Genomic DNA, 144,179 nt, shown 5'->3' on the forward strand with positions numbered 1-144,179 from the left:
GGTAAACTTTTTACCAGTTAGTCTGCTAATACTTTGGTAAAACTATCTCCATGAAGAAGAAAACAAAACATTTTTTCATGTATTTGTAGTGAATTCCAGCCACATCCCACGGGGAGATGCTGGCTCTCCAGTGATTGATTTCTGTTCTTCTACCCCTTGTGATCCAACTCATTCACTCACATTTTGCACTTGGAGCTGTAGTGGTCACGACTAGTCTGATGCAGGTTTCAGTTGTGTCTCTGTGTGTCTCTGTTTTATAAAGACTTCATATGATTTATTTTTCTCAATAAATCCACTTCTATCAAAGATATGAATGCGATGGAAATACAATAAAGAGAATGTGTGCCAGCGCATGTACGTTTCTTTGCACAAAGCAGCAAACGCTCTTCCTCAGTCATCTTATGTACAAGAGTTATCTGATGTTGATAAACTGTAAGATTATTAGGAATACATAATTACGCTATGTAATTGACTAGAATGATGGGAACAAACAAGCCGCTGCTATTATAGTCTTTACCCTTGCCACTGTATAAAAGCATTTCCTTAACTTACTTTTGAATTTTATTTCACTTTAGCAGTTCCAACTGTAAGCCTGAGTATAAGGACAATTTCAGCATTTCTTGGGTGGTTTAAGTAACTTAACTCGTTCTTTGAGGCTGTGCCAATTCAGGATATAGTTGTCAAGTTGTTGATACCCTTGGAAGTTAACCCAAGCTTGTTAAAGCCTACACAAAGGCAAGCAAAGGTTGGTCTTGATTCAATTCTTGCCCTGTCGCAAGCTTCCTGGGAAACCACGGACAAATTCTTTAGTCCCCGTATCAGTGGGAGGTAAATGCCTACATGCCTATGTGCTTGCATTTCTGCTAGAGAAGATAGTGTGTCTAAAGTACTTTTCTTGCACAACTCTGATGTGCCCAGGGCTACGCTGAGCTTTCTGTGCATGTGAGGATCACCTTGTTGTGCTGGTAATGTAGAGCTGCTAGGCAGCCAGTGCTCAGAAGTAAAGGTGGTTACTGCCAAATGTACATTTCAGCTAAAGTAAAAGACTTGGGCTTATATGTAAGTGGTGTCTTACTACACACACTGGCTTTAGTATCTCTGGGCTTCCACTTGCCCTCATGTTTTCTTCCTTTGTAAGAGTATTGTGAAGATAAATACGGTGAAGATTGCATTGTGTTCAGGTTGGAGCCAGATGTGTATCTTATACAGGCACGCTGTTAAAGAGGTGTCTTAAGGCAAGGGCACAAAATATACAAATGGATGATGCTGGAGTTTACTTTATTCTGCAGCTTGCAGGCTGTAAGAACATAAACACAGCAAACGCATCAAAATGTTAATATCTGTCAGATCAAGGGACCAGGTTAAGCCTAGACCTTTAGGGAAGGCGTAGCAGCCTCCTGTCCCAGAGAGTGACGGGTAGGTGACGCCAAGAAAGGAGAGCAGAGCAAGCCCAGCATGTGGTCCCTTCCCAGATCAACCTCTCATGATCTGCAGATGAAGGACCTCTGAGTCAGTGGTGGCTTCTGTGTTGAGTAGTCTTGGGTGTACTTTCCTCTTCTGTGAATTTGTCAGGTTACGGTTTGAACCCAGGTGACATTTTAGGCTTTGCAGCTTCGCACTGTTCAGGATTCCCCAGCTGTGAATGCCGGAGGGAGGGAGGGAGGGAGGGAAGAAGCACTCCCTGAGGTTAGTTTTGAACGTCCTGCTTGCAAACTTCATTTAACCTGGGCACTAGGATGACACGCTGGGCGAGACAGGAGTTGCACCGTGCCCTTTCTGCTCCAGTGGGGTGGTGAGGTAGGACGGTGGGTGCTAAGCTCTACAGAAGGCATCTTTTTAAGTAGCTAGACTAAAATCCCCCTGAAGTGAAATGGAACTGCAGGACCTCTGTGGCTCTTCCACTGCTGGTGCCTTCCTGATGGGTAGGTTTGAGGCAGCTGCTCAGACCTGTCTTGCTTTTCTCTTTGAGCTCATTTCCCATGTTTTTTTAATAATAGTTTGGGGGTTGTGTGGCCTTTAAGTTGTGTACCTCCTTGAGTTCCAGAAAGCAACAGAGAAGATGCTCTGTCTCCTGAGCTGTGAGGCAGTTGTCCTGGCCATTTTTTTTCCTGACAGAATTCAAGATTGTGTGGAAGAAACCATCATAAGTTTAAAATATCCTGGGGCGACAGACTCAGTGGCTTAAGCCTCCCAGCAACACATTAAAATATAGGACCATTAATCAGAACTGAACTATATATTTCCTTGTTTTTCTTTTGTACATTTACAACATTGCTTTCGGGTTCACGGAAACTTTAGATAGGTTAAAAATAAAAAAGGAGTTACCCGGTAGCGCCTTTGCAGCAAAATTATTGCACTGAGGACCTGACTGCACATATTCCAGCTAATGCATCAAGGCTATGGAAGTAAGTGTGAATACTGCATAGATCTACCTGACTTGCTCAGATGGAGTTACAGAAATACATGATGCAATATAGATGACGTTAACTATTGTGGTAAGATTGCTGAACTGGAAAAGGCTATGGCTTTGCTGAAGGTGAGCTTCTCTGAAAAAGTAAAAATTGATACCGTGACTGTGCTAAGTACAGAATACAGAGTACTACGCTTTTAAGAGTAAAGGCTTTCAAAATTCTGAAACAGGAAACTGTTGGGTGCCTTGTTCCTCAAGTCCCCAGAAAATGGGCAAAAGTTTTCCCCTGAATCCCTTCTGGGAGGCTGATGGACACTGAACTTCTCTGTGGTACAGAATGACCAGCTATTTCATGGAGAACCAAGAGGAGGAACCTCAAATGAAAAAGCTCTGCAATATTAGAACTGGGGTTGAACTGTTTGCTCGCTGTTTTAAGCCTTCCAAAAGGGGTGGTGGTGGGGAGGAGAGCAAATCCGCTGCTTCGCTTGCCTGTACAGGAAGGAGTGGCTGAGAAAAATGTGCTGGGAGTGTTGGAAGGGGAGAAAGTGAGTTGGCCAGTTTGATTAGACTAAGGAGAATAAGGCTTATCCACAGATCATCTGGATGCATGTGAATATATGGAGGTGGATTGTTTCTTGCCAGAGACTTGTATAAAATCGAAAAAACAGAGCAGGCTTTTTTTCTGTAGCAGGATATAACTAGATTGTAAACTTTGGCAGGACTCAACATCTGAATGCTTCTTGAAACTCTGACAATGTTTTTGTAAAACTGATTCTGGAACTGGAATAAATGAGAGTTTTCTATATTCTCCCTCATGTTAATTAGGTGAAACAGTAAGTTTTATATTTGTCCAGAAAGAGGTCAAAGCAAACAAGAAACGGAGAACGGAGGAGCCAAACAAGGAGAAGTAATGAGCCAATTTCTCAAACTGGCAACGACATACCACGAGTTTGGAAAAAGTACGCTTGCAAGCTTCCTTTATTATTATAACCTCTTGAACAGAATAATCCAGCCCAAACAGCTATAAACGCTTTCCAATAGAGAAGTTTATGACCTAGTTTCTGACTGAAACACAGTTTCACAGTGTGTGGAAAAACTTAAGTGAAGATGCTGGTGGCAGTGCCTCTGGAGTGTTGTACTAGAAACTCGGTGTATTTAGGCATTCCTGCCCTTTGCAAATACTTGCTAAGTGGAGTCAAGTGGAGTGAACTTGAAACATTGTTTTGTTTTGTTTTGTTTTGTTTTGTTTGCAGGAGATGTAGACATTTAAATGCCTGGGTTGGCATGCAGAATTTTCATAGCATGTCTGAATTTTTTTAACAGAGCACTGTTTGGAAAAATAATCGTTCTAGGATTATTTCAACAGGAATTCAGCAATTACAGGATGCCTTTCTAGATCCTGTGTTCCTTTAGAGCAGTGAAGGGGAAAAAAAAATTTATTTAGTCTGTTCATAATTATAAATCTGTTCTGGAGAGAGGCAGGGAAAACTTTGATTAAGCTTCATTCAATTCATGGCCCTCCTGTGAGGAGCAGAGCAAGGAGTTGAGGGGAATGTGCTGGGAGGGGGTGGGAACAAAAACGTTGAACTTGTAATTTGAACAGCAAATTCTCTTAAGTTGGAGAAATATTGCTCTTTGCTTCCGTATACCCTTGCAGGAGGCATCAGAACAGGCCACATTTTGATGAGCCGCTCTGGTGAGAGGCTGGCTGACATGGCACTTCTGTGATGGGGAGGAAGTAACTCAGAAGTAAACTAGATGAGCTGTTACAAGTTGGGGGATTTTGGTTTTGCTCCCTTTTCTGGCTCTTCCTGTGACTCACTGATACCACTGAAAGCAAGGGAGCTGTGCTGATCGCCGTCAGCTGCCACCGTGACCAACACCATCTATCCCTTTCTTCTGCCTTTTCAAGGAGTTTGGGAGTGATCTTGAAAGCACAGACCATTCGTGTCTCAGCCAAGAAGAGTTTCTGAGTGCTGTTGAAACATATTAAATAATACTTGGTTGGCATAGCAAGAGCGACTTTTAAAATTCTTGCAGTGTTTCAATTATAATTCCTTTATTATTCCAGTTGCTTATAACTTCCTGAAATGCTCATGTCTGAAGTTTGAAACTTTCCAGACTTGATCTTGGCCTGACAGTGACCTTTCTCCCCTTTTCTTCTTTGTTTCTCTTTTCTCTATGGTGTTAAGTGAATATGGCTTGGGCATTTCATTTATAATGAGAAGAAAATAGTAGAAAAATACACTTCGGCTATCACTTTAAAACTCTGAGACTGAATAGCTCAAGTGGTGCAGCTGTTAGAGAAATGGTGGTGAAAATCATCAGAAGTGCTTATTGAATCTTACCAGAATCTGTGAGAGGGGGCACTCAGGGGACTATCAACTTTAGGTCTTAAAATTTAACTTTCTCTCTCTCATGCCCATGCATTACACTTCTTCATAATTATCACATGCAGTTATTTTGGCCTGATCAGTGATCAGCTGAACGAAGCAGTAGTCCTTGGTGAAAGAGCAGATCTGTTTTTCACTGTTTGCCACGACCCTGGCGAGACAGGGCTTGTAATTCGGGAACAGAGCAGCACAGCTGGCAAGTGCTGTGCTGGGACATGCAAGGGAAGCCTTCTGGGGCTCTCCTCCTGTCCCACAGTTCAGGTTGAAAATGTTGAAGTTTTCAGAAACTTTTCTCCCAAGAAAGCTGTTAAAACCACAAATTTTAAATAAACTTTTTGACCAGCTCTACTCAAGTTGTAGGCTACAGTAGTTTAAATTAGAACCCAGTTGTCTCGGGGGATGGGATTTATACCTGGGGTGGAAAGGATAGAAATAAATTGTCAAGTGCCTTCCTTTAATTTAGTGCCATTATCATGTCTGCCTATTAACTTATGTAAAGACTACTGATGATGGTGGTGATGTCACTAAACAGCAAATTGTGGCGTTTTACTTCTTGACTCACAAAATATTTTTCAAGGAAAAAAAAAAGTCGTGTGCTTGTCTGTTGGCTTGCACACTGGCATGCTTTGCCTTAAAGACCGTGGTTTTTGCCAAGGACAATCCGTGTGAGTGTTTCTATAAAACATTGTAAGAAACTTTTCATTTCTAGAATTGGCTTCTCTTGGTCTGTTCTGTTCCATGGGAAATATCAATCCATGTGCATTCATGAATCATCTTTGTTTCTATTGTTAAATGGATGTGTCTTCCCAGTGACGAAGACAAGCGTCTGACTCTGAAAGCTGCAGGGCAGCAGCGGACAGAGGGTGAGAACAGAACTGCCAGCAGATCTGGCAGAGGCTCCCGTTGTGCTCTCCTGCCCCTAAACATGTGTTTTAAGTGAATTCCCTAACTCTGAACCTCCTGTGTAACATCACAACTCTCTGATCTTGTAGAGAACTGCAGAAACTTTCTTCATTGCCCGTCATAAACCTATTTTGGTCACCTGCAAGATCAACCCTTGCGGGAGCTCCTGAGCACTGTTCAGACACTGCTTCAGCAGCACTGCCAGCTGTTGGGTAACTGTAAGGTGCCTGTAGCATCAGCCCAGCTTTTCATATTGCTGGAGAATACTTATTTGTTGTTGGCGAATAGTACTATATATATGGTTTTCTTAATGTTTAAGGATCTTGGGATTTAAGATTAGGCCAATAAGTACAGAAGTCCCATCACAACCACTTTCGCCTGTAAAAACTAATCGGAACGCATCTGCACCACAGAGTGGAACAACTGTTTTAAAGTTGCATTGATCTGTCATAAAAAGCAAAGTCTAATACCGGAACTTGAAAGAAAATTGTTCTGTGTTACCAGTTTATGTCTTCAGAACAGGAGGGACTGTTTTCTTTAAATTGGCCACCAGGGTTTCAGTCTGACTTGCCGTTTTCTCAATGGGAATCTTGTCAAGTGTGGCATCCTTCTGACCTGTCCCCGAGTGAGTCAAACTTCATAGCTGTGTGAAAGACATCCATTGATGAAAAATTTTGGGGCTTGTTTTCCAGGGAAAACCCTGGATTCTGAATTCTTTCAGGCCTCCTGATACACGGGAAACTACTAAAATGGAACTGCTTGGAACAGGTACGGTAAACTTCAGGTTCAGAGGTTAAAATACAGCGTTACCCTTGAAGCTAGCCTTGCTCATCCTAATGGGAATGAGTAATGCGTACTTTGGTATTGGCAGCAGGTAGCGAGTACCACTGCGAATGTTGTGGGTACCTGACAGTCAATGTGCAAAAAGTTTTAGGTGAAGTAATCAAAATTTCCTTGAAAATGACAAACCTCTCTTTCTGTGGTGCTTGCCTTGTCATTTCAGTCTGTCATTGAAGCTACTGCTTTAGGTTTGCTCTCTTCCATGCTGTCTTTGGGCTTATACTTTCAGTTAAATTTTTAAATGTCAAAACTTTGAAAGATAAGCATCTATTTCTACCACAGATATTTAAATGAAGACTCAGTTATTGGAGTATCCAGAAACTTGTTGTTTTGAGACTTTTGGCCCAGCCTGCCTAAACTCTACACTTGGATGGGTGTGTTTTTGCAGGGTTACAGCTGGGTGTTGCTGCTTTTGTCAGCTGTAGGATATTAGGATATTTAGGGTGGATTTCCAACAGGAGCATGGAACCAATTTTATCATGTTGATTTTATGTTCAGTTGTTTCTGCATTGGTCTTTCCTTGTATTCTGCCATCCCGATTGGGCTCTGGTGTTAGAAATTTTAGTAACAAAAGTCTTTTGTTCCTGGGGTATTTAAAAACTGACCGGTCATCCTTTAACCTGTTGAATCAAGTTTAATGGTTTGTTTTAATTCACTCTGGGTTTTGGTGTTCTTTTTTTTTTTTTTTTTTCCCAGTTATTTTAATAAATAGTCTATGGCGATGAGTACTGTGGAAAAATTCAGTTTAGCTCCTGAAATGCTAATCTGCTAATCACCCTTGCTTTGTCACTTCCCTAGCCCCCCACGTGCCTCCTCTTATATACATGGTCTATGAGTTAATAAATGACACACCAGACACATAACCAAGTATAGGCAGAAAAAGCTCCCTGAGAGAGCTGAAGCAACTCCCACGCAGCAAATTCACGGCTTGCTGAATGCTGCTGCTGTTCTGCTGAAGGAGGGATCAGAAGAGCACACTTTTTTTTTTTTTTTTTTTTTTTTTTTGGTGCCTGGATAGTTGTGCGAATGTGTCCTGGGTGCCTGATTTTCCTCCCCCACCTTCCCAGGGCCGTCAAAAATAACCATAATCCTGCTGGCTCCTGTTTCCTCCACCAGAAAAACGCATCGGCTCTTAGCTTGGAAAACATCCTGCTTTGCAGATGTGCTCTGTCCCAGGGAGGGTGGCCCTCTCCCAGGCTGAACGCTCCCCGGGTCAGCTGCGTGACCGTGTCTCGTCTTGGCCCCCTCGGAAATGATTAATTCTGGTTACGTTGCTGCTCTGTGTACAGTCGGGGCGGTCTCTTGTCTTATTTTGGGGATCAGTGTAGGAGGGATGTGTTGCAGATTGCATACCATTGTCTTTGGACATTGGGTACGTATGGTGACTCATCAGTTTAGTTTATATGTCAACTGAAAATTCGACTTGAAACTTTAAACTTGTTTTAGGATGCTTACAACTCAAGGTTTTTAAATTGTTTTTTGGGGGGTCACAATCGGCACGTAGAGTCTCCTGCAGGGAAAGGTTAAGATGAGGTGGAAATACTTGTATTTTGCAAGGAAGAGAAGAGGATGGTGGCTTATTGCTGCAGACAACTGGGGCTCTGCTGGAGGAGAGGGAGGGGATGTACCCTTACCCACCACTGCCCTGAGTGGGCTGACTGGAAACCCTGAGCCTCTGCCACGTGCCCCAGCGCTGATAAGTGTTGTATTTAGCTGATAGGTGGAGTGAATTAGAAAACATTCGGAGTGTCTGTAAAAAGTAACAGTCTGTGGCCACAAACTGGGAAAGGCAGCACGGGGCTGCCCAGTCAGGAAATCTTCAGGCACGGAGGCACCGGCGAGATGACAGACCTAGGAAAACCAGCAGTCTGGAAACCCAGAAGTGGGAATTCTGCCACGATCCAAGCAGGACCGAGCAGGAATATCGTCTTGCCAGCAGGTTCGCGTTGCCATTGTCTGACGGAGATGGTGCCTGCTCGGCTCCCGCCGGCGCCCAGCCTAGCCAGCCTTGCTGTACTTTCCCAGGACAGAAGTATCGGCGTGAGAGTTTTCCATGTGCAATTCAATTGCTCTGGTCGGACCACCCTTGGGTAGGCAGATTACAGTCAGTCGAAGCTATGTTGGTGGCAGCGCTACGTCTTTGCCATCTGTAGGTTCAGATATGCTGGAGATTAGGCCTGTTTCAAGCTGTCTCTTTCATGACCATACCCTTCGTCTGATCCCAATCATTAAGAGATTAGGTTTCTTGAAATATCAGCATTTGTCGGCCCCCCTGGATGGAGCAAACCACTTAGCCCACAGATGCGGGAAGGCTTGAATAGTTTTTCAGTGTGAAAGAAATGCTGAGTTCCTAAGACGTATAATTTATACGGAAGAATAGTCTTTCACCTGCAGAGTGTTGGTAAATGCTGTTTTTTGTCCTGCGGTCAAGGGCATGCACCGATAAGCTGGTGGAAGAAGGAATGCAGCGACGGTAGGTGTTTCTTCTAGGGAACGAATACAATAAAAATAGGAATACGCATGAGATGGAAAGCACTGACTTATCAGAGCTTCCCAAATGCACACTGGTTTAGAACTTTATTCTTATTTTCTTTGGGGACTGTGTTGCAGGTTTTGAGCCTTGTATTTTTCAAAACAGAGCCTTTGTCATAAGAAAAAGTTGATTTATTAAAAATCCTCAAGTGGCAGGCAAGGTGGAGAGTTTTTGATTCACATGCTGTGCTTTCTGAGGAAGAGTCTGAAAATAAGCAAAAATGAGGCTTTTGATGCTTTGGCAATCAAGGATTTGGCCAAAGCTTTGGAAAAGTAGTACAAAACATAGCGCACATGGGTTTTTTTTGTTTGGAGGGACCGCTGCCCAGCTTGATTGTTTTGTATTGGCAAACATGGAATTTCAGTGCAGATAAACACTGTAATGTTTTGCCACCATAAAGAAAAAAGGCCGAGCTCCGGGTCCTGTATCTGAAACCAGTTCCCAGACTTGCGGGTGCGGGTCCTTCCTGCAGCGCTGGTGTCCTGTCGTGGGGCTGGCAACTCCCCTGATTTTATGCTCCTAGCTGGGATCTAGACCTAGATGTGTCCGATTCTCTGCAGCAAAGCTGCCAGCGTTCATGACAAAGCTTGGTATAGGCAGAATGTGTGTGTGACTTGTTTATTAGGGAAATGTCTGATTATTTCAGACTTGCTTTGAATAGCTTTCACATTCTGGTCAACCCTTTGTTTTCCCTGTTTTGTCACTTCTTACTGAAAATCCTATCCCCCCCCCCCCCCCCCCCCCCAATGGCATAAAATGTTCTTGTCTTTTTTTTTTGTAGAGACTGTTCATAAGGAGCACCGTAATATGTCCTCTGAGTACAAAGATGCATTCTTCTGTTTATTCATAGAATCGCAGAATGGTTTGGGTTGGAAGAGACCTTTAAAGATCATGTAGTCCAACCTCCCTGCTATGGGAAGGGACGTCTTGCACTAGGTTGGCTTGCTCAAAGCCCTGTCCAACCTGAATTTGAACACTTTCAGGACAAAAACTAGGCTGGATTAGGTCCTTCGGATATTTTCTGCATTAAGGTAATAATAAAGTGATTCACATTATCACATACAATTCTGTTGAGTTTTATTGGAATGAAGAGACTATTTCCCATGTAAACGATGGTAGAATGGACATGGACATTTTATATATGTAGGTTGTCTTATTTTCACCAGTTAACATGCAAAAGCATATTTTCCTCTTAGAAAAGAGTTTTTGGTGAAGTTCTACTTGCTCAAGTCCGCAGAGGTGTAACAAACAGTTCTGTTGATTTCTCTGCAATGAGTTCAAATTTTTGCTTGTACAACTGAGGAGACTCTGACCCGTAGCTATGCAAAAAGTATACATTTTATTCTTATTTAAAATATCTCAAACTTCCAATACTCAAATTACTATTTTAAATACACTTCATTTTTTTTATCTGCAAATCCTCCCACATAATTTACTTTAAGTTTTAAGACAGCTGTGATTGCCTTCTCCTGCTTGCAGCTGTTCCCTTTTTCTTGAAATTTAGACTGACTGAAGCAGTTGGTCTAGACATTATTGGTTTAATTCGAGGGGAACTTGCTCACTGATCTTTCAGTGTTAACCATAGGCAATGTATATGTACACACATACCTACAGTATGCGATACATATGTTTAGAAGTGACTTCATCGTGTGGTTTGGTCTACAAAGCCAAGGAGGAGAACAAGGCTGTTTTTGCAGGAAGATCTCACCAAATGCGATTATCTAAAACTCCAGTTCCACTAACAGTTTGCATCTGGCTGCCTGGGGAGGTAACTCAGCAGTTAAGCCAAGTAAAGCAAGGACTGGATTGCAGCAGTTTACATTTTTTTTGCACTTGAAATTCCCCCTGTTTAAATTTACAAGTGGACTGGAGACTTAAAACTTGCTCTAGAAGGGGTGATATCCAAACCTTGTTGTCGGATATGGATTCTTGAACTTAAAGAATAACTGTTACCAAGCCTCTAAAATTCAACCCATAAATAAGGAGGCTGGGAGTCTCTGGGGATGCTGGTACAGGGCTATGCTGTATGAACTGGGTTCTTGGCAGGATTGCTTTTTGTGCATTTGCACAGGAGGGATGGGGACGCAAGGAATCTAACTGCAAACAAATCAGTTTTTTTGAGAGAAAATGTTTATTGCAGTTGGCTTTAATATAGGTGCCATAGCAGAAGTGCATTGGCTTGGCTGCAATGCTGTATAGCTTCTCTTACATCTGTAAGGTTGCTCTGGATGTGCTGTGTGCTGCTGCAGCCAAGGTCGGATGCGGGTCATGGGGGGGGGTGTTTGCGCGTACAGACTATCTATAGCAGTATATAGCAGAAGCATCTGCGAGCTATAGAGCTTTGCCATTATCACTTAATGATTTGAAGCACGACTCTGGCTTAAAAAAAGCGCACACTTTCTCATCATGTTGGCTGTTCAAATGTGTAATGGATATTCTTAACTGCAACAGGAAAGCATATACAGTAATTAAAACACAGAACAGAAGAATTAGTCAAATTTGGCACAAATGCCTGACAAAGCGTCTGCTTTCGCTGTAGATAGAAATGAAGCACTAGCCAAAATTACTTTCAAAGGTTTTAATTACATCTGTTTTAATTTAGGATGTGAAATACAGGATATTATTTTTTAATATAAATTTAATTCATGGTTAATCTGCAGATTGCAATATCCTTCCAGTAGGAGTGATGTACTTGGAGTGGGATAATTAAAAACTTCCCTTTCGAGCTGTTAGTCTGTCACAGGGCATGCTGTCCAGAACCGCCTGTTCTCTGTATATGTGCAACTGGTGGTGGTGGATCATTTAACAAAAAAAACCCCCAACGCTCTCTTGATGTTAATGGAAGTGCATTATTATACAATAAGCTGTTCATACTGTAGATAAGTAAACCAGCCATCAAAACATAGTATCTTTTCCGTAGCCTTTTTTTTTTTTCTGAAGTGAGCACAGTAGGACTGGAGAGTAGTACTTCTCAAACTAGTCTAAAGCTGACTGCTTGTAAATGAGAAAAACAACGTGCTCGAGCTAGTCAATGTTTTTTCTCTAATTAACCTTTTCCAAATAAGAAAGGGACCTTGTGTGTGCGTGCATGTGTTATTTCACGTATTCTGTACTGTTTGATGGCTGTGGGAGTCATGCGCCAGCAAAGAGTGAGTTCAAAAGGCTCCCAGGGAGAGAGTGCGAGGTCCAGGCGAGGGAGGGACTGGCAGTCTTGCAAACCTGGCTGCTCAGAGAAAGGATTTTAAGAGTGTCATTTGAAAAATCAGAGCTGCTGTATAAATCAGCAGGTTCAAACGCTCGAGACCTGAAGGGTTTGGGAAGATTATCTGAATGAATTTCAAACGCTACTGGCCACTGTATTGGATGAGTTGTGAAATAAATAGCGAGTTGGGCGAGAGAAGCAAGAAGAAAAGGTCATCTGTTGTCCTCCACTCAAACAGGCAGAGGAAGGGCAACCAGGAACCGCTGCTCAGTGAGCCTTGGTTTTAGTCCTCGTGTAAACACATACACCAATGAATAAAGTAATAGATTTAAAAATAGGAACTGTGTGTGCCTGAATAACAGAAACAGGAGCTAAAAACTATGTATCTGGGTAACAGAATCATGGGTCTTAAATAGTTTAGTTATGTAAACGTGGAAATTGGGCCAGAAAAAACGGAAAGCCTTTTTTTTGGTCAAAATTATAGTATTGGTAGTAGGAGGAGACTGCAGTTCATATAATGTGACTTGATTTTGGGGGAGTAACGTATAATATTTTCTTGTGAAATCTTACTTAAAATACCATTTTAATTGACTAGTCTGTGAAAGTTGGCACACTGACTGAAATTGAAAACTGGCAAAAATAAAAAGAAAAAAACCCTCTCAAACCCAGAAATGGATGGCAGTAACGATATACAAGGTTAGGGAGTGTTATCAAGCGGGCATTGTAATGCTTTTCCCATCTTATTTTAATGTATCTTAATGTAAGGATGTGGGATGCGGATACATAGTGACAAACTCTGAGCTCTCTTCCACTTCATTGTGCTTTCTCCCCCACACAGGGGTAATCAGCTCTTCACAAACAGCTTATCCTCTTGCTGCGAGCAGGATCCGAGGCTATATGTTTTTAGCAGGGTATTGATATTTTCAGAGGAGTGGCTGCACCATTGGTTTCAGGATCGTGCCTCTGAGAAGAGTTTGATCCATTTTGTGTGTGTGCATGTTAGGAGCATCACTTTTTAAATGCCTCCAGCAAAACTTTGGTCAATCGGTGATGCGGTACTGGAGATCTTTGTCGTAAGAACTCTTCTCCACAAATAAGAGGCTCGGGAAAGCTGAGTTTCTCATGTAATTACTTCATGTGATTGCAGAGCTGGGAGTTTAAGTACATAAGAAAACCCCAACAAATACCAGGGGACTTCTGATAAAATCCTGAGCAAGTGGCAGTGCTGTCCCTTGATGTAATTTTTGTCCCATGATGTATCTGTTAGAGTAGGAACAAGGTGTTAAGGATGATTTTGTTTGACTTGCACCTTCTTAGTATTTTAGTAGCTGCAGGTAGCAACACTGCGATAGCAGGCAATCATTGCTCTGCTCGGTCTTTAAAAACATTACTAAAAATGTAGTCGTGTTACCGGTAGATACTGTCTGCCACAGTTGCCAAAACCTGGCACTTTTTTCTGCCGTCTTTGCTTTGTGGACCACAAGAGAGAAGTTTATACTGTCACTTACGTTCAGGCAAAGAGGAGACTCTGCTGTGCCGAAGGGAAGAACAGAGAAGATTCAATGGATTTGGAGGTCCTGTCCCTTGTTTCTGAAGACACTTGGTCAAAATGGGGACCACTGATTTATTCTCCAGACTTGGTTTAATTATGAAACCAAGGAAATACTGAGTGCACGCTTCAATTTTTCTGTTGTATCTTGGGAACTTTGGGTTCACTTTTGTTAGCTGATGGAGATTTAGAAACCTGGCAGCCTGTACTTCTTGGGAAGATGCTTTTTGGGAAAGAAAGATAGTCAGTGATGGTAGAAAAACAAGTTAGAATAACTCTTTTTGGCTGTCAAACACATCTTTGACTTAAAACTAGTTGCTAAGTCTAATAGCAATGAAAGACAGAGCAAAAGCCACCTGCCTTTCCTTATTCTAATGCCTAAATCCGTAATAGACTGCCTTAGTCCAGCCCCTGGAAACTTAAAGCCATTGTAATACTATTACATCCTCCGGCAGAACCCTCAACAAGGCACAGCTTGGAGAAGAGAAAATAACTAGACCATCATTTTAAAGCCAGTTCCCTCCAAAAGCTGACAAACAAACCCCATGTTGTATTTGAAAGTAACTAGAAAAAAAATATTGCCTACAGAAGACTCAAAGGAATCAACAAAGACCATTAAATAAACCCAAACAAACACTCCTCCCAGATAAACAGCCTGTGCAGTCGGTGTCCCCCCAAAAGGGACGAGACCAGCAGATTTAAAGTAATAGGGGACATAGAAAAAAATAATCTGCTGGCTAGAAGTTTTGACCTCTGCTAGTAAACTTGTAAGTACTTTGTGCCGCCTGCAAATGCCTCGAGGCTTGGCTGCCTGGTATGCAGGGAATAACCCTGCCGAAATGGGAAGGGGGGGACTCCAGCCTGTGCCATGCACGGGGTTGATGGCACAGGGCTCCCGCCGTGTATGGCAAGCTCTTCACAGCAGACCAGAGCTGGATTTTGGCTGTGGCCCTGGTGCATTCTCCCGTGGGCACCTGGATAGCGTGCGCTTGTGCAAGTGGCCTCAGAGTTACCTGTTCTTGTGCTAGATGTTTGCTTCTCCCTCTATTTCCACCTCTTGCCCCATACATCCCCTTCTAGAACAACGCAGGAAGTATTTGAGTAGACTTCGTTGGTGTCTCTGTTGTCTATGAACAAATCTAATGCATAATTTTTGCGCAAAGTGGGCGTTACTCCAGTTCTTGACTTCTGTTCCCCCATGTCCTCTGCTTCCATCGGTTTTGCAGCAGAGGGAAGGGAATGGGATGTCCTGAGACTTGACTACTTTTGAACAAGCAGCATGCAGTTAAATGCATTTAAATAGGTGAAAAGCTTATTAAAAATATCGTGCCTACTCAGACACTATTTTATTCTTACTGCAGTGGTCTGTATATGTGCAAATTGAAGATCGGGGTCCTTTTTGTTCTATACTATGTATGAAGCAAAACCACAGACCATGGCCAAAGGAGCCTAAACTTCCAGCTGCTAAATATAGCATGTCACTGGGTGATATACTGAACTTTTTTTCTATAATAGCATGCACTATGAATTTCCTGCATCCTTCTCATTTAAGAAGCCTTAGAACTTAAAAAGCCCTCACAGAATAAAACCAAATGTCACAAGCAATCCCCTTTCTTCTCCTTCCTCCCTCCATTGCCTGGAAAGGGTGATCTGCCATTGCTGTGAAAGTATGATGAAAAATATGGGATAATCTGTTGCAATACTGAAATATTTAATATTAAATGCAAGTCAAAGGTCCTCACTCAAAGATTTAATTGCAGTGTTGTTTTTGTCTTTACCTTGCTTTATCAATTGTTGCATTATCACCTGCTGTACACCCCACCCCCCCCAACTATAAGGCTTTTTTAGTAAAAGCAAGTAACTTCACAATGATTATCAGATGTGTCTTATGTTTATACTTATGTTGACTGTTCTATACATTTATTTAAAAATCACAGTCTCTTATCATAGTAATAGTCTTGTGGAAGACTGTGTTAGAATAGTTCCTGAGCACCCAAGAACTGCTGAGGCAATCTTGCCTGAATTTGTCATTTCTCAATCATCAGGATTTTCTGTTAGTGAAAAAGAAGTTGCTGCTGCTACCTAAGCTGAGAAGAGCTTGTAGATGTTAATGATCTTTTAGTGCGTAGACTATAAACAGAAAGAAATCTGAAATAGAAATCTTCTGACTGCATAATACAAGAAATAACCAACATCTAGTTACAATAACTGTTGAGGCTCCTATTTTAGGCCTCTTGTGGCTGTGGTGGTGTGTTGTTATTTTGCCTTAGTGCGTTATTTTAGACATGCTTGTCTGCACCTCTGCAGAGGTGAAAGGCTGCTTTACGTAAGCCAACACAACTGCTTCATTGCCTATCGCTCTTCCTTGAATTTGGTCTTTGAACTTGTCTCGTTTCTTTTGCATTTAATATCAGCAAATGCAAAGGTGACAGGGGCGATCTCCAGCGTCAGGTAATTCTGTTATTAGAGGAGGTCAAAAATTGAGGGTTGCAAGATGTGGGGGAGCTCTGAACTTCTGGATCTGAATGTCCCCAAAAGTGCAGGGAGATGTTGATGGTGTGGAGCAACGTTCAGAGGTGGTCATCTCTAACCGCTGCTTTCCTGCATTTATCTTGTTGGATAAATAATGAGTTCAGATCATGTTTGGCATAATTCCTGTTGCCTCCGTGTTGCCTTCTGCATGCTGTTACCGTTACAGTAAGCTCTACGTTTGCCGTGTCCCTCATGTCAGCTCAGGATCGCAGCAGGGTTAAACTCAGGTGGCCGAAATGGTCAATTCCTGATGTTGTTAGCCCTTCCCCTCCCCTGGGAAGACCTCCTTTTCAGCTGGACCCCCTCCATGAAACTTCTCCTTCATCACAGTAGGTCACAGCTCAGCCCAGCAAACCCCCCCCCAGTGTTTTTATGTTGAGAGCAGCCTTGTCTCCAGGCTAACCCAGCCTGCTGCTGGGTGGGCAGCCTCTGGGAGTGAGGATGAGCTGTGTCGAGGGAATAACCATGGCAGTCTTCTGCATTGGTACTGCCTGCCCTCAGCTGTGACCGCCTTCAGCATCTCCTCCCAGGAATACAATGTCTTGAAACTTGTTAGTTGTCCCGAAAGAAGAAAACACAAACAAACCACAGCTGCACTGCATGTTTTGAAAGTCATGGAAATGCCAATACTTTACAAGTAAAGTGCGGTTGTTTGCGTGCCATTTTTAATGCTTTTTGCAAAGATTCATAGAAAACGCTGATTTAGGGATGAGCGAACAGGTTGGGCTGAAGGAAGAAGCAATCCATGCTTTTTCACATTTTTCGAATTGACGGTGAGATTTATGGTTTTGGGATTTGTTGTCTTTGAATGGTTAGGAAGAGACAGGAATTGAAATCGTTCTCATTCTTTCTGCAATGCTTCAGCATTTTCCTTTTATTTTTTATTTCTTAAGAGACAGTCTTGAGCTTGATAGTTTGCTCCAGTTTTCTAGTGTAGACAGAAGAACTTCAGACTGCTGTCCTGGTTTTGCTAACTAGTTTAGAAAGTTTTCTAAACTTTAGAATTCCTTATTTGGTTTTAGGTTAGGTTATTTTTGGTCAGTTAACACAATTCAGAAATGGATTATAAACACAAAGCATCCTATTGGAACCAGCATTTAATGCTCTGTTTAATCCAGTGCTTTTTATTTGCATAGGCAAAGCTTAAACTATTTTCTTTTTAATTTCTTATAGAAGAGAGAATGTATGTTATAATACTTCAATAGGTAGAATCACTAATCTAAAGTGATTTAAAGTGCTGTTAAGTCAAAAAGATATTGTTTAAGGAATGGAAAGAAGGGGAAAAGGATTTAGCTTTCCCTTATAGCATTCAGTAGGTCAGTTTTGGTTGTTTTCCTTGTATTTTGGGAATCACTTTCCTTCTCTCTCTCTCTCTCTCTCTCTCTCTCAAACCTGTTTAATTGGTGGGATGAAGCATAATTTTTATAAAATTATTCTCTCTGCCTGTAAAGTTATACTCTGGCTTTGTTCCATTTAGGTTTTCTCATCTGTTGAGTCTGCTGAGCACAGACAAATACAGGCGAGACATGCAGCCTTTACTTGCAGTAACTCTGTCAGTGCAGGTTGCTTGCTTATTCCGTATTTATCTGTTCTTTTCTCTTAGAGCTCATTAATCTGTCAGCATGACACAATCCTTCCAATGAGATTGTGCCAAATGTTACAGTAGCACACCAGCAGAAACCTGCGTGCCATTTATTTTTCCAGAGATTAAATAAGATCATTTTCCTGTCATCTAATATTTATGCCCAGTGCAGTCAAAATTCACCAATGTTTTTGGTTTTGGTTTTTTTGGTTTTTTTTGTTTTTTTTTTTTTTAAGAGGAAATAGCATAGCCATTCAAGAGTATTGCCTGAAAACTTAGTTCGGGCCTTACGTACTTACTGCCTGATCCTCTACCCTGCAACACTTTGCTTCGAAGCAGAAGGGTAATGGTGGAGAGAGCACGGGATAAGCCGGGCTGGGAGGGAGCGCTCAGCACACAGGACTCCAGTGGTGTTTAAGACTGAACTTCAGAGCTGCTCAAGAATTACTGCTGCTTATGACTGTTTGGCCTGGCGGACTGTCAGAGCTATTAACTTCAGAATAACATATCCTTAAAGAGAATGCAGTGGCTGGGGAGGAGGGGAAGGAAGGGGCTTTTTTCTTTTTATTGAAATAATGCCTCGTTAACTTATGGAAAGAGAAAAGGCTTCTGCCTGGATTACGGGGCTTCCATAGTTCCGGGTGACGTATAAAAATAGCTGGGAATGTGAGGCATCCAGGAGAACCTCAGGGTCCAGTTTTGGCTTCTTGAAGCTTTCAAAGCCTCGTAATTCTGCAGATGGAGCTTGCTTTGTGCTGGCCTTTGCAGCCGTGTCCCCACATTGGTCTGAATTCCTTCAGATCACTTAAACTTTTTTCCCAATTCCAATGTATGTGGTGTTCTTTTGTTTGTATGCTGTTTATTAAAAAGAAAACACCCCCCCCCCCCTTCCTACACTGCTTAAAATATTATGCATACCTGTAAGCATCTGGAGCTTCAGTTTCATACGCTGTGTTTTTTGTGAGCATATGTTTGGAAAATGACTCATGCAGAGTATTTTGATTATTTGTGAATCTCTCCATCTTGCTTTGAAAGCACCCTAGCATTATTTAAATGGCCATTTTGGATGGTGGTGGCATTTATTAACAGAGTCTGAAACACAAGCAATGTTTTCTTGCAATTGAGACAGGCAGATTAAAACAGCCCTTTATTAATTTCAGGACTTACCCAAAACAAGCAGCTGTTTGACTTCAGCTGAAAGTGCAAAATGTTTCGGTCACCTCTTTCCTGGCATTGACAGAATTTTTGGACTTTTGCCAGAAAAACGAAGAACAATTGAATGTATGAAGAAGGATACAGTAAAAAAAAAAACAACCCAGCAAAACAAACACCCGTAGTAGGCTTTTATGAGTCTGATTCCTTGCTCTTTATGCTGCCTGCCCTCTCCTTTTTGTCTAAGCGATGAGTTTGTCTTAGGTTTGTATTAAAAATACTTTTTCTTCCTTCTCTTTTCCAGTTCTTTGGTTTTGCCTCATTGCTCTGCTTTCTCCTGTGCTCTTGTGCACTTTTCCTGTTCTTTCATTAACATGGATTTTCTTTCCCACCTCCTGCTCAGAGCTACAATTCCTTTCTCTCTTAAAATCCATTTTTCTTTTCCCTGTTTCTCCTCTCCTGCTATTTCTTACATTCTTCAAGCTGTATATTCATTTTTCTTTCTCTTCTTCCCTGTACATGTGCCTTGGTTAGGTATTCCTCTTCCCTATACTTTTCCAAAATAGTCAACCTGCTGAAAAAACCCAACCCCAAAATAACATGCAAACAATAAAAATCCCAAACCTGGGGCATCCTACTGATCAGATGCTTCAGGTTCTTGACGAAGTGGGAATGGCTGTACACATGTAAAGCCTTTGACTTCCAACCTGAGTGAATATAATTACAGAAATCTTTTTTTGTCAGGCTTCTAAATGCACAAAATCTTAAGCTCCTAGGAATAGGTTAACGGGGGAATCAATATATTAGAGGAGTGTCACCTGTGCTGCTAGCTATAGCTGTTACTGTGTCAGCATTTCCATTATAAATTTTTGCTTTCAAGGGTTTATAACTCTGCCATTAAAATTCACTGCCGACTGAAACTTGGCATACAAGGACTAAGCCTGGAGCAAACTTTTCCCCCCGCTTTAAAATAACTTTTTAAGCCAAAGGAATGCAATGAAAACCATTAGTCTGACGATTAGAAAGGCAACATTATTGCAATCAAAAAACTACTTAATTTACTTATTTTATATGTTAGTCTTCAGTGTGGACTTATACTTTAGGTATTTTGGAACAGGAGATTGAATGGACTAGTAAAAAAAAAAATTAAGAAAACAAAACACCTCCTTGATAACGCTTTCACGATACCTCTTGGAGTGGATTTCAGTAGGCCATTTATTGCGCAGCTCTACCGCTGCAAAACAAATGCCTTAAAAAATTGTATGCATTAAGCCAACTGAATGTAGACCATCGTATGCCTTAAGAAAAGTAAAAGAATGTTGTATAGAAATCAGGAGACTGAATAGTCCAGGCTCTTGGGTGCAGGCTGCTGAACGCTTCAAACCGACTCCAGTCAGACCAAGCAGGACGGGGTGTCCCTGGGCGAGCCGCAGGCACGGGGGGCTCTGTCTGCTGTCCCCAAAAAAAAGGTGTTTTCAGCTGGTGACCTGCACCAGATGGACTGCCTTGCTCGTCTGTCATCGCTGGGGAGATGCCTCATTTCTGGGCAGATGAAGTTGAGACAAGCAGGATCCTGTTCTTAATGAGGTAATTTAGGTCACCCAGCAACCACCTGATGTGGGGCAAATTTCTCCTCAGTGCCCGTGGGCAAGTATCTATCCACGGAGCCTGCTGCCAGAGCACTTGGTATTAATTGGCAGCTTTTCTTGTCCTCCTTGCAGGGAAGACTTAATGGGAAGATAACCCTTTCTTCCTTCTCAAAGTAGATGGCAGGATTCAGGCTGCTGCAGCGTTTGGGAGTGAACCGAGTAGCTGTTCTTGAGTAAGCCCTTATCTGTGCGGCTCATCTTGCATATCTCACCAACTCTGATGCCATATGTGAAGTCAAAAATGTGAACAGAAAAGAAGTTGGGAAGGAAAGAGATTAAAAAAAAAAGTATTTAGTGACTGAAGCAGTTCTTTTGATCTGTCACAGTATTTTGCTTTTAAAGATGTAGGAAATAATGCTCAATCGTGGAAGTCAGAGGGTCAAATATTTGACACCCGACATATGTAACTGTTGATTACAATAACAAAACATGGATTTGAATGGGAACAGGGAGATAAACTGACGAGCAGAATCGCCAGTGTTTCCTCTTACAGGACTGAATAGTAACTAACATGTAACAGCAAATTTGTATTTTGAGTCTGTTGAAGATGACTTTGGCTTATGAGAATGAACCGTGTTAGAGGTGTATCTGTATCTGTATTTGTCACTTGACTTTTTTTTTTTTTTTTTTTTTTGTGGAAAGGGGCTTATAGGATGAAAAGCTAGTGCTTATTCTATCAGAAGCCAGCTGTGTGAATACCAGTCACAGCAAAGGAGCAGAGCCAGTCACCGAGTCACTTATTCCACCGCCGCCAGGCTGAAGGCAGGGCGAGCGAGCTGGCTGGCGAGTCAAGCCGGGGAGCGCCGGGGAACTTCGGTGCCTCTGCCCTTGTCGGTCCGAACCCCAGAGGGAACGGTCGGAGAAAGGCTTCCTTCCTCCTCCGGAGCGTCTGCCCAAACAACGCTGCTGCTTTTTGGGTGCCTTATCTGGCTGCCACGCGGTCAGGCTGGTGAGAGTCCACGCGAGGAGTGTGTGTCGTTGTTTTCTGGCAGAGCGATGCCAGAGCACGCGTGTGCTACTGAACTTTTGGCGTGGTGGAGAGGTTCTGGCTGCTGGCTTGTCTCCAGGGGGGCTTGCCAGCGCTTGTGCAGTAGCTGTCCTTCAGGGAGCAGTTATGAATAAACAGCTGGATAAATTGCTTGCTTTTTTTTTTTTTTTTTCCTCCCGTCCCTGAATGCTGATACTGTAATGCATGCCCTCAAATTGCCCTAGCTAATATTAGAAAATGATTGGGTAAAATGATGAGAAGATTTATTAATGCTTTTAAACGACCTCAGACGTATTTTTATACGAATGGGAATAGCCTTCCTATCTTTTGTATTGCTTTCTGGTTTAGAGTGGGTGTTTATGATATAACCCAGAACTACTTCTCTCGTGCAGTCTTGCCCTTCTTTCTCCTCCAACGCAGCAAGCATTTGAAGCTGTGATCACTCCCCTCTTGCTGTGTTGGTGCCTTTGGGTGTGTGTGCCTATGAGAGGGGGAGAAAGCAGGCTTGCCGGCAGAATCCTATTTTATCACGTGTTTTAAATCAGAGGCATTTTCAATCAAAGTTTAGAGAAGCTGGTTCAAATCACTATGAATAAAAGAACCGAGATTCTGCTCTGGTAGTATAACTTAAAATAATAATGACCGTGATTCTTTATTCTTTCCAGTGTCAGAGGAACTGCCCAGCCTTATGGCCAGGCTTCCTGTCTCTTCTGAAGGCTTGTTCAGGAAATGGCAAAATGCACAAAAAGGGTCTTTGTCATTGAAAAAGTTTGTTATTGTGCAGTTGAAGTACAGCTGTTACATATTTCCTTACTTAAATTCGGACCCTTCCTGAGGCTTTAGTCCTCTAATTATTCTACCCAGGTCACTGGTCTATGGTGTCTATATTTAGCATATTACAAAAGTTTTCTGGTCATCCAAAGACTGAAGAGGCTTTCTTTAAAACTCTGTTCCACCAATATTAACTACCAATTTTCTGTTGGAGAACATAATATGAAATGTGGAAACTGGAGGGTTTTACAGAGAAGTTTGAATGCATAAGCTACATCACTATTTCTATTTTTTGCAGGTTCTGAGAACTGTAGAGTGTGCTCGGGCTCTCAAAAACAACAAAAAAAGAACCGAAATGCTCCCCCACGCCCAAGTCAGGCAAACCATGCCCTCTTTATTTGGGGTTGTCTTGTCAAATGGCTGTAGTGACTATATTAACCAGAAGTCCCATGTTTCAGCTAGTGAAGTTTATTTCACCCTTAGATAATGATAGTCCAGATGTTCTAGCCTTAATTTACTGGATGTATTTGTGATTTGTGAATGCTTCAACAGTTCTGGAAGAGACGTAAGTTAGAGGGATGAGTGCATTACTGTGGCTTTCTGGTGGAAGCTGTTCTGATCGGTAAGGCAGGGAATGATAAGTATGTTTATTTCTTTTCATCTAAGGTCTTACGTTTCTGTTCCCCGCTAAGAGTTTTAACTACAACATTCTTGCTAATCACCTTTCGGGTAGTGGTGTTTGCAGATCACTTAACCATAAGAAAATTCTGGACTTGGATATAATGATAGATTCTGTGGGGGATATTGTGTGATTTTATGTACCAACATTTATAAGGTAGTGTAAAAAATGAAGAATTATAAAACATTGAGGTAAAAGGCATTGGCCTTGGGTTTTAAACTGGTTTTAGCCATAAGTGCATACTGAACACAGTTTGAGCACTGAATATATTTTTTTTTTCTCTTGTTTGTGAACAAACAAAAGCTGGATAATTATTGGCCAATAGTGGCCAATGACAAGCAAAACAGCTTTTGCATTTTCATGGCTTGGTTTTAGATGCTGAGAACAAGAATAGACAGAATAGCACTATGAGTGTGGTGAAAATAGTATCTCTAGATGATGTTCTCTAATTGATCTCATAAATCATCTTGATTGTTTAGGTTTAGCCCCTCCTTGTATGAGTGGACCTTGCTGCTAATGCATATTCCTGGAGATGAGCTGATGACTTCTGAGAAAGTAGCTGTATCGTTTGGAAGTAGAGCCCATGATGGAAAGCAGGCTTATGCTGTATTTCAGTGTGCCTCCTCATGGGGTTTAGACTGTAACTGTAGGCCTACCACCTGACATTCATTTTTTTTTTCCCCTCCTCTAGCTTCTTTTGCAAAAGTATTCTTATTTATTCTGTAATATGGTGCTGAGTGGTCATCTGAGTTGCAGACAGTTAGGTACAGTTTCTGTACCTTTATCCATGAATAGTTCCTCCAAAAGATATGTAGAGAAATCCTGGCAAGAGGCTGGAATTTCCCTTCCTGCAGCATTAAAGCTATCTTGATAAGCTATAATGCAGGCTCCTGGACTAGGAGAGAATGTCTTGGAAGAAAGAAGGCAAATACATCTCTGGCACTAATATATATATTTTAATTATAACATGATGCTGTTCAGTTGTATTTGGTTATAATGTGGTGCTGCTTACATGTAATGAATATATGTATTATCATAGCTGGGGAATAGACATAGCTGAACAAAAAGTAGTTAAACGGCAGAGTCAGCTCACCAGCCTTTAGCTCTGAGCAATATAGTACAAGCAAAATGAGCTGGGTTTGATTAAGTGGCACCGGGATACAGTACTGGCCAATAAAAACTGTGTTTTTGCATTATACGTTCTGCCTTTTAAGTCAGCTCATTAGCTTTATATTTATATCGCACCCTGTGCTCCTTTGAGCCATGTTAATTATAAGGTGGTGCATAACACAATCAGAATGCTTATACATGGATTTTGCCTGAGCAGAGAAATGGTATGTTTCAAAGTACCTGGAGGAGATATATTTGAAGTCAGCTTTGGCCGTTTCTGTTTTTCTTTTGAAAATTTGCTATGTGAGAATGGGACACCAGTCCGAGAGGTGCCAGTTCACCTCAAAGCTGGTGTGCGGAACTTGGCCTCGTGTTCGCTTCCAGCCAAGGCTGCTGCATCAGAAACCCTGCTCTTGGTTTGAAAGGTTGAAAAAGGAGCCTGTTACGAGGCTTGTGTATACCTAGAGCGTGTGTGCGTGTCTATGCACGTGCCTTCATCCACACGTGCGCCTTAGGGTGCTCAGTTCATGGGTCAAAGGGTGTTTATGGGAAAGGATGGTGGCAGGCTGGTTTTGGTTTTTCTTGGCGCCATGAGAAGCTTCACAAATTTTTCATTTGGAAACAACACTACTGCTGATCGGTGAAGAAAAACCTCCGCGTCGCCCCTGCTACGCTGTTGGCTTTACCAGAGCAGCAAGCCGCCAATGGCCCAACCTTCAGCTCGGGCACGCGTAGGCTCTGATGGTTGCAGATGTGCAGGTTGCTTGCCCTTTGCTCTGCCCCCAGGGCCAGCTGTGACAGCCTGGGTGCTGGCGTGGGAAGCTGTAGCCTTTTGCCGTCTGCCCGAACTGCTCACGCTGCACCGGCCTGGGATCGTGTGTTGTGTCAGTGAGCGCTAGGCTTCACTTCTTGCCTTAAAAAAAGCTCTTCCCCCCGCAAAAGAAGACGTCAGAGGAGACAGTGATGTTGGAGGAAGAGGAACAGTACTTCACTTGTTCAGACCGTTTAAAATGCCTTAGATGGAAATAACAATTGCATTCGTTTTTTCAGTGACAACAAAAAACTTGACCCAGTGTTTGACCCTACAGGCTTTTTTCTCTTGTTTTTGCCTCTTCCAGCCAAGGAAGAGCCGAGCTGAAGCTCTGGGCTGACTACAGGTTTTCAGGAAGCAGTGACACGTAGCTCCAGCCACTCTCCCCCCTTTTCCACATATTGTTTCTGGATTTGTCAGAGAACATGCTGAGATGAGAGGCTGCTATTTTTTATTTCTTTTTTTTTTTTTTTTTTTTTTGGTCAGGTCTGATGCTGAATGGAAGCAGCTGCTTTATTTAGAATATGATGGGGAAGAAAAAAACAGCTTAGGGTTAACACCCTCCTGGTGTTTAGCCATAAATATGAAATAGTGCAAGAACACCAGATACATATGGAGCACTGTGATTGGCTGCTGCTGATGTCATACTGATGTCACTCTACCCAGATGAATGAACAGATCAGCTTTCCTTATTTGTTTGTACAAATTCTGTTTCACAGCAGCACATTTTTAGGGTTTTATTGCACTTCTCAGGTGACGGAGGACATCCTTTTCATGAGTCTGGCAATATTTTGTCTTGCCATACATAAGTGCACCTGTGCCTGCCCTCTTGGTTTTTTTTTTTCTTTTAACACTGGTATGTGAGCAGATGACTTTTCTCTGAATTAAATGCTAATGAAATAGGTGGGAGATTCAAGCTAGCTTTCAAGCCTCACATGCTATGATTGCAAGTTTAGGGAACGAGAGTGTGTGTTTTGGGGAGGATGGATAGCTGTGGATGAGCGGAATGGGGCAGGGGGGGAATAAAAGGTAGCTTTGTGGAAACGATCAGGTTTCCATCTACCTGTTCCTCTTAAATCTAGGTCAATGTGTGAGTACTACAGTGTTTTTGTACCCAGTGCTTGGTGTATTGTGAGATTATCAATGCATTTCAAGGTTATTTTGTTAATATACCAATAATCCATGACATGCATGTCAAATCAGTCAATGTTTCTAATGCTCTTAAGTGGAAATAGAAATTCTAAGAAGTGATAGTCTGCTCTCAATAAAGGATGGGAAGGGCACAAAAAAAGAAAACCTCTTGAAGTTTGGGATTAGTTGGACTTTCTCACATTCTATGGCTCTCACTCTAATCTAGCAATAACATTGTTTTTTTCTGAAAGTTGGGAAACACCATTTCCAAACAAAGCCTTTAAGTAGAATGAATTTGCTTGTATAAATAGAAATGTATTGGAAAATGGTTATTGCAATATTTTTCTTTAATTTCTTTTTAATAAAAACTTCCTTTCTGTAATCCATCTCCCTCAGTTGACCAGAAGCGACTCTCAGACCGATGGGGTACCCCCTTGCATAGTTGTAGGAGCTGTATTTCCAAGGGACTAAAAAAATCATTGCTATCTCAATAGACATTACTTCTCAGGAGTATTTTGAATGCTCTATTGTTGCGGATTCTTTTTAGGATTAGCAAAATTTTAAGCAAGCAGCTTGACTGATGCCTTAGAAACTTTCTTAGTGCTAGATCTCCTTTGCCTATATACTTCTGAATTTCAAGTAGCCAGTGACCATAAATTTGCCGATTCAAAAGGAGGCGAAAAAGTCATTATGAAATGCAATGGGCTCTTAGGGGGCATTTCTGAGTTCCAGGCTAGATCCACGTCTCCGACAGGCTGTAATTCTGGGTGAGCTGCAACTAACGCTGATCCAAACATACGTAAGAATTTCATGCACAGATTTTTGCAGGTGGTGCCTTGGACAAGTCTAGCAACCTAAATCAATATTATTGCTTATTCTGTCCAGGCGGGAAGGCACTGCTCTGCTGTTCCTTCTGCTGCTTTTTCTTCCTCCTCCTCCTCCTGCTGTTTGATCTGGTGAAAGCTGTTTCAGACTGAGCTAGCAAGGCTATCACTCACTATCAGGATACTTAATCCCACGCAGGTGCAGTTTGAGCAACTACAGAGGCCTTCAAGGTCATGCCGGCTGCAAAACTGGGCAGAGCTGGGCTTTTGCAGATGGCCCGGGTGGGAGGTGTGACAGTCAATACCGTTTCACATCTGGAGCTTCCATGCTCCTCTGTGCCATTTCCTCCTCCTCCTCCTCCTCCTCCTCTCTCCCTCCGCCCCTTCATAGCCTTTCATAAGGCTTTCCTACAGCACTGCAGCAGTTCTGGGGAGCTGCAGTGGTGAATATTGCTTTATGAGCAAGCCGTTAGGTAAGGGTTGTTTATACTTTTTACGTAAAAAATGTAGGCAACTGAAAGGAAACCGTAGACAAGTAGACATCTTTTCATTGATGTTGGTGGTCTAACCTTCAAGCCAGTTCTTTTATTTGTTTCCTCTCTCTACCCTGTGATTTTAAGCCTACTTTAAAAAAAAAAAAAAAAGCAGGGTATTGCCACTGCCTGCATCTCTGCTCCAAAACCAGCCCTTCCCCTTCTGAAGGGTTGAGTTTGCCAGACTCCTCCACCTCACTCCAATCCTGGCAATCCATTCTTGCCCCATCCTTGTGTTAAAAGCTATTTATATTTTTTCTCTGAGAGGTCCTTTCTATTATGGTGCTGTCACGGTTCTGTGAACTGTTTAAACAGCCATGTTTCCTTTACCCCCTTCCCCTGAAAAACACACCGGAGACAGCCTTCACAGGGATATCTTAGGAGAAAAGACCTGAGAGAGAGAGCTTAGGAAGTGTTGGCAAGGGAAGCAAATGAACTGTGATTAAAGCAAATCTGGGCACTGAATAAAGGATCCTTAAAACCCTTTAAGTTTTAACTTAATACAAGTCTCCAAGAAAGTTGCATGGGGTTTTGGGGGAGGATTTCTAACCTCAGAGTCATTGCAGCTAAGAACTGCTGCTTCCCTTGTGGCTTCAGGCTGGATCATGGATTTCCACAATTATACTGTGAACAGGAGCACGAGCCTATATTTAGGATACAACACTTTGTGGTAAAAAGCTACATATGGCATATGAGCACCCACTTATGGGCTAAAAATACACATTGCAGCCCAGTTTGTCTTTGAATGAAGTCATGCTTAGGACTGCAGTGCTTAAGCATAGTTTGATTTCCCACCTCCCTTTCCACCCCCTTCCTATTATTATTATTACATTTTAAAAGACTTTATTCAGTGAAAAATTGCCTATTTGGATTTTCAGCACATGGTTCCCTCCACACTAGGCCATATGCAACTTGTACATCAATCTAGGAAGCTTTTATGTGAATTTCTTTATGGCAGGGTTTTTTTGTTTATTTTCAGGCCAAAGCTACTCCTTTTTTCTCCCCAGTCTCCAAACTTCTTGTATGGTAAAAAAGGAGGGGGGAAAGCACTGTAGTACAGTGCTGTCCTTAAACAATTGTGTGTGTTACTGGGGGTGGAGGAGGGTAATGCTTGCTGCACTTGCCAGTTTTCATTTAGTTTTGAAATGCTCCTCAGCTAGTGACAACATTAAAAGAAGTCCTAATATCTTTCATTTAAAGAGGAAAGAATATTGCCAGTGGTTTGGGATATCATGTAAAATTTAATGAAAACTCTTAAATTTGCCCCTCGGAAGGGGCTTTTGTGCCTCCGCTACCCCTCTGCCTGGTGGCATTGGCAGGGTTTCCTCACTGGGGATGTCCTGGTTTTGGCTGGGATAGAGTTAATTTTCATTCTAGTAGCTGGTGTAGTGTTGTGTTTTGGGTTCAGTATGTAAAGAATGTTGATAACACACTGATGTTTTCAGTTGTTGCTAAGTAGTGTTCATACTATGTCAAGAACTTTTCAGCTTCTCATGCCCAGCCAGCAAGAAGGCTGGAGGGGCACAAGGAGTTGGGAGGGGACACAGCCGGGACAGCCGACCCAAACTGGTCAAAGGGGTATTCCATACCATGTGATGTCATGCCCAGTATATAAACTGGGGGGAGTTGGCCTGGGGGTGTGGGTCACTGCTTGGGAACTAACTGGGCATTGGTCAGCGAGTGGTGAGCACTTGCATTGTGCATATATTCCAATCTTTTTATTATTATTGTCAATTCATTATTGTTACTATTATCTTTATTAGTTTTTTCCCTTCTGTTCTGTTAAACTGTTCTTATCTCAACCCACGAGGTTTTCCTTTGTCTTTCTGATTCTCTCCCCTGTCCCACTGGGTGGGGGGGAGTGAGTGAGCGGCTGCGTGGTGCTTAGTTGCTGGCTGGGGTTAAACCACGACAGGGGGTCAGGAGATGGTCAGATCTTCCACGGGGGAAGGTAAGGCATAGGAAAGACTAAGACATAAATTAAACTTACTGGTTACTGTGAAGTATTGTACGTTGGTGTCTTGAAGTTGCAGTGTGAACATGTATTGCATACATTGAATCTTAATTTTTAATATATTATTGGATACTCTTACCTTATTCTGCCAGCTCCTGTCCTTCAGAGATTTTTTTCCTTCAAGAATGCGGAAAGCAATCTCTTATATGCAGAACACTTAGGAACTTAAATGAGCTATCTTACTACTTTCTTTCTTCAAAGCACCCTTGTTTAGATTCAGAGGGGGAATAATGGAATCTTAATTCCTTCAATTTGAAAATGGTAGGATTAAAAAAGAAGATATGCTATTTGTTGGTGTTCTTCGTTCTTTCAGAGCTGCCGCCAGCAGCATCTCTCCAGCTTGATCACTCTTCAAGAGAAAGCTGCAAATGAAATATCTGCAGGCTTTCCAAAATGAAGCTAGATTAAAGGAAGAAGGTGTTTTTCTTCTCTCTCTCTCTCTCTCTTTACCTGTAAAGCAGAATGTTCTGCCTGTTCTTTGAAACACTTATTCCAGTGATAAGGACATAATTATATAGCTCCTCAGTGCTTATGTAAATGCATTCAGCAACAAATTTTGGAAACTGGACTTTTCCTCTGTCAGTCTTCATTGCCTCATGCATTTTGGTTAAACTAGAGATGTTTTTAACTTTGCTTTTCAAAAAGAGCAGGGGCGGAAAGCTTTTGTTTTTCACTAACAATATCACGTAAAGATGACACTGATAGATTTCCAAAAATTTTTACTGGAGAGGCAGGGGAAAAGATCTACCAAAACACTGTGGCAATATCGAGGCAGCGGGCACACTCAGTTGTAAATATGGATTTTTTGAGGTTAGAACAGAAGTTTCCAGGCACGCTTGGGGTGTGGATTTTGGGCGGTATAGGCAGGTGCATTTGTTCAGCTTTTTGCAAGGATGGGTGAGCAGACCTCATTCCTACGCAGTCCTGGGGTTGGTGGCATGCAGCCCCCAGACCTGCATGTTGAGACAGCAGCTCCTGGCTGTCTTCTGGAGAACAAAAGTGAAGTGAGGTTCTTGCTCTGCCTGTACGTTTGGAGTAGCTTATGTATCATGTTTTGGGAATTTGTTGGTTAGAAGAAAATAGAGGAAGGGAAATATTTAAACTTTGAACTTGAGTTCAATTTTTCAAGAGTTATCTGGTGCTTTTCCTCAGCATTTAGATACGTTGGAACTTTACAAAAGCTTTCTGTGTATCTCTTCCTGCTTTTGAGACCAGCTTTAAGTATCCATTCTGAGGCTCCAGGGATCTCTTGGCATGGCTGTTTCCAGCTCGTCATTTACTGCAGTGCCAAGTTATCCTCAGGTACCCCGTCTTGTTTGCTTGAATTGCACTTTGTTCATTTCTTTTCTGGATTCGTATTCAGAGTGAGATGAAAATTCCCTACCCCAGTCAAATTTTGGCAGCTAATCATCTTATTTAAAGTGCTTCCATATTTCTGGAAGAGATGCCATTTTGTGGACAGTAAATTGTGGATACGTAATGCCAGAATACCTGTTTTGGAGAAGTGTATATCACCATGTAGAAAAATAAACCTACTCCAGTTATGAACTTCAGGTTGCGACATAAGAAGGTTTTGCCAAGAAAAAACATCCCAACTTCTAATGCTGTTATAGTCACTGTGAGTCAGCTTGCAGAATTATATGCTTTGTTATACGAACACATTCAAACTGTCCGTAGTACCAAGGGGTCTAAAACGTCCTTTAAAGTTGAATTTAGATTTGAGTTTTTATAACTTCTTGGAGGTTGTCAAAAGCAATGGAATAATCAATGTTCAGCTCATTGGTGAACTGAGTTGACAAAGGAGTTTGAAATCCAATGCCATCTGTTTTACTAGATCCTGCCGTAAAATAACATCAACAGACTGTGTCAATCTCGAAGCGCTGCTTGATATATTTTTAGTTGCCACAGAACAATCCATTCTTGAATCCTTCTATCTGTATTTCCTGGGAAATACAGTCTCATCCAAGACAAAGGAAAATGTTACACATGGAATAAAACTATGCTGGGATGTGATAGATCTTTGAATCTGAAAGCATAATATTTTTGGGGATGTGATAGTATATCAAAGAGAAAATTAATTATGTAGTGATTTTTCCTAACACCTGGAGCTCATGCTGTTGCTACTTCTGCTGCTGGCTAGCTGTTGTTTTTCATAAATCACTCTGTAGGAAAAAAATTAAATCCAGTGAAATGATGGAAAAAAGAAGTCATGGCTAGGAAGGAGGAAAGCAACATCTAAATGTTTAACTACCACCCAACAAGTTCAGAATCTTCAGGAATTTCCATTTTTCTTGGCTTGTTTCCTTGGCTTACAGCTTGGGAAAGAAACCTGCCTAGATATCTGGGGTTGAAAAATAATAATCTCAGCCTATGTTCTAGATACCTTAAAAAAACCCCCAAAACCCCCCCCCCCCCAAAAAAAAAACCAAACCCAACCCAAATTAAAAAAAACTCCAAAAAACTAATAAATGAATTAAACCAGAAATGTCTCCAATCATGTGCTTTATGATTTAATCTCTGACTTTAATGAAGGCCTTTTATCCATTCCAGGGACTTTCATTGATGCATGCAAATGAGGCCATTCGGCGAGGTCTGTGATCAGGGTATTTTCCTTCCATTATATTTTGATCCTGCCAACTCTCATATTGGCATTTGGTTTGCACATACAGGTTCTGGGGAGCTACTGTTTGTAGCACCTTTTTGGAACAATGGTGGGGTATCAAAAAGGGCAAGAGGGATCTTAATTCCTAAACAGATGCCTCTTTCAGCCAGATTCATGAGATGTGAAGTAAGCGGCAGCGTTATTTTGTATAGATTTTATTTTTTCCAACTCGGAGACCACAATGTTTATGTGAGCAGGAGTGCTGTCAGCTTTTACACCCATAATAACCACTATTTACAAATGATTTTTGCATGCTGTGCTATTTGACTTCTGAAAGTGCTGAAGAATCAAGGTCTAAGAAAGTAACAAAATAAAGCTTCTAATACCATGTTTGTTCCTCTGCTTGGGTTTTTCAGCAGACATTGATTTATTTACTAGGATAGTAGTGGTGCCTCTAATGCGTTTTTGCTTCAATGCTGATTGGGAGATTACTTGTTCTTGTTTTCAAATATCTTTCAAGCAAAGTAAATGCAAACATCAAGGACCACGATAGCTTTCCTAAGAGGTTCCTCTGTTGTCATCTTTTCTGTGACATTTTCTGCAATTAGACGTATTATTTGAATTTGATCATTACCAAAGAATGTAAAGGATGATCCTTGATTTTACCATGTGCATTGTTGGTCCCTGGGAGAGTACCACTGTATATGCATTCATTTATTTCAGTGATTTAAGTGTAGTCTTTGCCTGTATATAGAAAGAAAATGCTCTCAAATGTCTCTTGTAGTGGAACATGGGAGTGTTTTTAAATTTGTTATGCTTGAGAGTGAGGAGGGAATGTTATGATTGTCACTCCCTGCTGCTAGAATCAACACCTGGACTTATCAAAGCATTTGTTCTAATCAGCAGGAGATGTTTATCTATGAAAAAGTTCTCTTATGTATTGTCAATGAATTATATATCTCTACCATGTGTGTAGGAAACACTGTTCTTTTCCACTGCCTGAGATGAATGCCCTGCGCTTCACCCCCAGGTTCCTGTGTAGGGATTATTCTGTGGTCATGTGGGAGACAAGTCAGAAAAAAGATATTAGTTTGGCGTTCCTTGTGGACCGACTCCTTTCCTTTCTGTCTTCATGTTGCATTAAATTTGTAACCTTATGCTAAACAGTGAAATTCTTCATGCTGGTATAAAACAGCATCCTTCCATCATTCCAATGTATTTCCTACCGATGGATGCCGTTCCATGAAGTTAGTTTTGTAGAAATGTTGAGATGAGGGAATTGGATTCTTTAGAGCAAGGCCAATGTAAGATGATATGAAACACAGTTAAGCTATATTAATGTAATTGCTGTCTTCATAAAACATGTATTAGGTGTGATTAGAAAAAACTAAATGAGTAAAATCTAATATATTACATTTCTATTTGCAGTCATTGCAGCTATATATTAGTTTCACTAATCGTAAACTGAGAGCTTTGATTTTTGATGGGAAACCCCCTCATCTTAAACCCTACAGCTTTCTGCTTTTCTTGCACTTCCAATAGGAGATCCCCAGTGGTTACTTAGAATTGTCTTGAAATTTGTGTCAGCCTTCCTTACCTGCCTGCCCTCCTTACTGTTCACACGTTGTGTTCCCTGGTGCGATGTTGCTCATATGATCCTCCTGAGTCGTCTTCTCCAGGCTGAACAGTCCCAGCTCTCTTGGTGTCTCCTCATATGACAGAGGTGCCTGGGATTATTCCTGCCCAGGGGCAGGACTTGGCATTTCCCTTTGAACTGCATGAGACTCCTGTCACCCCATTCTCCAGCCTGCTGAGATCCCTCTGAAATCTTTTCCAGGATTACTTGCTCCATCACCTTCCCAGGGATCGAAGTGGGGGCTGACTGACCTGTAGTTGCCCAGATCCTTCTTGCCCTTCTTGAAGCGGCATTTGTTTCCTTCTGGTCCTTGAGAACCTCTCCCAGTTGTTGTGACCTTTCATAGATTATTGAGACAGCCTCAAAATGGCATTGATCACCTCCCTCACCACTTTTGGGTACATCTCCTGGGCCCCAAGGGCTTGACTATGCAGAGTTTGTTTAAATCCCGAGTCTGTGCTCATGTGAAACTTAGCCTACTGGTGAGTTGTGTGGTGCTGTCTTCTAAAACAGTTCCTGGGTGCAAGCTTCTCTTTGGTGTGCGTGCTCGTATGCTTGCCTGGGGATTTCTTTTTGCTTTGTTATGTATCTTTCAGCTTTCCTTCACTTATGCAATAGAGGACCATTATTTCCTTGGGAAATTCTTTAGCCCATTTAATAAAGGTGTGGGTTAACTTATATACCTGTTGGACTTTTCCAAAGAGACTACGGCACCTCCTAAAAGGGTCTGTGGAAACCGTGTTAGAACATGCCCCAACTCTCTTTTGGTCTGAACTTTGAACACTTTGGATTTCCTTTCTGTGCAAGCCAGGTCAGGCAGGTCTAAGGTTTGGGGAACTGATGCGTGCTTGGGGCTTGACCAGCCAGAGGGTTGCACTGCAGGCGTGGTGGGTGTGCAGACCCTGAAAATCAAATTGCTCTTGGTTCCCTAGTTTGGAGATAAACTGGAATTCCATGTTGTCCATCTACACTCTTATTGCCTTTTTTGGGTGGGGAATTAGGTGTAAAGGGTCTAGGGGATGGTGCAAAAAATGCTTTAATACCTACAGGCAGTGGACCTTGATTATTGTGGAATGAAAACCACGTGCTGTTGTGTAGTGAAGTGCAATATGTTACTGTTTCTCCTGGAGCCTGAATTACCTCTTTCAAATGATACCAGCTTGATAAGCAGAGGCAGTGCATCACAGGAGATGGAAGTTTTTCCTGGGGAGTCTCTCTCTGAGGGGAGAAAGGACTTGAAAAGCCAAACTGCCATTTTTGTGAGGTTTGCTGTGAATGCTCTCGGCTTTTGAATGCTCTTTCTTACCAAGAAGATCCCACAGCGCTTCCTGCATACCGGAACGGTTTTGTTGGAAGCCCAATAGTCTGTTGTAAAACGGTTCAGAAGGGCAGCTGTTTTAAAAGCCTGTACCAGGCTCAACCTGCAGAAAGATGATGAAGAGTACTTCAGCCATGTGCCACAGATTATGTTGTGAGAAGGTATACTCCACTGAATTGGTTATTAAAGTGCACGGCATCAAGTGCTATCTACTCCTTACATAAGAGATTTTGTACATAGTTATTAGGCTTCATTACCTGGGTTTTAAGTAGATGTGTAGGGCGTTTGGATCAGTTGTCACCGTCTAAGAACAACTCTTAAAATGAAGGCAAGCAATTTGTGCTTAATGTAGTAGAAAAAGGGGGAGCCAGTAGGAGGACTGGCAGGATGAAATAGGGGGAATGTGCTTGAGGCAGTAATCCAGAAAGATGATTTTTGCATTTGCATTTTGAATGGATTTCAGGGGGCAAGATTGCTTCTGTCACGGCCAGAAGGAAGGAGATTATCTCGCATCTCGGCAACAATAATGAGGGCCTAGATGAGCGTTTTGGTTTTACGAATAGAAAGGGAAGGCAAGGCACTAAAGACGTTAAAGCAGGCAGGATTTTGAGCCGGTCCTGGGTGCGTGGAGGTGGGCAGAGGACAAAGCCAAAGGTGACACCCTGGCATCACAAGAAAGAAGTGATTGAAAGAGGAGAAGGTGAAGGGCAGCTGCACGTTCCCCTTCGTACCAGGGTGCATTTTGGTTGACCTGCAGGAAGTTCCCTTGAGGAATTCAGCGTTCGGATGTCTCTAACTCGACATTGTTTGTAGTATCGTGTTATATTGTTGTCTCAATTCTGCAGTATGTTTACAAACTGAGATTTGCAACTTGCTGCAGCCGTGCCCCATGGGAGTGTAGCTCGCTCTTTCTTTGTAGAATAGGATGCTGATCAGAGTACACCTTTGGTGAAGCATTGTGTTTCATCCCCCTGGTAAAGGAAATGGTGTGTATGAAAATCTAACATACTAGAGTGGAGCCTATGCTGTGGAGAGAAAAAAAAAAAAAAAAGGCTGCTACTTAATAAAAGCATGAGCTTCTAAATGCAAACATTTTGGGTTCTGCTTAAAATACTGTTTGTTTGGGGGTTTTTTTGATGTCTAAACGAAAAACTGAAAATTTTCATAGAAAGCAAATGTATTTTGTGAAAAGCATTGCTTACAAAGCAGCTCAGTTTTCTGTTAAAGAGAGTCAAAAGTCTTTTTCTGCCCATCCTCTTTTAATCTCTATTCCCTGTTTGTTTTCACCATTTGTGGACTGGCAAGGAAGCTACTGGTGTCTTATGGATTTTCCACGCTACTGTTTCTATTTCTGCTATGAGAAATCAGCCTTTAAAGCAGTGTAACAGAAGATCTTTTTGCAGTGTTTTTGGTGGGCTGCAAAGAAGTTGGAACCAATAGAGAAAACAAAGATCAGAACAGCCATTTTTCTCAGAAAGTTCATGACAAGTAGGAAATGGAATAGAAATTGTGTGTTATAGAAGGTTTTTCACTGTTGCAGTTATGATAAGCCCGGGACAAACACATGGTAAAGATGATGCCTCTGAAGGAACATTTCCACTAAAGCTGGTTCTCGTTTTGGGAAGGATGCTTACATTGATATAGCTTTATATCTTAAGATATATGTTCATTATTAAAATTTTTTCCTGAAAATTCTTTTGGTTTATTAAAAGGAAATATTTTCAAGTAATATACTTAATCATTTTACCTGCTGTCTTACCTTTTCCCCGTCAGGCAGCTTGGATTAAGAAATTCAACTGGTTTTGCTTTATGGCTTTTTTTCCCGCCCTCACAGAACAGTGGTCTTTTGTTTGGGCTCTTAGCACTACAGGTGAAAGATTTTAAATTCCTGCAAACCTGTCCTTCCACTTATTGAAGCGGTCTGTGAAAATATTACTTTTCACAGTAAGATTTTTATAATTACAGTGTATTTGCTTTCTCTGTTTTCTCCCTGCTTTCTCAAAGTACTCATTTCTTCTGTAGGGGAATATGTTCAGTGATAGATGTGCTGGGTTTTTTGTGTGGTAACAGGTCTTTGATCACCTTGACTATATGAGGAGCAGCTACAGCAGCACGTAGCCCGGGGCTGAAATCTGTATGTATCAGGCCTGCTGTATTTTTTCCTGTTTTGAGCTTAGTTTGGGCCTGTGAACTAGCAGAAAATCTGGGTGCCATCTGGACTTGCTCTCTCTGCTCAGGCGAGGTCTGGGAGGCTGGGAATTCTGCATCACTCCTAGAGGGAGTGTTGGCTTGCTTTTTTTTTTTTTTTTTTAATTGCACTGTGGGACAACTCCAAGTTTTTCCCAGGATTGTGAAAGCACACAGTCTGCCTTTCCCAAATCTTTTGAGGTTGCCTTTTTTTCCTGAGGAAGGCCATGAAAATCACTGCATAATGAGTTTGGCTAAAACATTAATGTCAGATGTGACTTGAATAAACCCTGGAGGTAACCTCACATGAAGCCTACTTATTTACTTAAACTAAACGAAGAATTAGTAAAATGATAAGTTGATTTCACTGAGGTTTTCTGATCAGTTGAAAATGTTTCTTTATTTCTGGAATGATAATGAATAATTGCAGAGAATCATTCTGAATACCTTTGTGTTTTTTCCTCCCAAAATACAAAATCACAAATACAAGGACAGCGCATATAGAAAAGAGACAGTGTCCAAGTATGTAATTACTGGGGGGAAAAAAAATTAAACAACCCAATATTCACCTTTTCTTGAATGTTTGCTTTAGATTCAGGCTTGCAGTAGATCCTGTTGTATGTGTATGTCGACAGATTCAGTGTTGCAAGCAGGAATATGCTAAATACTTATCCTTGCTTTACCCAATACAGCTGAGGACTTCACTTCCTTGAGAAAATGATGATAGAATTGTGTCCCTGTTCTATTGAAAGAAATCAGCATTTGTCATTTACATATGGAGATATTGTTATTCCAAACACTTTCAACCGTATCCATTTTCTGCAGAAGACTGAGTAGCAGAGGTTAAATGCATTGATTGAGAAAGCAGGACAGGGAAGACTATGCCTTGCCTCTCCTTTCTCCTCCTCTCACCCCCCCCCAAAGTACCACGAATTAATGAATGTGTATTGGTTATGTACTTGCAGAAACAGAGTTGATATGAAGCACTTAGGTTTTACTGTAAGTTAAAGTAAGTGTGGATAGCAGTGGGTAAACTGTAGACTTCATTGTGCTACCATATTACCATAAATGCCTTGTGTTCCATGGATTTACAGTGGATTTTTAACTGATGATCCCCTCATGATAATCTGAATGACAAAAAAGCAAATTACATTTCTATTGCTAAGAACAAAGCGGGAGAAGAATTCCTGGCTCACCCTTACTGAATATGGTTTGTTTTGCTTTCCCCAGAAGCTGGGGCATGGAGATGATCACAGCTTGGAGCAGCTGCCCTCTGGTAATGCCATTGCTGTTTCTTCTTACTCAAATTGGGAGCGGGGGTTGCAGGCCTAAATTTCCTATGTGATGAAAATTCAGCAAAAATAGTTTTGGAAACAGCCCTATAGAAATATTTCATGCAGTCAAGGTACTTACACTAGCCTTTTGATACTACGTTTGACTCTTAGAACGTTCAAACCGTGGTAATTATTTCTGGTGCTAAATTTCAATGACATTAGAGGTCTGGAAGAGAACTGTTCAAGTGTCCACTTCCAGTGTGCTAATGGAACACACTCATTCTGGTGTGATAATCTTATCATATTGATGTGACAAACTGATGGGTGAAGGTTTTCCTGTAATCTGAAGGGTTGTGTTTGGTTTTTTTAATACATATTTTTAAGAGATTGCTCTGTCTTTTCAAATGTCTGACACTGTCTTTTAGCGGGACAGCACCGTTGGCTTCCTTTGCAGCAGAAAACCTTTGTACGTTGCCACCATTAACGTATTCCACTGAGCAAGGCAGCAAGCGTTAAGATGTGATCTGCTAATATGCTCAGGCAGAAGGCTCTTCCATACATAGAATACTAATTGTCAAAATGAAAGCCAGTGGTTTTTGCTTCCTATTTCTTAACACAATCTTTTGTGACCCTGACCGTGGAATTATATCCAAAGGAGAGATGTCTCAATTTGTCATTGAGGTAGCTTTGGCAATGGGGGTTGATGCAGCAGTCACGAGGGAAAAGCGAGCATGCTGTAGCATCAAAGTTCATGTGATAAGTTTTAAGTGATGACTTTTAGTGATCCACCAGCTTTTTACTAAGACTTGTAATGTTTTGCAATGTTGTAGTTTACATCAGCTTTCTTCCCTACTAAGACCTGAGTGGAAGAGTTGTCTATTTGCCAATATCTTGTTTTCTTCAGAGATTCTTGCCTAAAATTGTGGTGTGGTTTGTTGTTTGGTTTTTTTTTTGGGTTTTTTTTTTTTTTTTTTGGTGTGTCCCATTCCCGCCCCCCCCCCACCCTGCCTTGCCGCAGGCCATGGAGGGGTACTAACGTTTTCAAGTATTCAAAGCTATTAATATGGGGTTGATGAGGCATTAATAAAGGTAAATATTGCTATCATCTGATGATAAGCTAGCAATATGGTAAAAAGGAATAGATCAGCCAAGCTTCCTCTGGCTGCTATTTTTAGGACTTGAATTTTCATCTGCTGTAAAAACTTCTGTTGTTGCTCTGATTTTTATTGTTTGACTTGCAAGTTTATGCTGTTGCCTGTTTAGCTCGCATGCCCATGAGTTATTTTCTCTTCCTTTACATTCTTCAGGTGCTTAAAGACGGAGTGAGTCAGTGTTTTGCAGGTGAAGGTTTAGACAAGTTATGGATAAAATAATAATAAAGTCTCTGTTGAGATTTTTATCTCAGCACAGCAGAGGCAGATGGTTGAAAGACAAAGATGAATCTGGGTGGTCTTGATGTCAGAGACTGCCATGAGGATGGATGTTCACAGCTGGGGGATAGGGAGAGAAAAAAGATCCTGAAATTCTGAAATAAGTGCATTAGCCTTAGTTTTGCTGCGCAAGAAACCTATCTTATTTGAAAAGTAATCCAACTAGCTATTTTAGCATTGCTTATCTTAAAAGCAGCAGCAGGTAACAATAACGCAGTCAGGACTCCCTCGCTTACTGTGGGAGTAGAAAAACTGTGATGCAAGCGTAAAGACCTGCTGCAAGTTAAGCCACATCACCCCTCCTGTACATTTATTTGTTTTTAACAAATCGGGTCTTTAACAAATGAGATTTGGAGTATTTCAGTGATATGGAGAAGTTTATGGAAAAGTGCATTACTAGACCTGTATCTGAAGTGATTTCATAGTTTATTTTTAGGCACTTTGGATTGAAGCTTGGTAATTGAGGGCGGGGGTGGGAAGGGAAGGTTTGCTTGGAGTTGGGTTAAGCCAAGGTTATCTGTATTTGCCTCAAGCCTGGAAGAGTTGGCAGGAGAATTGACTAAACTTTGTGAACTTGCATAGGCCTGGCCCTTACACTCACACACACACGCACACATACACACGTCCTTGAACGCTTTCTCAGCCTTCCACTCCAGCCAACTTCTCTAACAAGCATACCGCAATCCTTATTAAATACTTTTTGGCCTAAAAATCCTGCTCCCTCCTCCTCTTTAACTTTCCCATCCACCCTCTGTATGCTCCCACTGCGGGGAAGGGTGAGTGCCGTTTTCTCTTATCTCCTTGGCTATGAGGGTAGTTTCACAACCGCTCCGTGTTTCAGTTTTTCACCTACCACAGACTTAATGTATTAAAGTGGGCCAGATCTGGCACTCCTTATCCCAGACAAAGGTTTTATTGAAGTCTTTGGGAACTGTGCCTGGGACTCGGTGAGATTGCAGGCAGTGGTATTTAAAAGAGGTTTCCACAGTCACTTGATTTGATTGAAGTAACTTTTTTTTTTTTCCAGTGGAGGTAGCTTAATCAAGACAGTGCTTTCAAGTCTGAAATAGTCTCTTATGAAGTTACCTGGGAAGAGGTTTGAAATATTTCACTTAATATTTTCATGTCGTGGCGCATCAGATCCCAGCCATTTCCCCTCTTTGCCTTCTGTTTGAAGGCAAACCCAAACAGAGATGCCATTTATTTTACCTTCCCCCTTCAAGGTTAGGCTAGACAGTCTCGGAAGGGGCAGTGACAAGACAAACCGGTACCCTTCTGAAAGGAGAAGTTACGACAGCTTGTTATCGAGTACAACTGATTGTCTGCAAGCGATGTGATGTGATGAAAGAAACGGCCTGGCTGATACTCCGCTTTTGCAGCACTAATAAAAGACATAAGGGTGGGAGGGGGGGGATTCAATCCCCCCTTGCATGCACACACATACACGTGCAATGTCTCGTTCTGTGATTGATAAAACAGTAGCAGGGTAAAAATTACTTTTTTTTGGCGGGGGGGGGGGGGGGGGGAAGTTTATACAGTTGCTGATCCACTGGAGGCAGAATAGTATCAGGATGAATTGCCAATGAAGAGGGAATTGGTCTGTGGAGTCAGCACCGATAGTCCCGCATGGATTCGGGCAGGAAATATCTCCTGGCCATAGAGCATCAAGTCTGCTAGAAAACCCATAGCTGGGAGTCAACCTATTACCTGTAGAGCTTTTCTATATTTATGGTAAAAAAAGTGATAGATGTATTTCTCTTAAGACTTCAAAGGAAGAAAATGAAAGGGGAAAAGTTCAACTCTGTCAAAACCCACCAACATACCAACATGTCGGCTCCTGAATAGGGTGTGCAGTGTGTCCTGCGCAGGGAGGTGCTCTTGTAACCAAGCAAAATTTAGAGAATTGAGGTATAGCAGATACGCTGGTTTCCCATTAAGCAGTTAAAAGAGAATATTAAAATAAAGCCTTCTCTAAGCGAGAAAGAAATTGGGAAATAGTGCCTCCGCTGACAAGACGCTCATTTCTGTCTGAGGCATCGTTCATTATAAGGTTATAGGAAAGGCCATGCTAGTGGCATGTTCTTTTACCCTCTGCTTTTTCACTGATGCTGATGTGCCAAGTGTCTTTGTGAGAGCCTTGAGCTCAGGTCAGAGCTGCAGACCTGGCCCTCCTGATCTGTTCTGACTTGGGGGTTGCAGCAGGAGATTTATTTATCTAGGGTGGGAGCTCCTTTTTTTCTCAGACTCGAAGGCAATCTAAAAATCTGGTGTACTACTTGTAGCTGGAGAGAAGCTGGAGAGCAAATTACTTCTTGTTGGACTGTGGTGAGGCCACGAACTCGTCTAGCATTTAGTGAAAGGATTTTGTGGTGGGAGGAGGCGGAGGCAGAAGCTGAGGATTCAGGCCAGTGAAGAGGCCACAACATTGCAGCTGTGGCAGGTTGGTGTAATGGCTTCTGTAATTTACTGGTGCCTTATGCGTGTGTCTTTTCCACTGAGCTTAAAAAAGGTTCGCCTCTAACTACTGGGTCTCCCAGAAGAAACCACTTTAGTACTTCTTGTTGTTTTTTCCTGTGGAAACCTTGGTGAGCCTCACTGTCTTGTTTGCTGACTCCACCAGTCCTCTTGGCATCGCTGCCTTGTCTCCGACTCCTCGGTCACTGGTTCCCGGTAGCGCCTGGCCTTACGACTCGTGCAACGAATGTATGACTAGAATAGCGTTCTTGGCCACTTACATGTGTCTTTTACCGAAGTTCATGAAGGTCCATTGAATGAAGTTACCAGAACTATACTATAAAAATGTACTCTTTTATTTTGTTTTACATAGAGAGATGTTTTAATTCTTGAGGCGTGTCTGGACATAAGTGTTGGTTCATTTATTTATTTATTTATTTATTTATTTATTTTTTAATTTATTTTTTTTAACTAATGGGTCTTTCCACAGTGTGTACATGTAAGAGGGAGCTGGGGCAAATGCCTATTAGCACAATAAGGAAAAATAAACCTCTTGTGTTAGGATGAGCTATATTTTTTTGAAACAATCATATCTATGTCTTTTGGAGTTTAATCTGTGCCAAGATTTCTGTTTGTGGTTTCCTCGTGTACTTGCATTGTGCCATTTCATCTCCACAGAAGTTTTTTTTTGCTGTGTTCAACTTTGTTTCAGTTCTGTTACATTTTTCCTTTTTTCCTACGTGAAAGCAAAGCTTCTGGTTGGATTTCTTTTGTATTTTTTCAATGATAGAAATGGAGCTGAATGTGTTGGACTAGGGGTTGAGTTTCTGTTGCTCAGCTCTTTTTTATGACATTCGTTTTTACAGTGTAATTTCTACAACAATTAACATTCCTCCAGGCTGAGAATAGCTCAAATAGAAGCCTGTCTGTGAGCTGAGAGAGCAGCAGAAGTGCTCTGGGAGTAGAAAGCTTAAACAGTGAGGTTAAACAGGTCAAATGAGAAGAAACAGTCAGTTGAAAGAAGTGAATAGTACAGGGGATTAGAAGAAGGGATGAAGCTTAATGGCCAGGTTTTGCAGTGAGGTTGTTACTTACTTGTAGATAGATTCTCTTTGTTTTGGCATCAATATTCAGAAATTTGGATTTTTTCTCCGAAGCTCAAAATGTTATTTTGTAGAAATACAAAAAGTCTGATTTCTTGCCTATTATCTTTCCCACATACCTCTGACTTGGTGAGACTCTACCATTCTCCCTAGAGGTAGTTCTTTTCAAACTTCCGTTCATTGCAGAAGAAAATACCTTCAGTTGGGAAAGACGGGTAATGGTTTGCAATTTGCCTGTTGCTTTCTCACAGGTGCACACAAACTTGGTTTCAATAGTAAGACACCACAAATGTTATCAGCTTGTTTTTCCTTTGCCATGTACGAGCAGAGTCCAAGATCAGATAGAGGAAACTTCATGTGGACCTGTGGTTGTATCTGAAATATTTTTGACTCTTGACTTCATGGGTTAGTTGTCTTTATCTACTGAGGCAGATTTCTTGTCTGTGATGGTGAAACCAATTTTTCCATCATGCATTAGTACAAATGAATGCTATGGAAGATCCCTACGACTCTGCGAATTGTTCTGCTGTCCGTGGCTTGAAAAAATGGCAATAAGCAGTGGATTCCAGGAAAGAGCAAAGTTGAAATGTGTATTACACTGATTTCTTTTATTCTTTGTAGGTGAATTCCCCATATGTAAATGTAACAGAGTGGACAGAGAGTATAAATGTGTGCTGTGTGAGACAAGAGTGAGAACTAGAGGGTGCAGGCTGGATGGGATTCTTTGGTTTCCCTCTGAGAGAAGCTCGGTTGAGTCCAGTGAAAGTTTGGCACAGGATGTTAGGGGTTGTTGCTACAGATCACCTTCAGTGGGATGTAATGTTATTTCTTTTCTCTAGTGAACAGAAGCAAGAATCGGTTTCTTTTCTAAAATTTATTGAACTTTTGCTGATTTGTGATTCTATGCTAATGGTTTTCCATTTTGTGCAGAAACATCTTTCCTTGTCTTGTTATGGTTAATGATAATAAGTAATGAGGAAATGGCTTCATAGGTGATAAAGAACATTATGAAAGTCCTGCTGTGAGTTAACTGTAAGCTAAATTGTGTTCAAATCATCAGCTTTGTGCACAACTCTCCTGCTGTGTTTCATCCTTCCTTCCTCCATTCTCTGCTTTCTGATAGGCTTTGCAGCCTGGTCTTTGCCAAGAAAGCATAAAGCATTGGAAGGAAAATGGGAGTTAATTGTATTTAATGGTGGGTCAGGAAGGGGGGAAGGGAGATAAGGTTTTAATATCAAGAGCCAGCGTTGATTCTGAATACACACATGCTTTTAAGCTCGTTTCATTAAAATGATTTCAAAAGCAACTCCTTCAGAAATATTGGTCATCTTGGCAAAGTACCATGATGCTTTTTTTTTTTTTTTTCTTTTTTCTTTTTTGAAGTGTGAACTCTGGAGGAGCTAACACTGGGCCCATTAAAAAACCCCTTTCTTTCCCCTTCCTTGTATCTCTCTTCTCCCTTCGCCCTCTAAACAACCGACCGATAAGCAAAAACCTCAGAACTAGCTATTCCTGCCTTGGTGGTTGGAGTAGCTTTTCCTGCTGTAGTATACGTTAAGCTCTGCCTGCGCTGACTTCTGAGGAGGACATCTCTTGCGGATCTTCATCCCTCCTGGTGCTCAGGAGCGGTGGCAGGCCCCCGTGCACCGCAGCGGGGTGCTCATCTGCTCCCGTGGCCTTTCGGCGAGGCCGGCGTGCTGCGGTCTGGCCGCCGTGCAGTGTCGGGACCATGGCGCGGGGTGCCTACGCGGGCTCGGAAGCACTCCCAAACCACAGATACGTATATCTAGTGGCGTGGCGGGGTTTGCAAGGAAAGGTTTAGGGAGAATTTAAGACCAGTCTCCCCAGCGCCTTCTTGCTTCAGAGCTTGCCGAGCCATCTCAGAGTAAATCGGCGCTTTTACGTAGCGTAAGGTAGAACTACCAACTCGGGTCCCAAAAGCGGGACCGTGCCACAGCTCAGAGGCAGCGCAGGGTTGACGTGGCTCTTAGCAGTCCTGGAGCCCACTCAAATAGCAAGTCGCGTTTGATACTAACCTCTAACCTGCCCCGTGCAGGGCTTCTCCACCTCTCCCTTCCCCTCTGGTTTCGGTGCACCGCAAACGGCTGCCTGCTGTCCTGCCGCTGCCCGTGCCACCTTTGCTGAAACAAGCTGCTTGGCGCACGATTCGCGTCTGCAGCACCTTGCGTCTTGCAAACTGGGGGTGTCTGTCTCTAAAACCCCTCGGCTGTGTTCCCCCCGGACTGGTTTGGGCAGCTGCCTGCTGCAGACCCCAGAGTTGATGCAGGCTTTCCAAGCCAGGGAGGTTGGGTCCCTCCTCGGCTTGCCAGGGAAGCTGGTGGGAACCAGAGCATTAGGGTCTGTGTTTCCTCACTAGCTATTTGGATCCGTTATGTTTTCGTGAAACATTTTTGTTCAGCTGACGAGGATTCTATTTTTTTTTTTTTTGATGAATGAGATTCTTGTCAGAAAATACCAGTCAGAGTTGGCAAAGGAGTTAAATAGAAATATATTGTTATAATAATACCAGAGAAAATTTCCAAGCATGATCTGAATGCAAGTCTTGATTTCTTTTGCTATGGGTCAGAGGAGTGTGAACTGCCTCGTTCATCTGTGTAGTGCTGGATTCTGAGACAGAAATGCTTGGTATTTAATATTTGGTATTTTATTTTAACTACTTCTGTGCTGAGAAGTAATGCAGATCCAAATAGTGTCCATTTTTTTTTAATAATGTAGTGGCTGGTCCAGTCTCAGAATTTACAAGCCTCTTGGCAGTGAAGAGCTGTGAGCTTTTATCTCTGGCAACTGCTCTAGCTGTGCAACTTATAGCAGAAGGTGAGATTCAGGATGGCATAGGTTAAGTAGAATTTGATATATCAAGTAATGCAAGAGGCGTTGTAGAGAATTTGTTTCAATTGTCATGATTTTCAATGAGAAGAAGACTTAAAAACTAAGTAAATTTCATCTACAGTGGGCAAGGCTGGAGTCTTAGTAACCTGAGATTTTACTGAATATTTTATATCAAATATTATAAATAAATGATCTACTAAATCAACATTGGATAAGGAGGTTTGAGTAATGCAGGGCAATTTCCTTAAAAGTGTCAAAATGTGGAACATACTCCTACTTGCATGTTATTGAATTCTACCCCATGTAATAGGTAGGCTATGGTAAAAGCATATGCCTAAAACTCATGCTCTTCTGAAGCTAATGGTGTCTTTCTGAGTTCAAGACATCTTAATGATTTTTATACTTTATAATTTAAAAGAATGATAGTTGAAGAATAGCCAGATTTATTCTTCTTCCCCAAATGAATGCGATTAAGCTCATCATTTTAGCTTATTTCTGAGTAGTTGTTAATTCTTTCTTTGAGGGCTATGTGTAAAAAATGTAGCTTGCAGTTCTGGCTTGCATTAAATATACGGACTCGTGTGTTGCCAGAGTTAATTGCACCTATAAGGAAAGTATGTAGCTACAAGGAAGTGGTGGAAGCATAGGAAGCTATTTCCTTATTGAAATCTGACCACTTGAAAGCGCTGATAATGTCTGGAAACATGGAAGCTGATGCGCTGTAGCTTTGTTCCTATGGTCGTTATATTTCTTGGTGCACATAATTAATATTTTTTTTTTAAAGAATGAAAACTGCAAAAGTATAATAGATTAATTATTTTTTCTTTGGTTTTCTTTCAGTGTTCAAAATTAATGTAAAAGACTAAATTATGCATATTATAAACAAGGCTCCTTCTCTGATCACTTTGGAGCAAGATGTTCTGCTAGCCTGTGCTCAGAGTCATGGTTCAGCTACTACCTGATAAAGGAGAGTTAAAGTAATGTTGGTTTTGAGGCCATTTTTACACTTGGTGATCAGTGGAAGGATTTAAGAGTGTGGACATGCTTGGATGGGTTGTGCTATCATCAGCAAAGATAAAATAACATTTCCTTTATCATGTGCCTTGTTCATTGATTATCATTATTCAGATTATACCTAGAATATCTTATAAAGTATTTAGAAACAGAACAAAAACCACCACAGAACTTTAGCTGGCAAGTTGTGGAGGCTGTGCAACTCTTCCCCAGACACAGAGTTGCTAGTTTTTAATTTGAAAGGAACAAACTTCCAAGTTCTACTCCCAGATTTCTATTCCGTTGGATTTAGTGACCTGCATTTGGTGAACTTTAATGAGAAGACATATTTAAAATATTTTTCAGTCTTTTTGTAATTTAGATGAAATTTCAGTTGGCAGGCTTGCTTCGCCGTTAACGACTACCTTTAGAGTTAATTTTGAGGGAGTGTGTGTGTTTTCATGTGTATTATGGTTGTATTAAAAAGAAAGGAGTTTTTCATATCAAGAAGAAAACAAGCAAAAAGAAAATAGATCACCTTTTTCCATTTTGAGTTGATTCTGATGCAAAGCTAATTAATGCAGGTTTTGTGTCTTAAGAGGTCGGATTGGAAGTTCAGGGCTGTGACCAGCAATTAAGTGGCAGATACCCCAAGTTATGGACTTACTTATATCTGCATAACAGGTCAACTTAAAAATAGTGAAGTGCTGAGGTTTCTTCAACCTACTGGGCACACATACCTTTCTTTCAGCCTTAAGCTTCCCGTGGAGAAGCCCAGGAGAAGCAAAACTCTCTGTGCAGCAGTGGAGTTGAATAAGTGGGAGTGCAGCAGTGCTGGCCAGGAGGTCCGGGGGTCCCTGAGTGGGGTGGGGGGGAGCCCCTGGGTGGGATCGTCTCAGGGCTGGGTTTCACATAAAGGTGTTTGCAAGCAGGGTACCCGCCTCAGCTCCTTTAGCAGCTGTGGCCCGTGTGCTTTGGGCTAGGTTAGGGTACAGCATGCGTGTAGGAATGTGCTTCTCAAAGTTATGAAGTGTCATTGGAATACATGTATATATTTTTTTTTTTTTCCCCTTTGAAAATAGGTGTGGGGCGCAGGAGAGGGTAATGTTTTGGGATGCTGTGCTAAAAACCCGAGGCTAGTCAGGTGTAATGAAGTTTAGGATGTCTGCCCGAAGGTATTTGCAACCTACGGTGACAGCTGTGAGGGGCAAATTACAGCTTTCATCTCGCCTGCACGCCGGAGATGAGTTCGGTGGGAGATGAAGTCCTGCAGCCCTGACTCTCTTGCTGAGGCAGAGGTGAGCCCCCACTCTATATGTGCCCCTATGCTTTACCTTTCTGTCCCCCCAAACCCTACCTCTAACCTGAACTTTGCACTGAGCCCTAGACCAGATGCCCCAACCGTGACCCAGATGATTTTCTTGCAGCCCTGTTTTCTCAGCATCTTGCCGGGGGCAGCCCCTATCCAGCCCCGCTCCTTGTGGGCCCTTAGGCTTTCTCGTTCATCCTGAACCCTAATTTGATGTTGAGCTCTGAGCTAAGGGCATAAATAACGGGCATCTTCTCTTTGCTCCTATGGGAGGTGGCACAACGAGGTAATCTTGATGCTACTTTTCCTCTGCCGTAGGGGATGAAGGGATTCCTGCTGCTGCTGTTCCTCCTCCTCTTCCTCCCCGGTGCGGGGTGATAGGGGTCACAGCATGAAATAGGGCAGTGGGGGTGACTGTCACAGTGTTATACGGGCTTTCGATTGATGTGACCCAGATTGGTATGGTTTGCCTCTTCTCCTATTGTGTTTCTTGATTGCGAGGTGAGAGGGGAGATTCAGACCATCTTCTCTCCTGAGGTGCCCATGGCTCACATCACATATGGCCTTTATGAGGAAAGCAAGCCCTGAAACCGCCCTCCCTGCCCCCCCAAAACAAGCTGTGGCTGCATCGGATAGGATTGAAATAGCTATAAGCAAATATGAATCACTCTTCTAAGGTCCTGAGGCTCAATTTGCCACTTCTTTGATAATATCCTTGGAAGCAATACAGCCAAACTCTAAGTCATATCAGCATTGTGTTGACAAAGTGATACGATTTTACTTGTTAAAATAACAGTCCCAAGATTGTTAGTTGTAGTGATGGTTGTGAAAGTAATCTTTCAGGAAACCGTCTGGTTGTTGGGACAGGCATAACACTTTCTGGAGGAGGGAAAGACATCAAGACTGATTTCTAGAAGTATATTTGCATTTCCAGGAAAACCTCACAACCGGTTGATCTTCAACTTACCTTATTTACCTTGTTGTGTGCGTATGCACATGGGCGCTTCTGCAAGAGTGCTGTGTTACAAAAACAATTGGTATTTACTGACTTTCTGTATCTGAAGCCGCTTCTTTTGGGCACTTGAACCGATTTTGGGCATCCTGGCGCGTGCAGATCTCTAACCTGGCCCTGACCCACGCTTACGTGCCAGCACCCTGCAGCTCTGCACGCCCAGGGTGCAAAGGCAGTGCCACGTCCAACGCGGTGCCATGGGAGGGGGTCAGGAGGGAGGCTCCCCCCGTGCAGGCGCTCCCATCTCGCTTGCGTGAAGCCAACCTGCGTGCTGCCTCTCGACCGCTTACTGCCTTCAGCTGTGGGCCCAGGGTGGGCAGGATCCTTACTTTCTTTGGTTTGCTTGCATTAAAAGCAGGGGAAAAAGGGAATTTCACCATCCTGCCTGGCTAGCGGTGTGTTTGGTAGCCAAGCCTGTTTTGGCGGGGCTGGATCCCACCTTTTCACTGGTGCACACCCGTGTGTGTGTACACTCCGTCTTGGATGAACATTTTGTAAGAAGAGCCCATGGAGGAAGACGTATGCATTTAAGTGATCTGATTTATTCTGTTGTGTTTTATTTGATCGGTTTCTCTCCTCCTCTCTTCCCTCATGTTCTCCCAAATACTAGGAAGGTCCCGCATTTTTCTTTGCTATGCATGTTTGACAAATGTGTTTCAGATGACTTTGGCAGGCTTTTGAAAAGAAGGATTGAGCTTCTGTGACTATTCTAATTTTTTTTTCCCCTTATAGGTAAAAGTATTAAAATATACTTACTGTTGGTTGCCTGGATAGTAGAGCTTATGCAGAGAAGGGGATTTACTCTTCAGTATCTCAGCCATGTATCTTGGTTTAATTATTCAGTTGGCTCCTTCATGAAATATAAGCATGTGGTTGCATAAAAAAAATAATAAAGTGACGTATTCTATCTGATTATCTTGAATCTTAAATAAAGATGGTATTGTTTTGAATGTGTTAAAAATAACAGAATTTTCTTTTCCTATTTGCAGAGATTATGATAAACCTTAAATCAGGTCATTCAGAATTAGACACCTGAAACCAGGCAGACTTTCGGCGCAAATTTCTTAGATAAATGGAAGATACATTGCAATTATCTTATGTATTTTCATGAACTCCTATGTTCACCCTGGCTTGTAAAAATATATAAGGAAATGTAACATGGTTGATTTGTGTGTGCAGGTTTGCTTGCACAAAAATGGGGCAAATACTGTGGCCTGTAGTTTGCTGTTAGAATTTAGAGCCAATTCAATAAATCCAGGTATCCTTTGGTTTCAGTGGGTCCAAGCTTGAGAATGAACCTCAAGGTCTGCCCATTAAACAACTCATCTCTATTCTGGTGCCCATCCATTTTTATTTTTAACTCTTGAGCAGCAAAGCATACATGTCAAGCGATTCTTCCAGAACTATCATCTCAGACTTCTGGCTTTCCTTGTTCACACCAGCTGCTGGCAGATTTTAGGGTGTGTGTTGTCTACGTGTTTGAAGACGTTATCATAGATGTTGGTGACAGCTGGGCTTTGAAATGTTCTTTGCAGCCAGCACAAAGTGTATGGGGAAAGCATCATTACGAACATTTACAGACCATACCTGCCTTATGTGTTAGTCTTCTAATAATGAGCCCTTCTCTTTGAGCCGGGGAAGCTAAAGGACTTCCTCGTGGTCCACAAAAAAGTGATTCAGCCACTGAAGTCAAGGATCTGAGTAACATTTTTAGGATGCTAGGTTTGATTAATCAACCAAATTTAGGTTTCACCTTTTCTGTGGCTGCCAGAGGTTCCCAAACCCATGTGATTTCCACCCCCCAGAGGCTTCCATGGGTATCTTTCCTTTTGTGCAGTTTTAATTGCTTAAGTCAGACAACATGAGGCTGTACGTTTTGAAGGTAGGACTTTCCAATCATGAAGTTAGTTAATCTTTTCTCAATTACTAGTTTAATGTGTAGTACATTCCTCAGCAAGGTAATTGAATGCAGCATTTTATGTTTAGTCACATGCAATCAGATAAGTTTGTAATAGGAAGAGATTTGTGTTCGTAGATGCTGTATCTGCTCCAGGTGTAAACTGAACCACCAGAAGTCTGTGAAGGCAAAGCTCTCCAAGCCCTGCGCGGTTATTCTGGACACGTTTCCAGCACGTGCGGAGAACATTACACTGTAGATACATCATGATTATACAAAAACTGATTGCAAGTTCCTGAACCGGCTATTTGCATAAACCGCAAACTGCTGGATTGTCAAGCCAGTGACATCAGCTGTAACCCTTAACAGCATTGTGTGTGCATGTGTAGCATGGGATTTTACAGCATTTTGACCGCTGTCATATATCAGAATCTGCTTTTGAGAGTGTTTCTTAGTGTGTGGTACAGAACCTCTCCACAGGAGCTGTGGCTGTGAAGTCTTAATCCAAAACTGGGTGTTAATCATGTGTCCGTCCACCCCCCTTCGCTTTTATTTTTTTACATGAAGGCTTGTAATTTCCTTTATTTTAACTCTTAATCTTTTAATTTGGACAAGGATTGTACTAGCCAGGTGGCTGAGACCTGAACTTTTCCTGACTTTGATCTACCCCAATGTGTTTTATTCATACTATTAAAAAAAGCGAAGGTGCACTTAACATTCTTAGATATTACACAGGTTTATTGCTGACAAAATGTCCTTTCTTTTATCCTCCTCAGGATTTTCAGAATGTTTTGCAGAAGTGAACTTTTATTTGACTTTCTGAGCGTTGGAAGACTCTCTAAAGCTGTTCACAGGGTTGAATCTCTGGATGCCACAAATCTGCCAGGCCTCAGCGTCTTTAGTTCGTGCTGCCTGGTTCAGTGTTACAGATCTGTACTTAAAAACTTTGTGATTTCAGACTGGAATGCCTGCTTATGTTGATTTTCCTTCAAGGTTATAGAAGCGAATGCTACACACATGTGCGTGCATATACACGTGCACACACCAATGCACACAGTAAAATTGAGAAAACTGGTATTTATAATAATGCTATATAAAAATTAAGTATAAACGTAGGAATAAGAAGTAAATGGCATGAGAACGTTTTCATGAGAATATACTTGCACCAGTGATGTGCAAATACGGAGTTTTCTGTACTTCATCTTACCTCTTGTGTTGGATCTTTTATTGCTGTTTTACTTAGTAAGGCTTAAGTCTTGGTCTTACTGCAACTGCCATTGCGCCGTAGCCTGTGTTTCCGAGACGGGCAGGAATTATTGTGTGTGCCTTGGGTAGTGGCAGAAGGCACGATGTGAGGGACATGCTGGAAGGCTGCCCACAGGGTTCCGCAGGTTTACAGGGACGTCACCCACTGCCGCTGCCCAGCACCTTTGTCCTGCGTTTGGAGCTGATTTGGTAAAATAAATAAACAAAATAGCCACTGAAAGCTCGGGACTGCAAAGGCTGCAGAGAACAAGAAAATACGCTTCTGAGGGTGGGTTTGTCTTCTGTTGACACACTTTGGCTTCCTTTTTGTAGCATGAAAGTTCAATAAATTTTTTTTCTCAAGGCTGTGTTTTAAGAGCTCGTTCCAGGTTGTGTTTCTGCTCAAGAAAGTTTTTAGTAAGGAAGCATTCTGACAGAAATTTTGGACTTCTTCCAGTAACTGAAAAGCTTGTGGTGCCTAACTGGGATTTATTGTAACTGAACAGGAAAAATCCTCAAATATGGGACTATGTAATTGTATAAAAGCATTGTGTTTTCTGTGGCCTTACAGTCATTTGACCTTGAATTAGAGCAGTGTCTTTGACTTGAGTGTCTGCAAGACATAATATAGTATGAACTAATTGTTTTAAAGCACCTATTATTATAGCTTTATTTTTTATCAGTGCATTACATAAAGTTACTAAGTGTTCCCATCCTGTTTTTCTTTTCTTTTTCAGGCTTGAGTCACAGAGCAGCGTGAGGATTTAGACTTCTGAAGTAGGAGTGTGAATGGGATTGAAGGATTTACATGGAGGATTCTGAACTCCTCTCCTTCCTGCTCCAGGAAAGACAGGTGAGTGAATTATGGGATAATTTGTAATTAACTCAATCCTTATTTCAGAAGGTCTTTAGTCAAAACAGGAAGATACAATTCAGATGGCTGTATGTAAGAATGGAAGACATTTCGGATACTACAGATACACCTCTTAATTACAAACATCAGCCTTCAAAGTTTTCTGTTCCTGTTCAGTAATAAGAGGGTTTCCATAAAAAGTGGTGTGAGTCTTCTATAAATCCCACCCCCCTTCCACCCTTCCAACTCTCTCTGATGTAGAACTTTTTATATTTGGAAGCTTTTCGCCCACCGTCAAAGAAATCTGAACTGACAAAAAGAATTTAGCCTTTCTTGAAAAGTTCTAAGTGAGGCTGCCACTGGTGAAGAGCTCACGGTGGAGCTTTATTAGACCCCTGCAGGTAACCGTTAATGAAACAGGTGGGCATCAGACCAGTATGCCCATACTGCGTCTGGGCTGCTTGCGAAGTGGAGGTGATGTGTGAGTGAGTTCCAGCGGCTGCAAACCCAGCTTGGGTATCTCCCTGCCTCCTTCCCTCGCTGCCTCCCTGCCCTCAGAGGGGAGGAGAGAAACTAGGGGCCAAACCCAGTAGGGAGGTAGATGGGAGTTCGCTTCAGGTGTTCTGTCCTTGGCTCTGACTCCAGATACATGGGGCCATCATTAGGAAAGGGCACAGGATCTTTTTGTGGAAATTAAATCTTGACATTCTTATTTCTTCCAACTTGGGGAGTATTTAGCATGTACCACCTTCGGGTACTGACCAGTGAATAAGATTTATGCTTGTTAGTACGATCTGTTCAAAGTAAGCAGATCCAATTCCTGTTGGAAAAGCACAAGGTGTTGGAGCCCTGGCTTTTGGCAGAGGCTTCTCACTTCTGCATCTCTACAGGTCCTGTGTAGTTACCAATGCTGAGCAGTGCACAACAGGATGAGCTTTCGACTGCAGGTATTGCTGACCAGACAGCTCTTGCACCAAGCTGTGACACAAAGAGAAATAGTTAAGAACTAGTAAAAATGAGCTCTAACACTGGCAGAGTAGCAGCAGTATCTTTGTATTAATTTAAACCTTCTCGTAGCTTAGATTCTTTTTGTCTATTTAAGCCATGTGCGGGGCTGAAAACGGAGGCTGCACCATCCAGGGTAGCTTGGGATGACCTCCTGAGTCTTTCCCTTATGCACATGGGGGCAGGCAATGCCAAAAAAAAAAAAAAAAAAAAAAAAGTGGATCTGGACAGGACTCTGTCAGCTTCAGAGGTCCGGAACTGAGGCGATGCCACGCTGCCTACAACCCTGCAGCCCAAGGGAAATGCCTCCGGTGGTGTAGGAAGAAAAGACGATGCCGTTATTGCGTTGAAGGTGTCGAGGAGGAAGCTCGAGGCTTTGCCTGAAGCTGAAATCTGCGGCGGGTGCAAGCGTATATGGTGGGGAGGACGGGGAGGTACGCGGCGAGGTACGAGAGTGTCCCTGCGCTTGGGGGTGGAGAAGGGTGGGCAGCGGAGCAGAGCGGGCGTCAGTGGCGTGTCAAAGCATCTGGAGCTCAGTGGGTGAAGGAGGGGAAACAAATGGGAGTAGTAACTTGTGTGGCTTCTCCAGAACAAAGAGCGGGATGAAAGGATGCAGTGGAGAGTGAAGCGGGTGGGAATATTTCTGTTGAACCGTGTACTCCAAACATTTTTTTTCCTCCAGAGATGTTTCTTGGTGGGCTGTACTTGAGAGCGAGTATCAAAGAGTCTCCCCTGCAGTTGGTGAGAGAGAAAAGGTGAAGACAAAGTCGGGGAACCAGAAATAAGAACTTTCTGAATAAGAGGAAAGAACAAAGGGGTGAGAAATGTGCAGGCAATAATGAGAAAACAAGTGTTTTGAGGGGGAGTTTTGGAAGGTAATGGGAGAGCAGGGATCTGCATCAGGAAAGACACAGTGGTAAGATTCAATTTCCAGGTTTCTCATTTTTGTTCACCAGTATAATGTGAATGGCAGCTCTTATTGGAGGGAGGAAAAATCAAGTTTCCTCAGCAAGGAAATGAAAAAGCTCCCTAGATTTACTTGCATGCACAAAGAATGCTTTAATGTGAGTGTGGGAAAGCAATAGAAACGTTTTGATAGTACTTTCTGTATTTTCTATTCTTCGAAGAGGGGGCTGCCTGTGGTCACACAACTGAGTAACCATGAGTCTACAAACCCACACCTGAATGTCTTGTGGTGCTTTCTAAAAATGTGCTCTGTTTTTTTCCTATCTTTCATATACTGGCTTGCTTAGAAAAAATAGTTTTAAAACTTTATTTTGAAGTTTGTCATAAGGAAGTCTAGTTGTAGGCTGGCCTGCATATTCACTGCTGAGGGTAAGGTTAAATGGTTGCGAATGTTTTAAAGATTTGGGCTTTGCACGAGTAGCATTTGTCCTGTAGTGGGTAGGTGGGCTGTCACTTGGTGAGATGTGGCTCCTGCCTGAAACCAGAGCAGGTCTGAAGCTGCCCTAATAGCTCATAAACTGGCATAGTCTCTCAAAACAGCGATCAGCTTGGCAAGGTATGGACCACTCTGCTTGTGGCTGTATTCAGTTTTACCTTGTGCCTGCTTTTCCTTTGGCTGCAGGTGTGCTTGCGAAGTGTTTGGGGTATATTGGTTTTATCACGAAGAGACTGGAGCTGCCAAATATATGCCAGAAAAGTACTTGTTAGCCTGATCTGTTCTCCTGCAGTCCCTACGTGGTATCATATGGAGCTGGAAGTCTCCTATTTTCGCAATTGCTTAAATATGTTGATAACATTTGCTTCCAGCAGGGCATGAAGTTTTCCCGGACATCTTGTCATCGTCGTCTTTCAACCTTGGTCTGGGTCAGTCTGAGGGCTTTGTGGACTCGTCCTGGTTTCCCAGGCACCTGGCAGTGGTAAAAGGGAGATGCTGACGACTAAGCTGTAGTATGGGCAGTGGTATGGGATGCCCAGTGCCGTGGCAGAGCGGAGGGTAGGGCTTGTCCCGCTGTAGAGATCCTGACCTTTCGGGGAGCATCGCGCTTAACCTCTTGGTGCTACCCGGTCGCCGTCCCCACTGTATGGCAGGGCTGGTGCTTGCGAGGCCGACACCAAAGCAACGGGGCCGTGTGTCTGCAGCTTTCCGCTGCTGGAAGCAAGTATTGGAAACCTCGCTTTATGCCCAGGGGCGTTTCCATTCCTGGATGTGCTAGCTAAGAAGCTTGTATTCCATATGGATTGCCTGGCCTTGTTGCTCTGTGCCTGGTTCTAACCCTGTACATTCATTAATTTTCTTTTTTCTTTTTTTTCAAAATCTCTCAAAATATAGGTAAAGCAAGCATTCCATTGTATCTGTAAAGATGCTGACCTAGCATCAAATGGAAGACTATGATGAAGTGATAAATGTTTCAAGCCCCTGGCCTTTTATCTCTGGTCCTTTTTTTTTTTTTTTTTTTTTTTTTAAAATGCTTCTCTAACTTAAGTGATTGAAAAGCTTTCCAGATCTGATAACTGCAAAGATTTCAAGTGAAACTTTTGGCTCCTATCCCAGCATGAGATCATACAAAGTGATATTAGCTGAATTTGTACCAGAGTTTGAAAAGAAAATGAAAACACATTACTGTTAGTCTCTCTCAGCTATTTTTCAGCTCTGCTGGGCAAATGCTTTCTCATTGGTTAACTTCTGTGTACCATTTTAAAGGTTTCCAAATACATACGTGTATATATATATACATTTTCTCCACTAATAATGTATTTAATTTATACCCTTTTGATCTTTTAACCTTGCTAGCAGGACTCCTTAGATTTTATTTTTTTTTTTTAATAAGAGGTTTTAAAATATAGTGTTGCTGAGAAAATTCACTATAAGAGAAAGGATCTATTGAAGCCCTGTTTCTATTCCAGAATTACCTTAAAACAAAATAGAGCTGGGGTATCTCTTCTTTAACCTGTCTTTTTGTCTGGTTGCTGTGATGAGCATCAGTGAAAGCAATGGTCTTGTACGTGTGTGCGTACCTAATAAGGTTAAAAGTGTCAGCTGCATGTTTTATGGGCTTCCTGTATAGAAGTAAAATAAGATAAATAATGCCTTAAGTTAGGCCTTTAGATTACTGTACAGGGCTGAACTTCAAGGTTGCAAAACCAAGCAATTGAAGGCTAGAAAAATTCTACAATTAAAGCTACTTGTTCATCCTCTTGGTAAATACTCATTTTGATTGCCTTTAATTAGAGGATTGCGTACTATTTTTTTTTTTTTTTCCACAAGGCCTGCATATTGTTCAGCGCACAGCATGGCTAATGCTTAATGAGTGGGTAGGTTGTTGATGTTTTGTTTCTCACCATTTCTTGTATGGCCTTATTTACTGTATGGTTGGCAGATGGTGCACGGAACACAGAACTACTCATTTCCTCTTGGAGTTTTTCATGGCGTTAACATCATAAAGAGTTACTTTACTGCATGTTTTTCAGGAATCTTAATCAGGAGTGCAAAATAAGATATACATGCATATTTAACCAAACTCTGAGCCTTGATTGTTAATTTTCTGGGGGGAGATGGTTACAGTACAGTCGCCTTGATGGAAGTCTTTAGTGGAGGAGCCAGCAGGTTGTACCGACTCTGTCCCCCACTCTTCTTTCTGTAGCAGCAGACAACAGTGGGTCAAAGCTCATGCTGGGGCACGAGGTATCTCCAAAACTGAAGGAATTTGGTGGAAAAGTTTTAAAAAGCTACAGCTTCCCTCCACTCCACCAGTGTTTGCATCTTCCTGTCATTGATTGTATGTGGGAACATAGACATGCCATATTGGAAATCCTCTTCTGTAATCGAAGGTAACCATGCAGTAGATATTTTGTCCAGCAAGCTTAGAGTACTCACTCAGCAACGCTCTCTCCAGCATTCAGTGAATATTTAAGACCTGATGGAAATGAGCAAAGCTTCAAAACCTACAATAGGCTACAGGAAGAGAACACCCTTCATCTGGTTTCTGTCTTTGAGACTGTAAGCTCTTCAGGCTGGAGGCTGTGCCTTCCCACATGTCGATAAAGCATTTCAAGCAGTACATTAGTATAAACACCAGTGGATGAGGTCATCATATATCAAACAACATAATTAAATCAGTGCTTTATTCACTGCCTGTGTCTCATTATGGCTGCCTCCTAGGTCACACTGCAGCCTTGAAGATCATGTAAGAACTCGAATGTTATAACAGCCCTCACAGAAACATTTGCTTTGAAGTTGGTGCTATTCACTTAGAAACCAATCTGCAGGAAAATGTACTTTTGTAAAATGTGGTCCTATTTTGAAAAAGGCATGTAAAAGGGGAAACACTTATTATTGATTTTCATCACAAATTGCCATGCATGAATGTCAGCCCACAGCCACTGATCACATGATTGTTATGGGATTTCTCGATTGATTAGAGGTCTGAAAGCAATCAAGTGGATGATGTATTAGAAAGGACCCTGTTTCTCAGAAGGGAACACGGGTTTGAAGTGGTGCCTGCCAAGTAACCAGACTTCGGGCATTGGCATGAAACTCCGGCAGTTTTAGAATTTAGGTGGTGCTTACTTTTGCCTGCTACTTTAAAGTGCCCTCTCTTTAAAACAATATAGGAAAATATTTTAAGTAAGATCCTCCTTCCCCCTTTCACAGTTCTTGTACCCACACTTTAAAACTTGTGTTATATCGGCACCTATATGTGTTTTATAGCAATAGATCCTCATGTGTGTTTTACAAGGAAGTAGGCTACCAATTTTGTCTGAGCAATAAGGTACTTTGAAGTCTGAAGTCATAATCGCAGATATGCACGTAAGCCTCGTGCCTCACCAAGTATGATGCCTCGGGCATGTGTTATTGCTTACCTATGCCATAATTACTGTACACATGTAGCTACAGGAATATGCCCATATGGTTTTCCTACTGTAAACTTTCAGGTGACTTGCTAATCTAGGCCAGTACTCAGAAACAAGGGCTGGTCTGAGATCTTAATAATTACAAAGCTGGCATACAAACTTTAGCATTAAGGCTCTCCCAGATCCACTTGAAATCAGGTTACATTCATATTCTGTCTTGTTTTTTGAATAGCAGCTCGACAGCATGCAAAGTTGTGATGTTGCTTGACCTGCTCTCTCCCAGTCTTGCTGGCAAAGGAAAAAGAGGGAAAGATATTTAGGGTTCATAGTCTCTTGGCTTTGCTATAAATGGAGGAGATTTTTTCTCTCTCTTTTTTTTTTTTTTTTTTTTTTCCCCTGGGGTTTTCCTGAATTAATTCACATTAACTGATGAATTTACTGGAATAATACATGTTCTTCTTCCCTAATATTTATCTATTTGTCTCTAGTGCTTTTCCACAGCACCAGTAACGATGGCACAGAATGATGAGTCGATGCCATGTGTTATGGGCTGCCACTTGCTAAATTTGAGCCTGAAAGCAGGAAAATGAAGAGAAAGCAAAGGTGGCTTTTTAGTGTTCTGCAGGGCAGGCGGGCTCCAGAAATCAAACATAAAAGCAAAGTTGTGTAGTTTACCCAAACAGCCACATTGAGGGTTGAGGGCATCTGTCTGCTGGGGCTGCCTCTGGGACTAGTCTGCTTTCCACGAACCTGTTGCTGCAAAGATGGGAGGAGGAGGATGATGATGAGGAAGGACTTGCTGGGTCCTGCTGGAGGTTGGAGTCAGTAGTTCCTGCTAGGTAGCTCCCCTGCTGGGAAAAGCAGCCCTCCTGGGGGGGGTAGGAAAGCTGTGGGAGGGCAGGGAAGGCTACTTTCCCCCAGGCTAGAGCTGGAAATCACCTGGCTCTTGCTCAGCTAGTGAAACAACAGCAAGGAGAAAAGTCTGTTAGCCTGCCTGAAGATGGGTGCCTTCATGTGGTTCTGGGGTGCTAGAGAGAAGTCAGTTCTCCCATGCTTAGTCTGCTCTTGAGAACCCTGCTCTTCCTAGCTTTTTCTTGTTTTCCTCTTCAATTACAGCATCTGAGCAGGGGTTAAAAAAAGATCATTGGCAGACAGCAGAAGTGTAGGATGCTCAATACTAAAATTTCCAGTGTCTTCAAAAAATGACTTTAATTTTATTATGTTGTCTTAGTAGCTTGATTGTTGACTGGTTAGGCGCTTGGTAAACCTCCTAATAAAAAGAATAGACACTTTTGTTGGTTTTACACCCTTTTTTTATGTCCCTGTTCACGTTCCGTTATTTTGCTGTGATTCTTTTTTAAAACAGCCAGAGTAAAACAAAAGTGGTAAACCCTAATTTAGAGGTGTTAGCAAGAGCTGGCTCACTCTGATAAGGGTCAGCCAGGCTTCACTGGTTCTTTATTATAATCCTCTACCCACTGTGGTTTATCCTCTCCGAATATTACTCTTCTGTTACACTTGCTATCATCTCTGTGCAGATGATAGCGTAATACTTGCAAATGGCCTAAATACGATGAACAGCAAGCCAGAAAAACTCTAAAAAAACATACCCCCATGAGAAGACAAGGGCAATACTGGCAAACTTGTTTTTCTTAGGACAAGTGTGAACAAGTGTTGGACGTAAAAAAAAAAAAAAAATCCAAACCTCTCTCTTTTTTTTTTTTTTTTTTTTTTTTTTTTTTTTTTTTTTTCTCCTCTCCCTTCCCCTTGCTACAGGGGCACAATTCTCATTTTGGTTTGCAGTCATCTAGGCAAGCTTAGGTGTGTTGAGTGGCAGGGCCTATTTGCTTGTGCACAGCATACTGTGCCTATAATACAAAACAATATAAAGCTTTCAACCCGGAGCCAGGTTGGAGCACAGGCAGAGCAAGCTCAGGTCTGCCTGTACCTGCCTGCATAGAGAGATCCTTAGAAGAAAGCAGAGACACCCATCTTCTCCTTATTACTGCATTACACCAGAGGCAAATGCTCTAATTAAAATCTGCAGTTAGCAGCGGTTTGTTATAACTGCTGTAAATTTCAGTCATGTTAAGACTTCCTGGTGGTGGGAGGAGAGGCACAGAGAAGCTGGTTAGCGCAAACAAGGGCTCTTGCGTAGTTGGCTAGAGCAGCCTGGCCCCTGTCTTCTGTACATTTTGTTAAGGCATCACCTACGGCACTTTGTACCAGGAAAACTGCTAAATAGCTTAAGAGAAAATGTGATTAAGGCTGTATAGCGGAGGAGCTAAGATCTGTCTTGTATTGTAAGAGGTTCTAGTCACATCCTGCTTTCTGCTAGGCTGGGAGGGGGAAAGGTGCTTGACAAGGCTCAAAACAGCCTTGCTGTTGCCTCTGCCCCGGTGCGTTGCTTCCACTGGTCTGACGCAGTGGGAAAACTGGGATAACAGGGATGGTGAGATTAAGAAATACGCATTTTAATAAAGGCTTTAGAGAATGGTTTTGTGTATCTTACAACTAGAGAAACAGAAACTTGGAAAACTATTAGTTTTCTGAACGGGTCCCAGTTTTTACCTTCTCAGTCACTGCGTTCAGGTACTTTGGTTATCCTGATGGCTGCTCAAGCACTGTGCCAGGTTACTGTCTTCTGCTTGCTTTTATCAGCTGGATGGCTGAAAATGTCTTCCTTCCAAATATTTCTTTGCTATCCTACACTGTGCTGTTTCCACCACCGCATCTAGACCAAGGAAGAATGAATATTCAATTAATTTCCTTTCTGGGATGGGAGGACTTGCTTGTATGGGAGCTACCAAAAGAGGTGCAGTCTGGTATGTAGTTACTGTTTCCCTTCTACAAGGGTGCTTTTCTCTTGGGCAGGCTGGGCAGAAAGCTGCAGGTCTGGACGTGTTCTCTCTGTTGAACATTATTTAGCAGTCCGCGTTTGGGACGGAGGCGCAGAACGGCACTGAGTTGATGGGGTTGTATTCATGTGGAGCCCCTGCTTCCTGCCGCACTGTACTTGACCTGACATAAGCAGCTGACATAACATCACTGTGGGTGCCAGCGTTTTCTTCTTTCAGTATTAAATTTGAGGAGGAAAAAAAAAAAGTTTTCTTTTTAAAAGGAAAGAGAAAACCCCGAAGGATCTTGGCTGGCTCTTTGTGCCCTATAGGTATGTCTGGTTGTTTTTGATGAGCAAGGTGCTGTCCTCCTGTTTACCTCTCTTAAAGGAAGTGTCTGTTGACATAGTCTGCATTTCAATCATCTTTATTACACAGTGCTCTGGGAAGCCTTCTGGGCAAGTCGAACCTGTCCTAAAAGCAGCTTCTTGGTCACAAAGAGAGACAAGCCCAACCGGACGCCCACAGTTCGTATTTCTTTATTTGCAGAGATCTGTGCCCCGATAACCTCAGACCCTGCAGCAGCTGAGATGGCCTTAATTTGGAGTGGTGTGAGAGGGGCAGCAGGCAGGTCTCCCAGTGGCTTCCATACCCGCCCTTCCACCACAGCCAGTATGGACCACCAGTGCTTCCAGGGAGCTGGCTTTTCTGTCCAACCTGGCAGAAACCGGGGTTTTCCTGCAGCAGGAGTGCTGGGTAGGGGCTACCAGGCTCGGAGGCAGCTCGCAGGCATCCTTCTCCCTTCCCCTCCCTCCGTCCCATGTGTTTTCTGTGTGTGCTTTTGCCACGGGGTGCTGCTTAGCACTTTGTTGCCCTTAGCATGGCTCAAATGTTCGCAAGACTTCATGTGCCGTTACCCACGAGAGGCTCGTTCGCTGAACGGCGTCCAAAGCATTGCACAGTGAGGGTTTGTATCTGGACGGTTGGTGCCTGCATTCATTAGAGAACTGCTGTCATTAATGATCAGCCGGGTCATCAAAGCTGTCTGTTAACGTTTGCACGAGGAGAGAGTTTTACTTCAGGTTGAAGTTTGCACGTCAGGGCTGAACCGTTGTCGGTAAGCGAACTGTGGATGATTTGCATGACATTATGGTAGTACCTTGTATTATTCCCTGTAAGCTCTCGTAAGTCTTTCAAATAGGCGGTTAGCCTCCGTTTGCAATGATGTGATATTTTCCTCTAGTGCTCAATGATGAGTTCTAGATAGACACTCATGAAAATGATGCTATGTGAAGAGCATCCATCTTCTCGGTAAAAGGGAGAGCCCTGACCAGCTGTGATGTGCCCTCGAGGTCTCTTTCTCCATATCTGTGCAGCTGCCTGGCACCTCTGAATGGCTAAACCCATCCATCTTTCAAAAAAGGATTGACTTTATGCTGTGTTAATAAAGAGTGAGCTATAAACCTTCCCCTCTCAAGATGTCTGCAGTCCCAACGTGAAGCTTTATTTTATCTTTGGTAGTTCATACCTTAAGAAGACAGTTGCAAGCTCCTATCAAAAATTGTTACCCAGGAAAGCTACAGGTGGTTAAGAAACAGGGTGTGAGTGACCTGGTTGTCAAGTGTAAGGCTCTTCTTGTAGGGCACGGGGAGCTGCCTAACAGTGAAATATTCAAATATCAATTAAAATAATTTGCAGAGTCAAACACTAATTATGAAAGCAGCTTGTGCCTTCGTTGTAGCCAAAGATTTCAAGGGCCAAATTCACTGCAAATATAAACAGTTGTGCCAATTATATGTTAGAGCCCAATTGTTCCCCTGCAGGCTATAAATAACTCCTATTTTAAGTCACTGGGGGTTATTTGTCTCCTGTGGGAGAGACTGTAGTCTATGGTGTAGCTGACCAGAAAATGGTTGTTAGTGATAAAGTGGTGCAATTTGCATCGATTTATTATTCATTGGCTGTACAGATCAAGTGCAGCTTACCCAGTGAGAGGGATTGACACCAAATTCTTTTGTCGCTTAAACAAATGTTCCTGCTGAGTATAACTGAGAGATGCTGTTGTAACAGACTGTTACAAGTTTATCACACACCTTCTAGCTTGTAACTCTCTAAAATCTGAATCAGACTTCGGTAAGAGTTGACTCCAAACTTAATTTTGCTCTGTCTGTGTAAACCGGGGTTGATACATGTTAGAAGTAGATGTATATAAAGAAAAATAAAAGGCAATTCCTTGAATTTTTCTAAATTCCGTGCATCTGGTAACATGCGCATCCTGCTTTAGAAGCTCTAGTGCTTGTGTCTAGCGTCCTGCATCCAAACCAATAGGTCTTTACTGGCTACAGAAAGGATGAATTTGTGTTTAGTGTGGGCAAAATTAAGTTAAAGATAGCCCAAGATCATTCTTCTAAGGTTTTCTTCTAAAACTGTTGACCTCAGAGCTTCCAGGTATTATGAGATGTATTATGATTGGCGTGAGTGTGATATTATCAGTGCCTACTTTGGTGTTCCTCTGAAAACTGCAGCTCTTGGAAAAAAACAACTGATAAAGACTGCTTGTTGGGTTTCTCTTCTCTTGCTCCTCACCTTTTAAGTCAGCCTTCTATTTCTGGTGGTTGTGGAAGACAACCCGGGAATATGAACCAAATGCTTCTTCAAACTCAAAAATGAGAAAGCAAAATAAAAAAAGGAAGAATATATCCTTTAAGTGTTATTTTTAAGTTAGTCTTGCGGGGAGGGAGGGTGTTTTATGTTCAGATTCGTTATTTTTAAGCTTGTGTGGCCACTGCTGCAGGTGTCGAACCATCCCACCCCTTCCCGGGCTGTCAGCAGCACTGATTTCACGCCCGGCACGCGTGCAGTCGGTGCCTTACCGCCGACGGCACTGGTCGCTGCGAGCACAGGTACCCAACTTGGCCGTTTGACGGTGCAGCCACGCTGGTCGCCCTTCAGCTGGCTGGCTTGCTTCTGCCGCGGTCCTCGAGATGCTGTCGCGCCCGCCGGCTCCGGGCGAGCCTGCTCGTGGAGGTGCAGACCCTGGGGCGCCAGGGGTGCTGCCGGCAGCCGTCTGCCGGGACCCTCGCAGCCCCTTGTGACCCCGCTGGCGTGCGTCGTGTTTCACGGACTATTCTGCAATTCCGCCGTGAGTTTGGCCGCAAAAAAGAAAATGGGTGGTAACACGGGAGGGAAAGCAATGCTGGAGGAAATCCTTAGAGGCTTTCCGATGATTCGTTTTGCTTTGTACGTTGACTTAGCATCAGTCTCCCTCGGTGAGTCCCCGGCTACAATCTGCCTTTGAATAAATACTTTGTGTCCTGCCATGGGCTGTTGCTGTTCACAGCCTGGAATGAATTTGTGGAAAGGAGTGCTGTAACTATAAATTGCTCTTCTTGGGCCAAGTTTTCTGGCAAAATCTGAATAAAAATAATAATCTTGGGACTTAACTCTTCTCCTAAAAGGAGCACGTCCTACCCATTTAAAGCTGAACCGTTTTGCAGCATATTCCTTCACCTTAACCTGCTAAAGGTTAACAAAATTGTTTAGACAGCTCTAGTGGCTGCACATCAATCTGCTATAACCAGCTGATTAATGTGACTGATTTCTGCAGTGAATTTCTCTAATCACTCCTTATTTACAAGCTGGGGTTGTTTTATTTAAAGCAGCTATGCTGTGAGTGTTCATCCATCTTAAAAGTTCATTCCTCGACCGAGGTAAGTTTAGGAAACACAAGTCTAATGAACCTTTGTGACAAATGGTGCCCACAGAAGAAGAGGTCACATGCAAAGTCTCTGGTGGTGTTAATCCCTCTTGTCATCTCCTACAGAGGAAGTGGAAAAAAAAATTTTTTTTTTGAAGAAAAGAGAAAGGAAATCATAGTGAGTGTAGGCAAATAAGAGAGAAACCAGTGCTCCGAAGCCTGCAAGGAAGTGTGGAGGAAGCCAGGAAGCTGTGGATTTCCATTATCCAGGCTATTGGCTGACAGTTGGTGATTTGCAATAATCTATGGCTATTTTTTTGGAACTTATTTAGACCTCATAGACTTAGTCTACTGGGAAATGCAGAGGTTCCCTCTTTAGAAATAAGATAAAATTGTCTAGCCCTTCTTCAAGTGGAGTTAGGCACTGAGCCGATGTCTCTGCTGTGATACGTTCTGCTTCGTTACAGAGTGCAAGTGCGGAATCCTTCTGTGTGTTTATTCTGTTGGTAAATAACATTCTAACTGGTATTATGCAAACTGTTTCCAATGGTAAATATAAGAAATATTTAGCAGCTTTGTCCCTGTAGGGAACTCAGTTGGACAGGTGTCCACAGGTATTGGGATGCAGGAGTATAAGAAAATTCTGTGCACTTTACAGACAAGTCATTATAACTATGTTGAATTGTAGCATGGCAGAAGCGAGTCTCCAAGGAAGTTTCAAATGGTCAGATCTGTTATGTAGGATGCCAGCAAAAGTTGTGGCATGCTAGGCAAGGTTGATTGGGGGTGGGGGAAATCATGTAGGTGGATATATGAATATTTCGTTCAATATTTAAGGACCACTGAGTATCTGTTAGCCATCTTCGGCAGTTACCATGCTTCTTATTTTTAAAGCAGGTATATTTTCCCTCCAGTTTTATGACTTCTTTGTTTCCTTCTAACACTCTGTATGTCTGGGAGGATATACTACACATGGCTTTCAGAGCAGGAGTAATTCTGCAAGTTTCCCTTTACTCTCTGTACCTTCTGCTCTGATGACTCAGATATGTTTGCACTTGAGTCCCATCTGAGGAAAATATGTGATATTTCCTAGTGATGGTCTCACTATTTTTTTCTACACTTATGTTACAGATTGGAATTTTGTCGAATATCACCTTCAGTTTGACTTTTCTTTTAGCTGCTCTCACAAAAAGTTATCTGATGTTTTCAGATGCTTGTGCACTTCTGAAGAAAAGGCATTTCTCATCCATATGTACTGCTAAAGCTTTTGCCCAGTCTCTCATCACCTAATGATTCTCTCTTTCTGCCATGTTACTTTTTCTGCTTTTGGCATGTGATCTCTTATCCTGTTAATATCCCTTTAGACTGCTCCTACTAAAGGTCTTCCAATCATACCACTTTTAACTCTGTCCTTTTCTCTCTAGGTTTCCCTTTGCTTTCCACTACCTTAAACAAAAATCAACATTATTTTAAAAGCACCTAACAGTCTACCTCTCTTCTATCTGTAATTTGTGGTTTTTGGAGACTGACTCTTGATCTTCATCAGCCCATGGCGCCTACCTCCCTCGCTTATTTGCTACATTTTAGAGTGGCACTTCAGTGCTTTTGCTCTTTCTTAGGACAAACCCATCGGGATACGCACATCTCTTCCCAGTTCTACCTTTGCCATGATTTCTGCAGAAAATTTGGACTCTGGTGATCAGAATTCATCCAGTCCCTAGGGAAGGCCCATAGATGAGGCGAGCAGATGGGAGAAAAGCTTGGGCTGTGTTTCTACTCAAGAAAAGAGAATATTTCTGAAGGGACGGTCCCCATCACTGTGTGGGTTAGTAGTCTTTGATACTGAGTCTGTTACAGCAGTTGAATACGTCAAGAAATTATGGGAAAAGGTCTGAAGATGCTCATACAATATTCATGCCTGGCTTTAGTGTGCAGGAAGTGGAAAAAGGAGAAGGTACAATAACAGATCATGGAAAGACAGCAAGAAAAAAGAAAGTGATAGAAATGATAGGGACGTTAATTGGATCAACAGGACAGTTAAAAGTTTTGTGCCTAACCTGACAAGGCACTCAGTTGCAGTCAGTTAGAAACAAAGAAAAGGGTTGTACTTAAATATACCAGGTATGTACTTAAATACCAGGTTAATAGGATAGAGGAATCTAAAACACCTGTGAAGGCAAATGTTGTAGAGGACAATAGATGCATAGCAGAATAATAATCTTGCTGGAAAAGTAGTACTTAGTTGCTGTGTTCAGGAAGAACAGAAAGAGAAGGTAGTAGGCTGTCCATGAGTGCTAACAATGTGAAAGATCCTTAAAAAAATCCCCAAAATGCAACAGGAAAGGACATATTGAATAAAAGAGTATCTGCTCTGATTTTAGCAGCTAATGATGAGGTCATAGAAGAGCTAGACATGGGAAGTAACTTCAGATTAAGTGATCAGGAATTGATTTAATTAAAATGAAGGGAGGATTAAAAGTATGTCCTTAATTAAAAACTGTCTTTGAAAGATAGCAAATGTGAGTTTGTCAAACTGCTAGCAAGGCAAGTCAGCTGCACTGGGGAGCTCAGGGACCTGAACAGTGCCGAAGTTGGGAGTTTTTGCAAGTACTCTAGCAGTCTGGATTTTGTGCCCCAAGGAAGGAGAAAAAGTTATCAGGAAAGGGTAAAAGTTAAGAGTTACCAGAATACAGGCTGAATGGGAGCAAGCAAGCAATGTTTAGACATGTAGAAAAAGGACATTGAGCCATATAAATAACTTCCAAACAGCAGGAGGCCTACTATGTAATGGTGCTGCTTGTGCAGTGATTAAGCATAATTTAGATGTGGCCTCAGTGTAAAAAAAAACAAAGCAAAAACAAAAACCCAACCCCACCACACATCCCCCCAAAGAAACCCTAGTGGTGACAATCAGGAGAGAAAAACCTGAATGTGATGGAAGCAAAGCTTGAATATCGCAGTGCTCCTGAATTGCATAGAAATAGCTAACCTTTATAATTGCTCACTCGGAAATTGAAGGTATGACTGCAAGCATTTTTAGCAAATCCTTCAACACCCACTGTCCACCTCTGGGCTCTATGCTTTGTGCTTAATTGTGTCAGCTATCTGGAACAGAAGTGGTTTTGTGTTGTCACACCGCTTGGCGTTGTGGTTCTTGAGGATCTGTTATGTCAATTCAGGAAGGTTTAATGTATATAAACCTTAGGAAAAAGTTAGAGGAGGGTGTGAAAAGAACTTTAAATGCGATGCCTTGTTAGGAAACTACTTGAAAGGTTTATTTGGGGGTTTTCTGACTGAACAGAGAAGGGCAGATGAGTTCAGCAGTTGTTTTTTTTTATGCCCTGGCAGAAGGCAGTGGCATTTTTGGGACACTCAAGGGGACAATGTTGTCAGACTGGTTAGGATGAAGTACGGTGTGAGAGATTTAAGCTGCTGAGACTGGAAGAAAGGGGCTGAAAGGGAACGGCTGGACTTGATGCTCAGAAGGAGAGAAGGAAATGTCACAAGTGACTGAATTTGCGTCAAGCATTGAAATCCCAGCGTTGGCATCAGTTGTAGGGAGAGGAGGAAGTTTTGTAGGGAAGGCGTTTGGTATTAGGGCAAGTTAATTTATGTTGGTGACAAAATGTAAAACTTGAAAATTTGGGAGGTAAAACGAGGCACGTGTACAAGTGCAAAGGAGATGGCTTAGAAGGGGAAAAGATGTGTCTGACAACATGGTTTCGTGAGCTGCTCGATCTGATCTAAGGCTCCTGGCCTATCCCCCTCTCCTGTCCCTCACCACGCATTCCTGCCATCGCCTTCGTGTCAGATCACCTTGGACTGCTTCGGCAATCTTGAAAAATGGCATCTGAACCATCAGTGCAGAGGTGAATGCTAAAGTCGTGAGCTAAAGAGATCACCTGAATGTGTTGAAGTGAGAATAAAAGCGTGCCAGTGGCAGAGCTTTCAGAAGTGCCTATCGATACGGTGGGCTGCCCAGAACACAGAATAACCATTTACAGGAAAAATAGTGACTGACTTGAAACCTCAGGGAGGATGAGATGCCAGAGCAAGGATGATGATCAGCAGTGTCGAAAGAACCAGAAGAGCTAAGCAGGAGGGGCATAAAGGAAGGTCCTTGAGATTCGCCTGGGAAGTGATCATGAATGGTCCTGGTGAGAGCACTTTCATTCAAAGGGGAACAGCGGAAGCTGGGCTGGACGTGATCCAGTGTGGCGTTGGAAGGGAGGAAGCGAGTGCATTGGCTTCAGCCTACGCTTGCAACGAGTTTCTAGATAAGGGAAAGGAGGAAAGGAGTAACTGCTGAAATAGGTAGGGCTGTTGTCTTGTGGAAAAGCCGAAAGGTAGGACAGAGTGAGAAGACAGAGAGGTAAGTAGGGACCAAGCTTGGCTGAAACAGAAATGTGCAGCTGAAGACCGATGGAAGAGGTTAAAGAATTTCAGATGAAGAAAGGTAAATAGTCTATAGGCTCTGTACAGTGATATATTAGCAAAGTGGTTCTTTTTTTGGTAGGCGTTAGCAAAGACCAATAGAGAATTCAGTTGGAAAACGCAGCTTCATACTTAATGAAAAAAAAATCGGCCAAATGAACTTTTTTCAGTTAGTTGTAACTGATTTGAAGCAGCAGCGTGCTGCTGCTTTCCTTTTCCTCTCCCCCCCCCCCCAGCCACGGCACACAGCAGGGCACGGTGCCAACGTGTGCCGGTGTTACGGTGGCTGCTACGGAGTTCGCTTGGCTCTGGAAGGAGAGCGATGCATCCAGACTTCAGGGGCCGCACAACCTAATTGTCTGGCTGTGGTCCAGCTGCTGATTGACCCAATAAACTCTAATGAATCTGGATTCCTGCAGTCTGATTTGCTTCCTCTCCCCGTTATGTGCCTTTCTCAGTCCATGAAGAGCTGAAACCTGAGTGCTGGCTTTGACAAAGGGAGCGAGAGAGGGGGGAAGGAGGGGAAGAAAAGGCAGATAACAGCCGAATGTAATCAGTGTTTTATTACCATCCTCAGGAAGTGGGAATGGCTTTAAAAAGAAAAAAATAGTAGTAGGTCGGAGCAAGGAAAGTTAGTTATGGTGAGGTTATTTGACAGGAAATTACAAAATACAAACAGACAGAAGAAACACATTTTAAAACAGGGTAGGAAATCTCAAGTTACTTCACTGTGTATATTCAAAACCCCCAAAGCAAAGGCTGAAAATAGCAGTTTAAACAAAAGCTATCTTATCTGATAAAGGCATTTCAAGCACAAAAGGAAATTTATATATTAGGTTGACAATCTTAAAATAAACTGATTGTCTTGATAACACCGTAGATTTAATTGTGGGAAAAAATTGGGTTCATGTGTATGACCTGCAGACACAGTAAATTCCCATGTAAATTCATTCCTTTTCTTTCTTTGTACCTTTCTTGTCTCCTAAGCAGTGTTTATCGGTGTTTTCCAGAAATTGTAAAGGTAGATTTATGCATGTAGGACGAGGCTGATAAATATGTGCATATTTTAAAGACTTCCTTGCAGACCAGATACGATTCATTTCCTATGCTACTGTATGGAAGCATACTAATGGTACTGTATTAATGGTACTTCACCGAGTACCGTTTGTATTCAGAAAGATTTTGGCAGAAATACGTTGTTTTGGGATGAGGGTAGAATTTCCAGTACTAGTCATCAGCATCATTACTTGGTGCGTCTTTTCACTTTCTGTGCGGAAAGGAAACCATTCTGTTACTGCATCACCTTTATCCTGAGTCTGAAAAGCATTTGCTAGTGTGAGGAGAGCAGAACTCGCTTGCTAGCGCGGGTCTCTTGTAGCCCTGCTGTAGGTATCAAAGCTGCAAAGAACAGCAAGGAGGACCTTTCCAGTACCTGAACTGTCACGGAGTCTTTTGTTATGAACAAAGTTACCTTTAAAGAAAGGTGCTGATTTTTGTGGGTTTTTTTTTTTTTTTTTTTTTTTTTGGAAGCAAATGCTGCTCAATTGCCAGTATTCTCCTTACCATTTTTCTTTGAAGTTTACTGCTGAGATTTTGAATAAACATTGCATCCATATAGATACGTGTCCTTCTAGTGAGATAGGATATGTGTCTTACAGGGTTGATACAATTTGATTTGCTGGGAGGGAGGGAGCAAGGAGAAGGGGAGGAAATAACTCAGTTGTGCAAATGACAGATTACCTCTGTTCAGATCAAAGACTTAGAACACTGTGGGACAAATATCTTGCTTTTGACTGAAGCAGTAACAAGAAGCATTAAGAGGTTTACAGGTACACCTGCCTGGCTGCTGTGACTTGGAACTTTGCGTTCCTCCCCTCTTCTTGCTCATCAGGCTGCGTAACGGTGTATTAGTGCGGCAGGCACGTCTGCGACTTGGTGCCTCGTCATACCTGCTCCGTCCTGGGAGACATGTAAGTTTGGGTTTTTTTTCCCCCAGTTAGTTTGTCCGCTGTGCCTGTGACTCCCTACTGCTAACACTGGTGAGCTTTCATAATCTATGAATGCAGCAAAATAAAGTCTGGTAGGAGGGTGCTCGCTTACTGAGTGTTATACTGGAAGTTAGTGGTAGGTAATGCTGCTTCTTGGCTGAGGTGCAACATGGCATCTTTACGGCTAAGTCAGGTAAGTGGCTGTTTTCATCTGCACTCAAATGTTTCCCTTTTATAGGTGATCCAGGTACGCCTGGAAATCTCTTGGAGACCAGAGTGCTCAGAATTATCTGACCTCATGAGGCTCAGAGTATCACTGAAGTATAGCACAAAGTTGAGCTCACGTCAGCTTGTGTTGAGGAAGACACGACTACAAGGCTCGGTAGTATCCTGTTGCTGGAAAACCTTGCTAGGAGTCCTGTAAAACTGTCAAGATCTGATGGGTCCATAAGGGTTTTTTGCTCTATTTAACAAAGAAAGATCAGTTGTCAACAGACCATGAGGATCGGGTTGCAATACAAATATTCTGAACTTGTGATCACTGGGCTTTGCGCTCAAAAGAAATAGAAGTGACACCTGTGCAGGAAAGAAGCCGATCTTTTTCCTATTGATTTATGTCTTATTTAAATGACCTCCTACTTTAACAGGCTTTCATAACTCAACTAGGGGACTTCATGAGGGAAAGTTGTGGGGAAAAAGTAGCTTCCTGGTTAAAAGGGGAGAGTGTTGATGTCCATATGAATCACTAATCTAAACCAGTGAGTATTTAAAAAAAAAAAAGAAATGGAGCTAAAATGTCTTTCCAAAAAGCATGTATTGAGTCTATGGAAAAACTGTGAATAGAATCAATCATTCCTGACTGACTCAATTTTTGTTGTTGGCTTGTTGGTTTTTTTTTCTGAAAACCTCTACAATTCCTCCCTGATACAATTCTGAAACGTAGTTGTGGTACTGTTGTGAAAGGAGATCAATAAAATGTAGTCTCCTATAGTCAGCTCTCCAGAATGCTGTTGCAAGTATTGGGAACTTGTGTTTCCCACTGTTTTTTCAGCAATGATCAATACAAACTGACATAGCTGAGAGAAGATTTTCTTAGGGTTAAAGAGCATGCTTCAAAATTAGCATCTCTGAAGAACCTCAAGATCACTTAAAAAAAAAAAAAAGTTGGCTCTTACTATGAAGTATCTTTTATAATTGACTTTTTCTTTTTGAAATTGAGATGTGTATGAATGACAGTTAAGGAGATGCCTTCATCATAGGTGATCATGGTGTACATAGTTTTGATTCTGTCTTATTACTGTTTTATAGCTATTATTTTACATATGCTGAAAATGGAAAATGAAGTTCTGGAGATGCAAAGTTACGGCCTTTATAACAATCCTTAAGACAGGCTAATCCTGTGACTAGGTAGTAAGCATGTCCTTTGCTGAATATGCATTAATGTTAGCTTTAACTTCTTAGCTAAAATAAAAAAAAGTAGCCAAAGTTAGGACGCACAACCATTTTGAAAGTTTGCTTTAACACAGTTTTACTGTTTTTGCCTTCATAAAGAGGATAAAATAGATGGACTCATTTTTTTTTGAAAAAAGAAAACACTATTTTACATTAAACTGAAAAGTGGGGAGACTACTTTGGGAAAATTCTGTTTGCTGACTTTGAAAGGTGTATACATGAAGCTCTTAGTGACTACTGGGAGTAAATATAGGCTAGGTCAAGAAATACAGAGTTAGTCTTGTCTCCTGGCTTTGGTTATACGAGTTATTTAAGCAAGCCTGCGCCATCAAGTGTGTTTTCCTGGTGAGAGAGCTGAGACTCTGTATGTAGGTGACTGACTTGAGATAAGAGCAAACTGATGAGAACTCTGGTGAGGATCCAGCTCCCCTGACAGTGGTGTTCATGCCCAATCCACTGGTAAGTACTCCAACCAAGAAAGGTGCTACTGCGAGGCTGAAAGACCTACCAGTTGGATTTGGGGATTTTTTAGGTCTGTTCAGCATTCTAAAATACGGCTCATTTATTTAACTTGTGTCCCTGCATCTTAGAAACTCCACTGTGGGTAAAGTTTGAACTAATTAACCAGTAACAGATGTAAACCATGTTCATATCCAAACCATATGTTATGCTTGTAGTTTATCTGTACTTGTTTCCTTTGAAAAAAATGAAGGCTGAGCGAATATTTTGCATGTATATGGTTTTAGTTTTGCAACATTTTATGGTTTCCAAATATAGACAGTAGTGCAGTTTGTTTCAAGGTGTTTTGAATACAGTACCTGGCACATTTCCAGCTTCGTTCTAATCAGCAACTGGCTGGCTTTTTTAAAAATTTAGTTTAAATTTTGAAGTGAGCATTTTGCAGAAGCACTTAATACAGCTTCAGTCTAGGACTGAAGTCTCTGGAGATTGGGTGATATTTGAAATCATTGCTCCTGGAGAAGAAGAATTCTGTGAAATCTTCTTACTCTCTGTTACAAAAAGCAAAGTTTCTTTTGAGCACTTACAGTCTTGGGGGAGGTTGGGGAAAAGGTTGACAATAAGATTGAATTTTATTTTGAAGCTTCAGGAGACAGGAGATTAAAAAAAAAAGCATAAATGTATTTTTTAAAAATGCAAGATTTTCAGACCAATCTCATTCCTGTTTTGTTCGCGTGGCTTGAATGTTTGTGGATTAGCAGCGTTACCACACATTCACAATAACGAAAAGGTTCTTTTTTTCCAAGGGCTTACTCAGTAGGGCCACAGTCTTCCAACTTGTGATGGTATAGGGAGGTGTTTTACTCTATTGTAGGACAATGGCAATTCATTTTATGTATTGTGCAAGGCAGGCATACTTCTAAAAGTCTCCTTTTTATTCCCTTCCCCCCTTCAAGTGAAAGCTCTGCAGTTTGGCCTGAGGGAAATAGGCTACAAAAGAAGGTATCAAATTTTGCAGTCATTCCTATAGCGTGTTGATGTTGCTCCTTGAACCCAGCCTGAGGGAGCCATTAGAGTGATCTAGCAGCTGAAGGGGGAAGGGGAAGAGTAAAGTTTCCGTAGCGCTCTCAATCTCTAATAGACGTGGGACCTGAGCTCCGTGTTAAAACACAGTTTCAGAATTATTGTATTCAACCTTAGTAAGACTTAAGATTTTTGTTTACGTAATATTACATAACAGTTTTCCAAGTAGTTTATTAAAAATCATGAGATATTACTTATAATATTTTAACTGCCTATAACGTTTTTTTCAATTAATAGCCTGGTATAGAAATTTTCTTATGGATCAGTTTACATGAAAAAGTAGAAAATAAATATTCTAATGTTTTTTTCAAATATAGATTTTTTTTAATTGAAGTAGATGCAAAGTAATATCCTTTTTTTTATTCCTATATTCTCCAGTTATCCCACTAAACACAAGCTGATTTGTGTTATGTGATAGTATAACATAAACCATATCCTAAACAACATAAGCATATAAAAATCATATTGAAGGGGAAAAAAAATAATATATGTTTTAAATGGGATGAATGTTATCATCAGGGTAAGACTATGTTAGAAAATTATTTTTTTAATGCTGAATACCAGTGCATAGTAGAACAATGAACTATCCTCAGTATTTACAAAATTATGAATTATCCCAGTGTGCCAGATATTTGACTTCCTTTAAGCAATCTTCTTTTGTGTACAAATGTTGTGATGCAGGTGGCCATAAAGTAACAGCAAATGCAGATTTTGGCACAAATGCAAACAATTTTTACATGACTTATAGCTATCAAATGCTTGTGCTGCAGGTTTTCTGTCTGAATGTACTAAACTGGTTGGTGTTTCTTAGACAGCTACAATGGAACTGGTATTTGCTAACGTGCTTTTTGTCCATGCCCTTGTTTGTTCCAGTTAAAACTACCTACTGTTGACCTTTGTGTTACCAGCTTACACTCGGAGTCTAGAACTGCTTTACCTTTCTCTTATCTCTCAAGCCTAAGCACAGGCTTTGTCTTTGGGATCTTGGTCTTATCATAAAACCCTCAACTCATTTTTGCTACTTTGGCTTCCACATTGTTCTTCTGGGTGGGATATGCTCAGACGTGGGTTTCTTCCTGAGTTTGTTCACAGGTAATGTATCTCAGTTTTACTCTGCTTCTGAAACAGTCAAATGTAAAAAGCAAATAGTGTTTGAAATATCCCCACCTAGGCTCCTAACAAGCCTAAAGCTTGGGTCAGACTTGCGTGTTATATTAAAATCAGGCTGAGCTGAATTTCTGAGATAAGTTTATTTCCCCAAGCAAATATTCTTTTTTTTTTTTTGATCTACTTAAGCCAAAGCATGTCTTAGTTTAGTGTAATGTGTAATGAGAAGAAACTGGGTAGAACATTATATATGAAGACGCAGGTACTGCGAGTGATATGAGCTATTATGACTCGGATGCGAGCTGAAGTCCTGAGCGGAAAGGACCACGTGGGTGTTTCTCTTCCAGACGGTCTCTTCTCCAGCAGGTTTGGCATCAGTGTAATCTGACGGCTGGCCTGTAAGCTCAACAGTGGTTTGCGTTTTAAACCCAACCTCTTTAAAACCAGTGACTGATACAAATGGAAGCATCGGAGTCAAGCGAATGATAAGGAAACTGGCTCGTGTGCCTCCCAGCTCAACTCCTTACAACCTCTTCTCCCAGGCATTCTGCCTACCCACAGGGGAAAACGCCTCCTGCCAGACCTCGATTCAAGCTTATCTCATACATACATCCACTGGTACTGTCAGCTATATGACAAACACTCCAGGCCATTTCAAAAGTCTTTCTCAGAGAGCCACAAAACCAAAGTAGCCTGTTTCTAGTGTGGCAGCACCTTGGGAGTGAGAAAGGATGCTTCGCTGTTCTACTGCTGTTAGTCATGAACCCCGCTTTCCTGAATGATGAGTACGGTGAGTCCTGCAAAGACCAGAGGAGCACCTGGGTTTGCAACCAACGCAAGGGGATTACTGAATTCAGAGGGTGCTTTCCCAGACTGCCTGGAAAGCCGTGAAGAAAAACTGGCATCAAGGAATGAAAGACACTGCAAGTCTAAGTATAGGACAGACCCGCTTGTCCTTGCTGTATAGTTTGAGTTGGGTTGCAGCAACTGAATCAGATTTTTGAAGGCATGGAGGAAGGCATCTTCCAATAACATTTTCACAGTCTATAAGAGACCTTTTGCAGAACTGGGAACAGATTCTGGTCACTTCTGAAAAACAGATCAGTGTTGGACTATAACGAGCAGCCTGTTTGGTTACAGCTGCCGAACACAACATGTGTGCTGCCCTGCACATGGTAAGGCTATATCCAGCTGTATTTCTCATGGAAATACCATGGATATTAGAATGGAAGCAGAAACCCCTTTATTTTTGTAGTACAGTAATTCTGCAAGGATTTTTTCCACTACAGCAGCTCTGTCTCCATGCCTGCCTGTTAGGAAAGTTTAACACAGTTTGGAACTGTTTTCACTTGTAGTCAAGAGAGGTAAACCCTGTGTAAGGATAGCCATTTATTGGAAGGCTAAGTAAGATGCCAGATAGTCTGCATGTATGATTTTGTCAGGTTTAGACACTGGGGAAAGGATCAAACTGTGGAAGAAGTTGTCATAATAGAAACTGTATAAATACATATAACTAGTACGTAGAGATTTAAAATTATTTTTAAATGAGGTCAGATGTATTTGAGTGAATTACATCTGACAGGCAAAGATTTTAAACCTGGTCCTCATTGCTTTAAATGCACACAGTCCCAAGCCTTTCTTCATCTCTGATGGCATGCTCTCTTGGCACACTCTTGGCTCTGTGGTGAGGAGGGTCCCTGGAGTATGCTTCCCTTCAGTCATCTACTGTTGCTTTCTGTTCTGCCCTTTCTGAGCTTCTGGGACCTCTCCCACTTGGATTGAGGTGTGAAACGAACATGTGGTGTTATTTCTTCTTACTTTGGCCACACCAACTCACCTAGCCGAGGAAGATGAGAGACATAAACCAAGAAATCTTAGTGGTGTACTAGTGGTGGAGACAGCAAATCATAGAATTGTTTAGGTTGGAAAACACCCTTAAGATCAAGTCCAACTGTTAACCTAGCACTGTCAAGTCCACCACTAAACCATGTCCCTAAGTGCCACATACATGTCTTTTAAATACCCCCAGGGACGGTGACTCAACCACTTCCCTGGGCAGCCTGTTCCAGTGCTTGACAACCCTTTCAGTGAAGAAATTTTTCCTATATATCCAATCTAAACCGTCCCTGGTGCAACTTGAAGCTGTTTCCTCTTGTTCTATTACTTGTTACTTGGGAGAAGAGACTGGTACCCACCCACATTGCTACAACCTCCTTTCAGGTAGTTGTAGAGAGCAATAAGGTCTCCCCTGAGCTTCCTTTTCTCCAGGCTAAACAACCCCAGTTCCCTCAGCCACTGCTCATAAGACTTGTGCTGCAGGCCCTTCACCAGCTTTTTTGTCCTTCTCTGGACACGCTCCAGCACCTCCATGTCTTTCCTGTAGCGAGGGACCCAAAACTGAACACAGCACTCGAGGTGCGGCCTCACCAGTGCCCAGTACAGGGGGACGATCACCTCCCTGCTCCTGCTGGCCACACCATTTCTGATACAGGCCAGGATGCCGTTGGCCTTCTTGGCCACCTGGGCACACTGCTGGCTCATATTCAGCCGGCTGTTGACCAACACCCCCAGGTCCTTTTCCACCGGGCAGCTTTCCAGCCGCTCCTCCCCAAGCCTGTATCGCTGTGTGGGGTTGTTGTGACCCAAGTGCAGGATCTGGCACTTGGCCTTGTTGAGCCCCATACAAATGGCCTTGGCCCATCAATCCAGCGTGTCCAGATCCCTCTGTAGAGCCTTCCTACCCTTGAGCAGATCAACCCTCCCTCCCAACTTGGTGTTGTCTGCAAACTTGCTGAGGGTGCACTCGATCCCCTCATCCAGATCATTGATAAAGATATTAAACAGAACTGGCCCCAGTACTGAGCGCTGGGGAACACCACTTGTGACTGCGCACCAACTGGATTTAAGTCCATTCACCGCCACTCTTTGGGCTTGGCCATCCAGCCAGTTTTTTACCAGTGAAGAATATGCCTGTCCAAGCCATGAGCAGCCAGTTTCTCCAGGAGAATGCTGTGGGAAACAGTGTCAAAGGCTTTACTAAAGTCCCAGTAGACAACACCCACAGCCTTCCCCTCACCCACTAAGTGGGTCACCTTGTCATAGAAGGGAATCATGTAGTCAAGCAGGACCTGTCTTTCATAAACCCATGCTGACTGAGCCTGATCACCTGGTTGTCCCGTACGTGCCACGTGATGGCACTCATGACGATCTGCTCCATAACCTGCCCCGGCACCGAGGTCAGACTGACAGGCCTGCAGTTCCCCAGATCCTCCTTCCAGCCCTTCTTGTAGATGGGCGTCACATTTGCTATCTTCCAGTCAACTGGGACCTCCCTGGTTGGCCAGGACTGCTGATAAATGATGGAATGTGGCTTGGTGAGCACTTCCACCAGCTCCCTCAGTTCCCTTGGGTGGATCCCATCTGGCCCCATAGACTCTTGTGTGTCTAAGTGGTGTAGCAGGTCACTAACCATTTCCCCTTGGATTATGGGGGCTTCATTCTGCTCCCTGTCTTCCAGCTGAGGGGGCTGGGTACCCAGAGAACAACTGGCCTTACTATTAAAGACTGAGGCAAAGAAGGCATTAAGTACCTCAGCCTTTTCCTCATCCTTTGTCACTGTTTCCCCCCACATCCATTAAAGGATGGATGTTTTCTGATATGTGGGTTCTCTGAAAGCAGCATGGCACAAATCCTTATTGTGCTTCAGTGCCTCTGCTGTTGTATCTGAGTTTTTGCTGTTAACCTTCTTTTACACCTCTGCATATAACTGTTTTTTCTGAAAATTCCTTTTCTTTCACTGTCAACATTTTTGTCTCATCACATCTTAATGTGTAATATAGTTTAAAAGCAAAATGTTTTCAGGTGATCAGGGGATCATGAGTACTTCTCATTTTCTAGGGCCCTGCCCTGAGACCCATGGGTATGATCCATGTGTGCTACTGAGGCTGACTCGAACGGTGTGACAAATGTAAGTATTTTGAAGAAACTTGGCCCTGCAAGCCTTCCTGTATGCACTTGGAATTAACAGATGCTTTAGTATCCCTGTGCCATGCCCCCCCCTTCTCTAATGTGCACACAATGATGATATTCACTTCAATGCACAAAGATGATGTGAAAATGAATCACTTAATGTTTGTAATGCATTCAGATGTTGTTGTGATGAGCACTGTAGGAAAACCCACAAGCAAATGAATAATTCATTGTTCAAATTGGGCTCTGAATAGTACACAATAAACAAGACATGGGACTTCACACTGAATAGTAAGAGTAAGGCCAAATAATTAATGATCAGTTGTTCAATTATCACTGTCCATTCAGAGTATTGAAAGGGAATGGGATCCTGTGGAAAGAGTGTGGTCATGTCCTGAGGGATTGTATGTTAGTGTATGATTGGAAAGGATAATAAAGATGAAATAGTTTCTTTTTCTCTTTCATTTTTTTCTTTCATTTTTCTTTCATTTTTTTTCTTTCTCCCAGTGACCTTCAGTATTAGTTACGATGTGTGTTTTGGAACAAAGATGAAGTGTGTTAGGCTTTCTAAATTGCTTGATTTTTAACTCTGTAGGTCTCTTCTTACAGTGATGTGATAGTATTTGGGAATCCTAATCTCTTCTTTAATTCTGTTTTCATAGTTTCCTGCCACCCAGTGAATGCTTTTGGTTGTTGGTGCTTAAGCATCAAATGAAGGGTGTAACATCCCCTCTGATCACTGTGGAACAGTCTCTGGATATAGTTTTTTAGTTTGGATTTTATCTCTTGCTATGAAATGATCTTAAGAGAAGCTAATGGAAGAGGAAAGTTAAATGATCCTCTGCGTACTGGCTGCAAGATAAGAGTTTGGTTTTGATGGAACCACACGTACTGGAATAGCTTGTTATTGCGTTCAATCTTGTGACCTTCCTTTGGACGATAGCTCTGAATGTTTACATTTTGAGGGTGAAAAAGAAAACCGAGGGAGATATTTGAAGCTACACTACACAAAACTATGTCAATAATTCAGGCTGACTGATAGCTCCTCCAGTAACCAAAGTCACCTGCAATTTTTTATAGTCCTAGAGCATAAGCCATCCGTAACATATAATCAGTTCCACTCTGCAGATGGAACTGATGGTTTTTTCCCAGGCATCCCCTCCCTACTCCCCTTAGCTGAATCTTTAAAAATCAATTCACGTAATTTGATCAATTTAAAATACTGAATACACTGAGGTAATTATACCAAACTTCTTGCATTTCACTGCTTCCAGTGACAATAAAGCTATTGACGGTGCAGCATTAAAGATAAACCAACATTTCTATGAAAACAGTTGGTTTACATTTGCTATTTTTTAAACCTTTTAACTGTTTTCGAAGCAGCTTTTTCAGAATTGTGATTTATAGTTTAAAACTGAGGGCTTAATCTTTTTCTCTTGAAGTGAACAGTCTTCAGTCCATTTATCAGTCCCTGAAGACGAATTTTGTATTTAAAAACCACCAAGGTGCTGAGCTGTTGGTTTAATTTAGCAAAAGTGTGTGTCAGCTCAGCTTTCTGTTTATTTCCAGTAAGAATCTTGTTCCAGATTTTGAATGTACATGTTTAACAAGAGGTAGTTAGTCCTTACAGTGGTGATGAGTCCAAAATGTGATTTGGGTGGTCGCTGACGTCCACTTGGTGCTTCCATAAAGCTGTTCATCATGACCAGTATCAAGACACTTAGGGAGAATTCCGTAACTGGGAGAAAGTCTCTTAGGGTCTAGTTCTTCCGAAATACTGAAGTCTAACCATGCCATAATGTCTTTGGACCACGCATAACAGTCACTTTTGGGGGCAGACTGAGTTTTATAGCTTTTTCTTGAGACTACTACCCCTTATGAATTTATTGGCATTCTCAATGAAGTTTGTAAATATATTCTATTTATTTCTGTTTTAAGATATGCTTTCTATTTAGATAAGTATTAATGTGAGCTGCGTGCATATTTAAAACAATCTGGAATGACCATGTACTCAGGTGTAGTTGTGCTTTAAGAATGTTGTGTATTTGTGTGAAATTCATGAATCGGGAATCACTGTTGTAGAAGACCTCGCAAAAGACACAAAAGCAGATTGTTTTTCTTTTGCGGCTCCTGTCCCCATGCTCTTCCCCTCTTTGGCTTCACAATTTAAGTGCAAGACCATTAAGCACAAACATGTCCAAGAGACAGCCACAGCCCATGGTGATATGATACCACTACTAAGTATGATAAATAGTAGTTATGGCACACCCATGTTTAAAAACAAAACCAACTCATGTTTGAAAAACAATTCTGTATTTGACACTTCCGGAACAACTTAACAAAACACCAGTACTTCAGAATATGAGGGCAAATTTTGATGAAAAGCCCTGCAGAACAGCTGAGTGATTGGATCCAATATAAAAGGATAAACCTGCATTTTAGGATTGTGGAGCAATATGAACCTTAAGGACATTAGCAAGCTGAGAAATGTAATGAAAGGAAGAGACTTTCCTTCCTAGATTCCAAAGCTGGCAAAGAACAGTAAACACACCTTTAATTTTTTTACCTTAGAGTATATAATCCTTTCTATTCTATATCAAATAGAAAACTTGCAAAAGATGAACTCATCTTTCGCAAAGATGGGCCAAATTATTACACCTGAAGGTTGATACATCCAGGGAGTTCTAAGTGTACTTTCACTGGCCTTCTACAAGAGAAGAGTTTTGAATATTAACTGATACTTGCTTCTATCTCTGTCAGCATTTTCTTAGGGCCCTGCAAAATTTTTAATCTGAGTTCATAGTGAATCCAATACTTCATCAATCTCACAGCCAAAGGTGGATTTCAAAAGTTGGAGCCAAGAGTTTGGAGGTATTGGAAGGGACTTATGATGAGATCTGAAACTCAGAGACAGATAGTAGTGAATTTAGGTGTCTGAAGTAGTGCATGCACCTTTATCTTCTGATGCTAGTCAGGACCTGAGTTAGAAACTACCGACTTCATTCTTTTTTACCCAGGGATGTCAAAGCATGTTATAACTGATGAATTAATCTTGGCCGCAATGTGAAAGATGTATGTTAGCTACTATGTGCTTATTTTAGGCCTGCATGAACGGAAACATAGATCAACTTGGCTTGCACTGCATGCAGAAGTAGTGTCAGGAACAGAAACCAAAGGTTTCCTTTCTCCTCTTGCTCGGCTGACCCAAGAGTGTGAGAAAGCTCATTCACGCGCGCAGAATTCTGCTTGCTGTCAAAAGTACTTCTGTGCTCCGTCTTTAGCCTACTTCCCAAAGAAAACAAGACTTTTGCCTCTTTTTTTTTTTTTTTTTTTTTTTTTTTTCCTCCCTGTCTCTCCTGCCTCATCTCTTCACCCAATAACCTTTCATTGTCTTGGCCAATTACAGGACGATTGGGCAGGGCTGGAAGTGGAAGCACTAAAGAATTTGTGAAATAAGGGACTGGCTAGAGGAGGAAGATAAATGACTCCTTTCTGTGAGATGTGTGAGCCTACCAGGTCTCTACTTTGTTTGGCCCGAGAGCTTGGCTGAACCGCTCGAACCATGGCTCAGGAGTTGCCATAGCAGGGGCTGCCTCTGTGTCCAGCCAGGAGTTAGCTGATGGGGAGGTATGTGGGGAACAGTTTCGAAATGGTGTCACTGGGGTAAAGGGTGGCTGGGAATTATAATTGGCTATAAATTAGAATGAAACTTAGGTTTTATTGCTGGCACTGTTTGCAGAAGAACTTGGAGCTATTCTTTCTGTCTGTAATAATACATTTAGCCTACTTGGGAATGTATTGTTATAATTTTCATCAGCTTGGCAATTAAAAAAACCCATTTTGTTTCCAAAAAGAGTTGATAAAAGCAGAAACTTTTTTAAAATATTGAAGTCTAAGCCCCTTCAAGGGAGTGTTTCTTTAAATAAATACATAACAGCATCACAAACTCTGAGAGGGTTGGTTTCTTTTTTTTTTTTTTAATCTTCTAAGTAAGTGTCCTTTGCAGTTATGTCTTTCATCTCATGGGAACTGCCTGCTCCTTGTTTTAATCCCAAAACATCATCAAAGTCAGTGGGAAAGCAGAAAAAAAAAAATATCTACAACCTCCAAAATAAAAGCTCAGTGTATTGTGATTGAGCTGGGCAAAATCCTATCCTGGTATTTTTACATTTTGTATAAGGAAAGATGGAGTGTTAGAAGAAAAGAATTTTCAGGGTTGGAGATTTTAACTGCATTTGTATATGGATCTAGAATTTTTGTTCTTTTCACCAAGAATCGCACATGAAGCGAGGAAAGTGCGGGGTGATGTCTAATTTTGGCCTCCATGGGGAATACAACATTGTAGCTCTTTGGTATAGAAGGAAATCAGAAGTGCATATCAGAAATGTCTCCCTGGTCCGTTTGGAAAAGAAAAATCAAGACTCCTTGCACCCCGCAGGAAAATCTGCTAACTTGATGTTCTTTAGTCTGAGCGAGCTCTCAAGGTCATCAAAGTGATTTTTTTTTTTCAAAGCCTGTGGCCTTAGTATTCTTATAGGTAATAGCATCAGGCCCATCATCTCCTACTCCTCAATTTTCTTTTGGTTTCCTGCAATTTACATCTCATTGTCCACTAATATTTTCCGAGTTCTTTTAAAATAAATCAAATAACACTTCCTATGTTGGCTCTGGACTTAATAAAAATCAGACGTGCAGCATTTGGGACTCTTAAAATAACACGTTTTAATACAAAGATGTGAGATATCTTTTGAAATCTGTGGTGGATGTTTGTTTCCTGCTGGGCTTAATTTAGGAATCTAGTGCTAGCATTAAACCAAGGAGAAAAATGTTTGCTCTTTCATCTGTGTGCCACATCCCATCCAAAATCACAAACAGCTCCTTTAAATTTCTGATCTTTGTCCCCTGCTGGATGTGCATAATACACATGACTGTCTGACACAAGACAGCCAGAGCCTTTAAAAAAAAAATAAAATTGCTAAGCCCTGCTTATGCTTCTTGTCTTAGGCCTCATAATTATCTGCAGTTTGAGAGAATGACAAGTGTCTGAATCTGTTTTGATTTAATAAAGATGCAGCTTTTCCTTTTTCTGAAGAAACCTTTCTTACCAAGTCAAAACTCCTGTTTTTATTGGTAAACAAAACACAGGTAAAAGTGCTTGGGGAATAATTACCTTCCCCATAGCAGGGGACTGTTTCGGTTATTTTCATACTGCCTTTGAATACAGAAGTAAATATCACCTTAAATATGTCACCTTAAAATTAGAAAATTTACTAAGGTCAAACCCAAATGTGAATCTCAGTCTCTCAACACTCGGCCATGTAGCTCTCATAAGCTGCAGGGTATAACATGCAGAAGGACTTCTGGTTTTGTGCAAGCTCGTATGAAACTATGCGGCTTCAGACGTTCTACTGCTTGGATCACATCAAACAGCTGGGATCAGAGTTTAAAGAAAGTTTCCACTTTTTGTTTGATAAAAGTCCATCTTTGAAAAATCATCTTGGGCCCATTGTGCTATAATAGAGATTACACATGAAAAGCATATTTTAAAAGAATGTTATTAAATTGTAAAATGTAACACTGAAAAGTTTGATGCTAGAATCAATATTAGTCCTGTAATCTCAGTTGGTACGTTGTATGTAGGCATTATGATACAGATTTTAGTTATATGCTTGCATCTTTTCTTTCTCTGTAGTTTCTCTGCCTCATTTACATAAACATCCCTTCTCACCTCTCCCTCCCCTCAAACAGAAAGCACTCTTTAAACTGACAAGTTATTTGATGTTTTGTTTTCTCTTTATGCAGCATATGAACAACTTGCTCTAACCGTATGCTGTTCCAGCCCTGATATGAGGGCAAAATAATTAAATTTTTCCTGCAATTCTCTGTGGTACTTCACCAATTGAGGAGCAGAGAGATCCTGTATAACCTAACAGCGGCTTTTTAGTTGCAATTGCAAGGAAAGCCCTGTCAGCATAAACTTAGAGAATCTATGTCTTGAAATTTAAGTTATTTTTACAAGGTGTGTGTGCACAGATTTTTATTTTCTACCAGGTAGAGAGATCTGGGAGAATTCCGAGTTTAAAAAAAAAAAAAAAAGAAAAAGCAGGCATGTTCACAGCTGACAGACTTTTCATTGACATGTTGCCAGTTCCTGATCCAAAGCAAGTATGTCCTAAAGCTTCCCAAAGGAAAGGCCACCAGGATTTTACAATGTGTATTCCTCAATTCATTTGTTTGTGAAAACTAAAGTTTATGTTTATAGGAAAGGAAAATTTCAGCCCAAACAGTTTAATTTTGTTGGAGACTGGGTCTTTGCAACTAAAAATATCTGGCCCACTTGGTAATTGGGGATGCTGTTTAGACAAAAGTATTGGTTTTGCACAAGGCTGAGAAAGTGTGTTAAAACTTTGCTTTTCTTCAAAATGGCGTGTTGTTAGCATGTTCAAAATATTCTGCATGTAGTAGACAATAATCAGCTGTGCTGTCCTTTTAAGAGCATGCTGGCCACAAAGAGCAGGCAGGATGGGGTAGAAGGAATGAGGCTGTGCTGTGTAAACCTGTTTTGGGTCGTGCTGGGTCCTGAGCTCTTCATCCTGGTGGAAGGATTTACAGATATGCCTTGGGTCTGACCTGCCTTCTGTATTTCAGATTCCTGTGTGTGCCTTATATAATCACACTTTGTTTCTGTTTCTGAACACCATAACCCCCCCCCTGGAAATTATTCTGAAGCAGTGTGAGAGTTCATTTTTAAAATGAGATTGTTTACTCAGCGGTCTTCAAAGCTCGCCTTGTCAATAGGGATTTCAGGGTTTTTCAGAGCACTTTTCAAAGACCCTAAACTTTGGCTAACACTTAAGATCAAAAGAAGAAATCAAGCAGTATTTCTTTGGAGAAGATATTTCACTTTCTTGAGCTTTATCTGTCTTCCAAAGCCTTGGTATCAACCTAAAGCAAAGTGACGAAGCTTGAAAGGAGTGGATACAGCTCAGCCTCTGTTAGAAGGGACTGCTCCCAACCATCTCCCCACCTGTAGTCTTAATAAAAAGTTGTTTTAACCATAGTACACTTCAGAAAATCCACTCACTTGGCCTCCTTTCTTTTTCCCCCATACTGGGCACATGTCATTACATGACTGAGAGGTGAGAGTATTTCCCATCTGCAAGAGGGAGCGTTGTCTTCTTGCAATCTCTTTGGTAACTTAAAAGAAAATGATAGAGCAGAGAGTTCAGTTGTGAGCACATGAGAAGAAGGAGAAGAAACTCAGTGATTATCTCAGTGATGTGATATAGTATCCACCAAACCATTTTGCTGATCTCATTTTAGTATACTGTGTTCATCGCTTATGTGAAGTTGTGATTTCTCACAATGATACTAAATCCCATGTAGGCAATATTCTACTCATTCGGCAGTTGAGGTGGAAAGGTAACCATCATGAAAGCGCTATGCAAGAACCAGCTGTCTGTCTTAACATAGCAGTAAGCTGTTATGAGGTTAAATTGTCCTGATGATGAGTTGTCATTAGTATATTCGCTCCAATAGGGTCTGTATTTGATCAGCTACATCATCACTGGTACAATAATGCCTGAAAATGGTGCCAAGGTGGCACACAGCACAGCTCAAAACAAGCAAAACACCTGTTTATTTACAAAAAATACAAACTAATTTATGACAAAACAAACAACTAAACCCCCCATAATTTCTGTTAGTGTCTTTTTGATGTATTTGTTTGATAAAAGCACTCCTTTTGATTGTTTTTATAGGAAGAGAAACCAGAAAGAAAACTTCTAGGTGGGGGGTAAAACTTTCAGAAATGACAAATTGGTTGAAGACTTCTAGGACCAATGTTTTATAAAAAGTTTGGTCACTGAAGGCTGCTTCACTGTCTTCCAGTGAGACAAATGCTTCTGAACTTGGTTCTGAAGGAGGGTCTTAAAAGCTGAAATGTTTTGGGAATTTTGAAAATGCTACCTTCAATCTTTATGTGCAGTAATGGGGCCAAATTTTAGGCAACGGGAACAAAGGCATGGAGTCCTAGCTGTGTGCATTCCTACTTTTAGTTTAGTTGGAGGCCAGGAAACATGAATCCAAAGTGTGGGGAAAGCGTAAGGCTTGTATTAAATACACAAAGCCAATGTGGACATCTTCACATAAAACAGTCTTATCTTTGCCTTTTTCTTTTATCTTGAGAATTATCACAGTATGTAATATGAATTAGGTATGGGATTATCATGTAATTTAGCTTCAGCGTCACATGTGTAGTTGAAAACGTGGGTGTCTGCATGGCTCTAGTGGTTATTTTTACTGTAGTATTTTCTATGCTTAGAATGGGAAATATGCAGGCAAATTTAGCTCCTGTAAGTGAAAAATATTTAGTTTTTAATGAGCGCTGTCTAGAATTCTGTTCATACCTGACATTTCTGGTTTTATTGTACGTTTTCTTAACCTAAAAAACCCGCCACCATGAATTCTTAGCTTCAGTTTCTCAAATGGTTGTATTTTTGTCCTAGTAAGTTAATTTGTTTTCTTGTGCACTAGAAGTTGTTATGACATATCTCCTTTGTTCCAGGACTTCACTGCTCATCGCTTTGATGTGTCTTACAAAAGTCCAAAGAGAGATGAGAACATACTTGACTCTGATATAATGATGTGTACAGCTAACTATAACCAAAACGAACCTGGCAATGGTTGTGCTTCTGTATTTTACTGTGGTGTTTACCTAACACTTTGGGGTACTGTGCTAACATTTCAGATATTTCAGTTTCTCCTCATCACCGATATCCTTAAAATTGTTTCTGTAGACAGCGGGCCAGCAAACAGGAGATGCAGCAAAGCTTTTTATGTAATCTATATAGCAGCGATCTTCTGGATTAGGTCTCTACAGAAAAGGTGTTTGGCTTTCAGCCCTGTACTTGCTTTAAATGTGCAAGTACAGCTCGTGTTCACCTTTTGTCTATAATGAAATAGTCAATTCAAGTTTTACAGTTCATGTGCACAAACTGTCTGTGTAGGTCCCTCTGATATTTCATGGCTGGCTAGGCATAGGTTTGTGTTTGGTTGCTACCCAGATGGATAGAAATAAGGGAAGAGGCACATAGTTAAGTCTTGGCACTTGTGCAGCAGGGCAAAATAAATAATTCTGAATCGTACTATGCTGGAGTTTACTAACTAAGCCCCACAGGACCAATGCATGCTTTGAGATAATATATTTTATATTTTACCTATGAATGTGGGTAAATGTCTACAACTTATAAATCACTTTTTATCTGGACAAAGTCCCACATATTCAAAGAAAATCACCTGTAACTTGCATAAATTGGTAACTTATTTCTTTCCCACCCACCCCAGGTAAAAAGATAGTGCGTCTGAAATGGTTGTTGAGGAAGGATATGCAACTTCTACTCTGGTGTGCTAAAGGAGAAAAGGGTGGGAATCGGAAATGACTCTGCTTATCTAGGATAATTGAGTGCAATCCTCTTAACTACCCCTTAACTTGATTCAGCCACTCCCATTCTTTTCTACATTAATGTGCTCTCATATTGGCCTTCAAGCAGTAGAAAAAAGATATGTTCAACAAAACATTAAGTTATTAATTAATAACTGTATCTTTTTGCTTTTGGCATGTTTTTGTCCACTAAATTTTTTTTCCTGATTTTTTTTTTTTAAATATCTATCGCTAAATATAATTTGCATGAAAATTTTTGAGAAATCCAAATTCATGGCTAAATTTGTGATATTCCATGCTAAAAATTCCAGATGTTTTGGGTAGAATGTGCTACTAGATGTAGCAGTGCCTATGCTGGGTTTGGTGTGTACTTTCTAGGATGTGACATCGGAGAACAAATAGAAGGCATCTTGAGGTGTGCAGAATTACTGTTGTGACCAAAGAAATTAAATCTGTAGATTTTTGGGCAACTTTTAGTCCTGTGTGTTGTTTGTCTGGTGCTCTCAAGCGTTTGCTTTGAAAATACAGAGGTTGCATATTTTGACTGAATATTTTATAGATTTCAGCTTAAATATGGTTTAATGGATGTTTGTTTTTCATTGCCGTAAGTCTACCTTGTCTTGATTTCCAAAGCATCATTCATTCTTTGTGTTCTTTTTGCCTTTTCAGTGGAAAAACAGATTAAAAAAAAGAAAAAAAGAGAAAAAGGTTGATTGCCACAAGAATACAAATAAAAAAAAGCTGAGGCATTTTTTGACCTACCTGTATAAATAGTATTTGAAAAAGTACCATATAAATATAAAGTGAGTGAAGCTGGCTGCAACATATTTTTCAATGGATATGAGAAAGACTTTAGGTTCAGTGTCATTAAACAGTTTCCTTAAATGGGGATGTGGTTTGGAATGGTTGTTTATAAATATGCAGATGTACTTAAGCCCAATAACTGTCAAACATTTGCATGTTAATGAAGTGTTACTGCACTAAGCAGTGGATAGCCAGCCGGAACTGTGGAGATAGGATTTATCCTGAGGATCTCAAGGAAACTGCCATGCAATGTAAACGGAAGGTACAGCTCCTATTGACTGGCAGGGATGTCGTTCACTGTCGACACTTATTTTCTTGTATTCTATCAGATGCACAGTAAAACTAAGTTCCCGCTGTCTCCAACCCTTCTGTTTTTTCACCAAAATAAATCAATTTTGAGGACAGAAATGAATACCCTTCTTTCTCAGATAGACAGCAGAACTCATAAGGGAATAATTACAAGACTAATTCAGCTCTTTTAATGACATCAGCCGAACGATTCTTGGATTCAAAGTCCCGGATGAGTTCCTAAGCTTTTTAACTCTAAGCTTCTAGGCTGAAATAGTATGACTTTTAAATTTTGTTTCATTGGAAGATCAAAGAAATTACTGCAGTATTAATTAACTGTGTGTATTTCTGTTTGCATTGCCTGCTGAAGGAAATCTGTGTATTTAATAGCATCCATTTGCTGGGTGAGATAAGGAAAGGAAAGAAGGCTGGTGTGTTGGGCCTATAGGAGGAATTATCTGCAGGGCTGACAAAAGCTTCTAGAAGTTGGTCATCCATGTATGTATTCTCTAGCAGATTTTTCTGTCAGATCTAATCTGATAATCCTGACGTGAGCTTCCCTAATGGGCTGGATTCCAGATGGATTATTTGGTGTCACTATTTGTTTTATCTCGTGCTGATTTTGAGCACGTGAGATTTTCTTATTTTGTACAGAAATTACAAACCTATAGTTGGGAATGTGGAGAGAATGGCATGTTTCTACATTGTTTTCTTTTTTGGTAATGTAATAGCATCCATAGCTTCCCTTTGTGCAACCAGACAATGAAGGAGAGCTGGTGCCCCATTTGTATGATTAAAAGCTGCACTCCTGTGGTCAGGGCAGGCCAGCCATTCCTTCTACTTGTTCTTCACTATCAAATAGAAAACGTGTAAAGGGTAAATATAGCAGGCATCCAGGACCAGTTTAGTTCTTGCCTTAATCCTTTATCTGTATTGAGGCTGCAAGTTTTGAATAGTTTGCTCTTTCAGTTATTTGTCCAACAGAAACATTGATTTCGTCCTTGAAAAGTCCTCGTTAATAAGGACTGCAAGTGACAGATGTGTTTTAAAACTATATCTGGGGAAGGCAGGGAGAGGAAATGGATATTGAATGTAAGAAGTAAGTGGATATCATGTGCTCTGAGTGGAATGTACCCATCTTTCACTTAAGACAAGTGCACGTGAGGAAAAACTGCAGGAGTCTGCAGCACAGAAGATGCACAGGTCCGGCGCAGCTTCTCCAGGCTGAAGTTACAGCAGATGGGTTCATTGCAACAAAAGGCACGGTTGCAGAACATGTGGATATATTTCATTTAGCAAGCACGGGTTCTCGTGGCAATACAGATGCATCGGCGTGGGTTTTGGTGGTGCTGGTAAGCTGGGCGTGCAGGGTTTCCAGGATCCTTGAGCTGTAAGGAAGGCTGCTCTGCCAGATCTCTGCCACGTGCATAGCTGGAGTCAGGCTGGCGTTAACAACAGGCCATTATTTGCTTGGTTATTTAATTGCTAATCCAGGCAGAGGTGTGAATGTTGCAGAGTATTTCCACACCTTAAGGTACCGTCTGCACCTGCGTGTTTGTAACACAGGTGCTTTTGAAGGGGTGCCCTGACGGAAGGGAACCGAGTGGATGCTGAATTCTCGCTATGGGAAGGGATAACCAGCGCAATGACAAATTCTGGGCTTGTAGGCTGCTGCCGCCTTGGAAATTTAAGGCAAAGGAGAATGGCATGATAACTCAGGGTGCCGCTAGTCCAGCTTTCTGCTGAAGGTAGGGACAACTATGGGATCAGGCCAGTTTGCTCAGGGCTTTACCCAATTGGGTCTTGAACACCTGCAAGGATGGAGATGGCACCAGATCTCTGGGCCCATGGTACACTGCTTCCCTGCCCTCATGGGAAAACAGTTTCCTCCATACAGCTGCTCTGAAAACCTCTCCTTTCAACTTGTGCTCCTTGTCTCGTGTCCTCCTACTGCGCACCACTATGAAGAGCTTGGCTCATAACCACCTTGTAGGCACTGGGCGGCTGCCGTTACAGCCCTGAAGCTGTCTCCTCTCCAGGCTAAACAACGTCTCTTCACAGGGCAAGTGCTCCAGGCCCTGACCACCTTGGTGGCCCTCTGCTGCTGTCCTCCTGGTAATGTCTGTCTTGCTTTGGGGGACCCAAAACTGGGCACGGTATGTGAGTTAATAAGTAGAAGGGGGGTAATTGCTACCTTTGAGCTTCTGGCTGTGCTCGTGCTCGTACAGCCCAGGAAGCTGTGGCTGTCTCTACTGCCAGAGCACACTGCTGGCTCATGCTGACCTCACTGACCGCTAAGATCCCCAGGACCTTTTCCACACGCCTGCTCCCCAGCCGGTTTGTCTCCAGCCTGTATCGCTGCAAGGGCTCCCTCAGAGCCCAGTCATCCACCTGGTGGTTTACTGATCAGGGTGTCTACCCGTCGAAACCATAATGTCCCAACTGAGATGCAAGCGTATTGTGGGAGACTGTGTCGAAAGCCTTGCTAAAATTGAGGTAAATGATGTCCACTGCTCTGCCTTTGTCCTCAGATCCAGTCATTTCACCAAAAAGAGCAGTCGGGTTGGTCAGACATGATTTACCCTTGGTTAGTCCATGCTGACTGTTCCCAACCAGCTTCTCTACGTGCTCAGAGATGTGCTTCAAGAAGACCCCCTTCGTGTGCTTCCCACAAAGCGAAGTGAGGCTGACAAGCTGGCAACTCCCTGTATTGCCCTTTTGGCCTTTTCTGGAGGTGGGTGCAATGCTTGCCTTTCTCCAGGTGTGAGACGTCTCTGCTGGTCTTTATGGCTTTCCAAAGAGAAGAGAGAGCGGGTGCACCGTGACAGCAACCACTTCTCTCGGCATCCATGGATGCGGCCCATCTCCGATATCCTCACAGCAGCCGAGTTGCTGCTGCGCCAAAGTGATGACGGCTTCTGCTACCCTGAGGTAGAGCAGAACTGAACTGCTCGTTTGCCTGCTGTCAGAAAACGTCCTTGGTTTCCTCTTAGTTTCCTTTTCCTTGCTGTGCTGTAGGGGAAGGGAACCTCTGTGCCGATCATGTGCTAAGATGGTACTTCTCGGTCTGGTTTGCTCAGAAATAGCACAGAAGAGTTGTGCGACGCAGCCGCCGCACGCTGGGGAGAGAGCGCCCTGATATTTTGCTGAGGAGGAGAAATGTTAGAGGAAAGCGTACCCCTTTCTACTAGTTCTTTTTTTAATGTAAAGGTATTGTTTGTTATTTAAAAAAAAAAGTGGTAGATCTCTGCCTGCTTGTTGAAGGCAGCGTGGCGGTACGCTGGCTCTGGGTCAGGAGCCGGGCTCCAGGGAGAGCAGGCTGTGCTTGCCTGCTGACGGCCTCTATGATCCTGTTTCTGCGGGAACAAGTGTTGGATCAGCAAATGGGATGTATGTGAGAATAATAACACGGAAATATTGATTTACTAGATACCCGAGCTACTTCTGTGGTTGCAAGCTGTCTGCCTTCAGCTGCATACCTTACTTTGCACCCAAGATATAGCTCTCCTCCTCTGCCGCCTTCTGCTTATTGTTTGCAGGGGATTAAGGGATTCTTTCATGCCTGGCATGTGAGAGTGCGCACCCGTGGAGTGCCACCGTGGGAGATGCTGGTCAACCAGAGCTTGGTCCAACCTGTTCCTTCCTCTACTGCTAGTGCCATGACCGCGAGGGGCGTTTGTTAACTCCGCAACCTCATGACAAGGACTTGCCGTCGCGTCTGGCATCTCCCAGAGGGGTGAGGAGGAGAAAGCAGAAGGCTGCTACAGAAGTGGGGAGGGGGTTACTTTGTAATTTTCCTCCCCCTAGCCCTTTCTTTCACCCTCTCTTAAAAAAAAAAAAAAAAAAATCCTACCCCTTCGTAATTAGTGCCGCGCAAAAGGCTGAATTCAGCCTGTCTCACTTTGGGCAAAAAGGGAGGAAAAACCTACTATGACAACAAAATTGTGTTCTGTGTAATTTTAGATGTCAGACTGAAAATCTGCTGATCAGGGATCATTTTCTAGCATAAGGCCAGGCCTACAATTAGAGTGGCAATTGTGCTTAAAAATCCTGACTTTACTGTCCCACAAATGTGGATTTAACTTCTATTACTATCTAGATAACGCCAGAATTGTTGGTTTTGATCTTACTGTATAAGATGCTAAGCAACAACCAGATTCTTTTGCATTGACCCCTTACTAGACTGACTTTTTTTTAAACCTAGGCAGCTTTTTGTTTGATATATCCCTAGATACTTTTGCATTTTGTGGTTTAATTATATTATGAATAGAAAGGAATTTAACTTTCCAGGGGGAAGGGTTAAAACAGAGTTTGCATCTGAGAAAGGGAACTTAATGTTATGCCTATCAAGCAGCAATAGGATGAAAATCCCAGAGTGCCTGACAGCGATGTATTCTGTTGCCCTCGCTGTCCCATGGGGAAGCCTTTCCAGGGCTCAGTGAGCTCTCGAGAGCTATGTTTGTTTGTGTAGTCATTCCTTCTGCCCTTCCTTCCCTTTCCTTTTTTTATTTGTATCTTATTAATTACTCTCTGGATCCTAACGCTGTTAAATACAGCTCATCAAACTATAAGTATATGCCAGAGAAGCTTTTGGCTTCCGCAATTTGGCGAGCTTCATATTGCCCCCGTTGTCCCGACCTGCAGTCAGCTATTGATGTGGTGTGGGAAAGCCTCAGCGATGGGTGTCCTCTCCTTGTGAGCACACCACAGGAACAACAAGTGTCATGGAGACCTTTGGGCTGTTTCCACAAGCTAGAAGAGTTGCTTCTGCAGTCTGGCATCCCTCTATGGCTTGGTACCTTCTTGCGTTGCCCTCCAGCTTCTGCAACACTATTTTCCTTTTGTGTGCTACTGAAATAACTCTTGCTGGCAGACTTTGTTGCCTGTGGGTTGGGTTTTTTTTTTTTTTTTTTTTTAAGGTTCCTGGGTGCTACCGAAACAGCTGTCAGACACTTGCTGTACTGAAAATCTCCTTGCAAATATCAAGAGGTCTTGTCTCTTGGAGGAGTTCTTCAGTTTAAAAAAGTAAATGTGGTCTCCCGTATAAACTTTTCTAGAAAATTAGGTTCTGACTTATTTCTACATTTACCAACTCAAGTCCCCTTCAGAGCAGTGGTAATGGCGAGAACGTAATTTCTGTAGTCGGACATATTGCCATTGTAAGCAGAGAAGAATGCCTTAGTTTTAATTTGTGTAGTTTGAAAAAAATCTTGCCTTGACTCTTACTTCTTGTTGTCAATTATAATCATGTCCCCATACCAAACAGTGATGGCTTCAGTTGTCTGCTTTACTTAAAAACCTGCTGTGTGTCAAAACTAAAGGAATCCTTTTTCCGCTCAGCACGCTGATACTTCCTGGCAATTGTGAGCAGGACATAAACTCATTAAAAGTCCCGAATTAGTTCTTAACCAATGTTTATACAATAGCTCAATACAAATTATGTTTACACAATAGCATAATGCAAAACTGTGCTATTTTCATTTTAACAAATTTGTATATGCTGTGGAAACCACAGGACTTGTGGGAGGAGGAGGATGCCTTGGAGAAGAATCCACTGTTAACTGGCCACGGTTATTGAGATGGTACAGAAACCTCGGGGTCAGATTGGCTGATCGGCACCGGCCAGCAAACAAGCTTAAGTCAGCCCTAATTGGTAAAAAGCTTACCAAGCTCGGACTAGCTCCTCGGGAGGCAAGTTGCCTCTTTCTTACAAACTGAAATGATGTGATACACCAAGGGCTGCTGTCCTGGATCAACTGAATGTGCGGGTACCCTGACACCCTTTGCAGACTTGAGACATATTCAGTACTTAGGGCATGTCTGCAAATCATACTGCTTTGCTTATCCTGAGCCTCCTGGAAACGGTATGTCTGTGACTCATGGGGCATTGAGCCCGGGCTCATCAGCTATGTTGACAGGCAGGGTATATTTTATTGGGCTTAATGCCACCTTAATGTGGTCGTGCAGTTTCCAGAATACTTCGTGTGGATATGCCCATAATCAGAGGAGCTTAAAGTGACTCTGAATTTGTTCCTGTCCGGTTCAGACTGCGTGACCTTTAAAGAGGCCATGAAGCAATATCTCTTCCTTTTTCCTCTGTGCCCCAAAGGCCAATCCAGGACAAGGAGGTTTTGGAGGGACACAAGAAAAGTAGAGCCAAAGTAAGCACCAGGAAAGAAAGAGGAAAGGAAGAAACAGAAATAGCAACGGAAATCTGTCAGGTACAGAGAAGGCCCTTTTTGACATACTCTATTTCTTATAGCACTTAGCATACGTTTAGGTACAACAGTAAAAAGAGCCTTTCTGACCCCGAGAGATGTTATGTTTGCATTTGCAGTATGCTTCTGCTGAGAAGATTATATTCAGCATTTGAGCTATGGCAAACTGGAATTGTTTTGTAGGAACCGTATATTTTAACAAAGGTGGTTTTTAAACTCTGAAACAGCTTACTGCTTGTTCTCACCTAGGTTCAAGTATTTAATCAAAAAAAAAAAAGTAAAAAAAAGAAAAAAAAAGAAAAAAAAAAGAAAAAAAAAAGGCAGCTTGAGTGTGCTGCAGGTGTGCTACAGGGTTGCCTGGATGACTAACCCTCCCTATTTGGCTGGTTGCTTTCCGAGAGCATATTGAACACATGCTCTGGTGCTGTTCGAAGGCCCCGTGAGAGACGGGAGCTGATTGAAAGCTCTCAGTTATGCTGAAGTGGGTGGCCAAAGTGCTGGAATTGAACAGCTGTTATAAACCTGCTGAACTTTGTTGTTTATAAATTATTTTGCATGCCATCTGGAACAAGAATGGTGTCACAGTTTACCAAAGCTGTAGCTGAGGTTCATGTTGAGCAGTGAGTGTGAAATATTATTAAGTGATTATCAGATTTTAAAGGCTTCTCTGAGTGGCTTAAAGACAGATTCTTAAGTTAGAGAGGTTTTAATTGAAACACGTTGCCAGCTTTTCCTTCCTTGCAATGTGTTTATCTAAGTTACATTTAGGTCTCATATTAAGTCCTTAACGATACCCAAGAATCATGCTGTGATTGAGCGTAGGACAAAACATCCATTCAATATGAGGTTCATTCGCTTCATGGTGTCTTGGTTTAACCCCAGCCAGCAACCAAGCCCCACACAGCCGCTCGCTCACTCCTCCCTGGTGGGACGGGGGAGAGAATCGGAAGAGTAAAAACGAGAAAACTCGTGGGTTGAGATAAAGACAGTTTAATAGGTAAAGCAAAATCCGTGCTCGCAAGCAAAGCAAAACAAGGAATCATTCCCCGCTTCCCATGGGGAATCTGACCAACAGATTATTTATGTTTCAGATGGAATAAAACTACTTAATACATGAGCCCATTTCTCAAATCTTGCTGAGGCAACCCAGCAACTCCTGTTGGGACAAGGGTGTGAGGACCATGCAACATGGCCAGGCTGGAACCTTCTGGCTGCCTCCTGCTTACTTGGCTTGCTTCATCTTTTATAGACCTTTCCCTTGGTAGCAGAATGGTGTTCGTAGGTGTCACTGCAGCTGAACAAGTATGGGCTGGATGAGGAGACCTGGCCATTTTTGGGAAACTTGGAGAAGTGTCTCTCCCACATAAAGCCATAATTTTGCTGTCCCCAGTGATGGCCTCACCTGGATCCACGAGACGGGGAATCTTTGGACTTTCAAACTCTCTGCTATGAGTATGAGGGGGATTTTTGCCTCTTTTCTTAACAAATTCTTACTTAAAAGGCATAGGGCGCCTGTGGTGTGATGGTGATTCATACCTTTACTCTGTGAGCAAGCGGGGATGTAACTGAAATGGCTCAACATGTGGGTGCTCAACATATGCTGGCTGGGCATTTAATGGGAAATGTCACAGGAGAGAGACTAACCCACAAACCTTTGCTATTTCTGTGTTTTGTGCATGGACCTGCTGGTGTGCTGACATATACCTTTTTAGTTAGGTGCACTGCAGCTTAAGCTTTTTCTGGAAAGTTGGTAGTGAAGGAAGGCGGGGAATTGAAAGGCTTGTAGGTATTTGTCAGCTGTAAAGCATGGATTGACAAATGGAGCAGATATTAATAACAGAAATAATACAATAAACTTGCATAGTTGTTGCAGGAGCACCTTTCTTTTCTGTTGAATGAAGTGGAAAGCTTATGTGCCTTGTTAATGTGAAGCAGGTGGCTCTCTCTGGAAAGCAGCAATAAAGAAGGCTTTCTGGTCAATTGTTTTATAATGCTGAACAGGCAGCTCTTCAATACTACCCTATACCTTGTTTCTTGGCATTATGTACAAGGAATTAAATATAACTTGCCTTGTGCTGGTCATTTAAAATGCAGTCTCAAAATATGATGCAGTTGCTTGGATTAATGGTGTTTGAGTGTGTGACAACTTCAATATGTTCTTGTTACAGCTTCAACATATTAACAGCCTATCAAAGGGTTGCCTAAGTATTATAGCTACTTTTCAGACGTGAGTTTGTACTTTCCTCTGAAAATTCAAATTTGTGTGCAGGGCTTTCTGTTCTGCATGAGATGCTAAGGAGAAGATGGGAACCTTAAACCCAGAACCATGAAAACCAGTGAAACCTGGGTTCCCGAGAACAGATGCTCATTGACACGTGAGTTCTGACTGCTACTTTTTCCCCTCACTTGGGGACCTACAAAACGGGGTGGGGGTGGGTGTCTGTTTGCTTTCTAGCCTCCTTGGCTATCTCCTGTTTCCCCCATATGGGTGTAGTTCTCAAGTGTCTAATGCTGTGGAGCTCGTTCTGCAGCCTTCTGCTCCATCAGGGCACTAAATAGGTCTCCCTTGCGTGTACCCAGCTGCATATTTTCACAAAATCTGTAGGAACTTACTAGATTTAAGACTCTTGGTCCTCTGTCAAATGTGTCTGAATTTAGTCAACAGGTTCAAAAATTGCTGGGAATATGGGCGGACAGACTACCTGTGTACATGTGTGCACAACAGGTAATGAAGCCATAAGCTTTGCAAGTGTAGGAGCACATGTACCAAGTACTGCATGTGCTTTTTTTCTCTATACACCTGATGAAATTCCAGCAGGTCTGAAAATTAAATCCCTCTTTAAGAAATAATTGATTTGCCTTTGGGTTTTTTCTAGACATGTTATTTGTTATTTAATTTGCTTCTCTCTAATCCATCCTCATAAGCAGTATAAGAGAAATGCTGACAGGCTCTTACCTCTGCTATCACCAGTGGGTGCTAGTCTAAAAGTACCTAATGATTTTAATGAATTTTGTGGCTGAAAGCTGGACACTGAAGCTGATTTGAAAGCATTCACCAGTGAAAAAAGGATAGGCCTTTATTGATAGCTAGTCAAAAGTGAAGACTTAGCTGTAATTATTTACAAATCAATTAATGGACCTTTCCTGTAACACCCTATCAGTCAAAGACTGGCTAAGAGCAGAGGAGAGCATTGATAAGAATACACCATGAAACAAAATCAATTGTCTTTTGTCATTCTGACAGAAGTGAGCTCTACACGTGGATTAACCCAGAATGCAATAGGAAAATGTCCACGGGCTGGAAGATAACCCAATTTTGTAAAATCAAGGTTGTCATAAGAATCTCTCATAATTGATGGCGAGATTAGAACTTATCTAGCATCCCGGTGGTAAGAATCAAAACAGCTTCTGGTGCAGAATTGCAACTCTTTAAAGCTAGATTAGTTTTCTCAGACCTGGAATCTGTCCTTAATGTCAGCTAATTTAAAGAAACTACATATGTAGCATGTACTTTGAGGTCATACTTTTATGATTGAGGTCATATGTTTATGACTGTAGCTGGCAGTTGCACTGTTAGCCATTATGCGGTTCTTGGAAAGTATTCGTGCAAGTGTGTTTCTGATGCCGTAGGAAAGCTGTCAATATTTTTTCTCTTATCTTTTTGAAAGAAGTCTTTTTAATTAGTATGTTCTTGTGCACAAAATCTTTGGCTCAGATTTGTTTGTCTGAATGTGAAGTTGTGATGATATTCAGATCGTAATCCCGGCTATAGTATGACTCTGCAAAAGGACAATAGAAAAAAATCTTAACATTTCCTCAAAATGGCCTTTGAAAAAAGTCTGAAATGTTTCTGTAATTATCAGTAGAGCCCTAAGATACTATTGGGGTAACTTATCAGTGACAAAATTTAAGACTACTATTTAGCAATGCAAGAATTTAGCAAATATTAGTTCGTGTGATTGTGCAATGTGAAATTCTCAAGAAATTTTCAGAATCATACCTAGGTTTTTTCTCTTTGCGCTCAAATCAGTAACAGCAGTGCTCTGATTTCTGCTTCCAGCTGGGCAGTACATATTTCACAGCCTTACGATAAGCATAACTTCGTTCTACTCGAGCATTCCTTGTCAGTGCGCGCCGGCTTCAGCTCCCCAAACTGGGCCTTCCCCAAGCTGCTTTTGGGAAATCCTAGTGAAAGAGACCACTGCGCACACTCTTCCCCCTTCTCTCTGTCTCCCCCGATGTGTTTGTTGGTCCTAGCTGTAACGTACTTTTCTGCGTTTCTGCAGGTTGTTTTGTAAACCGTCCGAGGAGCATAGCTGTTGCTCTGCTTGTCTACTCAGTTCATTTTTCAGCCTAAGATAACTCTAAAGATTGTATCTCCTCTGAGATTTAGTGCAATAGCTCTTCCTCACCAAACAGTACAAATAGGCACTGGTGAGTACAAGAGCATGAATACCTCAGAATTATTCAAATAAGCAGCGGGCCAAACCTAAAACCAAAACCCAAACAAAAAATATTAATCAAAATGAGGATTATCAGTAATGTTTTGTGACTGAGACCAAAGGTCAGTACTATAACCTTTCAGTAATGCGTTGTGCAGTCATGCAAAAGACCTGGTTTCTGTTCCCAGGCTTGGTCTGAACAAACTCGCGTGGTTTGCTTAACCTCCACCGGGAGAAAGCTTTGCATCGCTCATTGATTTCAAGGGTGACTGTACGGATGGAAGTATGTGCCCTTCGGTCAGATGTTTGGGTCCTGAAATGGGATGATTCTTGAGAGAGCAAGTTTCCTAGGGACTTTCAAATGGCTAGAAGTATGCAATGAATGTTAGAAAGAAAGATACGGAGTTCCAGCTTTTAAAACATTTTAACATTGTAAACCCGTGAGAAGGTAAAAGCGTATGCAGTGAGTCTGACAACTCCTTGCTGAACATAAGGGATTCCCAAAGAAGCCTGCTGTGCTCCAGGGTGCTCTGTCTGTACCTATAGAGATGCTTAAGTTTTTGAGCTATTAAAAAGAAAAGAATTTTCAGTGCAAAAATAAATATATTAAAAGAACAAAACTTAGGGGAGCTGCGGTTGCCCTGGTAACCATAACTCTAATATTAATTAGTATGTCAGGTGGTTTTAGCTGCTGACCTGTTAATGTTTCCCTCTACTTATTTGCTGTAATAACTCTTCAATTTTATGTTCTTTGTTTCTACTTTATTTCATATTTATTTATCTTTGGTAGTTTTGTCCCCACCCTTGCTGAGTTGTTCAAAGACAACCTTTTTCTCTTCTTTTCCCCACACACTCCTCTCCCCTCAAGTGGGGCAGAGTGAAAGGCGCAGGTGAGGAATTGCAGAACTGAAGTCAACATCCTAGCATCTTCCCTGAAATAAATTATTTCTAAGAAAATCATTGTCTTGTCTGCAAGAAACAGAACTCTTCGTTTAAACTTATTATACTTCTCGTATATCAAAGTGACACAATGATGTGACAATGATGTAGACAAGTAGTAACATGAGAAAAATAAAATAACTGTTGTTTTCAGCGCGTTTGACAAACTATTTTTTTTAAATATCAAAAGAACTTTACGTATGTTTTCTGACGTATGTCATAACCTTGGCATTGGTTCAGGAGCACATTGACATTAGTTGGGATTGTGAGATGCTTTCTGTTCTTTCTCCTTCTGATTTGGCTCATGGTCATGGACTGACATGCCCTTTTTAAAGCTTTTTACAATATGTTTTCTAGGCAAGAACGGATTTTCTTCCAGGCAAATTTGACTTTGGAAGAAAACAAGGTGAGTAGAGGCAAAGGAGGTGAAAGTACAAAGTTAGCTTCAAATCACTGCCTGCCACCATCTTGAACTGGTTTTTTTTGGGGGTTTTTTTTTTTTGCTTATTGTTGAGAGAGGAACATTTGGAAATAGCAGCAGTAATCAGCAATGACTATCTTGTATAGTAGAATTTTCCTTGGAGGTATACATGTTCTAGTTGATTTACTTCTTGCAGCTTAAAACCATGTTATTCTTCAAATATTTAATCTTCTTTTGCCTGTTGCTCCATAGTAAATATTATGGAAAAAACCTTGAGTCTCTGCAAAACAGTTTTTTGAAGTATGTTTTTAAGTCTTACTACTCTAAATAGTGTTCCTCTGTTTTCTGGTGACTTCTAAAATGCAAAACACTGTGAAGGGTACTCTTACCGGCTACATTAAGTATTAGATGTAGCTGTTATTTCTGAAGTCCAAATTTAAAATCCTAAGTCAGTGAAGAAAGGCTGGTGTCTCAAGTTTTAACTGAGGTTAAAATAGCCCCAAAATAAATGGTATAAATACTTAAGAATGAATCCCACTAAAAGCAATTTCAAAGTACTAGAAGGCAGTCCCCTGAATGTATACGTATGGAATAGAGTGCTATTTAGGTTAAGTGCAACAACCTTCCTTCTTCTGAAGGAAATCCTATTTACTGATGATTTTATTTAATTTTTTTTCTGTTTTATATCTGTTTTGTGATTAAGATCTTCTATTTACACTGCCATTATACAGAATTGTAGAGCCATAGAACAGCCGAGGTTGGAAGGGACCTTCAAAGGTCATCTGTTCCAACCCAGATGAGATTATCTAGCACCCTGTTCACTTGTGTCTTGAAAACCTCCAGCAATGGGGACTTTACCATGTCCCTGGGGAGGTTGTTCCAGTGAATGATTGTTCTTACTGTAAAAAAGCTTATTTCTTACATCTAGGAACAATACACTGTTCGATAGCTAATGTTGACTTGTGTTTTGGGAAGAGGGGAATTACATGAGGTTTGTGTGTATAAGAGCGAGAGGGAGGAATTTCAGTGGAAGTAGATAGATGCATTTGAGCAAAGTTTTGTTAAGGGGTCTTTATTCTTTTCTGCGTCGAACAAAACCCAACCTGAAGATCAATTCCAAATCTAGCTTTGTTGCTTCAGAAATAGCTGGACTGAGAAAACTTTGCTTTGGCTTCACTCTTTGTGAAATTAATCCTTAAGCTTTCCACACAAAGCATTACGTAGTTAGTCGGACATCAAAAGTATGTGTATATGGGGCACATTTAGATCTGCTTCAGATTGCTATCCTTCTGATGCATCAAGCTAAGCAGACTAATAATATTACAACACATCATGACAACATGAAACCCAGTTGACCAGATGGTTCTCTGTGGCTCCAAGAAGTACATTTGGCATCTGCAAGAGCACAGTCTTTTTTTTAATCATTATTTTCCCAGGCATTTCCCCAAAATTACTAACAGAGTATAAAACTTCCAAACAAACTCTAAAAAGCTTCTCTGCCAACAACCATCTTACTCCATATTTGAATACCTAGTTAAAATATTTTGGTATCCAAATTTGCAGATGAAGTCAATGTTTTTACATTTCCGTGTATTTCAGATGCAGAGGATACTGGGAATCCAGACACGGTTATTGATCAATTTAGTTTGCGGTTCATGCAGCACACCACCCTTTGACAGACTTCTGGTTTCGTGGTTTTAGATCTGTGCTTGCTCAAACCCCTTGATTTGTCAAAAACATTAAGCATTTTTATAAATAACGGTATTTCACATGGAATGCCCTGGAGACCCAGCGTCTTGCTTTAACAGCCCAAGGAAGAACTATTGCTGGCAGCGGATCAGGAAATGGAAATTTAAACTTGCACCTTAAATTGCATACAAGTGCAAACTGGTATTAGGTGATGTAACACCTTACCTTTTCTAGTAAATGAAGTAAGGAGGAAAAATGATAACTATTATACAGCTAAAAAAAAGTGACACACATGATTAAGAATAGCTTTTTTTTAATGAAATCTCTTTGAAATTGTATTATGTTTAACATCTCAATGTTCACTTAAAAGCATATCGAGTGTAAGGATGGCTTCTAACAAAGGAAACCAACTTTTTTTTCTTCCAACAAAATTCCCTAATTGTGTGTGTATTCTATACAATGTTGCTATTAGTGATAGAAAAATTGGTTTGCTTTATCTGAAATCCACGTGGACAATGTTAGCTCTAAATCTTAACTCCATCTTGACTGCTCAGCCTGCTCAGTAAGAGACACACTAATACAGGTGTGGGAGATAGGAACAGAGCACAAGTTTCTGAAAAAAGAACAAAAATACTATGGGAATAAAAAAAGAAAAGTAGAAAGCGAAGACAAAGTAGAAAGTAAACAGGGATTATGGAAAAGGTGCATGAAGAAATAAAAGAAAAGGCAAAAATTAAATTTACAATTTCTGATAAAGTGTGCTGTAGGCTGCACTACCTTTGTCATTTAGGGTAAGAAGAATGTTTCTGTTGCTTATATATGGACTAATAGGCAATCTTACGATCTCGGATATTTCAAAAAGTTGACTCAAATGGAGAAATGTAGAATAGATATTAATCTTTGGGTTCAGGAAAGTGTTACAAGATTAAAACAGAGCTTAAGTATTACAGATCCTCAAACTTACGGAGATGTATATAAATGTCACCTCACAGAGTTTGTATAGCAACCCCAGTTGTCAATATTACAGGTTTATTTATTGTTGGCTTAAACTTTAGGGAGCAACCTCATCGAGCAAGGGCGGTGTGCTTTTACTGTCGCTCATTGTCGCCTTGCAGGAGGGTAAGGATGCCGGCAGACCTCTGTGTGGTTAGCGCAATGGTGGTATTTGTTATGTAGGATTATTCTATGTTGTTGCGCTGTCAAAATATAAGGTGGCAAATGTGACAAAGTTTCCCTACAGCTGTGCAATGTGTTTTCAACCCACAGGACAAATACGAACAGATGAAAGGACTTGAATGTTAAAATAACACAAGGTAAGGAGCCGGCTCAGCTCTGCTACCCATAACTGTGGCTGTGGGTACAGCAAACTAATTACTGTGGGGTGAGTTCATCGTAAATTCATAGCGTTGGTTACTGCCTCAGTACATGCTTTTGACCTATGGTTAAGGTGAAGTAGCGTGAGGTAGTTCCCGTGCACCAGGAGTGCGTATCGGGGCAATTCCCCAGAGTACCTGCTGGGCTGTGAATTCACACGCTCCTCTACCTTGTGCATGTGCTCTTATCGTGGCAGATAGAGTAATGAACCTGGCATCCTAATATGTTGCACGAATTGAATGAGCAGATACGCTTCAAATTATGTTTAACCCGGTAAAGACATAGTTCTGTCATGACTGCACAGTTTTATTTTTTTTTAAATCGGGAATCGCTACTAAAATTCAAATGCAAAATAGACAATAAGGTTGGTTGGTGTATACTCAGCTGTCGAAAACTGGTTAAGCTGGCTTTGGTCTAGCTCTTATTTTGTACGCAGAAGTAACTTTGTAGACATAAATTAAAGCATGCAAATACCTGCTTGATCTGAGGCTGCAGTAGACAATTAAGTATCTTCTCTGGAAAAAACTTTATCTGTAACTATTTCCTTGAGCAGAGGAATAAAAGAAGGAGAAGGGTTTAGAAAGTAAGCAGTTAACGTTTTATGTTATACTATGACATTGTGCCAGTGCAAGTAGTTTTACGATCAATCCCTTCATTCCGAAAATTGATCCACGTTGGTAGCCAGCTGGACCTGCACAAGAGGTGTGATCAGCTCATCTCTCGTTTCATCCCCGGACAAGTAGATAATGTTGCCTCATGACTTTCAGGGTTTTGTGTCCTTTCTGACAGTTTACCTAGGGATTCCTAGGGAAGAGTAGAGATATCACCGGTAGTGTGGTCTAGTTACCTAAAGCGAATGAAAAGGTCTTAAATACAATCATTGTAAGTTTTTGACAAATGTCATTATTTAAATATAAACGCACGAAGGAATAAATTTTCAAAGCATTGCCTGGAGGATTGGGTGTATTTCTTTCTTTGTAGCGAGAGGACTAGTACATTTTAGACTTTGTCCTGTATTTGAAAGAGCTCAGTAGATGAGATCTGAGGGCCTGTGAGTTTAGAAAACTTTGCTTTAGGAGGTCCAGATTGAACCTTAAAAGCGGTGTATAGGCCTCAAAGCCTGGCCTGCATATTCACTTTCCTTGTCGTTTCAAGGTGAGGAGAACGTTGTTTGCTTGTAGGCTTTTCATTAATGTTGAAGGGAAATCACGAGAACAATCAGCTCTCATGATGGTTTGAATTTCTTTTTGTAACAATTCATGTAAATAGGTGTGCATATGCAAGCTAGACGTAGCTTTAGGGCTGCTGTTAAATTGCCAGTGTATATGCCAGTTGCATTAAAATTGGACAGCGCTGGCTTATGTGCAGCACTTTTAGTTGTAGGAGGAACATTTAGAAATGCCACTTACTCTTTGTGGAAGTAAGGGCTAGATGCCAAGTAGATGGACTACGAGTTTGGATTTGGGGGTGGGGGGAGTTGTGGAAGCCATAGAAAACCGATCCTCTTTTTTCCTTATGAACTGTTTTCACCTCGGGACTGCTCTTAAATTATTATGCAAACAACTAAGCAATGTCTTTTAGCCAGCTGCGTTAGCCATTCTCTTTGAAGCGGGTGTGCCGTGCAAGTGTGTCAGCACTTTCAGACATCAGGGAGCTCTCTTGGTGTGCCTTCGATTAGGAGTGATGCTTGCTACTGCCTCTTTTCATTCCTTTTAAAGCAGAGCTACTATAATGCAGGTCCTTTTTATTTGCTAAGACAGAAATACAAAATAAGCTGAGCCCTGTTTACCTGAATATGGGGGACTGCAATAAAGCAGGGTATTTCTCCACCCAGCACACCAAGTGCAAAAGCTACTTGCAAATCCTTAAAGGGATCAAGGGCTTCCCAGGTGAATGCTGTTGGGTATTTAGGAATCTCTGGTGAGTGGCCATGACTGATGAGATAAAAGTTTCAACTTTATTTGATCACTGTTAGCTACGAATGACTGACCACAGACATCCCGTATAATGTGGTTACCCAGCTATGAGGCCGGCTGAGCTGGCTACATACCTACTCCGCTCGCCGGTGCCCAGTGCAATGAACTGTGTTGATTCTGCTGCGTTTTTGGCCGGCAGCGGAAGAAGTGACAAGTTCAGCTAGAAACATGGTTTCTAACGGCAAGAATGCTTTGTTCACGGTGACAACTGGGGCTGCTGGAGCATCACGTCTAAGGAACCGGTAGCATGGGAGCAACAGCTTTCTGTCAAGCTCTGAGGCAGGCGCTGCTGTTACTGGGACAGTTGAGCTGCTGTAAATCACAGTGCCAGAGTTACAGAGGTCAGCGGTAGCTGGGGCACGGGGAAATCTCGGCCATGTATCTTTTCCACCACAAGGTGCTGGTGGCACGATGTAAGGAAGCCCTACCTGTAGGTAGATGTCCACAGCGCACATACAGCATGGAGAAACTGCTGTTGGAACAAGGTGGTGAAAAACACCTATTGCTTGCACAAAATGAACGTTTTCAAGCAGCAGTCAGGGTCGTTTGTCCCTGTTTACCACGGCGATCTTTACAGAGGAAGCGTAAATTTCACAGCATTTTAAGAAAAGAAGGGAAGACCCCCCCCCCGCCTCCTGCTTGTATTGATGCATTTAAATTATTTTAAAGGTAACGCGTGTGTGTGGAATGACATAGGCCAGTAATAAGCACCTAAGATGGGGATAGGAAACAGACCTGACGCAGCAGGCTGGGGGGCAAGTGGACAGTCAGCGTCGCTCCCGGGGAGGGGAAAGGGAGCTCGTTCGTGATGGTTGGGAGCAAGTGCTGCTAGGAGAGGACAGGAAGGTGACAGAGGGCATGACAAGGGATGAGGAGGCAGGGACTCCTCCCCAGGGGTCTTAGGAGGGAAGGAAAGGTCGGCACGGAGGCGGGAGCGAGAGCTGCAGCGGTCGGGAGGAGGAAGGGATCCTCCTGGGCAAGCTGGAGGGAGGAAAGAAGCAAAACAGGGGATGCAAAGAAGTGGTGGGATAGGGTCCCCTGCCCAAAGGAGGGGGCATGAAGGTATGCAGGCACTTCCTGGGCAAACACGGGAGCCCTAGTGAAGAGTTGCATCGTGCTCTAAAGCAGGCAGAATCTCAACGGAATGTAAAACCTTGTAAATAAATACCCTGGGCTGAACGCATGTTATTTAGTGTCAGTACTGACCTGAGAGGCTGTTGCAGCTCACCGTTTTCAGCGGTCACAGCGGTGTAACCCACTTTTGAAAACGGTGGCCGAGCTATTCACGCCAAGCCTTTGCCTTCTCCTAATGTTTTCGGGGGCATTTTATTCTGCTTCCAGCAGCAATCAGTGCACCGCCGCGTAGCTTCGAGCTACACCGAAGCGCAGTTTGATTTGTTTGCTGCGGCTAGAAGTCGGCGGCACCCGCGGGGCGAGTGCTGCGTGGGACGGGTGTGCTCGCTCGCTCCCAGCAAAGGCTGTGAGGAGGTTGGTTCTGCGTGGAAGAAGTGGGGCAGATGTTTCTGCTGGGGAGCGAGATGGGTGAAGCTGGTGTGTACAGTCAGTACGCTTGGCTTTTGTGCCAGTGAAACGTATAATGCTACAGAGGAGTCCTTTGGCTGTTGTTTCAAGGTGTGGATAGTAGGATTTTAAGAAAACCTGAATTAAAAAAAGGTCCTTTAACACTGCTTTCAAATGCATAAGGTCTTTGCGCTTACCTGCTGAAAAATCTGTGTTAGAGACTCAGGGTAAAAGAGGTGTTGAAATCCTTGGGAGTAAACAAATAAAAGACTGTCTAGGCGCATGTAGTCTTGTGTGTAAATCAGAGATTGTTTACTGTGAGGCTACATCCTCAAAGCAGCTGTTCACAATAGCTTGTTGTACCAGTTCTACAAGATTTTCTGAAAGAAAATCAAGATAGGAAGCTTGCTGTTTGCTTGCCAACATTTGTTTCACACAAGAGTCCTGCATCTTTGCACCCTGTGCTAGGAGTTCTTTTGCTTTGAGAAGGAGCTCTCTTTCTCACTCTCGATCAGGAATAAATCCAGCTCAAGTCCAAAATAAAGGGGGGGACACAACACGAATCTTTCTTTCCATTTTTGTTTTCCTTTCAGAAGCTGGGAGCTGGAAGGAAGACATGCTAGAAATTGAGAGATGTTAAAGAGTGGGCTTTAAAGCACATATTTAGCTATAATCGTTCTTATACACCCATGCGTCTCTCTTCTTTTATTACCAGCCCTCCATGAAATGTGGAGATTAGCACTAGTCATGCGGAAGTGTTTAAAAATTCAAGCAGTGACAATAGGAAGTGTCAGACAGTAATGGAATAAGTATGGCAAAATTACAAAGACAGCAGCTATTCATTAATAAATTAGAACCTTGTAGGTTTTTTTTTTTTAAAACTGAAGGCGTCTAACTTGGGAAGGATATTCTTCTGGATGCAACTTTATAATTTCCCTTTCACCCCGTTTGGGGAAAAAAAAAAAATCCCTTTTTAATCATAGACCAAATCATGTGTTAATACTCCCCAGTGCACATTCAGAAGTAAATTTAGTATGAGGAATTAGAGCCAGAGCCGCCTCCAAGGGACAGGTGGGGGAAGCTGCGAGGTGTAACCCTGGACACGGAGCTACGAAGACGGGGCGAGAAAGGGGGTGTAGAGAAAACCCCGGCGCACGGCACCTTTCTCATGCTCTCTGCTTACTGAAAACACCGGTGGTGTGTACGAGATAGCCAAAACATGATGTAAGAAAGGTCCAGCTAAAGCATATGTTACGCTCGGGTAATTTTGGTGGTGTTACCGGGAGGTTTGGGGCGGTGCTTCCCTGAGCCCAGCTCAGCTCTGCACCTCGGCGTAGGGTGCTCCGCATGGGATTCCCTGGCACGGGGCTGTGACTCAGTGTTTGGCAGAGGACAACCCCACCACCCCCTCCTTTTCAGGCCACCGCGCTCTGCGCTCATGTTTTCCATTTAAAAGCATTCAGGGTGGCTGAAGCGAAGGGCCACCCAGCGCTTCGAGCGAGCAGCTGCAGTAGCGCGGCTCGTATTGGCCGGAGCGGAGCGTGTTAAATATGGGTGGCCACGGGTCCCTCGGGAAAGCGCGCTTTCTCACTGTCTGGAGGTGGCAACGATCGTCTGCCTTGCCAGCTTTGCTGCTCAAAATAGTTTTCTTCTGCTTCCTGCATCTGCGGGGTTGTGTGCGTTCAGTGGTCTCGAGAAACATCACGTGGGAGAGAACCTTTTGAATCTGCTGCTCTGGTATAGAGGGACCAGCTTAATGAGAAACTCTTCTCTTTGAAATTTTTTATTAAATAAAATCCCTTGTTCCTTTCTCCATCCCCTGCCCCTTTTGCTCCCTCCTCTTTCCTAGCTGAGGACCGTAGGTGACTTTTGCATGTAATATATTTTTCTGATCAGCCCTCCGAAGGCCAAGTCCCTGATCTTCTGTACAAAAATGCCATTTCTTATTAATTTTTTATGAACTGAGCTTATTAACCTGCCTTTCATTTTGTGTAAACTGTAATTAAAATGTATGAAGAATTTGACTTCAGTGTGCCTTTCTGGATCTGTTGTTGGGTCTGCCTTAGCAGCATGCATCAAGAGCACACTGAAACATTGATTTTAATTTTTTTAAAGGAAGACTCAGGTCATTTCACAGAGGGCAATCGGAGCCTTTGAATGAGCAACCCAGGAATGCCTTCTCCTTTGAGGAAGATTTGTGCAGTCATGGCAGGTACCAGTGTAGTCCTCTGGCTGGAAATGCAAAGAATGAGCTCACATCGCAGTGAGCTCTAGCAAAGTCAATGCATTCCTGGTCTCCAAATAGGTGTTTTATTAGGTCATGTTTTAAATTTACTTCCCCTCTTTTTTGGGCATATTGGTGAAGAAGGTAGAGAGGAGTGAGATCATTTGTGACCCTACTTGAAACATTACTAGAGCAAAGTGAAAATTGTTGTTGTCGTTCCCTGTAACCCATGAAGACAGATTTGGTGGGAGCCCAGGCAGCCTCGACAATTTGAACATTTCTTCCTGTTGTTCTTAGGTCAATATAGTTGTGGTAATAGTTGAGCATGATTGTAGATAAAGCTATGACAAAAGCCTTTTTCTGCCTTCATACGTGTCCAAAGGCACAACTGTCGTCAGAAAGTCACTACTCGGCTTACTGGCAATTTTCCCCCCAAAACTTGTACCAGGATGGCCAACTTGTAAATGATAATTTGTCCTCAGTATTTGCAGGGGGCTTTACTTGTGTGGTATGTTTGGGGTTTTTTTTTGTTTGGTTTTGGGTATGTTTTGGGTTTTTTTGGTGGGTGGGCTTATTTATTTTTAAATTTCAAGCTATGTTTCTGGTACAATATGATCAGCTATGACTCTTAGCTTTTTTTTTTTTTTTTTTTTTTTGGTACCAACTTTCTAGCCATTTTTTGGGGAGGAAAATACCAAAGGTACAATCTGCGTGTATTATATGGCTGAACCGTCCTCCACTGCAAATAAGGAGCTGAGAGAATTATTTTAAACACCACAGTTTTTAAGCAAGCTTGATTGTTGATAGATGTGACTGTGACACAGACAGATCGGAAGATGAAAATTTCCACTATTTTAATTCAGTCATTCAGAGGTAGGTTTTTTTTTTTTTTTCTTTTTATTTGGTGACGTATCTGATTATCTCTGCTTCTGCCTTTTTACACTGCATTGGCCACAGTCTGCTTTTTGCAGCCCAGAGTTCATAAACTGAATGGTAAGGCTCAGTGTAGTTGCCCTCGTAATCTCCCCATTGCCCTACTTTAATCTCCCCATTCCCAAGGTTTTAAAAGCACGGCTGATGTTTTGTTGATTAGGGAGTGGAGGAGGATATAGGGATGTATATACGTATGATAGTCTCCAGCGTGGCCTGTCCATACATGCGAAGTGCTAATTCACTCATTTTTTGGGGGTCAGAGGAGGGCTGGGTGGGGGCTGATTTCTTATCGACAGCCTTTGGTCTTTGCTCCGCTCTGTGGCTGAGGGTACCATGAGGCAATGCAAAGTTTATTGGGAGAAGACACCCACTTTTTTCCACGGCAGACTGAACGCGGCTTTTCACAATGCCCGTGTTTTCCCAAATGGGACCAAACAGAGTCTGGTGAGGGGCTCTGGACCAGCCTGTCGTTTCAGCTGAGTTGCATCTTTACACTCAAATTGCTTGTGGTATGTGCCTTAATTAATTAAATAGTATCATCTGTCCAAAGAAACCTCCTCCTCTTTCCCCAGATAGTGGCTTGCTCTGATGATTTCTCATTTAAAAACCCCAGTAAGACTGTTTCTTTTGATGCTATTCTCTTTCTTTCCCTTGTGCAGGGGTAAGTCAGCTTCATTATAAAGGCAGTGTCGCTGGGCAGTTTCTTAGCTGTGGATAAATAGCGGGACCTTTGAGCTGAGCCATTCCAGATGACCTAGGATGAATCAGGCTGCATTCCTAGCGAGGGCACCCCTTTTTCTAAACAGATGAAAAGCTGCCTTTTAAGCACACCCGCATATAACTTGTTTGGGGGCAGATGTTTTTCAGTGTTGCTTTTTGCTTTCCTGAGAATATAGCATAAGGTTAGCAAAATATTTAAACTGTAACATAGTCACAGGCTGAGCTTATTTAAGGTTTATTTAAGGGAGGAGAGCGCTATTTATGGAAAGCATGTGGTTTACTCCCCCCCCCCCCCCCCCCCCAAAAGTGGGAATATTTCTTTGGGGTTTGGCATGCTTTTACATACAGTATGTGAAAGGAAGAGAGAAAGGTTTTTGGAAACTTTCCATACATTCGTGTCCACTTCCTCACCCCAGGTGTGAAAGTTTAATGATTATTGTATTTTGTGCATTCATATTTTACCTGCTGGGCTTTAAGCAGTATTTTTAATCTTTTCTTTTACAATCAAACGATACAATTTTCTCTCTTTCATGGTTGCGGTATGTTGCTAATCTGAATTAAGAGCAAATTATGGGTGCCGATTAGGAGCAAAATGAGAAAAAGACATTAAAGCTCTTGCAAATGCTTCATTATACTAAACTGCCAATTTTAAAGTTCATTTCATTGCGTTTAAAGTGAAATGTTTAAAGGAAGTGTGGATAGCTGGAAAGGTTGCCACGCTGCTTAAAAGAAGATTATATGATGATATGAGATACTTGGTTGTCATTGTGTCAATCACGGCTCGTCAGGCAACATTAGTCTTTGTCTGGCATTTGTGGAAGACAGTTATATGAGAGTGCTAAAAAGCCCTGGAAAGTATGTTTGTTAGTTGCAGGGTTGAGTAAGATATTCAGCTCTGGCAAAGGGTCTTTCCAGTCCAATATTGGCAAGACGGGTAAAAGTTTTTATGACTCAAGAAAATGTTGTATCAGTTCTTTGCCTGATCCTGGGGGAGTCTGCAATGGCCAGTCCAAAAATAGGACTTAAAGAATGGCAACTTGCTGTGCAGCGTAGAGGATCGCAAGCTTTTGCTGCCTGCCCTAAATTTAGAAACCCGTGCTTGTCTCCAAGGGATGTCTCAAGCCCCGTGGAAAGCAGCCGTGCCCTCTCACCCGTTTGAGGAGCGTGGCTGGCTCTCGGCAGGAGTGAGGCAGGAAGGTGGTGGAGCTGAGGGATGTCCCGTGCGACGTGGGTTTTCTGCCTTTCCATGAGCTTAGGAAACGATTAGCTATCAGATGGTACGCCCATGCTGGAGGTTTGAAACCCTTAGATTTTTCGTTCAAACCATTAAGCGCTTTCATCTAATGAAAATCGCTTTCTTTTAAAAAGGAAAACATTAAAACAAATAATAACTAATTTTTTTTTCCTAATGACTTTTTTGATCTAAGAGCTTTCAGAGTGCTTAGTCTTGCAAGTTCAGATTTATTTTTTTTTAAATTGCTTTACAAAATCACAGGATGTTTCTGTGGTGAACATACATCTGTGCTGGCTTTCGCTGAGCTTTGGAAATAGGTCAGGAATTAAAGCTCCGGCTTTGTGGTTCTGAGGAAAGCCCTTAAGAAACTCTCTCAGACATAAGAGGGTAAAGAGGGGTCACTGGAAATACTGTTTGACCATATATAGATGGCGAGGTCTCTCTTGTCTGCATGTATGTACAGCTATATACACCCACATATATGTATAAGCTGTTGAAACTGGTGCTCTTCAATGCTTGCTTAGAAAGGACAGATTGCTGCAGGGGAAAAAAAGAGGTAGTCATGGGAAAACATTAAGAGAAATGTTCTCCCTTTACGTGGCGGTGGTAACTCCTTATGCGCCTTAAGCTTAGCTATATGTCCTAAGCTTAGCTCTATTGTTTTGTGTACCTCTGCAAAAAAACCCCCTATGCGAGGCATGCATTTGCTGTGTGGTTGCATTGCCATGGAAACCGGCACCAAACCTCATTCACATATCGTGCGGGGCTACGGACGGATAGAGGTCGCGCGCCGGAATCTGCCCTGTGCTGCCCTCGGGTCTTTTGCAAGCTTTCCTAAGAGGGACGTAGCAAGAAAAGGGATGGTGGCTTGCAGGAGAAGGGAAGAGGAAACAAATCGCACCGGGAGAGAAAATGGCCAATAAAGTGTGAAAAAATCAACCGTTTTGCCCCGCTCCCAAATATTACTGTTTTGCTGTAGTTTGATAATTTTGCTTTTTTGATCTCAGAATAACAGTGGAAATGAATAATTGCTGCAATATTAATGGGAGGTGCTTGGGTCATTTCGTATTCCCTCACCGAGGGTCTCAGTGGGGCGGTATGGAGGAGCTCCGGGTGAGGGAGGCGTGCACCGAAGGAGCAGGGCGTGAAGCACAGGGGTGGAGAGCTTTGGCATGGGGATTAAACCTAGACGTGATTTCTGTCGTTTTCCCTGCAACAGTTATTAAAAAAAAAAAAAAAAAAAAAAAAAAAGTTCAAAGCCTTAGGAAAAAAAAAAAATCAACCTAAAGAGAAATGAAATAAAACAAAATCCAACCTTTGGGGTAAATGGAATTCCCCTATACTTGTGCTTCCTTTCCTGCTAGGAATCTTATAGCAGGATTACTGAATGTGAGGCTTTTTCTTTGCAGCAGAATAGGAGGGCAAAAGGAAAATAGGATGGGAGGAGAGAGCTTTTTTTTTCTTCTCCAAAACACATTTTTCCTTTCCTTTGGCATAAGCAACTTCTTCCATCTCTCCCTAAGTCCCTTATTTATTAGACCTGCGGTTGGCCTTTAGACAACCTCATAACAGTGTGGCCTTTCGCTATCCTAAAACATTAATTTCCAGGCATGCTGTGTAGGCAGCCTGCCTTCACGGTGTGCACAATTGTTCATTTTTTCTGTGCCCAGGTTAGGGAGAGCGGCTACTGCTTTCCGACCCCCTCTTCTTCCCCTCTGCCCCCTCCCAGAGCCCTCTGTGTGTGCTGAGGATGCAGCGTAGCCGGGAGAACCCCCCCGGCCCCCGAATACTACCTTCAGATGAAGGAGGCAAATCACATTTACAGCCGCTGTAAAAGAGGACCTGTTTCTTTGTGGCGGACGTTGCTGAGTTTAACTAGCAAAAGGTTAGCGTGGCTAAAGGACTAGAAATCTGAGCATGGTACAAACTGTGGATAATGCACCAAATCAGTGCAGCTTTAAACGTACTCCTCCATCTCTGTACCTCCCGCTATCTCTTTCCTGAAGTTGCCGAATCAAACCAGACTAGCTGGTAGGTAAGATGGACATATTAGCAAAATCTTTGCTACACATTTGTTTCTCTTCCTTCTGCTTTCCAAGCAACCCGTGGGGCCTGCGGGCAGCGTGCCATAGTGTCAAAATATTTTAAACATTAAGCCATTTCTTTGGGAGCTGGTATTTATCTGAAACTACGTGCACTTAATCTCAAAGTGCTGTAAATTTAAGATACCTTTTATGACATATAAATACTTTCGGATCTGGAACCTGCCTTGCATAAATGTGCAATAACACACTTTTCCTTGGCCCCTGAGAGGGGCTGCCTGTAGTCAGGCGGTTGTTTAACAACTTGCCGAGGGGAAATGGAGCGCCCGTGCAAGGTGAAGCCCCGAGCGGGCTGGGGAGCTGCCCTGCGGCTGCCGCTGTTTCCCCGCAGAGACCCCGCTCCGTGCCTCTTCCCGCGGGGGGACGTGTCGAAGGACACGGGCCACGGGGGCAGAAACGGGAGAAGCGAAGCTTGTGCTGTTCCTCGGCAAAGCAAACCGGCGTTTTCAGGGGGCTTTTGCTCTTGGCCGGTTCGAAGTCGGGTGCGAGGTGCTCGTGGTCGCCGCTGGGATGCCGGGCAGCTCCGTTTCAAATCCTGTACTTGTGTGAGGAACCAGGCGAAGGTAACGCCTTTATCTCAGCATCCTCTGACGCTGCTCGTACGGGTGCAGCTCAGACGCGTCTCGAGCCGTGGCCGCTTTGCACCTTGCTGTACCCCTTGGTGTCTCCTCGGCTTGCCCTCAGTTGTGTCAGCGATGGTAATAGCAGGGTGATGACGGAACTGCAAGATTCCCGATTGTGCGTGTGTGCCAGAGCCGGCCACAATTATCCGCCCCCCCCCTACGTGATCCCAGGCAGCAGGGTGAGATCATCGCCATGAAATCACTGAGCTGCAATACCGTGTGGGTCCAGCTCCGGCATATTCAAGCCGCGCATGGCTTATTGTCACGTACGTGTGTAATTGCTAACTGGGTCTTCATGTGGTGGTGCCCCAAAAATGAGTTGCTGTTATTTTCTCTTTGATTAGTGTCCTCTCTAATTGAAAAGAGGTCTTCCCTTGAGGGAGGTTTTTCTTCATGTATTTTGTTAGTGTGTAATTTTTTTCTGAATTATAAACTTACTTTCCTGCATAGGTCCTAGAAAAAAGAAATGGACTGACAAAGATTAAATATTCCCTCTAAACATGAGGCTGACAACATTCAAGTTTAAAAGAAAAAAAATTAAAAAAAAAAAATCTGAAAGTCAACCTTGTTTCTGGTCTTTTCTTGCAGCTTTTAAAATGTCACTGCCAAGAGAAATGACCACAGTGGTGAATGAAGCTATGGAAAAAACAGAGCTGAATCTCTTTTTTCATGCTGTTGTTGTTATAATATCTAGTCCTTTCTTTTGAAAATGTAAGTCAGGGAAATGTGTGCACTGAAGTTCAGAAATAAACACCTGAATTCCTTTTAGCATTAAAGCACTTGGAATATATAAAGATTACCTCGATAGAAATGCTTTGTTCACGAAATGATTCGGTGAAATTTGGCATGCTTCTTAAAGAGGCCTTTTGCCAGTCTCTCCCCATATTCTTAGCTCATGCCTTTGCATAATGATGTGATCCATGGTGGGCAGGAATAATTCAGCCTAACGATGAATAATGGTAGCATTTGTGGTCAACTGGTCATGACATTCTCACTTGAGCATTTCTCTTCGGGAACTGCGACTTTGAGTCATGAGACTTGCAGTAATGTCAAGAGCGAGAGCAGCACAGGAACAGACTGGGTGAGGGAGAAAGGGGACGCTTGTTTTACAGGGTCCACTGCAGGAAAAAAAAAGGGAAACAGAAAAAGTCTTGCTTGAAATACTGGTATCTTTACAATCATCTCTTTGTGACACTCCTTCCACCCCCAAGTACTTCTGTGTTTAAATCAACGTACGTCTGCAGCCCTGTGCACAAAACCCACTAGAGTCTCAGCGAGGGAAAAACAACCTGTAAGACAGGAGGTGAGGTGAGTGGAGAAGGACAGGGAAAGCATCAAGGTGGGAGGCATTTATTGTAGCCTGAAACAAGCAAACACAAAAAAGAGTGCTGGAATTTAAATGTGCTGGAATTAGACATGCTACCCCAGATTTGGATCCCCCTGGGCAGAGGAAGAAGGGGAGCATGTTAAACCTGGGAATCGTGTTTAAATGGGGACGTGATGTAAACACTGTCATGCCAGAATGAGCTACTTCCATCATGCCTCATCTGTGTCTGTTGTTTCTAAGTCTTAGATATTAGGTATCTTTGAAAGTTACATTTATAGAGATAAATTATTCATTGCTAAGTAGAAAGGGATGTGTGAAAAATGCAGGCTTCTCCACTGCAACTTAAAAAGGCAAAGAAGCTCCTGTGGGTACATACTTGTGGTAGCTGCATATAGGAATAGTTTGGACACTATAGTTTCGATTAAAGGCAGGTTTGAAGTACTGTGGTCATGCTGATTAGACGTGTAGGATGTAACTGCTTTGCGTTGAAGCAAAAAGTGTGTTTACAGGAAGACGAATAAATGGGAAAGGAGTATCTGTGGTTCAAGGGAGAAGAATTATTAATGTTCCGATGACTTTCGCAAACTGAAAGTCTAGGAAGTTGGTTGTGGGCTAAGAAAACCACAAGTACTCAGGCTTGGTTTAAATTCCGTGTCTCAAAATTTGTTTAAATGTGTGAGTAGGAATCCAAATATTGTGGTGATAGAAGAGCTGACACTCTTTCCATCCTTCAGATGTCATTTACAGGACACTGGAGATGGTTGAATAACCAGAAAGCTACACAGTTCCTCTGTAGTTCAAAATACTACTGAAAATCATCAAGAAGAACAAGAAACTTGATCGATGGTTTTGAATAAAGTGACACTAAGAGAACATGTGCCACCTTGTCACATGTTACTTAAGAGATTCTGCCAGTGTGCCCAAAGTAACTCCATCCTCAAAAAGGACAAAAGAAAATCATGTCAAATACGATAGTCTTCTGATGTCTCCCATTAGTTGTGAATTTCTACAGGTATTTTTCAAACACAGAATAAATTGTTCTAAACAGTAATGGCCTTATTCAAGATTTCACAATTAAGGTAACACAAAGCATGTCAAAATTGTACAGTTTGTGCTGAGGTCTGACTAATCTACAGCTGAAAGGGTTGAAGCCAACCTTGTACATCAGAGGTATGTTAAAAATTATTAGTAATAGCAACTCCAGAATTTGGTTTTCAGAACAGTTTGGAAAAGTATTTTCACACAGTACGTGCCCAAACTTTTTTTTTAAACTATCCTTTGCATTTTATCTAAGTCATGTAAGAATTTGTAACCAGAGACTATAGACCAATTACCCATCCAAAGTAAGCAGGAATGTTAGCTGGAGCAGAAGAAACAATAACCAGCTTAAACTGCTAAAACATTTTCTTTCATTTGTGTGACAACGCTATATAAAAGTTCCAGCTGAAAGTGGGGGCCCATGTTGTTTGATATTGTACAAAAGCAGAGTGCAGTGTATGGAGAGAGAGCACGGTGAGCGCACGCAATAAAAATCTGCCCTGGGAAAGTTGTGTGAAGAGTTTTGGGAAGACAGAGTAGGAATAGTGATGTTAAATGGATTTTGCTACAGTTAAAATCATATGGAGGTTTGCTTAAATTCCTCTGATTTTGCTTTTTATTTGAGGAGAGGGGTGTGAGAAGATTGATTTTTAGGCTGGAGTAACCTAGAGGAGCTGCATTATTTCAAGATTCTTTTACTTTAAGGCACTGTAATACAGTAGTCTATGACAAGAGAAGAATTTCGCTCAATCACAGCCTAGAAATAGCAAATGTTCCCTTGACATACACCACAGAAGTCTTTACTGACACCATGAAGCAGTCTCTTCTTAAGCAGACAGTTGAGCTTCTTAGAATAATATCTGTAATGTTGTACAGTAATATTTACATGCACAAAATCAGTAATTAATTGAACACTTAAGACGAATTCAAAGCTGTTGTAGTGGGTTTAACTTCTTTGAAGTCAAATGATTTGCACATGCCTGCGTCATGGCCGAGTGTGATCTCTTCAGCTTTTCAAAGTTAGGTTGTTGAAGACACCAAGGCGACTGTTTTGGAAACGTATTTCCTAATCGTAGCATTCCTTTTCCACTAAGGATGTGGCTTTGGATCAGTTATTTACTTACCCATCCTCAAACAGATCTACACTTTTTAAAAACTTTCTTTGTCCAATTTGTACCCAAGCCACACGTCCTTGGTATCAGCTTCTGCAGAAAGTCTGAGGCAAGCGATGGCTGCGATTCCATACAGCTCTGAAAGATGAAACAACACGAAGGAAACAGTCACGATGTCTGAATTTTTTATCTCTTTTTATTATGTGAATGCTCACTGCATTAGAATATCCTCACCAGCAACCCCTCTGCAGTTATCAAGTGTCTCAGCTTTGTTTCAGTGCTTAGCCAGCTGTAAAAGACATTTTATTGCCTTGTATATTCTTCCACCATAAAACTTATCATTTAAGTAAATCACTTCAGTATTAGTTTATAGGTGACTTTAAAACAGAGAGTTTTTTCTAAAATTGATTGCGACTAGTGGCCAGGTAGGCACAATACTCTGGGAGCAAGCAGCAACCCGTACTGCAGTATTTTGGGGAGGGAGGTTACTCCGTGTGCCCTGCTGCAGAAGACCAGCTGGCTGCTGTGGGCTACCAGAGCTGCTTGCCAGCAGGCACGGCTCATTAGGAGCCTCGTTGCAGGATATAACATCTTTGCAGTCAATTACCAATGCTGCTCTTTAAAAAGGTCCAGATCCTTCCTGATTCAGCAAAGCACTTCAATACACGTTCAAAGTTAAATGCTTGATTAAAGTTTTGTGTAATAAAGATGTGAGGTCTTGTGCTTGAGGTTAAACAGGTAAGCGCGTTCCCAAATCAGGGCCCGACATGTTACGGTTCTTAGAGGTTTCTAGGAATCTTGAATGTCCTGAAATACTGACTTTGCTGATTTCCAAGCTGAGTATAATGTACAACTGAAAACCAAAATCAAACCACATTACTGTGAAGCGTGCAGGAAAGCCTTCTAAAATCCGTTTCCTGGTCATCACTGATGCTTGTCTAGTCAAAGAAATTCTAGCAGACTGTTTACAATTTTGTAACCTTAAAATAAATAAATAAATAAAAACAAGTTACACAAGCCTAATTTTCTGGAAATGGAGCAAAAAAAAAAAAATTGGTAAAATGAATTTACTCTTTGTAAAAAGAAGCAATAAGAGCAACTGAGTTGTTATATGCCTCCTGACTGTAATATTTCTCACTGTACAAGGTGGTATTTGGTAGCCTGCTTCCTGTGGCCATGTAAAGAAGCGAGTGTTAGGAGAACCTAAATCCAAGTTTTTGCCCTAGTATTTTGTGTAACAATGTGCGCCACTTTCCCACACTTATTTTCTGGTGTATAACATCCACTTACTTATTGTAATACCCTACTGATAAATCATTACAGTATTTATTAGGAAAATGTCTTTGCTCCAGTTCAGTGGGTTAACAGCAGAATCAAAGCGATTGTCTCAGTGATTGCGAGTTACTTATAAATGTAAACATAGTGTTGCTTGTGGACTTGGTTTAAACACCTTACTATGAGATCTAAACTTGGCATTTTCTGTAACAGTATATTCATTTGTCACAGCTCACTCCATCTTCTACAATGTCTGATCTTCTCACATTCCCACTGATATGGTGCAAAGCTCCAGCTGGCTCCAGTGAGTGTAGACCCAAGCCCCAAATAATTTTTTTAATGCAATTTCTTGTAAGTGATTAATTGGAGATGCATGCTATGAATGTGGACTGTTTGTTTCGTTCTTCCTCTTACTTACTTTGTTCTGTTAGAGAACAAATTGGAATAAGTTTTCTGATGTGTGCGATGCCTCGCTTGTATGTTTTCAACTTTTGTTTTCAGTCTGAATTGGGCTGGAGTGGTATTTTGTTTTTAATATACTATTTGGACCTGAAACTTAAAACCAGATAGCCAAACCAAACATGTTTCCTGTACAGAGACTGCCTGGAAGTAGCTGGAACGTGGTCCCAGCCTGCAGGGTGGGCACAGCACCTCTTGTCAAGGCGCTGGGACGTCGCCTGTCCCCGTGGGGCCGGCGCTGGCGTCAGCCCACGTGGTAAGGGAGCAGTCAGATCCCAGGGGTCTGTCTCCAGTTTCCACTCCCAGATTCACTGGTTTTGTTCAGGGGTAAGGCTCTGAGGCTTCGCAGGTTGCCATGTTTCGGATATGTTGGGGAAACGTTGGGTTTAGTTGGTGCGATGCTTGAACGCACCAGAGGTGCAGGTTCTGGAAGCGATAAAATCCAGGGAGCTGGGGCAAACTCTGGTACAAGACCAGCCCCCCAAATCCACATCGTCACAGCCCACCAGAAATCCGCATGAAAGTTCAGCGAGAGCCCTGCGTTTCTTTGCCTTGCCCCAAATTTCCATGTATTTCAGATGAAGCGTTTTGGGTTCAATGATGCAAGCCTCTTCAGATGAAAGCATTCGCAGCAAAATGTCCAGTCCCTCCCAGACACAGGGGTGAGCCGGTACTGGCAGGCTGCATCAGAAAATGGAAAAACTTTAGAAAAGTTTGGACAGCATGTGAACTTTGCCACTGATCAAATATAAATAATCCTGCTCAGACCCTAACAGCTGAGTTGAAGCAGAGCTTTTGAAAAGATTGAACTTGGATCACAGTTTTATGGCTATCTCTAAAATATTTTAATGCTGTTTTATGACACCAGAGTGTAAATTGTGGGGCTGTAAAGACTCGCGGTGTGAAGGTTTTATCCTTTGCTTATGTACAAAACATAAATAGCAGTCTTTTGTTTTTAGGGAAATATGTTTATATATATGTTTTTGAAAGTACAGCTTAGGAAGCCCTGTGTATTAGTAAGAAGATGACCTTACTCAATTTACTTTTAAGTGTGGGTACTTTATTTTTATTAGTTGGTAGTGTATAATTATTTTCAATCCATTGATGTAGGTCAAACAATTAAAAAAAAAAAGGAGGAGGGAGCAAGTGTGTGTTGTGTGTATGTAAATACTACTAGAGTGCAAGTAGTGTGTGTAACACTACAAGGATCAGAGAGGAAATGTCTTTTATCAGATGAACTAATAGAGAAAAATATCTTTTGGAAGCACATGCCCTTTCTCAGGTCTGAAACAGACCTTATATAGTTTGCGTGTAAATATAATGAATCGGCTTATACTATGTGTGTACACGTACGTACGTGCCTATGCAAATGCAGTTATGTAGGTGCAACAACAGTTACAATATTGACTTATTTGTACTAAAATTGCATGGCCATGTTCTCCGTTTTTAGAATAGGAATTGTAACAAATGAAAAAGTTTAGTCTCCTATTACATGTCTAAAGCTAACATGAAACTATGTAATTCAAGAAATGTGTTATACTTCGGAGTCAAGAGGATTAAAGATTGATTCCCTTTGGGTGTGACTTCATCGAGATTCATCAGTAGCTTACCCTGGCCTTTATCTCCTGGGCTTTGTGTCCACTCCTCCTTCAGATTTTGCTCCATCCCATGTTGAGATGACTCACCGACATTTCCTTCCACTATCTCATGCTGAGTGACCACGGGCAGAAAAATTGTTTTCATCTGCTCCTTTTAGTTAATGTTCTTGTTCTAGTAGACTCAGTCAGATAAATTTCTTCACAAGTTGTGAAACAGTTATTTGATATATGTGAACTCCGTGTTGTTATCCTGCCCCCAGCCTTGGCACCAGCGTCCTTTCCAGTCTCTGGGAAAAATGCTGGTTTGTGCTAATTGGGATGAAACTGAGGTGTTAAGTGGGGTGGTTCTGTTCTCCAAGACTGGAAGGACTGGGATGGGACATGACTGACTACAGTGGTGTGAAACACATGTTCTTAGTGCTCCTAAATTATTATTGTTCAAATTTCTTACAGGTAATGTCTTTATTCTGCTAGGAGATGCAGATGCATTACTCTTTTAGCAGCTGTCAAGGCAAATATTGCTGTATGGTCCTCGCTCTCAGCAACATCCTCCGTGTCCTGGTGATGGGGTGCCTTGAAAGGAATGTGCAGAACGAGCTTCGTCCTACCTCTGCGCTTCAGGTTCTCTGTGCTGTAAGTACAGCGTATAATGTTGTGGCTACACTTGGCATTTCCAAGTTGGTTAACTGGGAGTGTTCTGTCTTCACATCTGGAAAATTTATTGTGATTTTGATGTTTTTATGCTTTTTAGGTGGATAAAACTTTGTATCTGACTCAAATAAATATGAAAGGTGCTTTTATATTGATTTGTTAGTCCCTATAATCAGCAGAAGTTTCTGTGATTGTTAAAGAAATTGGTATTTTTCCTGTAGTGCATTACAAGCATGCTGTAAACAGCACAAAGGCTGTAACTGACAGGCAGCATCTGATAAAATTCATTCTTTTGCTGCTGTGCCTAATGAGAAAGGGAGGAGATGCTTTTGGTTATTTTGAAGATATATTCCCTAGGACCTATAATATGTCTAGTGGTATCTCTGAATATATATAATAGAGAGGGATGTTGAAACAGTGTTATGTATAGAGTTGTACGCTTTCCAGCTGTAAGAAAGATGTGTCTGCAACCTAACTGCACTCATTTTAGCCGAAATAAACACTTTTGGGAAGAATTTAGCTGAATGGTTATTTTTGGTCTGGCAAAGGGGAAACTGACTGAGTGACTGTCATTACTCTGATGCTGATTACTGGAATTGACCAGCTTAAGGGCAATTTGCTAACTTTGTTTAAAAACAAAACTGGTCTTTCTGGGTCCAACTGTGATTTGGAAAGGGAGGAGCTCTAAACCACTTCTTTTTTTTTGTTGTTTTTCCTTCTTTTTTAAAATAAATATAAATTATTAAAAAAAAAAAAAAAAGAGTTTCCTAGCCGAAAACATTATCCAAACCCCACATGCTGTGGGATTTAGGGAATTAACAGGATGATTCAGACATACAATCCTTGCATTCATTCCCACTCCTTAGCATTTTCCTTAAGGAATAAAACTGCTTTCCTGCACTGGGTCAGAAACAAAACCAAACCAAACCCTCTCCTCCTTTTTTTTTTTTCTTTTTTTTTTGTTTTTGACTGGAAAGTAAGACAACTAATAAACCTAACATTAAGCTCTGGCGCACGCTGTAGTGCAGTATAACCTCAGGATGCGAGCGGTGTGACTGTCGCAGGCGTTTGCAGCACTCCTCCCTCCCTGTGAGCTCTTGACTGATAACGCTGTCCGATATCTCCTTCATTTTCCTCTCCCCTGCTCCGTGTGGAGATTTGTGCCAGCGGGGGCTAAGGGGTGGTTCAAAGTGTTCCCTTTTTCTTTTTTTTTTCTTAGGGAATGGGACAGAAGGGACTGAGAGCGCTGCCGTGTGCGTCGGGTTTTGCATCTCTGTGAGAAGACGGACCGAGGGCACTGCCTGAGCTCTGCCCCCGAGTAATAAAGTTGTGATCTTGCAGCCGTGCCGCTCTCTTGACGTGACTCTGCTTTCCTTTTCCTCTATGGGTGGGGGGAAGAGGGCACATAAGCCCTCTTATGACTTATGACTTATGACTTGCAGAGAGAGGTGACTCTCTCTCTGCAACAGGAATTAAGAGTACTCAGAACGCGCAAAATTCCCAAGGTGGGCACAAAGAATCGGTTTATGATGGATTGGTTTCACACTCTTTCCCCTTTTGTTGCTTCTTATCGAAACCAAACAAACTCAAACAAAATATATCCTTTCATTTAGGCAGGAAATAAAGCAAGTTAGTGAGACTTGGTGCTTGTCCGTACTGCAGTTTAAATGCCCACATGCACAGGTATTTTTCTTGCTTTCTGCCTCTTAGGAGTGCTTTCCTTGGTGCTCCTCCTGCCAATTTGATTTAAAGATTCCGCTGACATCATCTTTAACAATTTTAAATTTATAGTCTGACTATTCCACCCCCCCCACCTTGGTCTTTCTTTGTCAATTCCCAGGAACTTCTTCATCCATTCCCTTGGTCCCCCTTTTGTTCCTGGAATCGGAAAAGTCTCTTGGCTTGCTCTTGTATTATCTGGTCCCCACTTGAATCAAGTAGTACCAACCTATCTGGGGATTTTTTTATTTTCTTTTATTTTAATATATACATTTATTTCCTCCCTGACTTTTTTCTTCCATTATTTTTACTGCTGGGCTTCCCTGACAAATTCAAGCCATGTTGGTCCATCTGTCTGACCTGTCTCTCCTCCATCTTAGTTCATAGGGTCTTTATGGGCTTCTTTTAAAATTCACCTGAGTTCATTTGATTGTTTCAAGTTTGTCTGCTGTTCCAATCCTATTTCACAGCTGCTTTTCTTACTGTGTCTTCAGTTTGGGGGTAATCCCAAAACAGAGCAAGTTTACTAAATACCTTGCGGGATTTTCCCTTTCACTGGCACAGTTCTTGGCAACTAGATCCACAGCTGCATTACTTACTGCATTTTAAAGACAAATCCAACCTGATAGGAGGATCAGGGGGGCTGCCTGCAGTGCGTTGCCTTTCACCGCATTCCTGATTCCGATTTTGCTACACCAGATGCTGCCAACACCCTTGTCTCTCAGGCGCTTCTGTAGTCCTATGTCTCTCCTCCCTTTCCTCTAGCTGATGTTTCGCCGGTGTTTAAATCCACATCCAGTTGTGGTTTTGTTACACAGAGATGGAAACTCTGCCCAATGATTCCTTTTTGTTCTCCACCTTCCTTTTGTTTTGTCTTAAATATATTCAAGGAGGAAACAGGAGGAGGGATGGAAAAGGAAGGGTTCGGTCTAGACTTCCAAAGCAATTTCCTTTTCCCTGCAGAGCACAGCTCATTTCCTTCCAGAGCAGTGTGACTGGGAAGTTGCACATTTCTTCTCAGCACTGACTTTCCTGAATTTGTTGAGTCAAAGCACAGCTACTAGGAGTGGTCCAGAGGACTGTAAACATGAGTGTGTGAGTGTTCTTCCCTCTCTCACTGCCAAGCAGAAGAATAAACAGAGATTAATGTGGAAAGGAGAGGGCGGTCTAGATAAGCAGGGTGGAAATGTTGAAAGAAAATAGACAAATATCCATAGACACACCTGCACTTGGGTGTTTCTGCATCATGGGGCCTCACAGGGCTTATTTTTGCCATAAATGTCTCAAGGACAGAAAACTGAGCAATGTGGAGGTTGATGATTTGCCTGAGGGTTAATTACAAGGTTTTGCCTTTGCAAAAAAAAAGTTTATGGTTGTAACTTTAACTCTCCATGCACTTAGCCAAAGACAGGAGAGGTTTGGGTTTTTTTTTTCTTTAAAATGCATTTACGTTTGCTGTTTTTGACTAGTATCCCATTTAGTACTGTTGCATCTACTCTTACCAGGTTTCTGTGTTTGCTTTAAATCAAATTAATAAATTGCTTTCAGTCAAATTAAAACCAGCCCAAAAGAGTAGCGTAGTCATGACTGTGAGTACCTTTCCTCCTGTGAGTTCAAGATACTCTCTGCTTAAATTTTTCAGGTGAATTTAATTCAGTTTGGAAAGGAAATGCTTCCCCCCCCCCCCCCCCCCAAAAGAAAAAAAGTGATGAGATCATAATCTGTCAGCTCCATGGAGTTTCTAATTTAGTTGGTGCCTTTATGTGTGTGTTTACTTAAGAGATGAGATTTCTTCTGTGTTGAGAGTGTGTGGAGGAGACATGAACAGGAAGATGAGCTGGAATCTGGCTGTGTGCTTGATTTAAGATAATTATTTCATCCATTCAGTTTGGCTTTTGCTTAGCAAGACAAAGTTACGTGGTGTTTATTGTCCTGCCGCCAGTAACTGCAGATTCGTGTCTGAATAACTGATACTTATTTGTGAGTCTGAAAAAGCTCGTAACTGATTTCTTGTGTTGCTCGTCCAAAAATGCACAACAAAACTTTAGAGGAGTACTTCCAAACTACTAGGTATTGCAGTTACACAGGTACTTGAGTTGGTTGATCTTTTTTTAGTAGAGGAATAGATGAGGAAACTGCCTTTACATTTCATCTTAAAAATGGAAGTTCAGCAAACTCTATAGGCAGAGGAGCTTTAAAGGATCTCCTGCTTCCCAGACCCTTTGCCTTGAATTCCCAGCTACAGAAAACCCTTCTGCTATTAGCCACAAGGTAAAACACCACAGTGTTTGCTCCTCTCCAGCTTGGTGACTTTTTTTTTTTGTGTGAAGGAAAACACCTGGCTTAGGAAGAGGTTGTGTATGGGTAGGCATGCTGGTGGGGAGTGGTTACTAATTCCACTCGATCATCCTATACCAGATAGTGCCAAGCTATCGGGGCCTCAAAATTTGGGAGTTGCTATCTGGCATGGGAGACTTTGTGAGGACAAGAAAAAGACATTACGATATGTAATGTAACGTAAAGACCGTTTTACGGAGCTCACGTTGCAAATTACAGACTTTTTTTTGTGAGGGTAAGGGATGCTGCTTCTTGCTCGCTTCAGCCAGATTGCAGGTGGCCAGGCTGGTACGGGGAGGTACAGCTTTCCCATTTGCAGAGGTACATCTGGAGTGAATAGATGTGTAGCTGGTAGCTGAAGGTGCTTGAGTTAGTTACAACCTTATTATCATCCATCCAGCCGTGTTGGACTGGTTGGCTTGAGTTTTTGACAGCTGTGGCTGGCAGGGAAATCTCCGCTCTGTTAAAGGGAGTTCTGGCAGTGCCAGGTATTCAAGATGAAACAGAGGTGGGGGGAAAAAAAGATGGCTATGACATTTTTACTGATATCATCTGCCACTGAGTGATCACTGTGGGCTTTTTTTCTTCCTGAAATGTGTAACTCTATGTAGTTCGGATTTTTTTTTTTTGGCCTGTTTGCTGTCTGTAGTAGGTACTAAGGCTGCATTTAGTAGATCAGGTGAGGGTAAGAGGTAAAGGTGCTGCTTTCTAAGAGGGAGAATGAATACACAACAAATACAAATGATTTAGAAAATGCTACTTTTGTAGCTGTGATCAGGGCATTACTAGGGGCTTTTAATACTCAAAGCAATGTCAATGCACTCTGACCAAGAGGAGAAACTGCAGTAGCAGGTAACATTTTTAGCCTGCCAGGAAAAGACAGGCCAGTGTCTCATGTTTTCAAGTAATTTTTCATCTAATTTTTCCAAAAATGCTCTCTAATGGTACTTGGGGGGGCAGGGGGAGACTGACCTTTCTGGCGCAAATTGAGGTTGTGAGCGGTTTTGTACATGTAGTTGCTCAGTCTTGCAGGAAGCAGGGCAGTTCCAGAGGACAAACCAGTTCTGTTCCTGGAAAGCCAGGATTTGAAGCCGTGCTATGCTGAATGAGGCAGATCAAAACGTACGGAGGCAAAGGTGGAAATTGAAAGAAGGAAAAAACCCAAGGTATCTAGTTTTGTTGCCTACCGTCTGGTAGGACTGCAGAGCCTGAACTGTGTCCCAGGGTCAGTCAATGGCATGTTGTATGGCCTTAAGAAAGTAACTGCATCTCAAAGTTCCTGAGGTCTTGTATTTGTGAAATGGGGACAATAAGCAAGGTGCCTTGAGTTCCAGGGATAAAAAGGTGATATATAAAAATTGAGGTTTATCGCTGTTAATAATAACATGATTATTGATTTATTCTCACTGTAATTTTTACATCAGACATGATTACTATTTTTCTGTGAAGAGTGTAAGATGCATAAAGGTATGAAAATATTATAATTTCTCTGAAGGTATTGCTTGGAGGCAACCTGTAAAGATTTAGAGTTCTTTGATTTGTCCTGGTATGTAACATAGCCCGTAGCAGTAAAGTCTTTTCAGATCAATGTATTTCAGCAGAATTGTTTAGTACTTTCCCAGTAAATGATCAACAAATAAAACTCATTTGAAAAGGAAACCAGCATACCAGCATTTACTTTCTATTTTTGAAGTTGTCTCGTATTTTGCAAAACAAGACGGAGGAGGCTAGATCTCGTATAGCATCCACATCTAAAGAACAGTGTGTCTTACGCTTAACTGATATTGGTAGAAGAAAATAGATAAGAAGAGTTACATTTCTTATTCTTACCATTGCATCTCGACTACTGTTGTTGTAGCTGACTCTTATGCAGAAGGCGCATAAGAATGCGCGGCCATCTCTTTGCATCAGGAGTGGTAGTGTTCAGGTCTTATCTCTAGACTAGTAATTCCTTTCCCATCTCCTTTGCAGTTTCATTGGCTCAAATAAAATAAAGTGCATTTACACTGAAAAACTTAAGCATGCTCTTAGCAGCCTCTGAATTTGGAAAAAACTGGTAGCTGGCATGCTTAGTGAACAACCCTTGATTGCAATTTCTAGTCTCAGAACTGGTTGCTGAGCTCACCTGCCTTCTTTCAGCGCTGTTGCTGAGCTCAAAGGGGCCAGACTCAGGCAGATAACTGTGACACTGAGTCGAACTGGAAATGTGTATGTAAATGTTATTTTTGGCTAGCATTACCCCGCCCCCCCCCCCCCCCCCTTCTTTGGTACAAATGTGATGAAGAATCACCGTCACTAAATTGGTTGGAAGCAGGTGGAATAACATGTTACACCATGAATAGAAAGTGTTTTCAATGTGAAAGATGTCTTGGAGTTTCCTAAACACTTGCAGGAGGAATACTTTCTCCCTGAAACTTCAAGAGGTGGATGAAGACTTACTGGACTGAGTATCCCTTGTACTCTTGCTAACTTTACCTAAGCATTTAATAGGTGCTACAGAAATAACTGTGAACAGAAAACCATAACGCTTCTCAGAAAGTAGTTTTTTGAGATGTGGCACTGTCCATTTTGTGCCACCCTGGCAACCCTGCTAAAGCAGCTCAGAGCGAATCCCTCCATCACAAATGCATAAAATGGGTCAAGGATGGATTATAAAGGTATGTCTCCCTCCCACATCACTGAATTATTTTCCTCTTTCCTACCCACTGCCCTTTATATCAGAAACATTACTGGATATACATCTGGGAAATTAGTAGAATGTTTGTTTTACTTCTTTTCAAAGTGTTTTCATGGTTTTAGGTGAGTGTTTGACTTATGTTCATTGGCCCTTGCACAAGAGACTGTGAAAGCTATTTCCTTTCTCCTTAATTAGAGCATGTGGAATATCAGGTTTCTGAGCAGTGAATTTCCTCTCAGGAGATAGGTGAGCATATGTGGTAAAAGTGGTTGTTTTTGTAGACTTGAGAAGTTGGTCCTTCTGTACTTTCCAGATACTTTCTTAAGCCAAACTTGTACTTTTCATACAGACAGAAGTGCAGTCTTTTTTCTCAACCCCCCCCCCCCCCCCCTTTTTTTTTTTTTTCTTTTTGGAGTTAAATAGACAAGCGGAGAGTTAGAAATATCTGAGGGAATTTCTAGGAGGGTGGTAATGGCAGTGTGGTAGCAAACGTAGTGAAGGCAATAGGCCAACCTAGTTTGTGTGTGTAACTTGATTTGAGTTAGCAGAGCTCTCCTAGAGGTAAAGCCAGTCCTCTGCTTTTATGCTGGTATTTTCGTGCATGACTTATTTGCAGTGCTGGGGAGAAAGGGAAGAAAAAAGAAAAAAGGGAGAGACGTTTCCCTCTCTTTGCTCGTGTCCTGGTTTTTAAGGTCATGCGTTTTTATATCTGCCGGTTTGTCTGTGTGGGTGGGCAGGTATGAGTCTTGGTCTGTCTTCTCCTTGTGCAATGTCAGGGGGAAGTTCAGGTCGGTGCGCTGCCGGGGCCAGCCCACATCCTTCACCCACGCAGCCCCGTGAAGCAGTTGCACACATCAATCAGGGAAAACCCTCAGCTCTTCGTGCCGTTGGAGCAGGTGCGTGAGCTCACGGTGACATCAGATGACTGTCACGTTGCCACGGGGCAGCCACCGGCGCCTGGTGCGTGTTTTGCGTACAACAGGTCTGCCTCCCGAAATAAATGATAGTCACTGATGCAAAACGTACAGCAGACCACCGATACCCATCCTTTCCTCTCACGGATGCTCTGGGGTGGAGCGGAGGGAAAGAAGAGCGAGGAGAATGATTTTGCAAAAAAATTGCAGATCTCTTTACAAAACCCCCTGCCTAGTGCCATGCTCTTAAAACTGTCGACCAGTTACAAGCATTGCAGAGGGAAGAAGGGACGACCGAGGCTGCATCCAGCCAAAAGGGACGCTGGCTAGATCAGTCGTGACCCAAGGATTGAAGAGTTCTTGAAGCACAGACAGATGCTGTGCTGTGGGGAAAAGTTCTTGCAAAGCTACTGCTTTCATGTACAGTTAGTGTTGGATTTTTTTTTTTTTAAGCACCAATACTGCACCTTGGTTTTTTTTCCTTGACAGATGAACCCAAAGTAAACACACACTCACCCTACCTGACCCTGTTTATTTTGGTGTCTCACCATTTGTAGCATACCAACACCTAGCTGTAAATAAATTAACTGTATGAAGTGAAAATAGTCTGTGCTTCCCCAAGTGGAGCTGTGGGCTTTTTCCAAGTCCTCTCTACTTGGACGACTTCTGTTACGGAGTGTGAGGCAAAGTCGGTCCCTCTGTGCCTGGGTAAGTGTGGAAGGGCATCACTGGCTTAATTTGCCCCTGGGAATTCAGCAAAGTGGCTCTGGGTTGTATGAGTACATACGAGAGAGGAATTTGGTGTCAGCTTCTGGCACTTCAAATAGGATACCTGTGTACATAGCCTTTATTTTGCTAAACGAATGTCGTATATTGAAACAAGTTATCCTTGGGACATATGCCAGTGGGCAGAGGAGGAGATCCAAGGAGCGCTGAGATGGTGGGTGCCTCCAGTCCGGGGCATGGTCTCAGACAGTTAGCAGAGAGATGTCTCCACCATGTGGGGGTGGGGTTTCAAAAGTTTAATATCTCCAGAAATGGAGTTTAGGGTATCTTTCAATCTGCGTGTAGCACTCTACCATCTCAGTGCCTTGGGGACAGGACACATCTGTACTATCCTTCCAGTTGCAGTCCAAACCTTGCCAGGTATGAAGAAACTCAGAGAATTTAACTTCTAAATGAAATGGCTTATCCAGTTATTTTTTCTTTACATGGAAGCAAGAGAAAACAAGATTTTAAGAAATAGTGGTATTAATCATTATAGAAATCTTTTCTAAGAACAAAAAAAAAAGGCACTTTTTCATCTGTTAAAATATTGAAGCCTTCCTGATTCAGCGTATCCACAGACATCTAAAAATTAGAGAGTAAGAGCCTAGTTGGGAACAAATTCCCCTTATATTGCCATGCCAACAGTGTTCATGCTGCTCCATTTCACCTACAGATAATAATAGACACAGGTGCCTAGATGCAGGAAAGGAGGCGGCTTCAGTTCTACTGTGCACAGTTCTTAGATACAGTAGAGCAATTCTGACTCCTACAAGATGTTTCCAGCTTTGAAACACTGTTTTGTTTGGTGATGAAAGGTGATGACTTAGCAAGTGTATAATTGGATATTGCTGTGAGTGTTGGTTTACATAGATAATGAGACCATCTTCAGCTACAAGAACTTTTTGTTGGTGCGACTTCTGTGAAAGGGATCTGAGTCTTTCTGCTTTAGGATGTGAACTCACCACCACCGAACCATTGAGAAGAATCTTTCTGTAGGGAGAAGTCTCCTCTTCCCCCACCCCACCCCTTTGTTTTTCTTTTCTGCCACAGTGCTACCTCTCTTTGTTTTTCTGCCAATAGCCTCTCTTAAAAACAACTGCTGGACCAGCTGCTTCAGTGTTACCTCTTTTTGCCTTTCCTACAGAAGCTGGTCCCTGCTTGTTTCACACTCAGGAGCCACACGGGTAGCGGTGGCCCTGCGTTAAGGTGTAGGAACTGTTTTCCATGCACTTGGATAACATGGCATGGATGCTGACCCGCGGGCTGAAGCACAAGAGAATAACCATGCGATGGTCACGGAAGGGTCACAGCATGCTTGGCTTTACCAGCTCTGTTTTGCTACTTTATCCTGTAAATGAGCTTGCTCTCCTAATCGGGTTCTCACATAGTGAGGGTGGAACAGGCTGGTACAGATGGCGGGAGAACTGAAGGGGGGGTGGGGAGAGAGGGAGAAAAGGGGAAAAAAGAAGAAAAATATTTGTCAGGCTTGATAGTGTTAATGAAAACATAAAGAAAGAAAGGAGGAGAGCAATGTTTGGAGAGCAAAGAGTGACCTGACAAACGTGACCTCTGTTTTTCCCAAGGGCTTCTGACTTTGAAACCAAAGCTGGCTTTAATGTTCACCAGGTGCCATCGGGGTGTTTTGATTCCCTTTAAGGAAGGGAATTAGCCTTATAGTTTCAGCATCTGCACTTCAGTGAACTTCAGTGACAGGGTGTATTCTTGTTCAGATCATAACCCTTGAGGTTCAAAGGCCATAAGTGGCTCAATAATTAATTCTGTTGCTTCCAAAGGAGGCAATGAACACGGACCTGTACTTCACACAGGTTTTGCCAGAGGAGCCTTTCCAGTCCTGTCCCCGCTCGAACAGGGTCCGCCTGAGCATCTCCGAACAGCCGGCCCGAAAGCTAGGCAGATGCAGCACAGAAGCAATGCTGGCAGTAAGATTATTCCTCACGCTAAAATAATACTTTAAAGTTCATATTTTGTCAGCTGAGATTATAGTTCAATTTCTTGGAAGAAGCGAGACGTTATTTTGCTCAAGATATATGGCTCTTTGTCCCCTGTTGTTATATAAGCAAATTGTAGTTACTTATCATCCTCTTTCTGGCTGCTTCCTCCCCGTGTGTAATTGTGCCTCTGATATCACCTAGATATCTCAGCCCTGCCTGTGACCTGAGTGTCGCGCAGAGATTTTAGCTCTTCAGGTGATTGTCTTGTCCTGCAGAAGATGGATTTATAGGAATATTGCATATTGTCAACCAGAGGAAACGACAGACTGCTCGGTGGGGTCTTTGCTCCCCCCCACCCCTTTGCTCTGAGAGGCCCAAGAGCCAACCGTTCCCGGAGGGCTCCCCCTCCCCTTGTGAGGCTCAGGAAATTTAAGCAGCTCATCTAATCCCCTGGCACGGAGGCTGCGTTGCAGCAGGGAGGACGGTAGGGTAGGCAACGTGTCCTCAACAGAAGGGTTTTTTTTGGGGGGGGGAGGACCTAGGGCTATCCAAGGGCCAGCTCAAGGTCATTGAAGTGCTGGTCACTGGGGTAGTGTGGTGGGCAAGATGGCCTTGAGGGGCCACGTCCAGCGACGACTCTGCAATATCTGCGGTTCTCTCAGCCTCAGTACTGTAGCAAATGGATGCTTTAGGAACAGAATATAATAGTATCTCTGACACCTCTAGTTGTACTGCAGGACCTCATGGCTCTAGAAGTGAAACAGGATGACCGCTCCTTCTGCTCGTCAGGACGGTCAACTCCTGCACCCAATATCTGTTCTACCATCACCTCCTGCACCCAATTATCTGTTCTACGGTCCATTAATTTAAAAGTGTAGGACCAGACCAATTTCAACAAGAGATTTGGCATGCTGTTGTGCACCTAAGATCCAAGACTGCTAGCGTTCGCTGAACTGAACGTGATGATGATGTTATTACTAATAATTGCATTTCATATTGTGACACAAAATGCTGCTTGTCTTTGTGTAGAAGTGTTCAGTTTATACTGTAGTAGTGCTTCTTATTTAAAGTGGAAAATGACTGCATAAAGTATTTCCATCCAGAGGGAGTATTTTATTAATTAGTAAATAATGACATGATTAAATTGAAGCATACTGCCTTTTCTTTTTCAGTCTTACTTTGAGGACTACATGCTATAAGAAGTCGTCCCTATGTCCCTAAAAACTTAGGCAGACATGTTGCAGTATAATTTAATTTTAATAACAACGACAGTTTAGAAAGGTAATGGTGTCCAAAGATAGACAAGGAGTATAGCGATAATAATGTACTTTTATGAGTTTAAAATAGAATATTGGAAGCATATTCCTATAAACTGGAGTCAATATATCTTGTTAGCATTAAACTACGTTTGGAAATTGTCTTGAAAATTTCCAACCCAGGCACAAAATCTAGTACCTGTTCTTTTTACTTCATGTTAGGATAAAAAACTTGCAGCTGGTGAGTGGGATTTAGCAATGCTACAGGCATTGCTGTGGGTTTTGGGGCTGATTATAATCACTAGGGAGATTGCAGTGTATTGAAAACCAGAAAATCTCAACAAGCCTTTTAAATGAATTGTTGAAGTCTTTTAAGAGGATTTTGGAATAAAGGTATCTGAATTGATTCACACGTGTGGGGAAACCTGAGTGCATATGGGCATTCCTGGCCATTCTTGGGTCTAATTTCATGTAATATTACCATAAACTAAACCTGTGTTACTGTAAAGTGCGTGTTGACTTGGATAGTGCCTTCCGAATCAATTCAGAGCCCTTATTAGCATAAGGACACTTCTGCTGGAGAATGTGGACCTTTTTCAATTGCACTGAGTGATTTTTTAAGGATGCTTCAACGTTGGGGACTGGGTAATAGAGCTTGGAGGAGAATGTTTCAAAGTTGATTTGAATGGATAATAACAACCGTCTTGGAAATAATATTGACATGATTTTTTGTATTTAAGTTGTTTTTCATGTAGTTGAAAATAGTATTTTAGTATTTCTGAAGACTTCTCTAGTTTGTGTTCAGCAGCAAATTCTGGAAAGTTCATGAGCAGCTGCAAAAATAATAGAAGAGTAGTAATTCATGAGGAAGCTGCCTCAATATTCACAGCTGAAAGGTTCTCCTGCTGCATTCCCAAATATAACCTTCAGCTTTGCTTCCCCGTAGTGTAGTACTGATTATATTGTGTAATGAACAACATCTGATATAATCTTTACTACTTTTCTTTCTTTTTGCACAAAGAAAAGAATTTTGTTATTACGGTAGAAGGAAGAAAATATTCTGAAGTGTTTTCACTAAGGCACAGCTAGAAAAAAAATAGAAGGTAGAAAACAATTTTCATTATCTTTATTAAAAAAATGTCAAATAATTCAAATATACACACAGGGAAAATTTTTTCTGAAACTTCAGCTGTGCTTCTAGTTTTCAGTCGTACCAGTTATTGGTGATGAATCTGTTTGTATGAGCAAACAGAGGAATGCTTACGCTGAGATGTCCTGAAGTTAGTGTTCTGGATGTATTTTGCGTGGTTGTGGTTACATTTATTTTACTACTCTTGCAAATCACAGTAGTTGCAAATCGGCCTGCATGTTTATGAAGACATAAGTAAGCCAACGAGTTCATGAGTTTGAAATATTGCACCCATAGTTTTCTACATGATGTTTTTTTTCATGTCGTAAAGTGGACATGAATTGCCAGTGAGTGCTACAGTAGGTCAAGTTTGCATCATCAATTATTTTGTGTCTTTGAGTTATTTTGAATATCGTCTGTATTTAATATGTAGATATAAATATATTTGCAGAGGTCTGTGGTGGTTTTCTGTGCACATATCTGTTATGAAAACTTTGTTTACAAACAACAGCTCTTTCTCTCGTGTAGCTATCCACAAATAAAAAGCAAAATGGGAGAGAGTGCTAATCATTATTATTTATGAAATTCAGCATGTTTACTGCATGTGCCTATTTGTTCACGTTAGCAATTCACTGCTAGTGACAACCTGCTCCCTGAGCAGTAATTCCACCTACAGCGTTAAATGTGAAAAAGAAGATACTGGGCTAGATGTAATTAAACTCAAATCTGGAACAGTTGTTCATTTTAGTGACTGCTTCCTTTGAACATTGCTTTAAGATTAGTGGGACGTTAAGACCCACAGAAGTGAAAATGCATTTGATGACCCCAGGGACAAGAGAAGATGGGCATGGTACTGCACTGGTTACAGCAGAGATGGGTGATGTGGGAGATGACAAAGCTCTTGGGGAGATATCCTTGCCACAATTGCTGTGTGCCAGGTGCAGCAGCTTAAAAAAATAAATCTGAAACTCCTTTGGATCATTTCTTAAATAAAAAGAAGATTGCGGTGATGAAGCCCAGAGTGATTTTTTTTTTTTTTTTTTAAACTCGGCTATTGACCTGTGAGTTCCTAAAGGAGGGGTGTTGGAGGGAGGAGGTAGGATAGTGAAATGCCAGCATACCTTTGTCTAGAGCGTGCTGGTGGGTTTAGATGTAATAATGTTGTAGCATGCCATATGAAGAAGAGGTAGAGTAGGTGGGTACATCTGCTGACAATCTTTCTTTTTAATTTGGAGCCACCTGAAGGCAGTAAGTAGCTGAATAATAACCTGATCCCCATATGGCTTCCGTTCTTTCAGAGTAATAGTGTGCAGGGAGGGAAAAAGAAGAAAAAAAAAAAAAAAAAAAGAGTCTACTTTTAGCTCTGGCTTCTGTTTGCCTCTTTGTGAGCCTGAGAACGTTTCCTGTCTGCTTGGTGATGGGAAATGTAACCAAAACGGACGTAGGTGAGTGACATTTCTCGTGGCTGGCTTTCTGTGTTGTGTTTTCTGTACCACCTTAGAGATGTTGCAACATGCATGAAGGGGGAAGGAAGCCAGATCTTTAGCATGCTTTGCAGCCAACTCGCTGTAATATTTTAACTTGTTGGCTTCTCAGCATGTATTGTATTGTATCTAAAATATATTTCCCAATTACAATTCCTTACAGTCCAGTATTGCAAAGAGCAGGCGAATATTGCCCTTTAAAAAATGTGTAGTTTTGCGAGTGGCATATTTTGAAATAAGGAGTTTTGCGTTGGTCTAGAATTTATACATAGACTCCCTACCTATACTTTTCTTATTTTTGCTTCTGTATCTCCCCATACTTTCCTTCCTGTCTGTGTTCTCTTATTTCCTCTCTAAATTATAGATATGAGGGAACAACCATTTTCATTGAAAAGAGCTTCACTTTTGGGGATAATCTCTGGCCGTTTTAAGAAAGGTCAGCAGTTCACAAGGGTGTTGCCGAACATGGGATTATATGAAATGCGGCTTTAGGAAAAACAAAACAAAATGAGCAGTCCTCAGCACCCTGCAATCTTGAGATGGATAGTTCTAGGAAGAAATGCCCATCCTGCCTGTTTTTCTAAGAAGGTTTTGTGCCAGATTATAGCCCTCGCCCTGTCTCTGTCAAAATAATTCTTGTGATACAAATTCACCTGCCATGTGAAGGGCAAGGTGAGAAAAGGAGGATGAGTGAGCGCAGAAAGGAACAACAGAGAATTTATACTTTGGCTGTGTTTAGTATTGATGCTGCACTAAATCATTGTAAACACAGGTTAGTATTGTAGATGGGGAAGCAATATCAATATTGGCATCTTTAATAGTATCTGTTGCCCTATTGAATTGTTTAATTGCTTTAATGAGAGAATATGAAGGTATGCAACTCCTGAGGAAGAATTTGGGAAGGAGACGGTCAAGTCACCTCCTTTTTTGGCCTGTGCAAACAGATACCCATATATTTATTGGAGATGAGAATTCTAAGTTATGGATTTGAAGGCACACAGGCACGGAGCAGTTAGAGTTGGATTTCTGTGAGAAATTGTACCCTTTTTTTTCTACTTGGAAAAATGTGAAATCCTGAAACACACTTCACTGTCCATCTCTCACTCCTTTTGCTTACCTCTAGAAAATAGTGTCTAGGCTTCTCTTTGTTGACTTTCTGTAATTTCTGTCTCCGCTTTGCTGTGTCTTCTGGTTCAGCAGCACACAGGAGACGTAGTTGTGCAGTAGAACTCCGGCTTCTCCTCATCTGGGTGTCGTCAGGAGAAAAGTGCACCGTGGGTGAACAGGTTCCAGAAATCCCAATCCCAACATGAAAGCAGCTGGGGACGCCATCCTCTGGACCTTAAAAATTAATCTTCCTTTCTCCCAGTGGGATTTTAGGCCCTGCAGAAGTCCGTTACCTGTCCCTACATATAGGCATGAACAACAACTCAGAAGTTTCTACAATGTTGTGAGTGCTAAGGTGTTTAAGTTGCATGTATGCATATATGCTTATCTATCAATAATAATTTTTAAATAAGAAGGACATAGACTTGTTATTGTGCATTTGACATCTTTGTATTCCTCTACATGTTGTTTCCAGGGTCAGTTTTGCTGTTAATACTTCTTCTTTTGAGAATGTTGGGTAAGGAATACATTGGAAATCTACATATTTTTCAGTTGGGTGTTCCTCACAGGGCTGGATGATGGAGCTAAGACATAGTTTGTTTCACCTGGTAGGGAAAGTTGTGAAATTATAGTCAGAAATAACGATACTATGATGTTATTCTATGTTTGAGAGAGATCTGGTACCTGTATTAAACCAGAGGTCCGCTTTGACAGTGCACAGAAAGGTTGTGTCCATACTGAGAAGTTAAATGTGCCTGGGAGTATCCTTTGGCACTGAGGATATGGACAGCCCATGACCATATCGTACAACTCTTACTCTCCAAAAGAAGGTGGCCACATCCAAACGGTCTTATGGGATTTATCCCTGGGCTGTGTTTCTCCCCTGTGCTGCCAGGAGAGTGCTGGCAAGCCTGTGCCAAACCTGTGCCAAGGACTTGTCTAATAACTGAACCGCAGAGACAATTAAAGTCTACTGTCTGGGATTGCTTGTTGGTACTGTTTAATTTACTGATGTAGAAGTCGCCAAAGAGGAATGTTTGGCTGCTTATCTCTGGTTATCCTGTTTATTGAGATGCACTCCAACCAATGCATCTCATGCATTTGGGAACTCATTTTGTCTTATCAGTGCTGAAGACTTTGTTACGGTTTTGCTTTAAAATGACACCCATGCTACTTCTGCACATCTCTTGGGGGGGGGGGGGGGGGGGGGGAAGAAAAAAAGGAAGGAAGAAGCCCTAAGCAAGTGTAACACTGGCCACAATACATGAGGCTCTGTGATGATGGGACTGAAAGAGCTTGCACTTTCCCTGAGGTATTTTTTGCCCTTCCTTTAAGATTTCAGGGGATGATAGTGATTTCTTTTCACCATAATATATAGTGCCTTTCTGCTGTGTACTTCAAGTGCGTGCCTGGTGTGTGTATATATGCATAGACACGTACACGTGCATTGCTCGTTTATAGTGGAGATCTGTAATATCTGTGTATGATTTTTGGTGGTTGGTATTAAGTGATAGTGACAGGTCACGTGAACGCTGAGGCTCGGACCCAGCAGGAGGTGGTGCATATGCATCTTCAGCATTAACACAATCGACATCCGCTCAACAGAAGGGTGGCCGGGCCTTTCCTTAGGAAACATATGCCAAAACTATTACCAGAGACTACGTCATGGCCTGCGGCAAACTGGACAGGATGTTAATGAGCAGGGAATTGTGGAAGGAATCCGAGTGCATCCCATATTATCAAAACAGAATGCTGAATAAACAGATTATTTCCATTACCGTGCCCTGTCAGCAATCTTGGTATTTTGATCTTTATCAGGTTTATGCTGATAAAGGTTTATTTTTCATTACTTAGTTGATACAGGTTTGGGGGCGTTTTAAGTGCAGTAAATAAATAAATAAATGCAAACATCTGGGAGGCTATAAAAGACAGTGTGGACCCAGGACAGCTCATTATTTCTCCTTGACAAAGAAATCTCTGGTGCATCCTGTGATGTCTGTGACAGTGTGTAATGAGGCACTCCACTATGTCAAGCCCAGAGTCGTAATTCTGTCTTATCTGCTGCAATAATGAGACTTTTTGAACTACTGAACTCAGCAGAAGTTATAGGTGTAAAGAAAATGGTTTATGTTTTGCAGCTATTTACAACAGGTGGAGACCAGCGAATTTGAATCGGTCATTTTTTCATTCATGGACCATATATCAGAACCCGAATTTAGAATCTAAAAGTTGTGTTGATGATTCCAACAGTGTCTGGCACTAATTAAATTTGGCAATTTTCTTCTGTAGTCCTGCATTGGAGGTTTGATATTTTATTGCTTACTTTGTTTCTAGTTGTTTTTCCCTTTATCTTTTTCCTCCTGTCCCTCTCCCCCTCCCCGAAGGTTTGCCTGAGTAGCAAGAGTGAGATAGCTAAAATAAATACCTCTGGGGATAACAGCTGTCCATTTAAAGTAATTTTTGGGGTGTGTTTTAGAAAGCAAAATACCAAAGCAATGTCAAACCCTTTAATTTTTCCAAAATGCCAACTGTTAAGAGGTTGCATTTTTATGGATTCATCAGAACTTCAACATTAACATTAGTTCGATGTCCCTTGAAATGTTAGGCTGGTTCTTCTGTTTATTCATAAAATTAATTAAATATGGCCAACGTCATAGCGAGTTCATCTTATCATTAATTTTCAGCTGCCTTGTCTTCACCAGACAATGAATGTATTTTTTCCTACATCTCAGCTAACGTGCAGTAACTAACATGAGGTAAGCTGTAGTTGTAATATGAGTTATCAGGATGACGTGGCTCTTGGCAAAGTATTCACAAACTCCCTTGTCTGTGTTACGGTTTTACCAAATGTCAGCTAATATGTGCTAAGAATAGGTCTTGCTGCCTGCTGCCCTGACAGGAACGACCTCAGCCCTGACCTGGAGCTTCTCTGTCTCGGGGTGCAGAGGTGGCTCATGTGCCAGAACCGTTCCAACCTTGGCTCCTCAGCCCCCTGAGGTGCAAATCCGTGCCCCGGTCTGCTAGAAATGAGATGTTTGGTGTTGCAAAACCCATCGAACAGCCCTCGACTGGCAGTCGCTGTTGCTCATTATTAACCTGAGCTTGATTTGAGGAACCAGCTATTGGTAAAGGGCCATCTAAACCACTTGCTTGTTCTTAAACTTCTCTTTGCAGGGAAAATGCCTCTAAATATCAAGCATGGGAGAAGTTAGATCTTATCTTATTTGTTTATGTACCGTACCATCATTCCAGGTGACCTAGTTTAGGATTGTGATGAGATCTGAAGAGCAGAGTATTGAAAATGTTGTTTTTGAGAGCCCGTGCACCAGAACAATATGGGGTAAAATCACCTTAATGAGATGTTAGATCATCTGCGGAATGCGTCTCCCAGTAAATAGAGTGGATTTATTTTCCTTAAGAGGAACACAATGAGCCTCTCACAGGAATATACTTTCAAAAGGCTGAAAGAAAATAAGTAGCAGTTTTGGTTCTTCTAAAGCTTGAGCAGAAGCAATTTTCTGCAGTACCCCACAGTTGCAGCCATCGAGATTAAGCAGTTGTTATTGCCAGCCTGCTCTAGTTTCACGCACAGTGATGGGACGTTGAACAAAAAACTACTGTTGTGCTCCAGAAATAAAATAACTGTGCTTAGTCTGTTTGGCAAAATAAGCATGGAGATGTTGTTTTGTTATTGTAAACCAAGATCCAGAACCTGAGAGTCCAAAATAGTACTGTAGCTTCCAGCTAAAAATCAAGGCCTGTCGGGTGGTATCACATCCACTCCCTTTTCAGCTTTATTTGACCCAAG

General features: G+C 41.9%; 1 long non-coding RNA gene across 1 annotated transcript; it reads left to right on the plus strand.

Annotated features, from left to right (window-relative positions):
* The first annotated feature begins 9,988 nt into the window (after positions 1–9,988).
* LOC115353103 lies at positions 9,989–80,614 on the plus strand. The gene is made up of 3 exons (XR_005930837.1): positions 9,989–10,110; positions 53,654–53,769; positions 80,547–80,614. It is a non-coding gene; the product is annotated as an uncharacterized LOC115353103 (long non-coding RNA).
* Positions 80,615–144,179: the final 63,565 nt, after the last annotated feature.

Source organism: Aquila chrysaetos, chromosome 18 (genome assembly GCF_900496995.4).
Source record: "Aquila chrysaetos chrysaetos chromosome 18, bAquChr1.4, whole genome shotgun sequence".
In the NCBI taxonomy this organism is placed as follows: Eukaryota; Metazoa; Chordata; class Aves; order Accipitriformes; family Accipitridae; genus Aquila; species Aquila chrysaetos.